This window comes from Dasypus novemcinctus, chromosome 3 (assembly GCF_030445035.2).
Source record: "Dasypus novemcinctus isolate mDasNov1 chromosome 3, mDasNov1.1.hap2, whole genome shotgun sequence".
Taxonomy (NCBI): domain Eukaryota; kingdom Metazoa; phylum Chordata; class Mammalia; order Cingulata; family Dasypodidae; genus Dasypus; species Dasypus novemcinctus.
The window spans coordinates 56,019,889-56,164,067 of NC_080675.1; the positions used below are offsets into that span (position 1 = coordinate 56,019,889).

General features: G+C 39.8%; 1 protein-coding gene across 5 annotated transcripts; it reads right to left on the bottom strand.

The window, feature by feature from the left end:
- Window positions 1–7,207: 7,207 nt before the first annotated feature.
- On the bottom strand, window positions 7,208–95,384 carry FBXO34 (F-box protein 34). 5 transcript variants are annotated; one of them, XM_058293398.2, is made up of 4 exons: window positions 95,193–95,343; window positions 83,278–83,365; window positions 22,326–22,361; window positions 7,208–10,533 (listed from the first exon to the last, which is right to left on the bottom strand). In XM_058293398.2, the coding sequence occupies exons 3-4, from the start codon at window positions 22,328–22,330 to the stop codon at window positions 8,385–8,387; spliced, it is 2,154 nt and encodes a 717-aa protein (XP_058149381.1). In that variant the 5' UTR covers window positions 22,331–22,361; window positions 83,278–83,365; window positions 95,193–95,343; the 3' UTR covers window positions 7,208–8,384. The 5 variants fall into 5 exon arrangements, with proteins under 5 accessions (XP_058149381.1, XP_058149382.1, XP_004472841.2 ...); XM_058293399.2 differs by lacking the exon at window positions 95,193–95,343 and adding an exon at window positions 94,716–94,842; XM_004472784.4 differs by lacking the exon at window positions 22,326–22,361 and having other exon boundaries at window positions 95,193–95,384.
- Window positions 95,385–144,179: the final 48,795 nt, after the last annotated feature.

Here is a 144,179-nt window from a genome sequence, read left to right on the forward strand (position 1 = left end):
CCTACAGGTGGAAGTGGATACCAGGAGTGACTGCTGTCCAGTAGCCAGGCCAACTCCGAGGAATACTGAGTTGCTGTGGTCATCATACTCCAGCAACAGGAAGAAAGGGGAGAGTTCCCAAACCGGATGTGCACCCAGTTTCCTAGAAGTCTGCTGTTCACTATTCTTCAGTCTCTATTGGTAGCAGTTAGAAATATGCTCCTGTCGGGGTATAAGGGGAGAATCTCTGCCCCCAGCATTATGACATGGTTGATGCAGGAATCAGAGGTTAAAGCAGATGGAAAAGACTAAGGATAACTTTGTCCATAGGTTCATTATTGGGGAGGGCATCTGATAGTGGGCTCTTGGACAAGTCATTCAAACCTCAGCTGCTTGGAAAACTACTACCAGCTCTCTCCAAAGACCTGAAGAGAAGAGATACCCTGGAAAAAGGGCCTCACAGCCTGCCTGGAGCTACATAAATGAAATGGAATTTTTAAACCAGAAACCACAAGTGGGACCATCTTTTCTGGAAGAAGGGAGGATAGTAAAATAGCAAGAGCCATGTCAAAGACTTGGGTTTTTTGGAAGGAATGATGGATAGTATGCAGGAAGCTGGGGGCTTGAATGGGATGGAGAGTCTGAATGGGTTCCCTTTTAAGAAGTAAGAAATTGGTGAGAGGTATTTGGCAACACTAGCTAAGTGTTGAAAATGGGCTTAATAAAAAAAGGCAAAAAAAAGGGGGGGGGGGCTTAGAGACAGTTGAATGAAAGAAATTTAAAGGCACTAAGGATTCTGAGGCCGTGGTATTAATACCTCAAGATCTGGGGCAGATTGCTCATTATCTCCTCCTTTGGTTGTGGCTCTTCAGCATTTACTCTGTGACTTTTGAAGACTTGCTGGATTTTGAGAAGTGAGCTTCCCTGCCCTCCCCAGTAGCTTATTTTCCTAAATTTCAGAACATCAGGAAGACGTTTCTGGAGCATAAGCAAGAATATGTTTCCCAGTCCTAGACTGATTAAAGGACAACACAAGGAGAACACATCTCTTGTGATCAGCAGTTTAATAGTTGTCTTCAAAGTAGGGAGAACCTATCCTTAGATGGAAATAAACCTTTTTTTCTAGTTCAGGGGCCACTGGTACTGGTTTGTGTTGGGAGTTCTGTCCCCACCCCTTGCCATAGCATTTGAGAAAAACCTTGCTAAGAGCCTGAGAGCTCCTACAGAGAGATGTTAACACCATGCTGAAGAGCCTTTAGCTACTAGGCCTGATAGATGTGACCCTCTGGCCAGCAGCATCTCTACCACCTGGGAACTTAACTTGAAATGCAGGATCTTGGGGCCCATCTCAGACACACTGAATCAAACTCTTCATCAGGATTCTTGGGTGATGGTTCATTAGTACATTAATGTTTAAGAAACATTGCTCTAGAGCAGTACTGTACAATAGAAATTTCTATTTTTATATTTTAACTGAAAATATCCCAAAATATTTCAACATGTAGTGTGAAAAATACTTTGCATTTTTGTGCTTTGAACTCTGGTATGTATTATTTTACATTTACAGCTCACCTCACTTTGTACTAGCCAAGTGCTCTAGAGCATGGCAGGCATTTTTCCAGGTGTGCATTTAGGGCCTGCAGGGGTCCAGTTTTAGGAAGCAGGTTCCCATCTTCCCCAGGAATTGAGGAGAGGGGAAGGAATTTTGCTACTGGCTTTTGGGGAGCTGAAGGAAAGCTGGTGGAAGGATCGCTCTAATATAAAATAATGACTCCAGGGAGCTGATATAGTTCAGTAGTTGAGCACTGGCTTCCCACTTTCGAGGTTCCGGGTTCAATCCCCAGCCTTGGAACCTCAGGAAAAAACCAAACCCCAGTATACTTGAGATTTTCCGCTTAGGGCTTTCTCTGGATATCTCACATTTGCCCCTCCAGGTCCACTCCCTCCCCTTCTTCATCCTTTTGACTGCCAGAATGACTGCGCTGGATGGGCTACATCAACAGGCTCCATGGCTGATGGTCAGGGTGTTTATTCCTGGCTCCTTCCCTGCCGTCTGTTCAAGTGAAAGGCGCTGCTGACTGGACACAATTTTCTGTGTACTTCCTGTCCTGGTACACTCATCTCATCCAAGGTCATCAGCCCCATCAATGCACTAGCTCTTGTGATTCTCAGCTTTTTGTACTCTTTAGAACCAATCACTTGATTGATCAATCACTTACAAAATACTGGTGATACTCAGCTCCCACCCCCAGAGATTCTGATTTAATAGGTGTAGGGTGGGGCCTGAGCACTGGTGATTTTTTAAGCCCCATGGGTGAGTCTTAACATGCACCAAGATTAAGAATCACTACCCTGCACAGAAGACACCTTGCAGTACAGGTAACAGAGCCTTCATTGGCTCCTGTGCTTTAGAAGACTTCATCCCCTTGGCTTTCCAGCCTTCTGCTTTTCTGTGGGCAAGAAATTGGAAGGGCTACAGAGGCAGGCTCTCCTGGGACCTGCATTTCCCTTACAGGCCATTATCTGGGTTCCTGGACCTCCAGAGCTTCCAGAGCTCTTTTCCCAGTTATGTCCTTCAGAGAAAAGACCCCTTAAGCCTGAGGGGTGGCAAGGGGTAGCTTCACAGGGTATAGGAGAAAGGCTGGGATAGGGACAGAGCCAGGAGTAGCAAGAAAAAGGGGGTGAGGTGCAAGAGGGTCCTTAATTTGTATTCTTGCCTTGGACCCCACAAATGTATGAGAGGCCTTGCCCCTGTATCTACACCTTTATAATAAACCCTCCTTGAATTATTTTTTATGTGCCTGCTACTTCTGTTAAGCCCCTGTGCAATACAAAGCTTCTACAGAGCACAAATAGGAAGTTGAGGGGCCTGAATTCAAAAGCATGGAAGAGGAAAGGCCATGTAAGAGATCCCAGCTTGGGCCCTGGGGTGGCCAAGTCACCATATCTGCTTCAAAGCAGAGTAGATCAAGGCTGGGGTGGAAGGAGATTGTTCATAGCAGGCCACACACCCTGCCAGGAGAATCGTGCTCTGCTGCCTACGCTGACGACTGGTGAGGAAGGGCAGAGAAGGCCAACACCTCAGTCCCAGAAGAGGTAAGGCCGGTGAGCCAGGTGTGACTCCATCCCCACCCTTGTACCATCCTGGGACTAGGATGCAAACTCAGAGTTATGCAAAAAGAGCACCTAACCTCACAGTGGGCAGGGAGGGGATCTGATAGACTTACTGATCGTGTTTGACAACCAGTGGATTTTGATTTTGGCGTTTGAAGAACTGCGCCAACCTCTTTGTACTACTGCGTAGACATCTGAGACTGGGATACCAGTTCATAAAGCAACTGTTGGTTCTCTGATACAGCGGGGGAGGTGGCTAACAGAGAGGGAAACAATTTAAATAGCACAGGACATTCTCTTCCTATTAACTGGGAGAAGGTAAATGGGATCTGCTTTGTCCCAAGTCTGTTTCTACACACTGCTCATTAGTGAGTAGCTCATCTTACATGATTTACTACACCCTGCAAATCACTATACACATTAGAGAGAATTCTTTAGTGTGTGAAAGGTACAAAGGATTTTCAAGAGTAATTTTAGCTATATGCCATTTTTCCCTTAAATTGTAACTTTAGAACCTAACTTGCCTGCTGTTTTATCATTCCAAAGAGAAACAAAACACCTAATAGAGGCTTCTAATCTTTAACTTAAAAAAAAAAAAAACCCATCTTATTTCAAAGAGAATTTGAGACAAACTTCCAGGAGTAATTTGTTCTAAGACCTGTTCTCTGCTAATTAGAGAGTGGATGGGGGGAGGGGGGGGGAGGGTATATAGGGACCTCATATTTTTTAAAAATAATGTTTAAAAAACGAGAAAAAAAATGTGAAAAAAAAAACCTCCCCCAAAACAAAGTAAAAAATATAAGCTAATAATAAAAGAAAAAGTGGATGGGTGGCATTTTTTGGGGAAAAATAGGCTTAGTTTTGTTTTATAAATAGAAGAACATCACCTCTCACATCCTGTTGCAGTGTAAGGGATTCATCTTCCTGCTCCCGTTCCAGTTCTTTTCTCCTCCTTCCCCGACTACCAACTGTAATGACTTCTACTTCCCTAAAAATAACACCAACATCAAGCCACACCTAGGATGGTGGTGCTGCCTGATCATGGTTTTGTTTGAATGTTAGGTATAAACACACTGGAAGTCACCCAAGGGTGCATAACCACAAGGATGTTTGCTGTTCCCACGAGGTTATGCAAACACCAGCAATAGCCACAAACATAGGGATGGCAGGTCAGTACAAAAGATTGCATGTTTCTTGTACAGGTATTTTGAGCCAACTCAGAGACTGCCACACTAGCTTATTTGAACCCAACAGAAAAAAAGATGGAAACTAGCTAATTCCCCAAGTGCCAGGCCCTGTGCATGATAGAGAATGCATTTGATCTTGGCATTCTTATTGGTGCAGTCTGCAGCATGCGGCAAGAACGGTTTTGGTGCAGATGACTTTGATTTTTTTTTAGGAGGTACTGGGAATTGAACCCAGACCCTCGTATGTGGGAGGCTGGTGCTTAACCGTGTGCGACATCTACTCCCCCAACTTCAGGATGTATTTTGAGGCTGCCTATGAGAAGAGGGAGAGAAAATGATAGCCTGTCTGCTAAATGAAGGTAAATGAAGCTGTGGAAAACTCTTGGAAAAAAGGGATGTCCTAGGCTGGACTGAAAATGTTGGCAGGGAAGTGCTGACAATTCCAAGTAATGGGTGGCTGGACAAAGCCTAGGAAAATGTACTCCTAGGCCATGCCATAACCATCAGCCCTGTGGCCTTCTGCATTCAGCAAGCCCAAACCAGCCAGGCTAGGATCCTAGATTATGCCAAATAGAAAATCAACCAAGTTATCAAGTAAAACCCTTACACCTGCCATGGGAGCTTCCCTAAGCAAGAATGCTCCCAAGGTTCCCGCTAGACAAAGGAAAAGATCCTCCAAGTGCCCTTTATTTTGCCTTCTGGTTTCTTACATTGAATGGAAAATTACAGTATGGCCCAGAGCAGTCAGAACCTGCCAGCATCCCTCACTTAAGGCCACTGGAGAGGCATAGGAACATTTAGAGAGCACATGCTGAGTGAGGCACTGAGGGTGAAGGCAGGAAGAAGGTGCCCTCTCCACACCTAGAGTGTGGCAGGTGAGGGAGCTCCTATACAGTGATACTGAAAGGGCATATGTTGGTAGATGTGCTGAGAGACACCCAGCCAAACAAGGTGGGGAGTGGGGTTGGGTTTCCCAGAGGTGTGTCCTGAGCACAGAGCCATCAGTGGATTTAATCAGAGATTATAATAATTTCTGAAAGTCTTTAGTCATGACCATTTTAATGCCAGAATCATTGTGACATGTGCCCCCCACCCATCCCCCAAATTTTTAAAAATCTTAACCCTTTTTGTTTCCAATTCACCCCTTTGGGTCTCTGGCCAAATCTGCTCATCAGGGGAGAAATTCAAACTGCCAGAGACGGGAGAGAAGTTGACCTCCTCATTCCCAGGTTCCCATGTTTCTTTCACAGGAAAACTGAGGACTTGAAGTGCGGGATGAAAGAGAAAAACCAGGACAGGCATATCAGAGCCTGGAACAAAAGGCGAAGGGAGTGGGTTTTTCTTTTTTGGGGGGTTGGGATGGGGAGGGTGGAAAGACTAGGGTCCTGGTGGTCAAATTGTTTTCTTCCTTTTAGTCTATGATCCTACAGCAATGCAAGAAGGTAGACAGTGCTGCACTTTTGCAGGAAATTAAAAATGGGGTTTTCACAAGCTTGGCACTAGGGGGCCCTGAAGCACAATGTCTTTGTCCTAAGGGAAAAGCTAGTTGTCTAGAAATGAAGATAAGGGAGGGGGTGCCTTGTTGCCATCCATTCTCTCCCACTAAAATCGTCCTCTGCCATTTACACAGACAACACTGGGAACCAGGTCCTTCCCCAAGACTCAAAACAGGGACATCAGTGACTTCAGAATGGACCAAGAGCTGCATGCCAAGATGGGCTCAGTACATTCTTATCTTGGCCAGGTCAGCCCTTCAGTCACAGCTTCGTTTCATGTGAAAAACCAGAGTAGGAATGGCTGACTTGGAAAGACAAAACCCAGAGTTTCTTATTCTGTGTGCCTATACTGGGCAACACAGTTAACAGAGCTAATATTTACTGGGCACTTTCTACACACCAGGCTGCACTCTAAGTACATCATGTGCATTATCTCATTTAACCCTCATGAGTTATGAATCATAACAAACCCATCAGGAGTAAACCAAAGAGGGAAGTTAAGACTGGAGTTGTGAGTCTAGGGACTGTAGGGTTCAAATGCATTTCTAACATGCCTCATCTACAGTGAGTTCTGTGGAAAAGACTGAGTTGGTATCTTCAAGGAAAAGCAAACTGGCCTCAGCTTCTTTCTCCTGTGCCACAAATTCAACAAGCCTGCAGGCTCCAGCCTGGCACCAAGAAGGTATCACATGCCCAACAGGGGCAGACTATAGCTTCAAGATACAAATTTCAGTTTGAATATCTCCTTTTGAGTAAGGGAGCAGTTACTGCCTAAGCATAAGAGGAGGCCAAAGTAGATTCCAGTGTGAAGCCCATGGCTTTCACCCATGGCCTCTTGCTGCAGGGTAGGCTGGCTCCACTGGCTACAGTCCCATCACTTTGCCCAGTAGACCTTATGCCTGGTCAAAGCCTGCTCATCCTTCAAAGAATTCTCCTTTGAACTATTATAGCCCTCACGCATTACTTCCCTACCAACATTTCCCCTAGAACAATGACCACTGATTCCCCACAGCCTGGAGCTTACATTAGTTACACTCGATTTCAAGCCAACTTAGTTTTTAGGTCCCCCATAGCAGCTTTCTAGGGCCAACTACCTCCCAACTCCACCAAGCATCATATGGTCACAGGCCTGAGTGAATCCTCAATAATGGCTGAATGATTGTAAGATCATCCTAGTACCTCACCCAACAGTAAATGCAGTGGGTGTCTGGCAGACAACAAACTCCAAAAAAGTATTAAAAGGTTGCAAAAATTGAAGCTCACATTAAGTGAAGATGGTCTCTTCTTTCTTGGTGGCAGAAAAAAATTATCTCCCCACTCCCCCTATCAACTTAAACAATTAAAACAAGAAATTCTTAAGACTCAATTCACAAAATCTTTCAGTATTACCTCAAGGGTGAGGGTTGGGAGGGAATCTTTGTAAAACTCAGGTCCCATTTAAGATGCATATTTTTATTGAAGTTAAAAAAAATTTTGTAACCAGACAGAAAGAATAAAGTAGACAAGGATGTTACAGTCTGACTATATAATATTCTCTCACTCTTGGCGGATCACTAAAATATAACAAAGAATTGTTCTCTATGCTATTCTTAAAGTTGTCCAGTTAAAACTATTTGGTATCCTCTGAACAGGTTAACCTCTTAACTATTTAGAGTTTCTCCTCAGAAACATTCATATATTATACAGGAAACATTCATAGTTTATTTGGGAAACATTCATATTTTATACAGGATGTACAAATTTGAGACAGGACAATAAAAAACACAATTATAGCCGCAACACTATTCTAGCTGCATTGTGGTGATTATGTTCAGTCAGTTGTCCATTATATACAACTGGATTTTAATAGTGTTATTTACAGAGGGGCCAAAAGCACTCATCTAAAGGTAAAGATGCTCAGGTTTAATGTGCAGTTTCATAGCCCCGTGAACACACAATTATATACACTGTAAACACCACGGGGCATGAAATCCATTTCTGACCACAAACATCATTCTCACAAGATCAAGCATATAAGGTCTAAAGTAAGGTGCCTGACTTCTCATTTTTAAGCATACTTTTCATCTCAGTTGGCTGCTATTCTTTTCACTGGACACTATCTGCTTATTTCCAAATAGAGTGCCAGTGCTGGAAACATTTTTGACACCCCTTTTGGGGAGCGCCTGCAGAGTCTGCAGTGTACTCTTGATAGTCCTTGATGGGTCACAAATCTTCATCCTTTGAGAACAGATTTTTTTAAGAAAACAGGCATAGTTATTCACAGCCAAGTGAATCAAAATGGGATACCACCCTGAATCAAATGAGAGGTACCACTACAGAACATTAAGACCAATTTTCTTGTACAGCTCATAAATTAGCATTTTAAAAATGATGAGATGGGTAGCCTATGGAGCGCCAACTTTCCACAGAAGAGGTCCCGGGTTCAATCCCCGGCCCCAGTACCTCCAAAAAAAAAAAAAAAAATGATGAGCAATGGCCATCCTAGTGGAATAAGTACAAATTTTCCGAAAGTGCCTCTGACTCTGTGAGGCAACACTCACTTGAATAGTATCTGGGTAGTATGTTTGCAGTTTTAAAAATCAGTTTTTTTGTTGCCTCTCACATGGATTTAATATTCCTCTTCAGTTTCAGTCCCTTTTGCTTTCTTATGCATTGCCCGATTAAAGCTATGGCAGGCAGGGACCCAGTGATTGTCATGAAGCCCCAGCTTACAGCCAGGGAAGCCCTTCTGTGACCGGTGGCAGCACATCCAGTATCCTGGCCCATAGGGCAATGCTTGGCAATAGGGCTTGGGGTGCCACCGGCACAGGGACACATCCCCTTTCACATATTTTTTCTTGCACTGCTTGCAAGGATCCTCTCTATAGCGTGGATCTCGAACCCAGCGAGAATCTGCTGGCCTGATGTTGTAGTATTCAATGATAAACTTAAAATAGCAGCAGGTACATTTAAGAGCCACTAAACTCTTTGTGGGAAGTAACCTGAAGATTTTCACCATAATGTGGTGGGGCAAAAAGGCCATGTACTGCTGAGGCTCCAAAAGCTGCTGGATTTTAAACCTGGTCTCCAGAAAGTCATGAGACACCTGCTTCTTCCAACTGGATGCCTCATGCACCGATAATGTACTCTCCACAGAAGACTGGGGAAGAACAAATGGCTCAGCTGAAACACTTTTTTCCTCAGATGTACTCTCACCCTCAGCAGCATCTTCAAGCTGGCTGTCCTCTGAAGACTCTTTTATTGTGCTTTCATTCAACTGGGAACAGTCCAACTGGCACTGACCAGGTGGCAAAAAAAACAACAACCCTGGAAGTGGGTCTTCACAGGGGTTTAAACTAGAAGGTGGGTCTCTGTCAACCTTGGACACAGTGATGCTAATACACAAAGATTCTTTTCTTCTTTGATCAGGATTTTGGCTAGTAAGCAGCACAAGCTCTCTGCTCTTATAATCATCAGCATTTGTGGGCAATTCAGTGTCTTGGGGACAGGTGCGAAGAGAAAAAGGTAACACAATAAGTCCATCTGTCATTTCCACATCATACCTATTGCTGTTTTTCATGGCAATTTGCTGGCCTGGTTCTAATTCTGCACTGTCCGCATGGAAATTCATACCTGCTGGCAATGAGGGGCAGTCCTGAGAAGCACTGTCCCAGGCCTGGTCCCCCTTAGGAGAAGAATGGTCAGCTCTTGAAGAGCTACAGTCCACAGATACAGACCCTACAGGGTTCACCTGAGTGTCAGGTGCCTCCAAGGCGCCTTTTTTTGTTTTGCCTTCATCAGCCTGAGTGCCATTTGCAAGCAATACCCGGCCCACATTCCGACGGAAGCTGTTATTCCTCGAGAGGCTCCCAGGCTCACGCTGGCTCTGCTGCTTCAGGCACTCTGACTCCAGCCTGGCTACCATGTCAAGGACCCGGACTGGTTCACTCTGTGGTTCACCAACCTCAGGATTTCCCCTTTCTGTGGGTTCCTCACAGGTTCCCGGGGCAGAGAAAAGCTCGGAGGCTGGGGACATACCTCTGGACTGTCCAGAAAACCTAACAGCAGGTGAATTTGTGCAGCTTTTTGCACAACTGGCTAGCAGAGTACTGGCTCTTTGCTCGAGGAAGGCCACCATCTGTATGACCGAGAGAGGCCTCCCAGCATAGACTGCATCCCCATTGTCACTCACATAATGCACAGAACAATGCTCAATGCCACAGGCAAATGGCTCAGGTTGGTAGCACCTGCTGTTGACTTCCTTCATTCTTTCTAACTGTATGTTGGCTTTTTTAAGATCTCCTGATTTTTTCCTTCTTTTAGTAGCTCTCCCATCAATATCCCAAGAGCTTTTTATTTTCATAGATCCTATCCTATTGCTACACTGGTGTGCTGCAAAGAATGCAATTTTCTCCTTGGTATTTCCTGGTTTCACAACAGCCCAGATATCAAGAGGCCCTTCCCCTTCTTCGCCCTGGTGGATTGTCGCAGGTGGTGCATTCTTTTTGGTTTTAACACTCAAGCTGCTCTCTATAGGACTCTTCCCACTCATACTGCACAGAACATTTGGAGAAATGATTCCAAAAGGCTTTCGAGATGAGGCTTTACTAAGAGAAGGTGAAGAAAAGACACTTGGTTTCATGTAGTTAGCTTTGCATTTTTCATCTTTTATACCCTTGTGGTAGCTCATAGAAGTTCTCAGAGTTTCCTTGCTGGTTTCCAGAGGTCGCCCTTTCTTCTGGAGTTTCCAGTATGGCTTTAGGTGCATAACAGAGGTCCTACAGAAAAGAAATACATATTTGATTAAGAAACTAATTTTGTTTTTAGAAAAAAATATTTTATTTACCTACTGGTTTTTTTTCTATTTTTTTTAAAACGTTACATTAAAAAAATATGAGGTCCCTATATATACCCCACCCCCCTCACCCCACTCCTCCCACATCAACAACCTCTTTCATCGTCGTGGTACATTCATTGCATTTGGTGAATACATTTTGGAGCACTGCTGCACCACATGGTATAATGGTTTATATTGTAGTTTACACTCTCCCCCAGTCCACCCAGTGGGCCACGGCAGGACATACAATGTCCAGCATCTGTCCCTGCAGTACCACCCAGGACAGCTCCAAGTCCTGAAAATGTCCCCAAATCATATCTCTTCTTCCCTCTGCCTGCCCTCGACATCAATGCTACAATTTCTTCCATTACTAATCACAATTGTTCCATAGTAGAATATCAGTAAATCCACTCTAATCTATACTCTATTCCTCTATCCTGTGGACCCTTGGAAGGTTATGTCCACTCCACCTCTATATCCACATGGATGATGGAATACTGTATTTTAAGTTCAGATGGCACTAAGCAAGAAATAAACATTTTCTACCAGTTTACTATCAATTCCCTCATTCCAGCTACTTAATAATGGACAGAGCAAGAATAACAAGAGCAAAATAGACCACTTTTCATGATGGATAGGCCAGAAAATAAAGTGGTTTAGACTGAGTGAATTTTAGTAACTGACAATCAGCATTCTATATATAAAATTAACTTTAAAGAAATTTTAACTTTCTGAAAACGTGTTCATCAATGGATAAAAAAAATGTGGTATATTCATACAATGGAATATTATTTGGCTGCAAAAAGGAATGAAGTTCTGAGACATGTGACAACATGCATGAACTCTAAAGATATTGTGCTATGTGAAATAAGCCAGACACAAAAGGACAAGTATTATATGATCTCACTTAAATAATTAAAATTTGCAAATTCAAAGAGACAGAAGGTAGCTTACAGGGAATATGGGATAGGGATGGAGAATGAAGAGCTAATGCTTACTGGATACAGAGTTTCTTGTCTGCAGTGGAATGGAAAAGGTTTTGGTAATGCATGGTGACAGCAAAACATTGTGAATGTAAAACTATTCCCATATTGCTGCATATCTGGATGTTTTCAAAATTTTCACTTGTTTGCTTCTGTATTTTGACCACCTACTAAGTTTTGATTTTCCAAATTATATACATGTCTTAGCTGTCAAATTCCCTGCAAATATCTTACATCAAATATCTTACATCAAATATAGAACCCATAATCTTTATTAATTCTAAAAGTGATTTTTGAGTTAGTTAATTATAACAGAAACCTGTGTGCTAATCCCTGCCATATCATGAATTAGCTGGATAGGCAATTTTACCTTGGGCAAGTCACTTTCTGTCTAGGCCTGAGTTGAAATATTAATGAGAGGTTGGAATACTAGATTATTTAACCACCTCATCAGTTTACACCAAAACAGCCTATGGCTACACAGAACACTCTGGATTGAGAAAATAAGTGTTTCTTAGGAATGCCTGTCTCCTACAAAATAAAGGTACATATCGAAATAACCGCTGCAGTCACAGGTTGGTGGGAATGAGGAAGCAGACCCACAGGTCTAAAAACATGCAAGTATTTTATTTTCACGGAATACCAGCCTGACATATATGTTAAGCAACTCAACATATTCCTTCTCATTTGTCCCTCATTTACTACCTACTACAATGTGATGGCCTTTATGGTAAATGCTTTCAGATATCAGTTTTAATCATCAAGAATGAAAATGGTCATCTAAAACAAGTTTACTTTTCATTTCAAATTTTAATACATAAACATAAAATTCCTAGAGTCCAGTCTCAGTTTAAAGAAGAAATAAGAAACATGTATAACTTCTAGGTATGTATATTAAGCTAAGTAAAGAGCAATTTTACATTTAAGGTACAGAGTATCTTTTAAAAGACGCCCCTGAAATAGGTCAGATAGAAGATCTGTTTGTGCTTTTCTTTAATGATCGATCGTTGGCAATTTGTATCCTGAGCATTGACAGAAACTGCCCCATTCTGCACTGTAGCATTTTTAAGAGCTTTCTATCATATTCTATAATTTAGTCTTAGAAAAAGAGCTACCCAGAACTCTTCAAGAACAAGGTGACATATAAATGAATAAAACAGGCACATCTAGTGCTATCTCTCTCTGCCAACCACTCTGATTTACATATCCCTCAACCCCTCTAAGTGAAATGAAAGAAATGAAGGTTGCTGAGTTAAGACACACAAGTAATAACTTTTTCTCCTGAAAAAGCCAGTAAGTTTTCACATAATGATCTCATTACAAAGAATATATTTAACTTCAACTTTAGCAAAGCATGTGCCATTTTGCATTGCACAATATGTTCTCCTCGCCTTCCTCCCCCACACATTATTTTAGGTGCTATTATTTATAGATGGGGACATTAAGAAGAATCTAATGGAATTACAGAAGGCTTTTGTTTGTACTTACTAACCCATAAAGTCAGCTCAACTGACCCAGTACTAGTATACAAGGTTTGAGGAGTGTTAAAATAGGACATGACCCCAGGGAACAAAAGTGAGGGAAGGAGAAGTGTAAGAAAGAAGCTGATAAGCCAATAAGGTGACCACTGCAGTGTGGGGGTGGAGCAATTCTACAGGAGGCAACCTTTAGACACTGGCTCCAGGTCCCTACAGGTTGAAGGGTGTGCCTGCAGCATTAACCTCCCTCTTCCCTCACCCTCCCTTGCTGGGTTTGAAGCACCTAAGGCAGAAAATAGGAAGTGACGAGGGACTACAGATTATCTGAGTTTTGCTTGAAATCAGTGGTGGACCAAGAATTTATGATGCAGAATACCAGAGGCATCTGCTGCAAAAATCCACAGAAAAAAACTTTAAATCCCTAACAGATTACACCAGATGGTGGCATTTCACCCCCACCCCCACCCCCACCCTGACAGACAGTGGGGAAAGAAAGCTCCAGCCAGGTTTCCATGGTTGCCACAGTTGTATTTTAGAAATTCGCCATAATAAAGCCCTGCTCTCTTGCAACTAAATAAAAAGAAGGTTTATAGCACCAACACAGTGTTCTTTAGAATCTCAGAAAGATCCTTAAAAAATTAAGCTAAGTGATCTCTTACAGTTGACTACCACAGGCCAATGACTACCCACATCACATCTCCAGTGAAGAATTCTCCCAGACGTCATACCTAGCTGCTGGTAGACTAGATACATTCCCCTAGATGTCAAAACAATCTCAAAATCAGCATGACCAGTTAATGATAGCACCAAGTACTTAAGTCAACCAAGTCAGAAACTTGAGTCACTTAGATTCCTCTCCTCTCTGGGCCCCCATATCCATCACCAAATGACTAAAATGCTCCCACCCGTCTTCATCCAAGACACAACTTCCCTAATTTCAGCAGCTTTCTTATCTCTGCTAGACTGTTGTTTAAAAGCCTCCCATTATAGGTATCCCTGATGCCTCTCATTCCATCCTGTTTAACCCCACAGAAACACTGTGTCCCCAAAACGCACAATACTGCTGCCACAATGACCTTAGACACAAATTAGATCATGTCACATCCCAGATTAGAACTATTCAATGGTTTCCAGTCGTTACCTACAGGAAAGCCTACTCTGCGAAGGTAAGGCAAGATCACAGAGCCCACCCCTGCCTCCCTGCTTTGCCCTATCATACTTCACACTTGACAAGCTTGTTCACAGAACTACCACCACAGGATTAGACAAGTAAAAGCTAGTAACAGCACTAAGACATAATTCTAAAGTAGCCAGGACCATAAAACTAATGTAAGTTTCAAGTTTAGTTTCAAACTAATCATCCTACAAATGTTCATATTTCCTTGTACCTATTTATTTATTTATTTTTAAAGACTTATTTATTTTTATTTATTTCTCTCCCCTTCCTCCACCCCCTCTTCCCCAGTTGTCTGCTCTCTGTGTCCATTCGCTGTGTGTTCTTCTGTGTCTGCTTCTATTCTTGTCAGTGGCAAGGGAATCTGTGTCTTTTTGTTGTGTCATCTTGCTGCATCAGCTCTCTGTGTGTGCGGCGCCACTGCTGGGCAGGGTGGACTTTCTTTCGCGCTGGGCGGCTCTCCTTACAGGGTGCACTCCTTGCGCATGGGGTTCCCCTACGCGGGGGACAATGCTGCGTGGCGCAGCACTCCTTGTGTGCATCAGCACTGCGTGTGGGCCAGCTCCACACGGGTCAAGGAGGCCCAGGGTTTGAACCGCCGATCTCCCACATGGTAGGCAGACACTCTACCCAATGAGCCAAGTCTGCTTCCCATGTACCCATTTATTATCACAAATTTACCAAAAGCATTTTAGGCTGAATAACACTGTTAGAATTATGAATAAAACGTAGTCACTGCCCTCAAGGAGATCTAATGGGGATCATATGGAGAGGGAGGAAAGGGGTGTGTATGAAGGGGGAAGAGGGATCAGCACCATGAAGCTCATCTTGGGGGTATAGGAACTGGTCAGAGAAGTCCTAATTTTCTAAGTTAAACCTTGAAGAGAGATATACAAAGTCCTAAGAGGTTCAAAAGTGGATGATTTTGGGAAATTAAGATAAGTAAGAAATAATGAGAGGCTAAGCTAAGATTTTATCAGTGGAGAGAAGACAAGCAAATGGATTACTAAGAACAGGGGAGGGAAGCAGATGTGGCTCAAGTGAGTGGGCTCCCATTTACCATACGGGAGGCCCAGGGTTTGATTCCTGGGGCCTCCTGGTGAAGGCAAGCTGGCCTGAGTGGAGAGCTGGCCCACACAGGAGTACTGGCCTCAGCAGAGAGCTGACACACGAGATGATGCAACAACAAAAAAGACACAGAGTAGAGACAGTAAGAAATGCAGCAGACCAGAGAGCAAAGATGGTGTAAGAGATTGAACACCTCTCTCCCACTCTGGAAGGTCCCAGGATTGATTCCCAGTGCCACCTAAAGAGAAGACAAGCAGACACACAGAAGAACGCACAAAGAATGGAAACAGAGAGCAGACAATGGGGGAGAGGGGGAGATCAATAAATATTTTTTAAAAAGAGAGAGAACAGGGGAGCGGATGTAGCTCAAGTGAACGAGCACCTACTTCCCATGTACGAGGTGCCAGGTTAGATCCTGGAGCCTCCTAAAAACAGCACTTGCGTCCCATGTATGAGGTCCTGGGTTCAATCCCTGGTACCTCCTAAAAAAAAAAAAAAAAAAAAAAAGATATTAAAAAAAATAAGGAAGAACAAACTGGATTTAGTTTCTGGCTGATAAGTGGAAGATGAGGGACAGGAGTAAAAGATGGGTCCTCATTTTATGGCTTCAGCAAGTGAATGTACAGTACCCTTCTGAGAGGTGGCAACAAAGATGGCTGAGCAGATTTGGAGCAGATTTGGGGAGGTAAGTTCAGTCTTAAAAAATGCTGAGCTTGCGTGCCTGCAAGATAGAGATATCTAGGAGGCAGATTTGGCCAAGAGAAATATGAGGAAAGGAAAAAGAAAACTGTTATAGAAATATTTCAGCCAGGAAAAAGTTTTTTTTTTAAATTAATTAATTTATTTATTTCTCTCCCCTCCCCCCGCCCCAGTTGGCTGTTCTCTGTGTCTATTTGCTGTGTCTTCTTTGTCCGCTTCTGTTGTCAGCAGCATAGGAATCTGTGTTTTTTTTGTGCATCATCTTGTTGTGTCAGCTCTCCGTGTGTATGGCACCATTCCTGGGCAGGCTGCACTTTTTTCGCTCTGGGCGGCTCTCCTTATGGGGCGCACTCCTTGCGTGTGGGGCTCCCCTACGCGGGGGCACCCATGCATGGCACGGCACTCCTTGCGCGCACCAGCACTGTACATGGGCCAGCTCCACACAGGTCAAGGAGGCCCAGGGTTTGAACCGCGGACCTCCCATGTGGTAGGGAGACGCCCTAACCACTGGGCCAAGTCCACTTCCCAGGAAAAAGTTTTTGAGATAGAGATTATAGGTGTCTTTTCCCGAAAATTTTCAAAATGAACATTTTATAGATAAAAGAAAGTAGTAGTCATTTCTAGATACCCAAACAAGGTCAAATAATGAAAGGAATCTGTTTGTGAATAAAGACCCTTGTGATTGTGCATCTAATGGACAAATGTGGCACACTGAGAAGTCCATGGTGAAGAAGTGACTGGAAGGTGAGAAAGTGAACATTGAGAATAGTGACTCTTTCATGAAGTCTGACTGTGCAGGAAAAAGACCATCTTTATATACACCTACCACCTTACATCCTTTCCAGGAATAAGGTGAGATATAAAATGACTCAAACCATGAACAACCAACCTCCCTCCAGTAAAGGCCAAAATCCTGCTTTCAACAAAAGTCCAGGATAAGTGGATGTAGCTCGGTGATTGAGCGCCTGCTTCCCTTGGGTTTAATCTACAGTACCTCCTTAAAAAAAAAAACACAAAAAAAGTGTTTTTTCTTTTAGACGCTAAACAATGCTTTATAAGTAGAATATCCTTAATTTTTCTTTTTTTTTTTAAGGATAATCAGTAATCACCTTTAAGCACCACATAAATTCTGCTTTGAGCTCAAAAAAGGTGGAAAAACTGACACCTAAAGATAATGTATAATCCAAAAATAAGCCATGCAAGAATATTTAATTTTGCACAGAAAAAAATAAATAAGCAATGTGCTTCGATAAATTCCCTAAGTCTCAAAAGTTGACTCTTGTATGTTGATCACTGAAGACTCAAATACAATATGGGTTGGAACAGGGGGAAAAGGGAGAGATTTCCCTTAGTGCTAACTGAAGCCATAACATCAAAGGCAGACGCCCATTTTCTATCTTGTCACTTGTCTTTGGCCTTGCCTATCAATATATGTTAGAAAACAAAACATTTCCTGTTTCTTTCAGCTTCAGTAAAGGAACAAGAATGTTCATTCTAATCCCAAAAAGTAAATGGAGTACTTTCCATGTTATTACATGGCCTTCAGACCCATCATCTGTAAATGTATATAGGCATGAGAATTTATCAAACCACTCTCTCCAACCCCAGACATTATAATTAACATGTTCATGCAGATAGTCTCTTACGCATTACAGATATGTCTTTAGAAGAGATCCCCAGAAGAGCAATTCCTGAGTCAGTGTGTGAATATTTTCATGACTGGACAGGATTTTGCTGAGCCATTCTCCAGTGGTAATTTATACTGCCACCAGCAAGAAAAGCACGCCAGTTTCATGGCTAGGTTCTTGTTATTTAAAGAGAGCTGTTTTTTGCTCTAGAAAAGGAAACCAATGTAAAGTAGAGATAAAAGATACAAATAAGTAAGAACAGAGTAACTGGTTTTTATTCTAGACTATATAAACTAGTACTTCTAATGTATTTACTATGTGCCAAGCACTGTTATAAGCTCAATCCCCCAAAAGACGGGGAAGTAAAAAGGCATATTATCTCCAATTATAAATGAGGAAACTGAAGTAGAGAGAAGCTAAAGAACTTTCCCAGTGTTACACAGCTAGCATGGGGTAGAGCCTGGATATGCAGCCAGCCAGGAGCTAAATAAAGTCCATGCTCTCACCTACCACACTACACAACAAGTTGGGGAACAAATGAGGTTTACAGGGATGGGGTAGGTCTTGGCAAGCTTTTTTTCCCTCAACTATAAAAGGAAACAGAATTGGACTGTGGGTTCAATTTGGATACCTTGAGACTGATACTGGATTTTATCAGGAAGGTCTTATTTTTAATTAAACAGTACTTACTAAAATGGGACAAATATACTTGACTATTCATCTATTCATTTTTCAAATATTTAACCTCCTAAGTGTCAGACAGTAAAATGGACCTGGAATTTCAATGTGAACAAAACTGACAGAATTCTTGCCCTTGTGGCTAACTTTAGAAAGACAGAATGATCCCTTAGCCTTTCATTTAAAATCTAATATTCAAGGGAACAGATGTGGCTCAAGTGTTTGTGGGCCTGCTTCTCACGTGGGAGGTTTCAAGTGTCTCCTAAAAACAACAACAACAAGCAAACAAAAAACCCAACTCAGGGGAGTCAATGTGGCTCAGTGGTTGAGCACAGTGGCTTCCCACATTCGAGGTCCTGGATTCAATCGCTTACCCATTAAAAAAACAAAACAAAAAACAAAAAAACGAAGTGGAATGCCACTGTTCTACCAGGGGAACTATTGTGGATAATTTCACTTAGATACCTGCTTTTAAGGACAGGGAACCTCTTGCCTAGAGCTTCACTCAAAAAATGATGAATCTGATTGAATTTTGTATTTTAGACGATACATTAATCTGAAAAACCTAGAGTGAGAAGTAATGTCCATCTCTATTGTACAAGCATCTTATTCAGATCTTTTGAACTTTGTATTAGAGCCAATATGGTATCTGTGGCAAGATGGAGGCCCAAAGACAAAAGTTATTTGTTAAAGAGGTTTTTAAATACCATTATTTTCTAGAGTACTTCCTTAAGACTTGCCTGGCAAACTAGTGAGAAACTTAAATATTCTTATAAGCATCACTGATAAGGCCCTTAGACCACTTTCTAGTTTACCAGTTCCAGTTGCTTGCTCTTTTAATGAAATACCCATGAGAAAATTGTTTTTTAAACATATCAATTCTTTCCAGAAACAAAAAATTCAATACTTTCATATAATAACCATTAACAGAAGACTAGTTGGAAGGTCCTCAAAGATACCAAGTAGGACCCAGACCCCTGTGGATAAGTACTCAAATGTATAATGCAGCAATTATGAAACAGCCCTTTACCTTACCATAAACCAGAAAATCAAACAAAATCAGATTATCATTCTGTGGTTCCCATCTACAATTTTACCAAAATTTAAAAACCAAGGTCCACAATAAGTTAATACCAAAACTAACTGTACTAAGCAGATATATTTTAGATTTTTTGCTCCAGGATTCCAAATTAAGCCTAAAAATGAATTTTAGAAAATTAATCAAATGTGCTTATTTAAAAAAAAGAAAAGCAGATAAGACTTTAAAACAGGAGTTATAATATTATAGACATGGACAGAGTATACACTAATTTGAACACATACAAATCCCTAATTATCATTTCTAGCTGGAAAATAACCAACATTAAGCACTTTAAGACAACTAAATGAAATATATATGGGTCTGAAGTCATTCTGCAGCAAACAGCTAGCCAATATAGTATACTGCATGTCACAACACCAAAGTATGTACTAAAATTTAATCATCTCTACAAAGTCATATAGAGAAAATAGTAATTAAAAACAAAAACAAAGCTATTAAATGCCCTAAACTTTTATCTCATGATACATTTTGATCCAAAATAAATAGGAAAAAATAACAGAAATCACCATTTTGCAATTTTCATTGATTGGATCTAGACATTGGTCATCAACTAGACATTATATATGTTCCTCCTGATAAAGAACACACACTTAAAAAAAAAATCAAACCTAATGTGATCATGCTTTTAGAGCCAGCTACCAATTTATACAACACACCAGAGAATATTTAAACAACACCTCAGGGATTACAAAACAGCAAAATCTAGCAGGAAACAACAGGACGGGGAAAAAAAAAGGCCTCGTTTCTTCAAACAAATTCCAAGTAGAAAAAAGAAGTTGGGGGAGCCTACATTGAGAGACTTAAAAGATTAAATAAGCCATCTGTGGATCCTGAGTCAAACAGACATATGGAAAATAAAAAGGTATAAATGTATATGTGTGTGTGTGTCTATTTAAAGTCCTCATCTTGGATTTCCTTCATCAAAATAATATGGAAGAGAAGAAATGGCTGGGGTATAGATCAAACAAGATTTGCCATGATATGTTATCTGTTGAAGCTGGGTGATAGCTCTACTCATTATGGATTTTTATCCATAGCAAGTTTTTTTCCCCATAATTGATGATTTTTTTGTTTTGAAAATACTTTGGTTAGTAGTAATTTTTTTTTTAAAGATTTATTTATTTTTATTTATTTCTCTCCGCTTTCCCCCGCCCCGACCCCGGTTGTCTGTTCTCTGTGTCTATTTGCTGCGTCTTCTTTGTCCGCTTCTGTTGTTGTCAGTGGCACGGGAATCTTTGTTTCTTTTTGTTGTGTCATCTTGTGTCAGCTCTCCGTGTGGGCGGCACCATTCCTGGGCAGGCTGCACTTTCTTTTGCATTGGGTGGCTCTCCTTATGGGGTGCACTTCTTGTGCATGGGGCTCCCCTACACGGGAGACACCCTGTGTGGCAGGGCACTCCTTGCGTGCATAAGCACTGCACATGGGCCAGCTCCACACGGGTCAAGGAGGCCCGGGGTTTGAACCGCGGACCTCCCGTGTGGTAGATGGACGCCCTAACCACTGGGCCAAGTCTGCCGCCTGATTTTTTTTTTTTTTAAGAAGAGAAATAAATGAAAGCATTTTAAAAACACTGGATGAGTAAATCTAGAAATGTTCATTATGCACACACAGTATGGAAGTGCATAACATTTAGAGTAAAGAAACCAGAATTCAGTGGTTCCCCTGGGTACGTCAGTCAGACAGAAACGCATCTTAAGTTCCTCCCCTCTAAGGCCCAGCCTGCCTGAACTCCTTCCTGGTTCAGACACCGGGCACCGGGCACCAACCTAAGTTCTTCCTTCTTGCCCTGCTTCACACCTGTTATTAAAAACTTAACAGGAAATGAATCAGAAAGCAACAAAAAAAAAGAAAAGAAGGGGAGACAAACAAGTCAAACAATAAAAAGAACAAAAACATTAGCCAAGACTAACCAACCTATATAATTAATTAAACACATCTGGTTTATAATTCTCATTCTGTAAACTAAATGAGCAATCTAGTTAATACCGGAATCAACCTTGTATAAGTGCATTAACGTTCCCAACTCTAAAAAAAAAAAAAAAAGGTAAATATAAAGTAAGCATTTAAATAAATGCATGGGAAATTTTGCTATTTAAAGGCATCTCACAGTAAATCTTTTGTTCTAAAGAGCTTCATTATGTATGTATGTATAATAATTTCATCTCCATGACAACTCTGAGATAGATAAATTATTATTTCCATTTCCCAAATGAGGAAATTAATCAATTAAAGTGAAATGAATATTTTAAAATGATCAATTGTAATTTTTCATCAACTAAGGCTTAAGGATTCCAATGTTCTACTTGAGCATGGGGCTGTTCATTTTGGAATACTAAGTATTAGGTCTTTTTTTTAAAATGGACTTTATATATTTTAAACATACATACACACACAGATATATACACATATAGACATAAATATATACACACACTCATATATATTTGGTTTGCCTATAGGTCACCAAATCAGCTGTACTGAGAGGTTCCTAATTACAAGTCCAGTATATTTATGAGTCACTTCAAGTTCTTTTCAACAGATATATTTCTCTTTGCCCAGTAAATAAATGGGTAAAGATCCAAAGATAACTGAACATACACAGATCCAAGTTGAACAAAAGCCTCAAAGGAAAGCATTACATACCATCAACTCCTTAAGGGCAGAGTCCATGTTTGTTATTTTTATAGCTCCCCCACAGGATCAAGCACAGAACACCTTACCCATAACAAGCACTCCATGAAAGCTACACATCAGCAACTGGAAAGCAGATATGGCTCAAGCATTTGGGCGCCTACCTACCACATGGGAACTGATGTGATGGGATGGCACACAAGCTGAAGGAACAAAGAGACACATAAAGGAAACACAATGAAAGACACAACAAGCAGGGAGCGGAGGTATCTTAAGTCACTGGGCGTCTCCCTACCACATAGGAGGTCCCGGGTTCAGTTCCCGATGCCTCCTAAAAAAAAAAAAAAAAAAAAAAAAAAGCTGAGCACACAACAAACGGACATAGAGAACAGATAGCAAGTATAAACTTGAGAGGGAGAGAGGGGAGTAAGTGGGAGAAATAAATAAAATAAATCTTAAAACAACCAGCAAGTAACTTCTGCAATAGTACTCTAGTCTCCCACATAGTCATCGAAGCTGGCCTCCTAATAAAAGGGGGAAATACTAAGGATCTCATTCTCTGACTGGAAAGAACTGTCCCTCCTCCTCCACTGTCACCTGACTTGCTGAACAGGAAAACCAATTTGACAAGGAAACCAACCCTTTCGGAGACTTTTTCCTAAGCCATGTTTCCCAAATTCCACCATACCTCCTCCAAGGAAAACTTTGCCCTACTTGACAGATTCTTAACCTTTTTTGTTCCACAGACCCCTCTGTTAGTCAGGTGAAAACCAAGGACCACTTACTAAGTCCACACTATAATGTATATTATTTAATAAATATATCACACCCAGACCAACACATTCCCACAAGAATCAGTTTTTTTTGAATTTCAATTCAAGCTCATGGACCCTTCTTAAGAACCCTGCTCTACTTCATGACTTTCTCAGTCACTGAGATTTAATAACTTAGCACAGTGGTTCTTGTCGGGATCAGAATCTGACAAAACCAAAACTTTCTGTCCCACAAAAATGCCCAATTACACTAAGACACAATTTTGCACAAACGGCTCCTGCCTTAGCTCCTCCCTCTATTTTGCACTTCAACTTGACAGTGACCCTGTTCTGCTCATTTGATCTTTCTTCTATACTCTGTTAACATCTTTATTACTCTCTACCCACCGGAACTACTGATAAAACTGAGACTGCTTACTCAACTGGACCCCTCCCTGCCCAGGTTTCATCAATTGCTTACCACCCCCACCCCATCAATATAACTGGAATGGCTACTCCATGTCTCCTTTGAATCCCCAGAACTGTGTCTCCCCAGTGACACTCACCATACCATGCTTTATTTTGTCTGCATCTTCCCTACTGCACTGTAAACTCCTGAAAGATAGGGAGAAGTCTTATTCCTGTTTTTTTCATAGAGCATGCAGCACAGTGCCTTGTACAAGGCAAATGTTCATTAAAATGAATCATTGTCAAGCCGGATTTAAACCAGCTAATGAGCAAGAATCTCTTATCTGGAACTATATGTGAGTCTGACTAATCAATACTTGAGCAGCCCAAGAAGTTGATGCAATGAAGCAACTCTCCCCATAGTTTCCTGATAAGCACTCTGCTCTCTCAAAGGGAAGGCAGAGAGGGTGGAGACACAGAGGATACTGCTCTCCACACTGTAGTCTCATTCAATCTTAGTTAATTGTCTGCAAAACAAAAAGCAGGTTGGCTTGAGTACCGGCTTTTTCCCCAGCATTCTAGTTACCTAAAACGTTCCTAAGCAATATCAAATTTTAAAGAAAATTTTATTCACCAGCCATGTGTAAACAAACACTGTACAATAAAGTTACTTCACGGGATACTGCCAGTTTAACTAGAGTAAAATCAACTTTCATGTTGCTAATAACCCCAGGACAGAACTATCTAGATTTGTAGGCATTCATTCGGCTGTGAATTAGGTGACCTCTCTTCTCATTTTCAAAGCCCCAAACCACATCCTTTAAATACTAAAATACACAGATGCTAAGTCCTAACAAGAAACACTGTACAGCCTCCCCATGATTCTTTACTTTATTAAACACAGCTGTTTAAGGTCATGTTTACATAGATTAAATTTTTTAAAAAGGCAAATCAGCACTAACAAAACTAGAAAAGAAGAGGACACCAAGAAGCTTAAAAATACTTGTCTTTAAGGGCTATAAAACCATAAATAAACTATGTCCTGTTATCATGTTTTTGCTATTTGTGTATAATTGTTTTATACTGTTTATACTCAAAGCTACAATGCTTTAGTAATTACTTAGTAGAAAACCCTAACTTTACTGGCTCTAAAGTAATAATAAAGTATGCAGAATTCACACCCAGAAACCTCAGTACTTCAATTATTAACACAAAGAAGGACCCTGATACCCAAGATTAGATTTCAGTGCTGAGTGAAGAGTTGGCAAAACTATAGCATACCAAACAGCAAAGCCAAGAGGGTCAATGCAAAAGGAACACGGTATGATCAAATGATACAAAACCAATCACTATTACCCCTAGTAACCCACTAGGAAAATTTTTGCTTTCTGTCCCTGCAACCTCAAACTCTGCTGGTCTACAGGTTTCAGTCCCAAAAGGAGGAATGCTGTCATCACCAGGGAACAAAACAATGATTCCATTGAACTGGAAGTTAAAACTACCACTTGGCCACTTTGGGCTCCTCTTACCTCTGAACCAACAGTCAAAGAAGGAAATTACCGTAAAGGCTGGGGTGACTGATCCTGATTATCAAGGGGAAATAGGACTGCATCTTCATAATGGGGGTAAAGAAGAGTTTGCCTGGAATATTGGAGATCCTCTAGGGCATCTCCTAGTACTGCCATGACCTATGATTAAAGTCAATGGAAATTTGCAACAACACAATCCAAGCGGGACTAATGGCCCAAAATCTTTAGGAATGAAAGTTTGGGTCACCCCACCAAAGAACCATGACCAGCTGAATTGCTTGCTAAGGGTAATGGAAAAATGGAATGAGTAGTGCAAGAAGGTAGGGACAAATATGAACTTCAACCACGTGACCAGTTATAGAAACGAGGATTATAATGGTCACGAATCTTTCTTGTTTCATTATAATGATAATTGTATATGCACACAAAACGAATTTTTGTCTTCTTCCCCAAATTTTTCCCTTATCACATAACAAGTTGTACCCATTTCATGCCATATTTGAGGACGTCAAGCTTGAGAGTAAATATTACCCAAGAACTTGCACCATCTTCTGTATAGAATTAATTTGTTTCAGGTCATACACAAGAGAGTTGAACACTGTTTGGCATATATATATATATATATATATGTCTTTTATTTTTTTTTACTTATACACCAAGTATGGTTTAAGGTAATGTGTATGGTTGCTGGGTTGACAAGGAGTGGACCTGTCAAGTGATGGTTAGGCTATTATGTCTACTTGGTCAGGTAATTGTGCCCAGTTGTTTGGTCAAACAAGCACCAGGCTAATTGTAATACAAGGGCATTTATGGACTTTAGTCACCATTGGCTTTACTGCAGTGGTAAATCATAGATAGCTGGTTATAATTACATCTATCAGGGAGATGGCCATTAACAATGACTGACGTTTAACCCAATCAGATGAATGTCTTAAAAGGGAAAGTAATTCCAGCATTGAGAGAGAATTTCCCAGTTCATCTTTGGACAGCCAACATCTCCCAGAACTCATCAAGAACCTTCAATGGACTTTCATTGCAGCCCCTGGTTGCAGCCTGTCTGCAGAACCTGGACTTGTACATCCCCACGGCTGTGTGAGAGACTTATAAAATTGCATACTATTGACAGATATCTCTTGCTGATTTTGTTTCCCTAGAGAATCCTGACTAATACACTTCCTCATCCTAAATTTCTAGTAATTAGCCTATTCCTCATTCCAATGCCAATAAGTAACAGTAATCCACAAATTCCTGGAATCTGTGGCTCGTGGGTCCAACTTTTTCCTTTCCATACTCAAAGCAGGATCCTATCTCCTAGGTAAGGTATGTTGTAGCTAACAAACCATAACTCACTGGAACCCAGACTGGGGGTGAGGTGGTAAAGTAGGGCCAGTAGAAGAACAGGGTGGTGGTGGAAGAGACAGGTCAGTCCCTAAATGTAACAGCATCTGAGCTGTAAGGAATGATTTAAATCTACAAAGTACTTTCACTAACATCTCATTTTGCCTTCTTCCTGTTTCTAAACTAATTTGCATCTTGGGACCTTTATACACCAGCCTATCCCCTTGCTCTCCAAGACTGATCTCAAATGTCACTATAAACAGCGCTTCATAACACTCAATGTTTTTATACCTCACAACCTACAACCATTGTACAGAAAAAGTTAATGGCTCAAGAAGTTGAAATTTGCTCAAAATCACACTAAGTGATGTTATTATACTCATTACTTCATAGGTCAATATTTTCTGATATAATAAAAATTCAAAACAATATATTTTAAGTTATAAAAGATTTAAATAAATTTTAAAATGTATACCATATTCCCCCATGAAAACATTGTCACAACCAAGAATGAGACCTTCCATACCAATTAGAGGCAGCATTACAACTGGCAGTCATTCCGTTACTACAATATCTCTTACTTCATGAACTGTCAGCCCCATTTTATATTAAACAATTCCTCCCCAATTTTAGAAAGCAAAGTAAAAGAGAATCTGAGAAAGAACATTTATCCAAAAGCCTTCTACAATGATTAACAAATAACTGAATATTACCCAGAGGAAAGTAGAAGCCATTCTGTATTAGCTGGGATCTCATGGACAGGTTATAGTGCTAAGACTTAGGTTCACGTTCAAAAGACTGTATTAGTTCATTCAGTGTTTCGTATATAACAATGCCTTTAAAAAAAGTAACATACACTATAATAGTCCTTACTTCTATGACAGCTGGAATATAAAGGCAAGGCAAATATTAAAAATGCCAAGGATAATCAAATAGGATGTTCTTTAGTTCGTGAATTCATCAAGAAAATAATTTTGGGATACCTACATGTATGCTCCAATGTGCTTCAATGAAGCACATTTAATGAAGGTCAAGAGAAAGTGAAATAATATGTGAACAAGGTGTGAGAAAAGTAGTGAGAGTGAATTATCGCAGCATCTTTAAATCACAAATCAGCAGTGGATGTCAGTATTTATACTGCATGCATCAATTTAGTTTCAGTCAAACTTTAATCAAACTAATAAAGTCCAAGAAAACTGTTAGTTTTGAAGGATGTATGCATCACGTATTTCTTTATTTGCCCTTTATAGTTGCATAACATCGCGCACACAGGATTTACTAACTTTGTTCATACATACTTAATCATATTATAATGTAAACATTTAAAAATGATAGCTACAATGAAGGACCTCAATTTCTTCCTTTGCATAGGGTGAAATTTATGAAATACTGCTCTGAACAAGAAATTATTCAATGGATAAGAGTGTGAGAGTGGCTTAGGAAAAGCTATTACTACATTTATCTTGTACTGTATCCCACAGAGTTAATAAAAACTACAGAGAAGGTAGTGGTCCACCCTCCTCTAGATCTGAAATCCGAGAGTTGCATTCAAACAGAAACTATCTTCTGGGACTTAAAGAGATTAGGACATTAAAGAAACTTAGGTAAATTTCTTCCATTTTACATCACAAGTATAAAACCATTTTCAATCTCTAACTGAAACCTTCAAGCAGTCATTTCTCCCTTCTATTCAAATCCCACAGTTAGGGAGCTAAACTACACATTTTTCATTCACTCACTCAAAATTTATTAAGCATCCACTATGTATCAGACACTTTTCCAGAAACTGGGGATACAGCACAAAACAAAGTACCAAAACCCCCATCCTCATCAAGCATACGTTCTGGTGAGAAGACAGAATAAGTACATAGTACATAAAAGGTTAAAGGCTATCACATACTTAGGCATCAGATTTTAGAAAGCTATTTTACTTCCTAAACCAGATCACAAACCAAAAAAAAATTTTTTTTAAATAAATAAAACCCATTAAAAATTAAAACCGACTTAAATGAAAAATCCAGAAATGGGATGAGAACGTCAGGAAAACACATAGAAAAGAAAAAAGAAAGGTCTTTTTGGAACTAAGTCTGATACTGGTATGTACTCAAACCACTCCTGAAACACTCAAACAGAGCTGAAACAAAATTCAGAAGAGCAGTTATAGAGAGCCAAATAAACTTAAAAGGGAAGTTGAAACAATACAGGAAAAGGAAGAACACCCAGGAGTCAGGTTAAAAAAGTAGATTATTCTAGGGAAGCGGATGTGGTTCAATTGACTGGGTTCCTGTCTAACATATGGGAGGCCCTGGGTTCGTGTCCCATGAAGAGCTGGCACAGCAAGATAATGCAACAAAGGGAGACAAGCAGACACAGAAGAATGTGCAGCGAATGGACACAGAGAGCAGACAGCAAGCAAGCAGCAAGGGGAGGGATAAATAAATCTTTTAAAAATATATTCTTTAGGTCATTTTCTATTAGCATTAAGTATATAAAGATGTCTGATCTCATCCATTATTACCCAATTCTACCTATTAATAATTTTCTGAGAGTAATCTTATCTCAAAGTTCTTAAGTAGTATACTAACTCACTTTGAAGTAAGAGCTTACTTGTCTTTTCCTGCAATAAAAGTTATTCCATGGATTTACTTTAAGACTTTTTTTTTCTTTAGAGGGTACCAGGAATTGAACCCACGACCTTACACATGCAAAGCAGCTCAATCACTTCAGCTACACCTGCTCCCTAAAACATTTTTAAAGTTTAAAAATGTAGAATCTAAGAATGGGAATAATATATTAGAGAAAAGAATTCAAATAGGCATGAATTTTATAAAGAAATTTTTTTTAAAAAGATTTATTTATTTATTTATTTATTTCTCTCCCCTCCCCGCCCCCCCAAGAAACCTCTTTTTAAAGATGTTTTATTTAAGAGCTAGGGGTTTATGCAATTCTCCATCAGTCCTGTCCTGGGCCTCTAAACAGTGGTTCTTTAGCATTCAGGGCAGATTCTCTATCCTGCCTTCCAGGAGCTTCTAATTTAAATACAACCAGTTCTTCTATAATGGGATTGATTGATAAATTGGGGAAAAATCTAAGTGTAACATAAATTTCATGTTTACTTATATACAATTTCTTCTGTGAAAAACACTAGATGAACAGATGAACATATAAAACTGCATCCAGTTGAACCCTGTCACATAGAAATATATAAATGGCAGACACACATTCAAAAATCTTTAAAAAAAGTTTTTAAAGAACAGATGTCAAGGCCCCTCCCATCGTCCTCCCCCATACCCCCACCCCCAACCCAATCAGTGTTTCCCAGGAAATTTCAAAATACCCTTTGTGGTTTGCAAAGCCCCAGGGCACCTCATGACCCAGGAACCAGAACCCTACGTGATAAATATCACCTATACAGTATGCTGCCAACTGGTCAGCACAAACCTCCCCGCAGGACTTCCGTTTGTATACTGACTATCCAAAATCTCCACTGGACTGTCTAATAAGCACCTTACACTCAACATGTCCAAAAGAAATATCCTGTTTTCTCTATGCATGTTCCAGCACTCTCCTCTCCAAACGTTCCCATTTTAGTAAACAGCAACCCTATTTTTTAATTGTTAAAGCCAAAAACCTTGTCATCCTCGACCCCCTTTTTTCTCTTACACACCACATATCAGTAAATCCTGTTGGCTCTAACTTCAAAATATATTCAAAATCCAACTGCTACTGCCACTGCTATTTACTACCCTGTTCTAAGCTATAACTACTTCTTCACCTTGGTTATTGCAATAGCCTCCTACTAGTCTCATACTACATCCTTGCCCCTCATCCATTTGCTCCCAGACTCAGCAAACAACAACCCTATTAAAAAGGTAAGTTCCATTATATCATTTTCGAGTGAGACTGGCCTTCCTGCTATTATTCAAGCACACAAAGCAAAATCCCAACCTCGGGAGCTTTCTATACTTGCTATAGATTTTCTTTGCTTCTTCCCCCAGATATTTACCTGTGTCCCTCTCAAACCAGCACTCCTATGTACTTCCTATATAAAAGAATACTATTCCCCATAGTCCCTACCCTCTTCTCCCCCTTATCCTTGTTCACATTCTCTACAACACTTACTCCCACCAGCCTACCATGTGCCCCCTCCCCCTCCCCATTGATGCATTTTCCTCCACCAGAGTATCAGCTCTAACAAGGCAGACTTAGTTTTGTTTATGGCTCTATCCATTAGGTCCAAACCGTACATTATACACACTCAAATATTTGCTGATTAAATATTATACCGTTTCAAGAGGCCTTTGATGTTCTAATTAGTATCAAAATGCCCCCAAACAAAAACTATTTTATTGAGAGTTCTATCCTACATCTCAAATTCTATTTTTCTGATATTGGGCTTAATCTCCTATTTTCCTGATATTGGGAAATATCATACTGTCCATAAATATTTAGCTAGTTCAAAGTGAATTACACTTACATGCTAAACTATTAGGTTAGTCCTCTGTATTTCACTAGCTATGTTGAAATTTAGTTTTGTTTTGACACCCTCCCCAAATTTGGGTAGATGTTTCAGGTAGCAACTCTCAAATTCTGATCTATTATTCTCTTTCTTCTCCCCACCAACCCTCTACTCAGATCTTAGCTTCAAACATAACTGTTAAGAAGGATCTCAAAGGCACTTCAAACTCTAAACACAGCCATTGAAAAGGGTAGTCTAGGGATGTAAATGTCAATTGAAAGAAAGCTAGAGAATAATCTAGGGACTGAATAACACAGTGAACACAGAGGTGGATTAGAGTTGTGGTTAACAGTACAAATAAAAGAATGTCTTTTCTATGAACTAGAACAAATGTACATCACTATTGCAAGGTGGTAAGAATGTAGAGAAACATGGAGAAAATATAATTAATGTAACTTGTGCATTACAGTCAACAGCAATACTGTTAAATTCCTGCATCAATGCCAAAGATATACTGTGCTAATAATCGAGGAGTATGGAAAAGCTACACCATATGTACACTATAGACCACAGTTAGTGGTAACAGTCTGATGATATTATCTCATAATTTTTCATAAATGTTCCACAACAATGTAGTGCGTTGGTGGAATGGTGTTGTATAGGAATTCCACATGTGCATGATTGTTTTATAAGTTCACAACTTTAATAAAAATATAGTTTTTAAAAATCTAACCACAACCAAAGATTACCTGTAGCCCCAACTTTAGCAATTTGGCTCAAGTCCAAAAATCAATTTTTACTTCTACTTCATTTAATTTTCTAGTAACAGAAACCCTTTTCTACCAGATGTCTTCAATGTGGATTGGGGAGTAGGGGAGGGAGGCAAGGGTAATGAGCTGTAATAGCAAGGTACTGGATTATCATCAGGCAGAAAGTAAAAGCCATCTAGATTTCTTTTGGAGTTTTTGTAATGTGATGGAACCTCAATTCAGAGGATTTATTTCCTCTGCAAATAGCTGTATATTGTGTATGCTGAAGATTTTTTAGACACACCTGGAGCAGGCCATGCTGTCAGGTCTACAAAAAGGTTATTTGGATTGTTTTAGGTCCTTCTAAAAAGCAATGAACTTGCATCCTGCCCCACATCAAGAATAAGTTGGTTCCTTGTTACTATGGTAATGAGCACACTATGAAGAGAGATAATTTGCTACTTCTCTAAGGATTGAGGCATTCTGTAGGCTTTGTTTTTTTATCAGGAAGGAGGTGGGAGGAGTAGCAGAACCAATTATGGAGTTTATTTATAACATATAAAGGAGTGTGTTTCTTGCCTCTGAATAACAAGATTTTAATTGTTTTAGCTACAGGAAAAAATGAAAGAAATAGAAAGACAGAAGAAAATTAATACATATTCTAAAATGTAGAGCTCTGCACTCTTACTGGACACAGCACTGATTTTTCAGAAAAAAGGTTTTCAGATTGGTCTTGCACAAAACATATTAGGAAATCCCTATGTGCAGAAGGTTCTCATGCAACAGTCTGGGTGGGAAGAAAATCCACTGAAGTAACAAGGAAGAACCAAGGCAAACAGTAATGCAAACCTGATGGTACCAGAACTTAAAATTAACAGAAAAGAAGCCATATCTTAATTCTTAAAGGGAAATAATAATATTCAGCACCCATTCCTGATAAAAATTCTTAGCAACCTAAGGACAGACAAAAACTTTACCTTGATAAAAGGAATTTACCAAAAACTTACAGAAAATAGCATATGTAATTGGAAAGTATTAAAAAATTATATGCCACTCATCCTATTACCCAAAAAAAACGAGATTCAAATATTAAAAGGTAGGAAGCGATTTGGCTCAACTGACAGGGCATCTGGCGACCACATGGGAGGTCCAGGGTTCAAACCCAGGGCCTCCTGACCCATGTGGTGAGCTGGCCCTTGCACAGTGCTGATGCACGCAAGGAGTGCCATGCCACGTAGGGGTGTCCCCCGTGTAGGGGAGGCCCATGCGCAAGGAGTGCACCCCGTAAGGAGAGCTACTGCATGCAAAAAAAGTACAGCCTGCCCAGGAGTGGTGCCACACACACAGAGAGATGACGCAGCAAGATGACACAACAAAAAGAGTCACAGATTCCCAGTGCCACTGACAAGAATACAAGTGGACACAGAAGAACACCCAGCAAATGGACACAGAGAACAGACAACTGGGGGGACGAGGGGAGGTGAAGGAGAAATAAAAAATAAATCAAATATTAAAAAGATATTAAAAATCTGTCATTATTTGTAAATTATATGTTATCTGGGGCTTTCAGGTTAAACAATCATTAAAAATTATTCAGTCTAATTATTACGTTCAATAAAGTACCCAGATAAAAGACCAGTATTAAAAAACAATAGCTGACCTATACAACAGCACTTGCAATTAGAAAATGTAATGAAAATAAACATCCATTCTCAGTAACAAACAAAAATAATTACCTAGTAATAAACGTAACAAGATTTATGCAAAACCAGTATGAAGAAAACCCCCTAAAAATATTCTTTGTTTAGGACTGAGAAGACGACATGATAAATAAACACAGCATATTCCTGAATGGAAAGTCTCAATATTTCCCCCTAAACAAGTCTCTATTCTCCCCTAAAATTAACCTATAAACTCAATATAAAACCAATGAAATTCCAAAGATAACTTTTTTTTATGAAAGTCATCAAGCTGATTCCAGATAAAAAGTAAATGGGTGGGGAGAACCAGCAAGATGGCGGCGTAATAAGGAGCTCCTAGAGTCAGCTCCTGTTACAAGGCAGTTAGCAAACACCCAGAGTTCTCTGGAGCTAGCTGAAGCACCTGTTTGGGGGCTTCAGGAGGTCAGAATAGCATCCTGCAACATCCTTGGGGGAGTAGAAGGAGGAGGCTGCCCGTCTACAAAGAAGACCCATTTAAATAGAGTGCTCCACACCGTGGAAGCGGGTGCCCATCCTCCACTGGAGGCACAAGCAGCTTCGGGAGCTGTTCCGCGGCTGGACTCGAAAGCTCCACTTCCCCAAAACGGGGGAGGAAGAGACAGTTGGGCACCAATTTCAGCTACCGATGAGTAAATTCAGCGGCTACAGTATAATCCTGAGAACAGCTAAAGTTTGAGCCTGTCCAAGTCAGAAAGAGGCTGGGGAGCCGCCATCTTAACTCTGAGCCTGGCAGAGGGGAAGCGGGACAGACTGAGGATCCCAGTGGTGTTGGGGACCAGCTTCTTTCCATCCAGATCATATTGCAGCTCTAGCCTAGGCCCCAGTGCCACCTGCAGTAGGGAGGAAGCTGCAGGGACCTGCGCCAGCCTCTCCAGGAAATTACCCGCCAAGCCAGAGAGGCCAGTGACTATCCTACTAGGCTGGTGCAAGCCGCCCCAGAGGCGATTCTGTGGCTGGAGTTGGAGACACCATTTCTCAGAAACGGGGGAGGAGGAGACAACTGGTTGCCGATTTTGGCTGTTGATTGGTAGACTCGGGCTGGCTAAGAGATAACCCTGGGAACAGCTGGGGTGTGAACCAGCCCAAATCAGAAAGAGGCCAGTAGTCGCCATTGTGACTCCACCCCAGCCTGAGGAGAATCCGGCTGACTGAAACTCTCAGTGCCAGCAGTTTCTTTCACAGCAGATCAGCCTGCAGCTTTAGACTAGGCTTTAGCCCTGCCCTTGACGGGAAGGAGGCTGAGGAGGCCTGCACCAGCCTATACAAGCAACTTCAGGTAACTTTGCCTGGCATAGACTGAAAATCAGAAGTCTACCAGGGCAACTGAGGTCATCTTGGACCCGTACTGCATAGATTGCTGCCCACACCTGCAGCTCCATCCCCGCCCCAGGCAGGGGAGAAAGGGATGTGAAGCTTCATCAGTCTCTCTGGGTAACTACAGTCTAGGCCTGCACTTGGATTATTCCACATAGCTGTGACTCTGTCCCTACCCCTGGCAAAGGAAAAGTTGGAAAGCTTCATTGGTCTCTGGTGCAATGAGGGCAGCTTGAACCTCCAGAGCTTATAGCACCAACTACATGCTTGGCTCCTACTGCCTAACCAGCAAGGGAAAAAGGTTAGGAAGCCCTAAACTAAAGAGAAAAATTGCACCCAGAATAAATACTCTAGTAAGTCAGATGAGAAAACACCAACAAAAAATTACAACCCACATGAAGAAATAGGAAGCTATGGCCCAGTTAAAGGAACAAGATAAGCCTCCAGATGACATAAGGGAGTTGAAACAACTAATTATAGATGTTCAAACAAATCTCCTTAATAAATTCAATGAGATGGCTAAAGAGATTAAGAATATTAGGAAGACACTTGAAAGCATACATAGAAAAATAGATCTTATGGGAATGAAAGGTACAATAAATTAAATTTAAAAAACATTGGAATTATCTAATAGCAGATTTGAGGAGGCGGAAGAAAGGATTGGTGAGCTTGAAGAAATGGCCTCTGAAAGTGAACATAAAAAAGAACAGATGAAGGAAAGAATGGAAAAATTGAACAAGGTCTCAGGGAACTAAATGACAGCAAAAGGCGTGCAAACATACATGTTATGGGTGTCTCAGGAGGAGAAGAGAAGGGAAAAGGGGCAGAAGGAATATCTGAAGAAATAATGGTGGAAAATTTCCCAACTCTATTAAAGGACATAGATATCCATGTCCAAGAAGCACAACGTACTCCCATCCAAAAAAATCCAAGTAGACCAGTTCCAAGACACATACTCATCAGGATGTCAAAGGCCAAAGACAAAGAGAATTCTAAAAGCAGCAAGAGAAAAGCAATGCATGACATATAAGGGATATCCAATAAAAGTAAGTGCTGATTTCTCACCAGAAACCATGGAGGCAAGAAGACAGTGGTCTGATATGTTTAAGATATTACAAGAGAAAAACCTCCAGCCAAGAATCTTATATCCAGCAAGACTGTCTTTCAAAAATGAGGGTGAAATTAGAATATTCACAGATAAACAGAAACTGAATTTCTAAGCAAGAGACCAAATTTTCAGGAAATACTAAAGGGTGTGATAGAGCCTAAAAAGACAGGAGAGAGGGGCCTGGAAGAGAGTCTAGAAATGAAGATTAGGGAAGCAGACTTGGCCCAGTGGATAGGGCGTCTGTCTACCATATGGGAGGTCCGCGGTTCAAACCCTGGGCCTCCATGACCCGTGTGGAGCTGGCCCACGTGCAGTGCTGATGAGCGCAAGGAGTGCCGTGCCACACAGGGGTGTCCCCTGTGTAGGGGAGCCCCATGCGCAAGGAGTGCACCCCATAAGGAGAGCCGCCCAGTGCGAAAGAAAGTTCAGCCTGCCCAGGAACGGCACTGCACACACGGAGAGCCTTGACACAACAAGATGACGCAACAAAAAAGAAACACGGATTCCCGTGCCACTGACAAAAGAAGTGGACAAAGAAGAACAGGCAGCAAATGAACACAGAGAACAGACAACAGGGGCAGGGAAGGAGAGAGGGGAAAAAAAAAAGAAATGAAGATTATATCAATAAAAACATCAAGAGTGATGATAATAAAATATGACAGATAAAACTCAAATAGTCAGGAATAAACTTAACCAATGATGTAAAGCAGAAAACTAGCAGCTCAATGTTAAAACAAATCAAAAAGCCCTAAATAACTAGAAGAATAATCCATCCTCATGGATTGGAAGACTAAACATCATCAAGATGTCAATTCTACTCAAATTGATATACAGATTTCAAGCAATCCCAATAAAAATTCCAACAGCTTTAAAGAAAAAACTGAAAACACGAGCATTAAATTTATTTGTAAGGGTAAGGAGTCGTGAATAGCCAGAAACATCATAAAAAGGAAAAGTGAACCCTCATCTCCAGACCTTTTTTTTTTTTAAGATTTATTTACTTATTTATCTCTCCTTCCCCGCCCACCCCAGTTGTCTGTTCTCTGTGTCTATTTGCTGCAGTGTCGTCTTTCTCCGCTTCTGTTGTCGTCAGCGGCACGGGAATCTGTGTTTCTTTTGTTGCGTCATCTTGTTGTGTCAGCTCTCCGTGTGTGTCACACCATTCCTGGGCAGTGTGCGCTTTCTTTCACGCTGGGCAGCTCTCCTTACAGGGCGCACTCCTTGCGCGTGGGGCTCCCCTACAAGGGGGACGCCCCCGCGTGGCAGGGCACTCCTTGCGCGCATCAGCACTGCACATGGGCCAGCTCTACACAGGTCAAGGAGGCCCGGGGTTTGAACTGCGGACCTCCCATGTGGCAGATGGAGGCCCTAACCACTGGGCCAAGTCCGCCGCCCAATCTCCAGACTTTAAATCATAATACCTACCTATAGTGGTAAAAACAGCATGGTACTAGCCTAAACACGACGCAATAGACCAATAGAACCAAATTTATGGTTCAGAAACAGACCCTCACAGGTATGGTCAAGTGATTTTTCACTAGCCTGTCAAAGTCACACAGCTCGGGCAGAACAATAATCCATTCAACAAAAGGTGCTAAAAGAACTGGACATTCAAAGCTAAAAAGAAGGAAAGAAGACCCCTGTCTCACACCTTATCCAAACCTTAACTCAAAATGGATCAAAAAACTGAAAATAAAAGCAAGAACCATAAAACTTCTAGAAGAAATTGTAGGAAAATATCTTCAAGACCTGGTGGTAGGTGGTGGATTCTTAAAGGAGATAAGAGAAGGACTAAGTGGACTACTGATGTTTAATATATGTAGAAGTTTTAATTAGCTTTACTGTAAAGGTATGGAAATGTATAGAGTAGATAGTAACACAGTGAGTAACAGCTAGTTTATAAATGGGGATATGACTGAAAATGGTAGTCTAGTTATATAAATGCCAATTGACAGAATGCTAGAGAATAATCTAGGAACTGGATAGCACAGTAAACCAAGAGGTGGATGAGAATTGTGGTTGATGGTACAGATGCAAGAGTGTCCTTTGTTAGCTAGAACAAATGTATATCACTACTGCAGGGTGCTGGGAATGTGGAGAAGAATGGGAAAAATACAGCTGGAGTGACCTATGGACTCTGGTTAGTAAAATAATATAATATTCTTGCATCAATGTGAAAGATGTACCATGCTGATACTGAGGCAGCATGGAAAATGTGAGCCAAAAGTACACTATGGACATCGTAACAATCAGAGATTATTATTTTATCTGTAGTAAATGATACACCACATTGTGGTGTGTTGATGGAGGGGTGTTGTTTGGGAATTCTGTACATGTACATGATTGGTTTATAAGTTTACAACTTCTGTCATAAAAAAAACATTTAAAAAATAATAATAGGGTGGGTTGGGGGAAAAACACACCAAATACAAGATTCTGACAATATTCTTTCCTAATTTGTAACAAACACCTCATGACAATGTAAGATATTGGTGGAGGGTTGATGTATGGGACCCCTGTATGATATTATGCATGTTTGCTTTGTAAGTTTACAACTTTCACTATACACTCAATTCTTTATGTATGTTCATATATAAATGATACAAAGATAATAATAGGATTGGTTAGGGGAAAAATACTTTGTTTAGTAGTAATATTTTGACAATGCTCTTTATTAGTTAAAAAGGTTTAGAAACAATGCAAGTTATTGGTGGTAGGGTGAGATGTTATGTAAGTTTGTTTGATGTTAGATATGTTTTTTTTGTAAGTTCACAACTATTGTATACTTACTATTTATGTATGTTTGTGTCCGAGTGATATATTTCAATAAATTTTTTTTAAAAAAGTAAATGGGTACATGAAAAATTGCTCATTAGTCATCAGGAAAATACAAATCAAAAACCATAAGGAGATACCACTTCATACCCACTATGACATCTATAAAAACAACAACAACAAAATAAAGTGTTGGTAAAGATGTGGAGAAACTGGAAGCCTCATATATTGCTGGTGGCAATGTAAAATGATAAGGCTACTTTGAAAAACAGTTTGATGGTTCCTCAAAAAGTTACAAATGTAGAAATATCATATAACCCAGCAATCCCACTCCTGGGTAGATACCCAAGATCCTGAAAAGGCACTCAAACACATGTACATGCATATTCAAGGCAGCATTATTCACAATAATCAAGAGACAGAAACAACCCAAATGTCCATCAATGGATAAATTTAAAAAAACACAACTGTGGTATACACATACAATGGAGTATTATTCAGCCCTAAAAAGGAATTGAAATACAGTCATGCTATGGGATGGATGAACCTTTAAAACATGCTAAGTGAAAGAAGCCAAACATAAAGGGCTACAAACTGTATGATTCCATTTATATGAAGAATAGGTAAACCCATGCAGACAGAAAGTAGACTAATGATTCTAATGACTACTAAAAGGAGGGGGCAGGGGAGGGAATGGCCAGGGTAGAACTGGGAGCTACTGCTAATGTCTTTATGGAAAACAAAAATGTTCTGGAATTAGATATTAATGATGGTTGCACAATTTTTGAATATGTGAAAAACCATTGAATTGTACATTTTAAAAAGTGAATTATTATCTCCATAAAAAATGTGAATTAAAGAGAACTGTCAGAAATAGATAAAACCATGAGGATACCTAAAACATACCTTAAAGCTATCCTGATGAAAACAGTACAGCAGTAGTGCAGAAATAAGCAAGTAATTGAATAAAACAACAGTCTCCCAAATGATTGGCATATCAAGCAAGTGGAAAAAGCAAGCATGTTTGAATAAAATGAGAAAACTGGATATTTATCTGAGTGAAAAAAAAGTTCAGATGCCTATACCTCATCAAAAAAATTTAAAAGCCAGAAATGTAAATGTAAAATCTAATATTGTCAAAATATGGGAGAATGATATCATAATCTCAGTGAGAAGTAACTCATCCATCTTAACAAAAGACACAAAGTATTAATATATGGACCAAATAAAAATTTTGTATTTCTTTCTGAAGAAAAACACTATAAAATTTTTTAAAAAACAAGCAAGAATTGGAACAAAAATATTTCCAATAAAAAGGATTAATTTTCTATATTAAATAGCTCTCTCCAAACCAATGGAGAGAGAGGGGAAGAGAGGACAATAATTCAGTATAATACTGAATTTGTGTTTACAAATACATAGAAAGATATAGAATATCCAGCAAACTGGACATTTTGGGAGGAAAGTAAGGTATATATACACTTTTTGCATATAATTCAATGTTGTCTGAATTCCTGACCAAAAGTATACATACTAATTCCATAATTTCAAAAACAATTTTAGAAAGAACAAAGTCCAAGAGACAAAACTGTAGGTATCTGAAAGCTACTGAAGGGTTTCTAAAAGCGAAGTAACATGGGTGGATTAGCATTTTTGACAGATCCCCGAGTAGAGAATGGATATCAAAGGCACCAGTCTAGAAATAGAATTGATTCATTTCTCCACTCAACAAATGTTGAACACCTATTAGGGCCTAGCACTGAGCTACGTATTAAGGCCAGTAAAAAATGCTGGAAGCTGTCGAAGGCAAAAACTGATGTTTACCTACTTTGGGCAGTACTGCAAGGGAGATAAGGCACCTATTCTTTTACTCTTTTGGGATGAGAGGAATGATGTATGTAAAGTACCTGCCTTTTAAGGTACTTGTAAAGAATATCCTTCTGATGATTCTAACATTATTACAAGATGAACAGATAGTACTGGTAAAGTACAATCCATTTCTTGACAACTCACTGACTAGAAAGCAAAAGACCCATAATCAGCCTTGCTCTTTTAAGTAAATCTTACTTTTAAGATTCTTTGACTATGCTAAGTCCATGTCTTAGAAATCTCTGAAAAAATTCCAAAGTGAGCCTTGATTATTTTCTGTGTCCAACTTTTATTCTTTGGTTTTGTCAAAAGATGAATCACAACATTAATAGTTAACCCAAAGTAAAAATACTTTTAGTGAATCATACTGACTGAAGTAATTTTAGTTATGATTTAATCTACACTGATTTTTTTTACAGGTGATATGCTGCCATTTTATCACAGCCATCTGCTATCTCAACAGTAACCTAGTTTCTATAAAAGTTTTAGTCAAGACTATGCACATAAAAATCTTTTTTAACTTTCTCACCTTAAAATTTATAAAGCTGCTCATATGAGAAAAGAGAAAAAAGAAACTACTAAGTTTAGCAAAAAAAAAAAAAATCATCCTACCATTTAGCTTAGGGGATTTTAAAAATGTGAGATATATGGCAGCAGCTCCAGATTATACCACTAACTTACAGCTAACCACTTAATCATGAAGGACAGATAAAAGAATTTTGAAGTTGCCAACCAACCTAGCAGACAGTCACCATCACTATGACAGTCAACTGCCTGAGTGAGCTTTCCTTAAACCTGCCATAATGCTACCATAATTCTCCCCAAACCATGCCAACAAGGCTGCTCCTTATTTATAGATTTCTGATTTCAAAGAAATGTTGTGGAAAAACCAAAGCAAATACAGGTCAACTTCTTTATGGCAAGCATGGCAGCCACAGGACCTATTTACCTTGAGACAGTCCTGATTCCACAGAAATCTTTTCCACTGAAGTGATTTGTTAAATATGTAATTTAAGGTGATTTAATAGTTTTTTTTCATGTGAATAAAGTTCAAAACCACAGAAAAAATCCTCTCAGACTCTATACTGTATGTTGGTCCCATGCAATCTAATGGAATAAACCTAGCCTAAAACCCACCACCCATTTTGAGAAAGAGAAACTTTTCTTTCCTGACAAATCATCAAAAATTATAATGGCTTAAAAACAAACTAGAAAGAGAGGGAGAAATTAGCACATACAAAGAGCTTTGAACTATATTTCATCATGTATTAAAAATAAAAGACAGTCACAAAAGATGAGGAGGAAGAAGAGACTGGAGAAAGGAAAAAGCAATAAATAATTAGAAGCCCTTTTTGTATAAATGTTTAATATAATTTAGCTATTGTATATTCCTTTATACTTATTTTTAGAAATAATTACCATCTTCACTATGAATAAGGAGGTTCACCTGTACATTGGTGATCTATTTCACAATTACAACGTCAGATAGAGTTTGCTCAGATTTTAGTCCTTTTAGCCACATCCACTTCTGACCTACAACCTCCTCCTGAGGAATTACAGGCCATTTCTTCTACTTAATTTGCCACCTTTGTAGCCTATAACTTTACAATCTGGTCCTTAACCAAAAAGTAATCACTAATAAATAGACAAAAGAGAATTTAGTGGACTATGAGATGGCCTGATGTGAAATAAGGGTAACTGAGTGCCTAACCAACCCAATTACATCAAATCTCATGGGGGTAGGGAGATGAGGGTAGAGGCACAGGACTGAATTTGAGCAAGAGAATGGAGGCAAAGTCACAAGACTAGAAGACTCTAGATGATGGAGCAATAAATGCCTGCTTCAGAGTGAATGAAGTGGCTAGGTTACCAGGGCCAGTCACTGATAGGTAACTTGAATTGCTAAAGAATCTGGAACAATAGGTACCACTGTTTTCCGTAAGATCAAACTATGTGACCTGAAACTTATTTTATGTGATAGCAGAAATGCAAAACTCAATAAAAAAAGAAAAGAACATTGGGGTAGAGGAGCAGTGCAGGATGTCCACTACCTGAATAAGAGTTCCAGAGAAAACAAGGGGGGCGGGGAGAAAGTCATCTAGAAAATAATTCATAAATAGTTTATAGATTGAAAGTGTTCATCAAGTAGTCTGCACAATGGAAGAAAACAAACTCCGATCAAGTATACTCTTAGGAAATTTCAAACACTGGGACAAAGCAAAGAACTGTGTCAGGAGCAATGCAGAAAGCACATAGAAAACAAGAAAATAACGGATCCATACCTTTAAAATTCCAAAGGAAAATTTTGAACCTAGAATTTAATACTCAGCTAAACAATCAATTAAGAGTAAGGACAGAATATGATGTGTTCAAGCATTCAAGGTCTCAATTTCACTGTATTTTATCTCAACCCATTTTTGGGCAACTAATAGTCAATATGATCTGCCAAAATAAGACAATAAACCAAGAAAAGGGGAGACATGGGATCCAGAAAACAAGAAACCCAAACAAAATGGCAGAGTAGCCCCAAGATGCTGGTGAAAGGAAGTCACGGCTATGCATAAAAACAGTTAAGTAACCAGTTAAGACAGCAGTACACCTTGAAGAATGTATAGTCAATAAGACTACTTGAAATGCCTGAACTTTCTGAAAGGGAATTTGGACAAAATGCAATCTGGACTAGTGAAAAGTTCACATAAGAGTAAAGGAAAATAATGACTTCTGTGGGGAAAAAAAGTTGTATGAGAAAATAAAAGTGGTCATGGATTACTACATGAGTAAATATGAATAGCACTTTCAGTCTTAACTGTAAATACTGAATACCAATCTAAGCAAAGTTAGGTATGTACAATGATACTAGGAAGATGGAGGAACAGAATGGGTGCCTGGGCTAAAGAAAAAGCTAAATCCTCATTCGCCATAATGGGAAATCAATAAATAGGAATATAAGAATGCTGGTTAAGAACTTAGAGATGAATACAAAAAGAATTGCTAAAGAAATGAAGGAATTTGCCTCTAGGAAGAAGGTAGTAGGGGACAAGGGTGGAGAAGGACTTGGTTTTCAGAAAGTTTCATAGACCTATTTGATGCTTTAAACTACACACATTTAACAAGGATAAAAAATGTGAAATAAAAAAAACATGAGAGGGAAGTGGACTTGGCCCAGTGGTTAGGGCGTCTGTCTACCACACGGGAGGTCTGCAGTTCAAACCCCAGGTCTCCTTGACCAGTGTGGAGCTGGCCCACGCACAGTGCTGATGCGCACAAGGAGTGTCGTGCCACGCAGGAGTGTCCCCGCGTAGGGGAGCCCCACACACAAGGAGTGCGCCCCGTAAGGAGAGCCGCCCAGCGCAAAAGAAAGTTCAGCCTACCCAGGAATGGTGCCGCACACACGGAGAGCTGACAAACAAGATGATGCAACAAAAAGAAACACAGATTCCCGTGCTGCTGACAACAGAAGCGGTCAAAGAATACACAGAAAATAGAGAGAATAGACAACTGGGACGGGGGGAGGGGGGAGGGGGAAATAAATAAATCTTTAAAAAAAACCACACATGACAAAAATTAGTGATAATGATTCAGAATGTTTTATTTCATTATTCCTTTTTTTCTTTGATTGTTTTCCCAAGAATATTTTTCTTTCATGTGTTGTATTCTCCAAGATTTTTATAAAATGTATTACTTGTATAATTAAAAACTTAATAATCATTTTACTACAGCCTGATATTTAGAATCATTTGTAGGTCCAACCAATATTTTCAGAGTCCCTACATCATACCTAATCTGGCCCAGCTCAGGAAAAGGTGGTGGTTTACCTTCCTGGAGTTACCTCAGCTGTTTACGCCAAATCACCCCCTATCACAGCCTGGATTTCCCTCTGCAACTCTACAACTTTTCAGAACTCTATAAAGAGACTGTTACCATTTAAGACAATGAGAAATTAAACTGAGAAACACAAACTCTAGAACGTCTAGAATTTCTTTCATACCTTTCTCATCTTTAACACCAAATTAAAAGTTTTCATTATATGTAAAATGCAACATGCAACATATTATTTGAACACAACTGGGTAACATTTGCTTCTATTTTATGCCCTTACAGGCATACCTCAGAGATACTGTGGGTTCAGTTCCAGACCACCGCAACAAAGCCAGTATCACAATAAAGTGAGTCACAGATATTTTTTTGGTGTCCCAGTGCATATAGAAATGTTTATACTACTGTAGTCTATTAAGTATGCAATAGCATTATGTCTAAAAATAGAATGTACATACCTAAATTTTAAAATATTGTTTAAAAATGTTAACCATCATCTAACCCTTCAGCAAGTCATAATCTTTTGCTAGTAGAGGGTCTTGCCTCCAAGAGCATGATTGCGGCTGACTGATCAGGGTGGCAGCTGCTGAATGCTGGGGTGGCTGTGACAGTTTCTTAAAATAAGACAACTGACTCTTCCTTTCATGAAAGATTTTCTCTGTAGCATGTAATGCTGTTTGACAGCACTTTTTTCCACATTAGAACTTTCAAAATTGAAGTCAATCCTCTTAAACCCTGCTACTGCTTTATCATCCCTTGTTGTCATTTCAACAAGGTTCACAGCATCTTCACCAGGAGTAGATTCCATCTCAAGAAACCACTTTCTTCATTCACTCATAAGAAGCAACCCCTCATCCATTCAAGTTCTATCATGACATGGCAGCAATTTCAGTCACATTTTTATGCTCCACTTTTAATTCTAGTTCTCATGTTATTTCCACCACATTCACGTTACTTCCTCCACTGAAGTCTTGAACCCCTCAAAGTCATCCATGAAGGTAGGAATCAACTTCCATACTCCTGTCAATGTTTATATTTTTACCTCCTCCCACGAATCACAAACGTTCTTAACTGCATCTAAACCTTTCCAGAAGGTTTTCAATTTACTTTGCTCAGATCCATCAGAGGAATTATTATCTACAACAGCTACAGCTGTATGAAATCTATTCATTAAACAGCAAGACTTGAAAATAAAAACTACTCCTTGGTCCACAGGCTTCAGACCAGATGTTACATTTGCAGGCATGAAAACAATATTCATCTTGTTGTACAACTCCATCAGAGCTTTTGGGTGACCAGGAGCACTGTCAATGAGCAATAATATTTTGAAAAGAATCTTTTTTTTTAAAGCAGGTCTCAACAGCGGGCTTAAAATATTCAGTAAGCCATGATGTAAAAGATGTGCTGTCTTCCAGGCTTTGCTGTTCTATCTATAAAGCAAAGGCAGAGTAGATAGATTTGGCACCACTGTTAAGGGTCCTTGAATTTTTAGAATGGTAAATGAACATTGGCTTCAACTTAAAGTCACCGGCTTCATTAGCCCTTAACAAGAGATCAGGCTGTACTTTGAAGCTTTGAAACCAGGCACTGACGTCTCCTAATTATGGAAGTCCTTCCAAGAGAAGGCTGTTTAATCTACATTGAAAATCTATTTAGTGAAGCCACCTTTATCAATTATCTTAACAAGCTCTCTTAACCAGTTCTACATCAGCACTTGTTGCTTCACCTTGATTTTTGTTATAGAGAGAGTTTCTTTCCTTAAAAATCATGACCCAACCCCTGCTAGCTTCAGACTTTTCTTCTGCAGCTTCCTCACTTCTCTCAGCCTTCATGGAATTGAAGAGTTAGGGCCTTGCTCTGGATTAGGCTTTGGTGTAAAAGAATGGTGTAGCTGGTTTGATGTTCTATCCAAAGCAATAAAGCTTTCTCCCTATCAGCAGTAAGGCTGTTTCACCTTCTTATCATTTGTTTGTTCACTGGAGGAGCACTTTCTATAATTTCCTTCAAGAGTTTTGCATTTGCATTCACAACTTGGCTAACTGTTTTGGGGCAAGAGGCCTAGCTTTCAGCCTATCTTGGCTTTCAACATGTCTTCCTCACTGAGCTTAAACCTTTCAAGCTTTTGATATACAGTGAGATACATGCAACTCTACTTTTCATCTGAACATTTAGAGACCACTGTAAGGTCATTAAGTTGGCCTAATTTCAATATTGTTGTGTTTTAGGGTATAGGGAGGTCCAAGGAGAAGGACAGGGACAAGAAAGGGGAATAGCCAGTCGGTGGAGCAGTCAGAACACATACAACATTTATCCATTAAGTTCACCATCTTATATTAGCTTGGTTTCTGGGGCCAGAAAACAATTACAATAGTAAAAATTGATATCATGGATCACAGATCACCATAACATAGAATAGTAACAATGAAAAAGTTTGAAATATTGCAAGCATTACCAAAATGTGACACAAAGACAAAATATGAGTTTGACACAGAGTTGAGACTAAACCTTCGGTTTGTAAAAAAAAAAAAAAAACCCAGAAAACAAAAAACAACACAGTATTTGCGAAGCACAATAAAACAAGGTATGCCTGTATACAGTTGTCAGGTTGGTTCTAACTTTAGCTAGAAGAGTTCTTACTGTGAGAATTTACAAAACACTTTTCAGATAAGTACATGTGGTCACATCTACAGTTCCCCCTTCAGAAAGAATGATGATGATAGTGATGGTCATCATTATCAGATATTTAAGAAGGAATTTACTTCGCACAGAAATCTGAGCCAAGCTACAAACAGATAACTTAGCTTCTGGTCAAGGCGGCTACACGTTTTCACTTATTCCCTTAGGAATGATTTGATTTGTTTGGATTTGATTCTAGATCATTTATGGATTTAAGGAAAACTAAACAAGGTTTTATAGCTTGTTAAGCTGGCAGGCAGCCAGCCATGGGGAAACCTTAATCTGAAAAAGAGATTCCTTTTGCACTTAAAATTCAAGTGGGTTAAACATACCTAAAGGCATGGTCTGAATTTCTCACCTTCATTTTGTGTAATCATGCCAAAGATTATTTTGTCTCATAAATTAGTAAACTGGTATGGTAATGTGGCCTGAAAGTCCAGTAAAATATCCCTTGGCATGAAATACTACTTAACTTTTTCTCTCAAACTTGCAATAAAAACAAGTGCTGCCACAAGGACTTTTTTCCCCCTGAAAATCAAATTAAATTTTACTAACTTATACAAAGAACATACTTCCATATTAGTGACTGTCACTAATTTAATCTTATTAACACTCAAAACTTCATGTTCACTCTAGAGTAGTTTGGATAAACAATACTAATCTCTTCTGGCTTCTACGTAGCTCACAGACTTCAGGGAAGTCTTTTTTTCTCTTTGCCATCTTCATTTCCATTTCACCCAGCCCTAAAAAGTAGTTCATATTTTGTTTTGTTTTGCTTTGTTTTTGAGATAGCCTGTTTTTTTCCATCCTGATTCCACACCCCCAAACCCTATCCTCTGAGCCCCACCCCCACATTATTTCAGGGCTCCAACAATTCTGCCAGTGACTAAGTCTACTCCTGGAAATAGCTGCCTCATTATCACTATTAAAAACAGTCACTCCTAATACTGACTGATATGGATCTGGAAACTCATTGTAACTTTGGGATTGCAAATCCCACCCTACCCAATCTAAAGATAAATGACAACAGGACAGAGTTCCAGCAGTCTTTGTAATCCATTTAGACTATATGATTTTGTCTTTTCCTAGGTCTAACTAATAGAAAAATCGCATTTTTATTTCCTTCCTTGTAATCAATTTTTACATAAATTACTAAGAGCCAAGCAAGCAAAAAATAAAAAAAAACCAACATACACACACAAAAACTCAGCGGTAAATGCTGTGTATTTTTAAAGTAAGCAAATCTTCCAAATGATCTCCTGTTTCAGAAATATTTGTGTGCAGTACTTGTGTTGTATGGGTAACTTCTGTTCTTGGGAAGCTAGTTTTCCAGCTTGGCAAGTTAACAGCAGATCAGCTCAAATAAAAGGACTTTTCCTACATTCCTCAAATGGAAAACTGCTTAGAAATGTAATTGTTGGAAAAAATATACACAAAGTAGAGATGGTCATAAACGTATTTTTATCACCATTTTGCTTCTATGTAGCTTCCTAATGATCTGAGGAATGTCAATCACTGCCTATCATTCTAGAAACCTGTAAGATCACTAACCTCCCCCTAAAATCCCATCACTCCCAAAAGCAGTGTACAGCAAGTTCTTTCACATCAACCAGAATTAACCTGGGCCATTTTTAAGTCACTGTAGATAACATTCAGTTCAGGGAATTTTGATCTTTTTTGTGCCATAAATTCCTTCAGCAGAATAGCAAAGATTATAGACACTTTATTATAATGTCTGTCTTCTGTTATTTTCGTTTTTATTTATTGGTTTTTTAAAAATTAACACTTTTTAAAAAATTAAGTTAATAGGTCACATAGAATGTTACATTTAAAAACATAAGAGGTTCCCATATAACCCACTCCCCACCTGGATCATTTTTGTAAATTGTATTTTTTTGAAGATACATACATCACAAAAAAGGTTACATTATAAAAAACATAAGAAGTTCCTGCATACCCCATCCCCCCATCCCACTCCTCCCACACCAACAACTCCCCCCCCATCATTGTGGCACACATTTTACACAGAGAGAGAGAGAGAGAAAACCAAGTATATTAAAATACAGTCATCAAAATAGTAAGAAAAAAATCTCCATTGTAGTAATTATATACACTTTTTTAATATAATAAATAACAGGTTCTAATGACAAATCTATTAACTACCACAATTTACAAATTGTGGCCAGCATAAATGATATTTTCAAGATGTAACAATGGCAATATGATATGAAAATATCTGTGATTTCTATTCATGACAGTCACAGGTACTGCTAATACTGCTGTGGTTTGAAGGAAATGCTAAATTACAGTTAGAGGTTATTGAAAACAGGCCATAACTTTTTTCCCAATCAAATTAAAGGACTCCTGGAGCTTTTAAACCAAAATTACTCTGGAGCTAAAGATGCATTTAGTGATCACTTAGTTCAACCCCTTCATTTTAAAGAAAAGGGAACTAATGAGGAACTAATGATACCGCTTTGTTTGAAATCTCTTGATTCCAAGTCTCTTGTTTACAGCAAACTATATTTCCTTCTGAAGACCTGGACTTCGTCGTCTAGCAATATGTACCATGTAGGATAAAAAGTAATAAGCAATGTATTTCATGCTAAGGAAACCTATTATTATACTTCCAGCTTGCACCTCAGTTTCATCATGTGTAAAATGAAGGTGATAATTAATCCAACTACAAAAGAACTTTAATGTGAGAATCAAATTTAAAAATTCGTGCTTAAGTTACTGCAATGGCTGTAGTATTTTATTTTATTTTTTAAGACTTATTTATTTCTCCCACCCTTGTGTTGTTTTTCACTTGCTGTGTCTGTCTTGTTTCTTGAGGAGGCACTGGGAGCCAAACCCGGGGCCTCTGATATGGGAAGGAGGTGCCTAACTGCTTTAGCCACCGCCACTCCCTGCTTTTGTTGTCTCTCATTCCTGTTTTTCCTCCCTTGTCTCTTGTTTTTGAGTCATCTTGCCACACCTGCCCATTGCATTAGCTAGCTGTCTTCTTTAGAAGGCACTGGGAACCTCTGCTCCCTGCTTTGTTGTGTCTCTCATTATGTTTTTTTTCTTTTTGTGCCTCTTGTTGTGTTAGCTTGCCAAGCCTGCCCATTGTGCCAGCTCACTATCTTCTTTAGGAGGCACTGGGATCCGAACCAGAGACCTCCCATGTGGAAGACAGGAGCCCAGTTGCCTGAGCCACACATCTACTTTCCAGCTGTAGTATTTTAAAGGTGTGAGACAGGTTAGTACAGGGTAATGGAGAAGATGACCCACAACATGGCTGACAGACATGGCCAGCAGACCTCATGACCAGCAGGTAACATGGCTACAAGACCTTGCTGGGACCCTAAGTCTAACCTTGAGGTCCCAGTTTCTCTTTCTGGGACCTCCACTTGGCCCTGGATATTCCAAAAAAAGCCTCACCACTGGCTCCTACTATAGGTGAGGTAACCAATAACCGCTGGGGCCCATCCCCTTATCATTAGCAAGGGGGTGGAATAATTAACAGTTTAAAAGGTAATCACATGAGGTAGAGTGCACTGTCTCTGCCTAGAGGAGTCCACACCAAATCTTGGCGTATATTTTCATCTTTCTCTCCCATTTCTCAGCAAGCACTGTTCTTTCCCTCATTTCCCAAAAAAATTATTTTTACTGGCCTAACTAAATTCACATCTTCATAAATTCTTTTATGCATCATAGCCAAGAACCTAGAGGAATCCAAAACGTCTCCGTCTTCAGGTGAAGCTATTATCAATGAATTCTTGGAGAAATCAAAGACAAGTTATTCTTGTTCCTTGGTGTACTTTAAGTATCATCAGACTGATTTATTTCATACACTTAATAAATATTTTATTCTCTCCATCAGATCTCCTGAAGGACAGAGTGATCCTAGTAAGAAATCACTTCAAGTGAAAGATGATTTATTTAAAACAAATAATAACGGCTTCTGGGAAGCAGATATAGCTCAGTGGTTGAGTATCTGCTTTGCAGGTATGAGGACCCAGGTTCAATCCCTGGTAATTCAAAAAAAAAACAAAAACCTGTTTTTGGAGTCAGACTCTTACAAGCTGTGTACTGTTTTTCAGGCCAAAATGTGTTTTCTCTGATCCTCCATATCTGAATCAGTAAGATGGGAAATAAATGCCGACAATTTTGAGGTCCCTGCCATAAAATTAAATATTAATTGGTGCTCATTAAGTGTCAGTCCCCTTCCTTTAAAGGGGTCTAAATGGAATATGTGATTCAAGGATAAAACTCTTAAAGCACCAAGGAAGTTTTTCTGTTTTCTGAATTATGGACATTTACCTTCTCCTCCTACATTATTTGATAAAGTTACTTAAATTAGAATAAGTTAGGAACAAACTACACCCTTCCCCATGGTTAGCAGAGCATCTCTCATCAATTTAAAAGTCACTGAAGGGGAAGCAGATTTGGCCCAATGGATAGGGCGTCCGCCTACCACATGGGAGATCCAAGGTTCAAACCCAGGGCCTCCTGACCCATGTGGTGAGCTAGCCCAAGTGCAGTGCTGATGCGCACAAAGAGTGCCCTGCCACGAAGGGGTGTCCCCTGCGTAGGGGAGCCCCACACGCAAGGAGTGCGCCCTGTAAGGAGAACCGCCCAGCACAAAAAAAGAGCAGCCTGCCCAGGAGTGGCGCCACACATGGAAAGCTGATGCAGCAAGATGACGCAACAAAAAGAGACACAGATTCCGGGTGCCACTGACAAGAATAGAAGCAGACACAGAAGAACACACGGGAATGGACACAGAGAGCAGATAACTTGTGTGGGGGGGGAGGCAGGGAAGGGAAGAGAAATAAATAAATAATAAATCTTAAAAAAAAAAAAAAAAAGACCCATTCTGATTCAGTTGGGCCACACTTTAAAAATAAATAAATAAAAAGAAAGTCACTGAAATAGCCAGCAATTTTTTCCATAGAAACTTCTTGTTTAAAAAGGAATTACACAACATACTATTACTGTGCATTAAAAAAGGAAAGTTAAAACCAAAGGCCATTCCCAAATTTCTAAAACAGACAAACATCTGAATGACAAAGAGTCATACAAAATAATTTAAGTGCATAAGTATTTAACCATACAAGTGAAAGGGAAAAAAAAAGGGGGGGGGGGGAAACAAATGCAGAGGCAAAGTCACTAAACTTCTTCCCACACATTTTTGTTTTGCTTGCCTCTAGGAAAAGAATTCAAACTGGGCTGACTTCAGATAAGTTATTGTGACAAATGTGCAAACACCCTTTTAGTTGACTAGAAGCAATATTCAGAAAATACAGTAGGTAGTCTAGGGAACATAAAAGGCTAGTCGTACAAAGATTTGCTAAATGCTATGGGTGGAAAAAAGAACCATGATCTGTCATGTCCTTCTGTCACACACTTTATTTGTAGTCATAACTGCAAGCTGTTTTAAAGACAATGGCAATGTTATTAAGAGTACCTTCATGCCATGCCAAAGCACATATACAAAGCAATTCTGAACAATCAGTTTTACTTTCATAAGAGCAAAGAGTGCAGCCAAATGAAATGGGTGGATACCATATTAAACAATCTTGGAATTAGCTAATAGGATATAGGAAAAAATGACCCAAATGCAGATGGCTAAGTTCCCTTCCTCCTTTACACAATAAAAATTTTTACTATTTGGAAAGCCCTAGTCAAGGAAGGTTTCCTTTACTAAGATCTAAATATGGCCTGTTTTAAAAGCACAAAGGTTTGAAAAACTACATATTGCCTCCTTGTATAATCTGTAAATTTAAATATATGCACTGGATGCTAGATTTGATATCATACACGATTTTCAAAAAGATGCTGTGTAGAAACAACTATAGGTGAAAACCTTTAAAATACATAGGTACTGCAATTCTAGAGAAAATCACGTATCTCACAAACATTATTAAGTGGAAACTGAATGAGGGCACCGATTAGTAACATAAAAGCCTAGTGCTTAGTTTGTTGTACACGTTTTATTGCTCTTACTCCACAGGAAACAAATTATTCTCCCATGAGATTTACTTCACTCAATTTTCCTAATCATAACGAAGTCCAAAACATCAAACAATTGCTTGGGAAAGTTTAGTGATCAACTCAATTTCATGGCTTAATTTCATGGCTTATTTTCATGGCTTATAAACGTGAATTGGTTTTTTAAATGATTGATTAGGAAAAGAGGATTATATATTACATACACATGCAAATGTAAATAAGTAGGCCCTTCAGCTGGAATGGAAAGTTTATTTGATAATACACTGAGCTACTCTATTACTAAATCACACAGGTTTAAAATGAAGCACTTGATCTGTCACTACAGCATGTCAATATTATTCAAAGCATTCAGTCTAATTTAATTATATTCAGTAATGCATTCCTGACTAGCTTCAAGGCAAAAATCAGAAAAGGGATGAAAACCAATTTTAACAATGATAAAACATGACTTTTTAATCAAATCAACCTGGCCTTATATATAGATTCAGTAGGAGTAAGGGAGGAAAGTGAAAAATAAAATTCAGGTCTGAGGAGAAATCTACTACTGAGTTGACTCAGTGAAAATGTATACAAAAAAATAAATATTTACAGGCTTTTTTTTTTTAAGATTTATTTATTTATCCGCCCCCCCCTCCACTGTCTGCTCTCTGTGTCTATTCACTGTGTTCTTCTGTGTCCACTTGTATTCTCATCAGGTGGCACTGGGAATGTGTGTCTCTTTTTGTTGTGTCATCTTGCTGCGTCAGCTCTTCATGTGTGTGGCACCACTACTGGGCAGGCTGCAGTTTCATGCAAGGCAGCTCTCCTTGTACAGGGGCCACTCCTTGCATGGAGAGCACCCTTCCGCGGGGGCATCCCGCTGGGCCAGCACTCCTTGCATGCAGCACCACTGGACCTGGGCCAGCTCACCACACGAGGCAGGAGACCCTGGGTATCGAATCCTTGGACCTCTTATATGATAGGCGGACACTCTGTTGAGCCACATCTGCTTCCCTTATAGCTGGTTGGTTTTTTTAAAAAAAGATTTATTTATTTATTTCTCTCCCCTTCGCCCCCACCCAGGTTGTCTGTTCTGTGTGTCAATTTGCTGCGTCTTCTTTGTCCACTTCTGTTGTTGTCAGTGTTTCTTTTTGTTGCATCATCTTGTTGTGTCAGCTCTCTGTGTGTGGGGCGCCATTCCTGGGCAGGATGCACTTTCTTTCACACTGGGCGGCTCTCCTCACAGGGCGCACTCCCTGTGCGTGGGGCTCCCCTAAGCGGGGGACACCCCTGCGCAGCACGGCACTCCCTGCGCGCATCAGCACTGCGCATGGGCCAGCTCCATACCGGTCAAGGAGGCCCGGGGTTTGAACTGCAAACCTCCCATGTGGTAGACAGACACCCTAACCACTGGGCCAAGTCTGCCACCCTATAGCTGGTTTTTAAGACCCAGATTTTTAAAATAATTTTTTTCAGAACCAATTCTAACACACTAATTAGAACCTACATTTTAGATAAATTAATTGCTAATGAGAGAGAAATCTATTGCTCAAACTCAAAGGGGGGTGTCTTCCCACACAAGCTTTTTTTAAAAAGAACCACAAACAGTTAAAGCTCTTTTGGGGGAGTTACTGCTCCTGGTTCAGCACTTCCCTCCCCAATTTACTCTAAGAATAGGAACCACTTATGGTTATTTCAGCCCAAAGGCATAAAAACAAAGTAAAGACCACATTTTAAATTTCTTTCAATCTAAAATATATATTTTTAAAGATTTATTTATTTCCCCTTTCCCCCCCACCCCCTCGCCCCAGTTGTCAGTTCTCTGTGTCTATTTGCTGTGTCTTCTTTGTCTGCTTCTATTGTTGTCAGCCACATGGGAATGAATCTGTGTCTCTTTTTGTTGCGTCATCTTGTTGTGTCAGCTCTCCGCGTGGGCGGCGCCATTCTTGGGCAGGCTGCACTTTCTTTCATGCTGGGCGGCTCTCCTTACGGGGCGCACTCCTTACGCGTGGGGCTCCCCTACGCGGGGGACACCCCTGCATGGCAGGGCACTCCTTGTGCGCATCAGCACTGCGCATGGGCCAGCTCCACATGGGTTTAGGAGGCCCAGGGTTTGAATCACGGACCTCCCATGTGGTAGACGGACGCCCTAACCACTGGGCCAAGTCCGCTTCCCTAAAATATTTTTTAACAATAACTAGTCCACACAGACCTCCAAACCTATAAAGATTACAATAAAAAATGGGCTGTTCCCTTAATATATTTGCTTCTTAAAGTGACTTTAGGTAAATTTATCATTATTTGTAAGAATGACACCATACTCCCAAATTTATCCAGTCAATTAGGTGGGATCGAGTCAAGATGTTTAGCACTTGCCAAAAGCACTGCAAAAGCCAAAGCAGAGATCCATCTACCATCACAAAATGTAAACCTGAAAAAGTACCCAAAGCAAAATTTTGTATACTGGCTTCTCTTTCCCTCTTCATCTCTAAAAACTGACTACATAATCCTCTGTGGGGGAAATATGACCATACATAATAAAGAAAAACATATACAGTGTAGCAAAGCTTTTCTAAATTACAAAGAGGAAAACAATTTTTTATTTTTAATATAAACCACTAACATAAGAAAATATAAATGTAACTATTCAACCTATTTTACATATTGGGAACATATTAAAGATCAAAGGGAAAACTGCTTAACTGAACAGAACACAGAAAAACACATTTCAATCAAACCTCTACCACCTCACCCTTACTACAACCACTCTGGGGTGCAGGAACTCTGTTACTCTCTTGATATTCTGTAGAAGCTGCAATTTGGGATATTTGTTTTTGTTGTTTCTGTTTTGCAATTAACTGCTATAGGTCAAAGAAAAATGATACAAAAACAATTATCAAGAATACAATAAAACATAGTGGTGGGTAAAGAAAGGGGATTGATAGAATTTACTGAAAGGTTCTACACCTCTTTAAAAAAAAATGCTTATTTAGCATCCCAACTCATATATGCTGAAAGAGAGATTTTCATAGATGAGAATGTCAGTGATGGTGCTAATAAACTGGGGTCTGGTGTTTCAAGCATTTAAAATAATCTGCTAATCCCAACATATTATGTATAGCACTCAATGTATTGCAGATTTAAAAAAATTTTTAATGATAGAATGTTACCATAGTAAAATCTAAAATCATAAGCATAAACATAGACCTATAGCCAGTTTCATTAGAACTGAGGTACATACTAACTCATATTAAACAATTTCATCACTTTAGCAGCAGACATGTCACTATAACAAAGCAATAAATCCAAATACTATTCTTTCCCATGTGTACCCTCACAAGGTATCATACTGCTTGGTTTATTTTTTGATGTAAAATCCTAAGTTTTTTTAATGCAGGCAGACATATAAACACTTAAAAACTAGACATACAGATTACCAAGACCTTCTTAAACCCACATAAAATATATATATATATTAAATTAAGTGGTTTTATACCCCCATGATTTAGTTTAGTCCTAAGAATTTTACTGTATGATTCTATGTTTCAGGTAAGTCTAGCAATGTACCTACAATTGCTTAATACATTAGTTATGATACTTCCCATATTAAAATTAAAATCAATCTATTAAAAAAAAACGACTCCCAATCAGGCACTTTATCAACGAAACTACTCATTTTCAAAGTGCCAATTTTTCCCTCCTCTAAAGATTAAATATGCAATTTGAAGGTGACAAAGTTTGAACTATCCTTGAAAGAAAGTCATGGCAGTCAAATTTTAAATCTTCATATATCAAAGCCCTCATTTTGGATGTCTCCCTAACCCCAAATCTAGTAATACAGGAGGGGGTTATACAAACTATTGAAGGAAAACCCTAAAAAAGTCTCTTTACTGGTGAAAATAATTAGAAAATAGACTATCTTTTAATACCCACTAGTTGTGGTTATCTGATTCCCAGAAAGTGGAACAAAAGTTTTGCTGACTAAAAGGGAACACTGAAGTTTAGAAACATGGGATGTACTCACTGGGCCATTCTTTAAGAATGAGTGATGGAGAAAAGGGTAATAAAAAAATTCTCCAAGTACTAAAGCAACTGCATTAAACATTCAGCTACAAAGTCCAATTTTGTAATGCTAAACAGACAAGTTCTGAGAACTAAGACAATCATAATAAACATTTCCTAACCCTAATATGCAGAGTTAATCCAACTCCTGGCAGCACTAGTGAAATATACTGACTTAATTCCTAACTTAAAAAGAAAATACTAGAAACACTGCTCAAATTAGGTGTTAGGATATTCATCTGTGCTGAAAGTTTCTCTAAATTGTTCATAGATTTAGTACCCTTTGATTATATCTCTCCTTAAAATCTGCATTTTCCCAAAATCACTAACAATCCTTGTTGAACAAAAGTATTTTCCAAACCTTAAACTAGGCCCAAGGGACATTAATACGACAGAAACCATCCTAGCCCTTATAGGGTACCAACAGTATAACAAGGAAAACAGAAAAATAGTTATTACATGTAAGACAAACTATAAAACCCTTAGAGGAAGCATAGGCTTAAATGACCCTGGATTAGGCAATGGTTTCATATATATGACACGAAACCACGAAAACCTCAAGAGAAAAATTAGATACATCAAATTTTAAAAACTTTTAGCCATCAAAAAAGTAAAAAGTCAACCCACTGAATGGGAAAAATACTAGCAAATCATATATTTCTTAAAGGATTCATATCTAGAGTATGTAAAGAACTCTTAACAACTCAATAACAAAAAGATACACAATTAAATAGGAAAAGGAACTAATCAGAAATTTCCCCCCAAAGAAGATAATATAAATGGTAAGTAATGAGAAGATGCTCATCATCATTAGCCATCATGGAAATGCAAATCAAAACCACAATGGGATACCATTTCTTTCATCCTCTCTGGGGTGACTATAATAAAAAAAATCAGATAAGCATTAGCAAGTATGTGGAGAAATCAGAACTTCCATACACTCCAGTTCAGAATGCAAAATGATGCAGTTGTTTTGGAAAATAGGTTGGCAGTTTCTCAAAAGGTTAAAACCTAGAGTTACCATGATTCATCAATTCCTCTTCCAGGTATGAACACAAGAAAAATGAGAAAAATAGGAAAGCAGATGTAGCTCAAGTGACTGAGCTCCCGCTTACCACATGGGAGGTCCCACATTGAGTTCCTGGTTACCTCTTGCAGAAGACAAGCAAGACAGTGAGCTGGCCAAACAGGCAAAAACTGTAAGCTGATGTAACAAGATGATGCAGCAAGAGACACAAAGAGGAAAGACAATGAGAGACACAACAAACCAGGGAGCTGAGGTGGCTCAAGCAATTGAGTGCCTCTCTCCCACATGGGAGGTCCCAGGTTCAGTTCCAGTGCCTCCTAAAGAGATGATGAGCAGGCACAGAGAGCACACAACAAAAGGACACAAAGAGCAGATAGCGAGTGCGAACAAAAAGGCGGGGGTGGTAAATAAATCTTAAAAAAAGAAAAAGAAAATATATATATCCACACAAAATCTTTTTTTTTTTTAAGATTTTATTTATTTATCCTCCCCTGCACCCCCTTCCCCCCGTTGTCTGCTCTCTGTGTCCATTTGCTATGGGTGCTTCTGTGTCTGCTTGTATTCTCATTAGGTGGCTCCAGGACCTGATCCTGGGACCTTCCAGAGTGGGAGAGAGGCAATTACTCTCTTGTACCACCTCAACTCCTGTTCTGCTACATCTTCTATTTTCTCCCCTCTGTGTCTCTTGTTGTGTCATCTTGCTGTGCCAGCCTTCTGCGTCAGCCAGCACTCCTGTATGGGGCGACATTCCCATGTGCGCCAGCAATCTGTGTGGGCCAGCTTGCCGCGTGGGCCACCTTGCCCTCACCAGGAGGCCCTGGGCTTCAAACCCTGGACCTCCTATATGTTAGATGGGAGCCCAATTGGTTGAGCCACATCCGTTTCCCCACACAAAACCTTATACATGAATGTTCATAGTAGTATTACTCATAATAGCCAAAAAGTGGAAACAACCCAAATGTCCATCAACTAAAGAATGGATGAATAAAATGTGAATGTTTTTCAGCAGTGAAAAGGAATGAAATATTGACACATGCTAAAACATGGATGAACTTTGAAAACATTGTAAGTGAAAGAAGCTCGACACCAACAACCTCATGTTATACCGTTCCATTTATATGAAATGTCTAGAATAGGCAAATCTACAGAAACCGTAAGTACAGTAGTAGTTACCTAGAGCTAAAGGTTGGGGAAGTGACTCTAATAACACCAGGGATTTCTTTTCATTAACTTTTATTAGAGAAGTTGTAAGTTTACAGAAAAATCATATATAAAATACATTTCCCATATACCATCCTATTACTGGCAACAGCATTAGTGTGGTACATTTCTTACAATTCACAAAAGAACATTTTAATAATTGTACTATTTAACTACAGTGCATCATTTACAATGCAGTCCAGTGTTTTACAGTCCTGTTTTTTAAAAAACCTGTATTCTAGTAACATATATGTATGTTACTTTTTTAACCACATTCAAATATGTAATTCAGTGCCATTAATTATGTTTACTGTTGTTGCGCTACTATCACTACCATCCATTACCAAAAAATTTCCATTAACCCAAATGAAACTTCATTAAGTTAAGCATTAACTTTCTAGTCCCTACACCCACCTTGGCCCTTGGAAAATGGTTCCAGTTTCTGATCTATGAGTTTGCTTATTCTAAATTCATTCATATCAATGAGATCATAAATACTTGTTCCATTACACTTGGCTTATTTCACTCAACATGATGTCTTCAAGGTTCATCCAAGTTGTCACATTAGAAAGTCATTCTTCTGTACAGCAGAATAATATTCCATTATATGTATATACCATATTTTATTTATCCATTCATCATTTGATGGGCAATTGGGTTGTTTCAAGTTTTGGTAATTGTGAACAATGCCATAATGAACATCAGCATGCAAATATCTGTTAAGAGTCCTGGGTTTCAAGTCTTTTAGATATAGACCCAGAAGTGGGATGGCCGGATCATAAGATAATTCTACACTCTAACTTTCTGAGGAACCGCCAAACTGTCTTCCATAGTGGCTGCACCATTTTACACTCCCATCAACAATGAATGAGTGTTCCAATTTCTCCACATCCTCTTCAACACTTAATTTTCTACTTTTGTAATAGTAGCCATTTTAGTGGGTATGAAATGGTATCTCATAGTGTTTTGATTTGCACTTCCCTGATGGCTAATGATGTTGAGCATGTTTTTAAATGCTTTTTGTCCACTTCTTCGGAGAAATGTCTATTCAATTCCTTTGCCCATTTTTAAATTGGGTTGCTTGTCTTTTTGTTATTGCATTTTTTTTCTTGCTTGTACGTTAGATGTAAACTGTAAGAAACCATTGCCTAATACAAGGTCCTGAAGATGTTTCCTTATGTTTTTTTCTAGGAGATTTATAGTTCTGGTTCTTATATATAGGTCTGTGGGGTCGATAGCAATGCCTACCTCTTTCATTTCTGATTTTAGATTTTTGTATCTTTTTTTTTTGTCAGCCTAGCTAAAAGTTACATGACTTTATTGATCTTTTCAAAGGTCAACAAAATATCAGATAAAATAGACTTTAAATCAAGTCTCAAGTTTTTGTTTATTCTCCTGCTTTTTTGCAGTCCTCTATTTCATTTATCTCCACTCCTATCTGTTATTTTCTTTCTTCAATAGCTTTCGGTTTAGTTTCTCCTTCACTTTCTAGGTCTTCCAGTTTTGAGGTTAGGTCTCTGGTTTGAGTTCTTTTTTTTTTTTTAAGGTAATCACTTCAAACTATTAGCACAGTATTTTTCAACACTTTTTAATTAAAGTTAATAGATCACAAAGAATGTTACGTTAAAAAACATATGAGGTTCCCATATAACCCATTCCCCACCAATCCCCATCATTTTCGTAAATTGTATTTTTTTGAAGATATATACATCTCAGAAAATGTTACATTAAAAAGCATGAGGTTCCCATATACCGCCCACCTCCCCACCCTACTCCTCCCACACCAACAACCTCCCCCATCCAGCACAGCTTGCTTCATTCTACTGTGGTCAGGGAAGACACAGTATATGATTTCAATTTTTTTTTTTAATATATTGAGACTTCTTTTGTGACCTAATATATGGTCCACCTTGGAGTCATCCATGTCGTATTAGTCAGCCAAAGGGGTGCTGATGCAAAATACCAGAAATCAGTTGGTTTTTATAAAAGGTATTTATTTGGGGTAGGAGCTTACAGATACTAGGCCATAAGGCATAAGTTACTTCTCTCACCAAAGTCTATTTTCATGTATTGGAGCAAGATGGCTGCTAGCATCTGCGGGGGTTTAGGCTTCTGGGGTTCCTCTGGGTTCAGTTCCTCTGTTTTCTCCACAAGGTCAGCTGTAGACTATGAGGCTCTCTAGGCTTTGCCTCTCTCCACAAGGTCAGCTGTAGACTATCAGGCAAATGGCTCTCTTTCCTCTGTGAGCTTACTTCCCAGGGCTCCAGCTTAAGGCTTCAGATCAAACTCCAACATCAAAAACCCTCCCATCAAAAGCTCCAACTCTGTCCTTTGCCATGCCTTGTATCTGTGAGTCCCCGCCCCTTGGTGGGTAGGGACTCAACACCCTAATGATGTGGCTCAATGAAAGCCCTAATCATAACTCAATCACGCCCAGGTACAGACCAGATTACACACATAATCCAATATCTATTCCATTCAAGAAGCAGGAATTGGCATGGCCCAACTAAATGCTCTTTAAAAGAGACTTACCTGAAATTCAAAGACATAAGTAGGTTGAAAGTGAAAGGATGGAAAAAATATATATTCTGTGCAAGTAGTAACCAATGAGAGCTGAGGTAGTTATATAGATAAAATAGACTTTAAATAAAAAAATTATTGCAAGGGGAAGTGAATGTGGCTTAAGTAATGGGGCCTCCGCCTACCACATAGGAGGACCTGGGTTCAAGCCCTGGGGCCTCCTGGTGAAAAAGAAGAGAAAGCATGCCTGCAAGGTGAGCCAGTGCCTGCGTGGCAAGCCATGTGCACCCGCAGTGAGCCTAGTGCCTATGGGGTGAGCCATGTGCCTGCGTGGTAAGCCGAGTGCCCATGTGGGTGCCCATGCGGTGAGCCTATTACCCATGTGATGAGCTGAGTGCCCATGCGAGTGCCTGTGTGGCAAGCCAAGTGCCTATGTGAACGCCTGCATAGTGAGCCATTGCCCGCACAGCAAGCCAAGTGCCTGCGTGAGTGCCCATGTGGTGAGCCAGTGCCAGCATGGTGAGCCAAGTGCCCATGCAGCAAGCTGAGTGTGTCTGCATGGTGAGCCAGTGCCTGCGCAAGTGAGTCATGTAGCAAGATGATGACGCAACAGAGATGAAAGGGAGAGTCATGGTGAAGCAAAGCAGAGACTAGGAACTGAGGTGGTGCAATTGACGGGGAACCTCTCTCCACCTCAGAGGCCCCCAGAATCGAATCCTGGTGAATCCTAGAGGAGAAAGATGAGAAAAGAAGACAAAAAGAGAAATAGATACAGAAGACCACACAGCGAATGGACATAGACAGTAAAAAACAGTGGGGCGGGGGTGGAGGAGAGGGAGGGGAAGAAAAAAAATAAATTACTAGGTTTTACTATACATTTGTTTATGTTCACGTATGATTTATATATTTCAATAAAAATTTATTTAAAAAAATACAATAGTACTGGCATTTATAATTATCCATATGGCCACCTTAACCAGAAAGTCTTTATTTCTTTATGTTACTTTTTGCTCTACTGTCTAGTGACCTTTCCTTTAGTATGAAGAACTCCCTTTAGCACTGCTTGTAGGGCAGGTCTAGTGGGGATAAACTCCCTCAGTTTTTGTTTATCTGAGAATGTCTTAATAACTCTCTCAGTTTTAAAGAAAGTCTTGAAGGACATAAAATACTCCAGTATTTCTCTGGAAAAATTCCCATATTGTTCATTCATTGTTTCCCTCATATTCTTTGGTTCTTTCTCCATGTTTTCTTTTATTTCCTCAATAATATTGAGGATCTTTTTTTTAAAAGTCTCTGTCCCAAAGGACTTGTTCCTTTAGGCAGTTCCTGTTTCTTTTCGTCTTATAATCTTTTGTTGTACAACTGTATAGTTTACTATTTGAAGAATTAACTCTCAGGTTTAGTCCCTGAGTTGTTTGTGCCCAGCTAGTAATATGGCAGAGATTTTCTTGAATGCCAAGAGCTAATCAAAACAAACAAACCAAGGCAAAAAGCATCATTCTCTCTTTTGTGAACTAGCTTTGCTTTGGCTAGTGGACTCTTTCAGAGTTTAGCCCCCTATCAAAAATATCAGCCCAAGGTAAATATGAAGAGCCAGGTCCTATCTTTTCTGAGCCTGGGTGGAGCTGGAACTAGGGAACCTACTTCTCCTAGGCCTGTGCTTGCTTGAGGCCTTAAGAATTCCCAGTTTACAGGAGTTGGAATGAATACTCCCTCTATTCCCTTTGAAAGAGACCTCTTTCCCCCCAGGTGTATGTATGTGCACATACATACACACACTTTCTCTCTCTCTTAGATTGCTTTTATTAGAGAAGTTGTGGATTTACAGAACAATCATACATAAAATACAGGAGCACCACCGGGTGTTCTCTTGAGTGACTTAGTACAGGTAGTCCTTTGTACCAGGCTGCTTCAAGTTCATTGTTTCTCACACTGACCTAGCTATCTGCAAGCCACTTCTCTGCCCTCAGGACAAACTCTGGGAGGGGGAGCCTGAGACATGTTCCCCTGGCCAGTCTCTCACACTGACAGATTGGCACTGACATACATGCACCCCAGAATACATACAGGGGCCACTCTCCTCCCTCTGAATCACAGCCAGGGACCCACAATGTGAGCACAAGCTGAAACCACCCTGAGTTGTGGAGAGGTGGGCGAGGGGCCAGCTTGGGCACCAGGAGCTTCTCCTATGGCGCTTGAAGCTGTATTTTCTTGATTTAGCACTTGTCCAGTTATTGAAGCCCTTTAACTGTTTTCTGTAGCTTTTAGGAAGGTTACAGTCATTAAGATTCCTCTGCTGCCTTTGCCCAAGGGGAGATGGAACAACCGCAGCCCTCAGAGCTGGCCCCAGCAATCTGAAGTAGCTGATCAAAGGTAGAGAGCTGTGATCAGGCCACATACACCTGGAGATTGGAGGACTAGGTCTTTATGACCCTCCCTACTACCAGCAAAGTACACCAGGAGCCAGGGCTCCACTCTGCTGCCTACCACGAGCCTGGAGGAAAGGGGATAGCAGCCACTGCAGGGAGGGTGAAACTCACTAGCATGTATCCCAATTTACCAGCCTCTTCCAACTCCTTCCTGGTTGTTACACATTGTTCCACAAGACTCTGGAGTTTCAAAGCAGTTGATTCTGACAGTTTCTACCAGTTAAATAATTTACCAGCAACCTCCTGAAAAGCCAATAGAGGTCACTGGATCTGAATGTGAACAGACCAAAATTAAAAGATGAACAACTCAGGATCTTCCTAAAGGCAAGCACCAAAGGCATCCACAAAGGAAATGAACTATGTTCACTGAAAAACTAAAAGATTTGAAAATTTTGTTCAATAAGAAACCATATCCACACCCTAGTCTTTGGAAAGAAACAGTCTTTAAGATGGGAATAAAGCCAACAGTACTGTAGGTCTGGTTCAAGAACTATAAAGTGAAAGTCAAGAAAACAAAATACAAGCATATTCAGCAAAAACAAGAAGCTCAACAACACAGTTACCTGAGATAGGAGTCAAGACCAGTCCTTCCAAGAGAAATATAGAAACACTACACAGACCCTGTAAGGGTGCTTATCCTGTTTCCTCAGTTTATACTGATAATTCAGTACCCTCATTCCAACTGAGTATATGTCCCAACTTTAGAGTCCCCACAGACTACTTTGTTGGCCACAAAATAGTTTATTTTGGCTACTGTCAAGATCCTACAATACACTGCCTCTATCCCATTTTGAAATTCTGAATTCTTCTCACAAGCTTAGATTCTAATTCTTTTGCCTTTCCATCTCTACAATGAACTTAATGGCATTTTAAGTTATCTTCATTACAACTTTTCTGTAAATCTAAAATTATCCCCAAAGAGAAAGTTTATCCACGGATTCTGCTTTCAGGTTGTTACTCAGTCTAGGACATATCCACTAAAAGATAATTTTTAAAAACAGATCGGGGGGGGGGGGGGGGGGAGTGCATGTGGCTCAACCAATTGGGCTCCCATCTACCATATGGGAGTCCCTGGGTTCGCTTCCCAGGGCCTCCTTGTGAAGGCAAACTGGCCTGCACCTGTGGAGAGCTGATGGCCCGCGCCTGTGGAGAGCTAGCGCAGCAAGATGACACAACAAAGGGAGACAAGCAGACACAGAAGAACAAGCAGTGAATGGACACAGAGAGCAGACAGCAAGCAAGTGGCAAGGGGCAGTGGGCTAAATAAATCTTAAAAAAAAAAAAAAAACAGATGAGGGAAGAGGACATGTCTCAAGTGACTGGGCTCCCACCTACCACAAGGGAGGTCCCTGGTTCCATTCCCGGTATTTCCTAAAGAAGACAGCAAGCTGGCACGACAGGCAGGCATGGTGAACTGACACAAGATGACGCAACAAGAGACATGAGGAAAAGATAATGAGAGACACAACAAAGCAGAAAGCGGAGGTGGTTCAAGCAATTAAGCGTGTCCCTCCCAAATTGGAGGTCCCCGGTTCAGATTCTGATGCCTCTTAAGGAAACAAGGAAGATGAACAGACACAGGAAGTGCCAACAATGAGTGGGGGGAAGAAATAAATAAACTAAATAAATCTTAAAAAAACCCCAACAGATCACATATCACATGACTAGAGCCTGTTAGAATTGAATCGTGTCCTTTACAAGAACTTTTAAAGTCCTAAATTCCTGGTCCTCTGGGTGTAAACTCACTTGTGAACAGGATCTTGAAATATTCTATTAAGATGAGGAGAAATTGAATCAGGATGGGCCTTAATTTTACACAACTGGAGTCCTTATATGCAAAGTAAATTTGGACATGAAAGTAGAAGCATCAGTAGGAGACCAAAGAAGAGAGATCACCATGTGACAAAAGGCACACAAACCACTATCAGAAAACTGTAGATTTCTGAGAAAGAATAGCCTGCCAATACCTCGATTTCAGACTTCTGGTCTCCAGAACTGCAAGATAATACATTCCTGTTGTTTAAGTCAACCATCCTGCAGTATTTGTCATAGCAGTCCTGGCAAACTAAAACATAGCCAGAGCCAGGTTTAAAGAGAATTTTTAGTCATGATTGCATACCTTAGAAAAAATAAAAGCTGTTAATCAATGTCGTCAGGATATATCTCTAAAAATTAGGGCAGAGGAGCAGCAATTAAATCCAAAGGAAAAAGAAAAAGATGATGGAAGAAAATAACAAAGATCAAAGTGGCTATTAATTAAAATTACCTTGCTCAGCACCCTGACCTGGTGAGTAATGCTCTAGGCCTGCAATTGCTAGGGATTTCAGGCTACCTGTTTACCAGTCAGAGAGAAGTATATACCCTGCTTGGAAAAGCACCATAGTTTGTGAAGCTCAGCAAACTCCCAAGTGATGTTCTTTAAAGACAAAGAAATGGTTTCTGCCTTCCCTTCTCTCCAGCTCTTAAAATTAACTTATGCTCATAGCAGCCTGTCACTACAAAAAATTTACTGAGTTATTCAGGAAATATTAATGGTGAGGGGAGACTATACACCCTGTTCGCCTCCTCCCAACACTGATAACCTTCACTTTAGTCCAACTTTTGCAGCCAGTTTTTGGGGTGCACAAGAAACATAAAGCTAGTTGGTAAGCTCTGGCTGTGCTTTGGAAGACAAAAAGGCTTAACAGATACAGAGTTTCTGTTTGGGTGATGGAAAATTCTGATAATGGATGGTGGTCATGGTCGCATATATACAAATGACACCAGTGAACTGTGTATACGTACTTGAAAGTATTTAAAATAGGAAATGCTATGTTGTACATATTCTAACACAATAATTTTTTTAAATGTGTGCTCTCATAAGTCAGCTTTATCTCCCCAGAAGGAAAAACTATTTTGTCTTGTCACCATTGATTAGTTTTGCCTGTTGTTGAACTTCAGAAAAACTGAATCATAATTTAAATACTCACTAAATTTAAAACTCACTAAATTCTACTTTCAACAAGCATTTATTGAATACTTACCATGTGCCAGGCATATGTGACCCCTAAAACCTGACCCATCTTCTCACTTGGCTTCTGAAATATTACTAACTTCCTTGATGCTGCTTCTTTTTTTGAACACTCAGGTCTCCTTTCTCACTTTCATCTCTTTCCTCCTTCTACCCACCCCAAATGAAGATTTCCAGGAGTCTGGGTTCTATATCCTGCAAGCTCTCCCAGGGCAATTTCACCTAATCTCCTAAGACCACCTGGCTGCCAATCATTCACCCACACCTCATCTCTAGTATAGGTTTGCTGCCAAGCTTTAGACCATATTTTCAAGTTCAATTTACATCTTAAACCTCTTTTCCATATTTTCTCCCTCAAATAGCACAACCATACACCCAGAGGCCAAGTCACCTTGTGAATCATCCCACAGCAATTGTTCTCAACTTTGAAACTTTTAAAAAAGAATATTACCTCCCTTGTAAGCCTAATATTAGGATACTCATGCTTTATGTCTTTAACATGCATACATGTAAATTGATTAGCAAAATGCTCTGAGCACTCAATAAATGCAGAGTATCTTTATAAACATTGTCTAAATTTCAGCTAGTCTGAGGTCTCTTCTGAAGCTCCTGATCAGAATCAAGGACACTAGCTTATGCTATTTAACAATCAAAAAAATAAGTTGTTTTTAAGTCCCTCAAAAATAAACTCACAAAACTATTCTCACTTTTTCCTAATATACTTTGGTATGGATCTTTATCAGATGCTTCAAAAAGGAAATAATAAAAGTTGTTAAGAGATACATCACTGTAATTCAGGGACTTCTAGTTAAAATCTGGCCCAGGGAAAGAGATAACATAGACCAGTGAGTAAAGTCTATTGTTCACAGAACTGTTCTTTACTGGTGAGCCATAAATAGACAAAATAGAGACACCACTATATTCAAACAAGCTAATAAGAGAAATCCATTGTACAATATAAAGTTACTTAAATGTGTTTGCAAATGAGACATTCAACTCTGTAGTGATATCAAAGCTTCCTTGCACCTCTTCTCTTTGGTGCTATTTTGTATTTGAGTATTTTCAAAAGAGAGTGACGAAGATTTAAAACAGCCGCTATCTTCCAAAGCATAATGCTTTGTTTGTGCCCCTTGCCCAATGATGTTAGCAAGTCTACCCACTTCTTTTTCTTGAAAAGATGTACAGAAATGGGCAAATAGTAAGTTCATTTAAGGCTGCAGAATCCTGCCATTTTTCATCCAAGCTGGTCAGTTTCTTATAATTTTAGCACAACAGGAAAGCTCTTGAATAATACAGAATGAATATGTCAGAAGACCAAAGAATAAAAACTACCGAAAGTTAAGATTAGAGAAAAAGGTAACACTTGGTTTTATTTGGTTGTGGTCTGCTTTACCTGAACTAACTTAGCAGTGTATTTGTTACAAATGGGCTAGAATTAAGCCATTTAAAATAAAATGTCTTCAAATACCACTGTAGTATATAAATACACTAAAAGACCAGCCTTTTTCCACAGCAAATGCAGAGGGACTTAAAACTGTTAGCTGATATGAAATCAATGGAAATAAGTTTTATTCAAATTTATAGGACAATATAAAGATACTCAGGTAGTAAAAGGAAAAGAGAAGTTTGCCTTCTTTTTTCTTTTTAAAACTCTAATTGCCTGTTGGTATCAAACAACCTATTTCGGGAAACAAAAATATAGATTAGAGCTATGAAAGCCTAATTATGTGAGTGAGGAATAAGAGAAAAAGAAATTTAAATGGCTTTTTCCTAGTTCATTTTTCTAGATTTGGGGGAAATCTTAAATTTTTTACTTTTCTTATATGAACAAAATGTGTACAGAATCCCTGTTAGCAGGATCTAATGGTTACCTACTTTCATTATGATATCTGAATCCTTTTAATAGCCCAACCCCTTAAGAGGTCATACAGCCTGACCTCTCCAGTGGTAGGGAATTCATTGCACCAACAAAGACTACTCAACTTCAGAGAACTTTGCCAAAAGATTCATATCAAGTTTTTCAAACTCTGAAACCTAAATGCAAAAAAAAACCTAACTGGAAGGGCGGCGAGTTTATTTGATACTGTCATGGTATTAGGGACTGTTGTGAACACCCACAGTCCCAAGTTCACAGGGGTTTTGGGATTTATCTCAAAAGTTTCTCAGCAGATTGTCAAGCAGGTGACATAACCAAGAAAGTTTCTCAAGAGTCTGCCAAGTTTCCCAGCAGGGAAAGGAAACCTGAGGGCTGCAAAAGCAACCAAGTAAAATTCTGCTAGTTCAATTTACTTATTAATATATTTACTACTATAAATGACCCTCCAAACAAATTGCTGAAATTTAAGGAATGGAAAATTGTTTAGGTTTTGTTGTACTACTACTTCTCTGACATACCAAGTGTGATGTGATACTCTATTGCATCAGAACAGCCTAGGCCACTGTTGGTACTCTGCACTCCAGGCAACGACTGCACAATATCCTTGACTATTTCTTACATTCCATTCTGCTGCTAGATATTCAACAACCCCTTATTATAGTTCAAAAGGAAGATACCTCTCACCTACTTTGAGAAATACTGTGTCACAAAGAACACTTCCAGAGGTAGTGAAAGAACTCTTCTTTTCATCACCGCCAGAGGGTCCATATGAACAACAGTCATCAGTGGAACTGAAAATTGTCTTCACTACCTGTGTACCCAAACTCTCTCCTCTCTAAGGGCACATTTCTTCCCTGGTGATAACCAGGTCCTGGTAAACATGGTTCCCTCACCTCCACAATTACAGCACTTGTCTGAACCTGCTGGGTTCACAACTCTCTTCTCTTTCTCACAAATGTTAATTATTTGTATTGAGGAAGACGGAGAGCAAGATGAAAAAGAAAATGAAGGGTGTGTGGCAGTTTGAGATTTCAAAAAAAATTGATTATATTTATGTTTGTGGGTGATACCCTTTGATTGTATTAAATTCAAAGGTTTTAGGTTTACTTGATTAAATCAAGATTAGGGCCTTGATTGAACCACATCAATAGGGCAACTCAGGGTTGAGTCACCACCCCTTGGTGGGCTATAGAAACAGCTACTCAATCAAGGAGACAAGCAGATACACAAGAAAAGAAAGAGTTCCACAGACACAGAAGAGGACTGTTATCCTGCAGCCCTGGGGAGAAATGAACCATTCACCTGACAGTTGGCAGCCTAAGAGAACAGAGCAGCTGAGCAGCTACAAAGGAAGGACAGACCTGGTCGCCATCTTCAACATGTGGCAACTGACTTTAGGTGAGAAATTAATCTTGAGTTGGACTCTTTAGGGCCTTGTACATGTAGGCTTTTACCCCAACTAAATACTCTTTATAAAAACCAACAGATTTCCAATACCTCCCATCAGCACTCCCTTGCCTAACTAATATGGGGGTAAAAAAAAAAAAAAAAAAGGATTTTCCTATGGCTTTAAAATTCCCAGATACTTTACAATTTCAAAAAAGACAGGGAGATTCAAATCCTTCCCTTCTCCACAGCACCCCATGAGCTAACGCCGATTTAGCGCCATGTGGAGGGAAGCCTGTTCCTGGTACCAAACTCTAATTTGTGATACTTGGTAAAAGTCTACTTAATAAAGTATGATATTATAACTTTAGTTTAGATACAGTAATTTACAAATAAAAGACCTGCCCCTGAAATTTTTTAAGCAGAATATCACTTCAATTCCTATAAAGTTTGGGTTTCACTCTAGGAGTAACCACCTCATCGCTATGGCCTTGCACAAATCATTACTGCTAATATTTCATAGAGTTGTGGTGAGAATTAGATTGCTTTGCACATTAAGTATCCAGATACCATGATTACGCAAAACAGACCTTCAACTTTGTCCAAAACAAACTAAAACTGGTGCTTATTCTTGCATACTTTTTCTTCTCAGCTGGAGTACTCCCTATATGGTGCCTAACGTACAGTAGGCACTTAAAATTTTACTGAAAGAACAAAGAGCTAAAGTTTAAGAAAAAACAAGTCAGTCAATAGCTCTAGAAATCAATGCACATTAAAACACTTAACTTTGTTTTAGAATTGATTACAAGGTAGGAATATGAGACTACCTTAACTTGAAATAAGAAACCTTAGGAGCCAAACACTGTGGCAAGCCAGTGGATTCACCTGCCTCAGAGTCATCCATACTATTCAATATCATGACATCATTACAAGCTCTAACAACTCTTAGTCTCTGCTATTTCCATTATTCACAGGAAAAATGAAACAGTTCTTCAAATCACATGCAAGTGCCTTATACTTTGCGGTATCTGCCCAAAGACTACTCAGATTAGATTTTTTTTTCTTTATTAAAGTTTTGAGTTTACAAAAACAATCATGTATAAAATAACAGGATTCCCACATACCACAACAATACCTTGCAATGATTTGGAACATTTGTTACAACTGATGACAGCAAATTTTTATAACTGTACTATTAATTAAAGCCCATGGCTTAGTTTAGGGTTGCCTGTGTAGCATAGTACCATGGATTTTTTTTTAAAATTTTATTCTGTTACTATATATACAATCTAACCTTTCCCTTTTAATCACATTCAGATATATATTTCAGTGCTGTTAATCGCATTCACCATATTGAGCTACCATCACCACCATCCAATACCAAAACATTTCCATCAAATTGGGTTTTTAAAAAGCTTTGTCAAAGGAAAAAAAAAAACTTAGCTTTTATTCAGTTATTCTCAAATTCAAGGAACACCATACAAATGCTATTTCCCCTATTTAATAACTAGCCACTTAGCACTCCTAGTTATACAGCCTGTTCTAGCCACAAAGCATTCAGATATACTGCTGGCTATGAGAAAAGTTAACTACTAAAGGGAGTTTCCTTGAGAAGTCCTCTCTATCCCCATACTTTCCCTCCAAATAAGAACACAGAATGACTTGATGCAAGTAAAGGAACGTAAATTTCTATTCTGTTGACTAGTCTAGTGTCATACAAATTTCCTACACAACCAGGCAGAGGCAGACTAACAGACGGACATTATCATCCTGGGTCCAAATGCCTGATCCCTGCTGATTAATAGAAGAGAAATAAATTCCAAATATCACCCTTTTTCGATGCCCTATTATTGAAAATTGCTGTAAAGCCTCGTGAAAGAAAAAAACCACTAAAGGAGCCAGGAATTGCTCCTTCATTTTGTTTCCCATATACTCCATGTATTTCTCTATTATGGTATACTATTATTCTAATGAGTATTCAACTCAAACATTTGCAGAGCACCAACTATGAGGAACAAGATTAATGAAACAATCTGCTCTTGAGGAACTCAGCCCAGTAGAAAAGAGAGATCTATCATCCTGGATAACATGATGACAATAAAGTTCGCATATGCGTGGGTCTCGAAAAATAAGCAGGAGTTGGTCAGGAACCATCTTAGCTTGCCAGGGCTGCTATGACAAATACCACACACAGGTTGGCTTAAACAACCAAATTTTATTGGTTCACAGATTTGGAGCTGGAAGTCCAAAATCAAGGTGTCAGCAAGGCATGTTTCTCCAAAGTCCACAGGGTTCTTCTGGTGATGGCAGAGTGATCTCTTTCTGTCTTTTTCTCTGGTTCCTCCTTCCTTGTCCAATTTCCTTTGCTTATAAGGACTTCAGCCATACTTGATTAAGGCCCTCCCTCATTCAATTTGCCCACACCTTAACAAATAACACCAAAGATCCTATTTACAAATGGGTTCACACCCACAGGACCAGGTGTTAGGACTTGAACATGTCTTTTATCCCCAGCAGGCACCAAACAGGAGGGGATTTTTGGCACAAAGAAACAGCAAAGGCAATCCATTTTGACTATGAGTTAAATAGTACTTCAGCACCACGTGTGGGTATTTAAATTTATTTAAAAATAAATAATATTTAAAATTCCATTCTTCAGCTGCACTAGTCATATTTCATATGTTCAACCAGTGCCTCCATATTGAATAGCATAGAAAGAATATTTTCACCATCACATTAAGTTTTATTGCAGCGTACTGCTCTAGACTAAGCTCCTTGAGATTTTAAAACAGGGTTTGGCAGGGGGCTTATGTTCAACATAGTGAGTCTCGTTAACTAACTGCTTTCTACCACATACTTTCTACTCAAATCAAGGGCTTTCCATCTACCACTATCCTTAAGTGTCAGACAACTTTATAGCTTGGAGGTCAATTACTGCTTTTAGAGAAAGCACACAGAAGTTCTGGGCTAAAACAACCCCAGAGACTTTGTAACTAGCTTACCCTTTTCCTGCTATCAGAATCATAGCTTTATCTTTTGGGCAGTCTTCTTGCTTCCTTCCTAGCTCCCCAGAGACCTTTGGTTTCTGTCTTTCTATTAATCCAAACACTGTTCTTCCTTTGCTCCTAGAACCGCCTAAGGCCTATCTTCTGAATTTTACTATCTGCCAGACAGGGACCAAAGGGGTGTAAAGGGAGGGGGAACAAGGAATGGGGGATTGTGGGGACACATGACACTACTCATCTATTTTACGCAACTATAACCTATCCTGACAGGTTATACACCTTTACTCACTTTGGTAGGTCTGCTTTTGATCTCAACCTAACCCTTGAGATAGGGTATGGCCTTCTTGGTCCTCTACCTTATAACCTAAAACTTTCTGCTGAAGACAGAGAATTTCACAATTATGGCTACATATACAGAAACGGAAACTAACGTTTGTGTCTCTTTCCTATTTGGTTCTATGCTAGGTGCTTTCATCTATTATCTCACTCATGACACAACAAAGCTATCAATAGAAATACTGTCCTCATTTTAGAGATGAAGCAACTGCAGAACTTCACTATTTTCACATTTAAGAAAATAAAACTAACTGTACCATCCATTGCATAATGCTAGTAAAGATGGTTCTTTTTAATGCTTCCATTAACAAGGCTGCTTTTCCATGCTGTTCATTATGTGGAGGAGTCTACTGAACTGGCAAAGAATCTTCTAAGTAGCTATCATCCCACCTTACAAAGTCTGCTTCACAAAAAAGAAAAGCCCACAAGATAGTGACTAGCATCGTGTGTTTATATTGTATTTATATCAAAATCTAAAATATACAGAAGAATAATCTTTGCATCTTCAGAATTACAAGAATATTTAGTATGTTCAATGGTAACCAAACAGCTTAAAAACACATCACCAAATTTTTAAAAAATTAATTAAAAAAGAAACACCAGGGGAGGGTACAATGTAGCTTAAGTAGTTGAGCACCTGCATCCCATGTACAAAGTCCAGGTATAATCCCCAGTACCTCCTAAAAACAAATGAAAAACTATTCCTCGTTGGGGAATGGATAAAGCTCAGTGGTTAAGCACCTGCTTCCCATGTACAAGGTCCTGGGTTCAATTCATGGTAACTCCTTAAAAAACAATTAAAAAAAAAAAAATTCTCACTCTAGATAATAACTGCCTCTAGGGAAACTACCTAAGGTACAGCATAGGAAAATGACTGACTTTTCAATATATATTCTTTTGTACCATTTTAAATTCTGACCATCTGCATACATTATAGGAAGTACAGAAAACACAACTAAACTACAGGGATGTAATCATTAAAATCTAGAGTTTTCATAAGTTACAAGTAAAAATGTATGCAAAAAGAAAAAAGAAATCCAGACTCTGAGAAACTCTAGAAGACAAACAATCTGGTTTAATAAATTGCAAGGGAGAGGAAAAATGAAAGAAAACATTAAGGCAGAATCTATAGATTAAGAGAGACTTAAAGGACATTACAAACCAACTACAATGTTAGTACCATATATGGATCCTGATTCAAAGTATTATTATTTTTTTAAGTGACAATTTGAAACTACTGGAAATTTGAATACTATGTATTTGAATATATTAAGGGAACTGTGGGGGGAGGTGATATGTATTGCGGCTACACACATTTAAAAGAATCCTTATCTTTTAAAGATACAGACTGGATTACAAATGAAATATCAAGGATCTGATTCAAAATAATTCAGGAAAGGAATAAATGAAACAGAAGTGGGCATGAGTTGATCATTGTAGAAAGTTGGGTGAAAGGTACATGTCAAAGCTGGGTGATGGTTATTACATAAGGATGTATTGTACAGATTCCTTCTACTTTTATGTGCTTGAAATATTCCAATAACTGGTTAGAAAAACAAGCATTTGCAACACCCCAAATTTTATAAGGGAATGAAGATAAATGGTTCATTTAAAAATGATACCAGTAACTTGAATATATCTGGGTTTTAGATGACAAAGGAATTTGGAGAGTAAAATTCAGACCTTAGGCATCGAATTGGTGTATTAGTTTTGATAGGTGGAATAATGGCACTGGGGTTATGTGCAGGACATACTGACATATTTAGGGTTAAATGATATGATGCCTAGAATTTGATTTAAATTTCTTAATAGCAACAAAAATAATCATGGGTAGCAAAATGGTGGCTGTTGAAACTAAGTGGTGCATACTTAAAAGCTCACTGACTACTTTTCGTGTGGTTCCATTTAAAAAGTAAAAAAAAAATAACAATAATAATAGATTCCAAGAGCTCTCTCCATTCATACGGGAGCTTTCAGGGGGGTGGGGGGAGGTAAATAAAGCAAACTAAAACTCCCTGGTTGAAATAACGGTTAAGTTTCAGGGGGGTGGGTAGGTGTGTGAGGAACCACTCCATCACTACTCACTTAACTCACCTGAGTTTTATAAATGGCAGGAGCGGTGAGGGAAGTCTCACAGTGTTCCACTATAAAGAGGGCAAAATCAAAGCAAAGAAATAGCTTGTCTTGGGGTAAAGTACTGTTTCCTACTGCCAGTTCTGCCCTAGATATTAATAAAGGAAGTTTTGGGGAACGAATGTGGCTCAGGCAGTTGGGTGCCCACCTCCCACATGGGAGGTACCAGAATCGGATCTGGTGCTTCCTAAAGAAGACCAACAAGCAAGGAGCAAACATTGAGGGGGAAAAAAAGAGCAAGACAGCACAAAACAAGCAGGGAGGGAAGCAGCTGTGGCTCAATCAGTTGGGCTCCCATCTACCATATCGGAGGCCCTCGGTTCATATCCTGGGACCTCCTTGTGAAGGCAGGCTTGCCAGCACGCTGCAGAGTCAACTCAGCAAGGTAAAGCAACAACAAAAAAAAAGGGGGGGGGGTGGAGACAAGCAACAACGAAGAAGAGCACGTGGTGAACGAACATAGAGAACAGACAGCAAAATCAAGCCGCAAGGGGGAGGGATAAATAAAATAAACACAGACTCAGAAGAACACACAGCAAATGGACAGAGAGAGCAGACAGCACGCAAAAAACAACAAGGGGGTGGGATTAAAAAAAAAAAAAAACTAAGAGGGAGCAGATGTGCCTCAAGCAAGTTGGGCACCGAAATCCCACATGGGAGGTCCCGAGTTCAGTTCCTGGTGCCTTCTAAAGAAGAAAACAAGCAGACAATGAAAAGAAAAAGAAAAAAACACAAGCAAAAAACCAACAAGCAAACTAGCAAAACAGACAAGGGAGCCATGGGGCAGGGGGGAAATAGTTTCAACTCTCAAACAAGTTCAAATCGCAGATTGTCAAAATATTGTGTGTTTTTTAGGGGAACAAGGCTTAAACAACCTGAATTCATATGATTTTGATTATACATGGAGACTCTGGGCATGAAAGTAGTATTTTTTTGTTTCCAATTTCCTGGCTGTGCTTCAAGACTTCTTTTTCAATTTACATTAGTGAGATTTTTGGGGGTTTTGGGGGCAGAGGGAAATCTTTTAAAAACTTTTATGAAAATATCTGCACATTCACACATACACATTTCAGCATTTCATTAATGAGACAAAGAAAAAAAATTTACCATAACCTCAAGTATTCTTTGAGATCATAGAGAAGAAAAAACACAATTCAACATTAACCTAAACCTATGAAAATTTCCCATGTAGGTAATCACTACCATATTTAAATCATATAACCATTATTACTCATTGGAAGAAAAGGGAAATTTATACCTTTTGAGAACTTACTATATGCCAGGTATCTAATATATATTTTAACTTTTTTTTTTAAGATTTAGTTGTGTTTTTTTTTTTAAATTTCTCTCCCCTTCCCCCCGCCTCAAGTTGCCTGCTCTCTGGGTCCATTCGCTGTGTGTTGCTCTGTGACCACTTCTATCCTTATCAGCGGCACCAGGAATCCGTGTTTCTTTTTGTTGCATCATCTTGTGTCAGCTCTCTGTGTGTGCGGCGCCATTCCTAGGCAGGCTGCACTTTCTTTCGCGCTGGGCGGCTCTCCTTACAGGGCACACTCCTTGCGAGTGGGGCTCCCCTACGCGGGGGACAGCCCTGCATGGCACGGCACTCCTTGCACGCATCAGCACTGCGCATGGGCCAGCTCCACACAGGTCAAGGAGGCCTGGGGTTTGAACCGCGGACCTCCCATGTGGTAGGCAGACGCCCTATCCATTGCACCAAGTCTGCTTCCCTATTTTAACTCACTTATAACTCATAACTTATTCATAACGACTCCAATAATAGGTACTCATTATGCCCATATATTACAGATGAGAAAGCTGAGGTACTGAGAGGTTACGTAACTTGGAGCAGAAGCTAGAAAGTTGGCAGAACCAGGATTTAAACCCCAGCAGTCTGGCTCCATCCTAGCTGCTCTGTTATACTACCCTTAACCCTAAACTTTTCATTCTAAAACACAGGAAAGGTAAGTATTTGCACATTTTTAGACCCTGGATCGCTGATCTCTTTTCACAATCATAGTTACTGTTGAGGTTTTACATTCCATCTATATTATTTAAAAACAAACAAACAAACTGGTAAGTCCCTCTTAAATGAAATGAAACTGCCTGGAGAAAATCAGAGGCATTACCACCACTTTCTAGGAATATGGATCTCCCTAATTGCTCACCCTAAAAGCAAAACTCACTAGCTGATAGACCCTGTCTAGGCACACAGAGATTCCAATCAGTTTTATATCATCTAATTCTTCAATCTGATTGGTAAAATCAGAATCATTGTAACATAGAGACAAAGAAACAAAAAGGAAAAGAAATGTGAGAAAGGAGAAAACAAAACTCATCAAACAGCAGAATTTGTTAAAAGCCTTCCAACTGAGATCCTCAGAAACATCCAAGATACTGCATCCGTAAAGCAAGGATAAATGCTATAAAAAAGCAAAAAGAAAGAATGAGAAAGGACTTCTTGGGAATTAAAAAAAAAAAAAATTAAGGATTCAATTTTGAAATGAGAAGACAAAAAATCTAGAAAGTAGATAAGCAGCAAGACAAAAAAACTATAGACAAAACACAGCATCAGTCCAAGTGGTTAGCATCTCACTAATAAAATTCCGAAATGAAGAGAAAAAAAATGAAAGGAAAGTTTTCAAAGATACAGAGCTAAAAGGTAGAAGTCATCTTCAGATTAATAGGACCAACCCACTGAGTTCTCAAGAGACAGAAAAGATCCACACCAAGATATGTCACTAGGAAATTTCAGACAACAAAGATAAAAAAATCCTAAATGCCTTCAAAGAAAAGGCAACTTACCTACAAAGGAACAAGAATCAAAATATCATAAGACTTCTTTAATCAGAAATGAAGCATACTAGCCAATAATGGAGCAATTTCATTAAATTTCTAAGAAAATTATTTGCAATTTTAGAATTATATTTCCAGCCACACCATAAGAAAAGAAATGAAAACATTGAGACATAGAATTACTCAAAATTTGCCTCCCACATATTTTAATATATACCCCAGCAGAACAAGGCAATAAACCAAGAAAAAGGAGTATATGGGAAGTATATGAAGGTATGCCATAGGTATCAGCTAAGCAGCAGTTAGTTCTAAATCAAGTGCAGAGATTGGAGCAGGAGGATAGAGGGCATCAGGAGAGAATTACTTGATAAAAATGAAATATTAGAAATTTGAGTCAATCTTTAAGAAACTGGAAAAAAATTATGAGAAAACGGAAATATCTGATGGGCAGGAAGTAACAGCACCATGTTTATCTTTAGGAAACTACCTTCTCCCACCCCTAATATATGTGATTAGTAGGACTGACCCCACATCCCATCTCCAAGGGTGAGCATGTAACCAGAGTCTAGCTATTTTAAACCTATACTCTTCCTCATCACAAGAACTTGTTCATAGATATACAGTCTAGAGTCAGTCTTCACTGGCGAGGAGAGTGTGAGGGGAGAGAGGGTGCTCCTGAAAGTAAAACTAAAAAGAGAAGAGCAGAGCTGCGGCACAGAGAGAGACCAATTCCTCAAAAAACGGAGACCCACGATGTAAGCCTGCTCTACCTCCCTGGAACCACTTTTTCACTTATGCTATTATTGAGTTGGTCGTCCAACATTTGAAAGGATTCCTATCTAAAATATTCCTCTTACAAAGCAGGGAGTCAAAAGATACCATCTACTGTTAGTGAAACAAAAAAATAAAAATATAGTGTTACCCAAGACCAGAGGGTAGGCATAGTTACTGTCTCTCCCTCTGGAGTAAAGGGCAAATGTGCTTACTGACTATTATAAAATATCTGGAATCCTTAAGCTCAAAATTTTCTCCCATAACAAAACCCACTGTGTTATATAAGCATTATCTGGCCCTCTCTGCATCACCCTGTGGGCTCAGGAAATATGCATAAATGCCAATACTCTGGCTGCTGCTATTACTGTGAGTAATAAACTATCTTTCATCTCTGACACAGGTCTCATGTCTTCTAACAGCATTCATGAAACTGTGGTAAGCTACCTTGTTAGCTTGCAAGTAGGGTACAACCCTAGACCCTTCAAAGTTCCTGACAAGTGGTAAATGGGAGCAAAATTTTCACTATCATTGTAGGAAGTCAATAGGTAATGCTTAAAATTGATAATAAGCATTTGGAGGATTATCACTAGAAGAAAAAAAAAAACAACAACAACAACTAGGTGGTTCCTCCTGGAGAGAGAACTGAGGTGGGGAGGGGTAGGGCAAAGGGACTACTGCTTTCAGCCTAAACTCTTCTGTATCATTAGTTTTCCCCCACCATGAATATGTAATTGAGAAAGATGTCTTTGCTTTCTATTTCAAAGAGGGAAAAAAGTATACAAGAAAAAACATTTTTCAGTATTTTCATCCCACTGAAATTGGGTAGGGACATTAAGAAATACATATAGTTAAATACGTTCTCATCATAGGTCTATAAACTTAGAGGAGAAAGACAACTCACCTATCCCAAGCCAGAAAACAGTCTCAATCTATAGGCCAAAAAAGTACATTGGCATAAAAACTTCATGTCTTGCTTTGGAGAATAATTTAAAATGCAATGATTCTGCTGGCAACGTACATAATTGTGGTCCTACAATCTCTCACACAAAGCACATTATGGGCTTCAGCATATAAATATGTATCTTTAAACATAATTTCCGATAATTATAAATTCTAATTTACCCTCCTATACCACTTTGTTTTAAAACAAATTAAAATTAATTTATGATACCAGGTATATTCTGAAGCTCCTTAGGATGAAGTAGATAATTTTATGGCAGAGAAAAGAAAATATGCCATTTTACAAGAGAAAATGGACTAATTAAGGTTCTTTTCTAATGGAAATTTGAAATCAAAATTAGTATGTAGGCAGATGATTGCTTCCATTCAAAGATGCCATTCATAGAATTTTTTTTTTCTTTTTTTTTAGGTACCAGGACCTTGCATGTAGGAAGCGAGCACTCAACCACTGAACCACATCCACTCCCCTGAGTTGATTTTTTTCATTGGTTTGCATGTTGGTTGGTTTTGTTTGGTTTTTGGAGGCACCTGGAGCTGAACCTGGGGACCTCCCATGTGTGAAGCAGGCACTCAACCGCTTAAGCCACATCCACTACCCCATTTGTAGAAATCTTATATAAATTATAAAAAGTCCAGAAAAATGGCAAAACCTACCCAGCATGTACCCCTCTACTCCTCACTAAATTACACGTGCACCTTATAGGTTTTTGCTTTCCTGTTGAATATAATTTTCGGGCAAGATCAAGAAAGAGCATACAAATTCTGCCCCAAGGAAAAGCTAAATGGTTCTTGAGCTAAACAGTCTAAGTAACAGAAGACTGGTTAGGAGCCAGCTCTGCCTGTATTTAAACAATACTTACTTAAATTAATATTGGTTAACTTTAACATAACAATACTGCTTCAATCACGGTGGCCTCATTCAATCTACTCAAGTTATAGGAAGTTAGAACAAATAAAAGATAAAGGCCTCTTTGTGACATGAATGTTCCACTAAGCTATTTCTAATTTCTTTTCCACTTTAAGGTACTCTTCATCAGAAATACATTTCCTCTCTGTGCAAACTGCCTGGGTTTGAATTCCAGCTCTGACAATACCTAAGCAACTTGCTTAATCTCTAGAACTCTGTTTTCTGTATCTGTGAAATAGGGACAATAAGAGTACATACCTCAGAGGGTTATTTTAAAGACTGAAAGAGATAATATATAAAAAATGCTTAGCAAAAGGCCTAGTACTCAGTGAAAAAGAAAATAAAGCTAGCTATTAATATTGTCACCCCTCACTTTGTCAAAAGCTACCTGCAGTAGGAAAGAAATGCCCCACATGCACACTGAATACTCAAACCTACAGAGATTTTTTTTCCATTATTCTCATTCTCATTAACACTACTGAAGACTATGGGAAGCAACTTCACCAAAAATGCCCTAGAGGCTTAAGCAGATAATAATGTATTTCAGCAAGCCAAAACTCAGTCCCTTTTTGACTGACAGAATATATATATATAGTCCTTTAACTTAGCACAGGTTAGTTTAGCTTAATATTAGGAACACAGAAGTCTCCAAAAGCAAAATTGTTTAAATAATGGAAATAATACTTTTAAATATAAATTGTTTGAATGAACACTACTTTATAGCTAATTTTCTCAGAAGTTACCTTCCTTCCCACTTCAGAAATAAAGTCCCCAAAGGACACAAATGTTTTTTTTTTTAGAAGTACCAGGGCTGGGAACTGAATCCAGGACTTTGTATGTAGGAAACTGGTGCTCAACCGCTGAGCCACATCACCTTCCCATTTTTTCCTTACAATTTTAAATAGGGTAGGTAGTCAGCATATGACTGTGAGAAGATGAGGAAATTAGGCATCGGGATTTATCTGAGGGAATAGTGATCTAGGCAGAGAGAATAATGCAAAAATCCTAAGAGCATGCCAGCCTAATTAATTAAAAACCCCACCACTATCTAACAAACAAAAATGTCAGGTGTTACTATTATTCTCATAACTATATCTCCCTTTCCCCCAAAAAATATCTGTTGTAGTGAAACAAACAAAAACCAATTTATAAATATTCATTCACTCAACAAATGTTTATTGAACACTAACCATGTGCTATGTACCAACCACTTTCAGTGCTGACAACAGCAAAATGAACAAGAGAGGCAAGGTTGTCTGCTCTCAGAAAACCCACCTTCTATTCTAAGCCATGAAGAACTCAGGAAAAGGCCTGAAGTTGACTGCAAGACACACTGATTAAGTACAAGGAAAACTATTTTCCTGCCTCTCTTGCTTATTGAGCATTCATTGCCTTTTTTATATTGTTTGTTTGATCAATGTGCACTACAATGTTTAAGCCATTTTAAATTTAAAGAAATGGTTCCCTACAAAACCCAAATAACCCACAGGCCATATGGTTTGTTTTCCTTTTACCTTGGCCTTTTCCAAAACAGCAGAGATTTACAGAAATTTGACCTTCAGATAAGTGGGATGATACTGTACTAAAAGTAAGTCTCTATTCTTTAGTGGATAGACATTCCAACCCCTTAATAAATTTATCTAAAGAGATAGTAATTTTAAAAGTATTAACAATGACATATTTATGTAGCCCCTGCCTCCATGAAGGGTCAAATCATGCTAACACCTTCCCAGCATTCAGCTGAACTAGAGAAAAAAATGATTAATAATTACCAAGTAGAAAGGTGTTCTGCTAAGTACCACAGTAGCTAAGCAAGGTCTCTGCTAAGACCTCATGATGTGATACAAGGAAAATACACACACATACATCCAATTTTCATTATGCTATTTCCTATTTCAAAAATAAGTATCAGCTTATAATACCACCTGGAGGCGCAGAAAATTACTACAATTTTTCCTTAGATCTCAAGGTCACTTTTTGAAGTTAAAAACATTTTAAAACCTTAGTATTCTATTTAAAAATTACAATTTTTCAGAGTACATTTCATATAACTTATCTGAACCCATTCAGCAATGAGAGGAAAAGGGTTAGAAAGTTAAAAGAAGCACAAGAAATATTATATAAAAGGAACCAAACAGAATATATTTGTTGACTTCTTTCTTTTTCCCCATTAGGTTATTGAGTATCTTTACAGATTAGTTGAAAACACTTATCTTCATGTTAATGAAAAGTATGTTAGAGTACAAAAATAATAAAAAAAAATAATAAAATTTTAATTTTATGCCCTAATCTACTTTTTAATTAAGATAGCAACTCTTGAAAAACACATTACTCACTTTTCTTCCTGTAAGGTCACTACGAAGTATTGATGGGTAGAAGGGGTTATCTTCCAACCTTTACCTTCAGCCTTCTCTTACGATTGGCCTAAATAAAATGGGGAAAGAAAAAAAAAAGCTGTAATATGCTTCACTCAACATTAGCTGTGTAGTCCATATTTTCAAGGCATCTTCAGTACCTTATTATAGTAAAAGTACTTTCTCTATCTAAATGTCCTATCAGACAAATTAGCTACCCTCTGTCATCAGGCATCAGGGTGAAGACAGACTGGATGGCTCTCAGTCTTGACTGAGGCTTTTGCTATACAAGAATATTTGTATACAATTGCCAAAATTCAAACTATCTACTTAATATCTGGGTGTTTTACTGTTATGTAACTTTACCTCAAAAAAAAATAAAAAGAGAACATGACACCATGAGTCCTAACCCTCGACCACCTATCTGAACTTTTTATGAAAGGAGAAACAACTTTTTTTCTTGTTTAGGCCATATTATTTTAGGTTTGCTATCACAACTTAAACAAATTTTTTTCTTGTTTAGGCCATATTATTTTAGGTTTGCTATCACGACTTCATATACAGTCGGTAAAGAATGACAAAATCTATTAAGTGAAAAAAGGAGGATAACAGTATGTAAAGTATGTTTTTTTTTTTAAAGTAGGAAAAATAAAATATTTACTGGGAGAATATATAGGAAACTAGTAACACTGGCTGCTCCAGGGGGGAGGAAAGTGTTCAAGGGGCAGTAGAAGAAAACTTCTCAATTTCTGTACCTTTTACATTTTGAGCCAAGTGAACACAATATTTATTTTTTTTTAAAAAAACCAACTAAATACTCACTTGAAATTCTTTCAAATTTTTGGTAAATGCAGATTTTTATGAGTTGAAGACTTGCCTTAGAATTCAGTTTCAAGATGACCCCACACTGAACTAATTACCAAGAGAACTAACAACCAGATACAAAAATATTGTAAAGAGAGAGGGAAGGAGTGCTTAAAACACTTCTTTTTAAGGGAAAAAGGCCAGAAAACGTTTTAACCAAAATAAGAAGAGGTTTTGGAATCATTCTGCTGCTGGAAATATATACTATATATCTTTAATTTCTCATTATTTGCGCTTATTGAAGAAATAAACCAATGCAGCTTGCTAAATCAAAAGTCAACAAACCTTTTAGCTGATTAGCTGAAAGAACCATAAAAAAGGTTCTTTCTTGCTAGAGGAGTACAGATTCTAAAGAGTTGCAAATAGGAACACCTTCAAATCTGTGAATCAGATTAGAAATTGAAATAAAATTAAAATATCTAAGTAATATATATCAAATTTGAACTCAGGTGGTTTCCTTTTTCCAACATTATTTTTTTAAATAAGCATATATAAAAAGCCTATTAGCCTTTTTCATGGCATGAACACCGTAACAAAAGAAAAAGTTAATCAAATTGAACTACCCTTAACCATAGCACTTTTTTTCCTTAGATTTATTTATTTCTCTCCCCTTCCCCACTGTTGTCCACTCTCTGTGTCCATTTGCTGTGTGTTCTTCTGTGTCCACTTGCATTCTTGTCATGCAGCCCTGGGAAACAGTCGCTTTTTTGTTGTCGTGTCATCTTGCTATGTCAGCTGTGTGTGCAATGCCACTCCTGGGCGGGCTGCAATTTCTTGCACAGGGTGGCTCTCCATGCGAGGCGCAATCCTTGAGCGTGGGGCACCCCTATGTGACATGGCACTTCTTGCGTGTGGCAGCACTGCACGTGGGCCAGCTCACCATACAGGTCAGGAGGCCCTGAGTACCCAACCCTGGACCCTCCATATGATAGAAGGATGCTCTATCAGTTGAGCCACAACCGCTTCCCTATAGCATCTTTTTTTAAAGATTTATTTTTATTTCTCTCCCCTTCCTTCCCAACCCCCTCTCCCCCATTGTCTGTTCTCTGTGTTCATTCGCTGTGTGCTCTTCTTTGTCCACTTCTGCTGTCAGCAGCACAGGAATCTGTGCCTCCTTTCGTTGCATCATCTTGTGTGTCAGCTCTCCATGTGTGCGGCGCCATTCCTGGGCAGGCTGAACCTTCCTTTGCGCTGGGCAGCTCTCCTTACGGGGCGCACTCCTTGCGCACGGGGCTCCCCTACGCGGGCATGGCACTCCTTGCACGCATCAGCACTGCACATGGGCCAGCTCCACACGGGTCAAGGAGGCCCAGGTTTTGAACCGCGGATCTCCCATGTGGTAGACGGATGCCCTATCCACTGGGCCAAGTCCGCTCCCCCCCATAGCACTTTTAATTTTAAGTGAGTCATCCAACTCTTGGCCTACATGCATAGTATTTTTGCATAACAATTCATTCATATAATTTTAATATTCCACTTTCACTTTTTTCTATGTGATTATAATTATATTGCACAAAATTTTTAAAAATGATCCTTTACTTTCAATAAAGACTATAAGCCACTAAATTAAAGGGGAAAGATAAAAATAACCATTTTTATAGATACAGAAATAGAACAGTAACGATATGCTTTAAGTTTCACTTAAATTTAAGACCCTCAAATTGTATTAAAAAAAAGTTCTAAAATGTTTTATACTGTAATTATTAAGTGTAAAAATATTTTATTCTATACTGTCTAAAAAATATAAACAACTAGGGGAGTGGATGTGGCTCAAGTGGTTGAACTCCCACATGGGAGGTCCCAGGTTTGGTTCCTGGTGCCTCCTGAAAACAAACAAGCAAACAAAAAGAAAAACTAACTCAGGGAAGCTGATGTGTCTCAGTGGCTGGGCACTGGCTTCCTACATAGAGTTCCGAGTTCAATTCCTAGCCCCAGTACCTCAAAAAAAAAAATATATATATATATATATATATTTATACAACTAAAATGTAAAGCTACATTTTAATTTGAGGAAAAGTTATAACCTCCTGCCAACATATTTTAATTATGAATTTCCAAGTAAAAGTGAATATTTATTCAGCCTTTAATAATTAATTTTATTAATGATATTTGCTAAAAGAAAAAAATATAGAAAGTGTTAAACAACAACAATAAAAGATAAGAGAATAAATTCCTTAGAGACTGCTACATGCCAAAAAATACAAATGAGAGGTAATGTAGTCTAGGACAAATGTGGTAGAACTAATGTACTTTAGCACAATGCCTGGCATATAAAATATTCTGTACTTTTTTTAGTAAATGAATAATGAATAAACAATCCTTGAAATTTCACAAGTTAAAAATGTTGGCGTATAACTATTTTACCAAGCTAACCATCTAATACACCAAATAAAACATAGAGGAAAAAGTCAAATGAGAGATACAATTCCTACAGATGACTAGAACTTATTTTCTGGATCCATTTTCAGTCCTCTTCATAATAACTCAAATGAGTTAAAATACTGTGATGGCAATACAGTTCTTCAACCAGGAAAGAAAAAGGCCTGAAATAGAGAAACCTGTCCCCTAGGGCCAAAGTGACTGGTGTTTAGAAGGTACTGAAAACCTCTAGAGAATAAACCTGATGAGTGATTTGAAATAAAATCTCTTGCCCTACTTTGGAAACAGGTTTGCCGCTCCTCGTTCCTGGACAATAGAGCAAACATGTCTTTTGAAATTTCCTTATCAAAGTCAAATTTCATCTTCAGAAATTCCAGCTAATCAATAAATCCCAACTTCAGTTCCAAGAGTGATTTTATAGCTTTAAATGGATTACTTCACAGACAATATTAAATACATATTTTCTAATTTTCAAGAAGCAAAGTAGGAGTAATGAATACACAAACTCCTGCAAATGAATGGGCTAGAAGGTATCAAAGTGCAAAGAAGGAAGCAAAACTATTTAAAACAAATTTAAAACTACAAATTTATTTAAGTAACCCAGTTATATCCTTAAAGATAAGGAAGAGCTAAGCCTTCAATTAAGTGTCTATAATTTGAGAACAAAAGATATGAAACTTAGAATTTATTAGGGGAGATAAGACTAATAACATGTGAAACAATTAGAGAGGATAAACAACAGTCTATAATGAAGTGCTAAAGTGCTAAGAGGCTAAGTACTAAATATAAACACCACAGGAGTTTCAGAAACAGAAAGATTACAGAGGGATTGGAGCATACAAGACGGTTTTATGGGAACAGACTTCTTATAATGGATTATTATATTTGGAGATGTGGAAGGGGATAGGGCAAGGCTGAGGAAATTGCCTAACTGACCACCAGATCTGCTGCAGGTAGTTCCAGATAAAGGAAAGGATGGTACCATCTTATCGAAAAGTTATATACTACTTTTAAAGGTGATGCCACAGAATTCTAGAATAGTTCTTGTGCAGTAGAATAACATCATCCCAACATAATTTTTGTCCAATTAACCTGGCAATTGTGTACAGAGAGATTGAAGAGAGAAAATAATGGAATTAGGAAAACCATCACAGAGACCATCACAGATATTTAAATTCAGAATGATCATTGGTCTAATCTATGTAGTCCAATACAATAGTCACTAGCCCCATGTGGTTTTTGAGGAACTGAAATATCACTAGTTTGAACTGAGATGTGATCTAAGTATAAAATACATACTGGATTTCAAAGACTTCTTTGAAAACTTTGTCAACAATTTTGAATTGTTTATATATCGAAATGATGATGTTTTGGATAGATTCTGTTGAGATATTAAAATAATTTCACCTGTTTCTTTTTACTTTTATTAATGTAGCTAACTAGAAAATTTTAAATTACATATTGGTTCATATTATATTTCTATTGGATAACACTGGACTAAACAGTTATCTCAACTTTTTTTTTTTAAAGATTTTTTATTTATTTCTCTCCCCTTAACCCCCCCTCCCCCACCCCAGTTGTCTGTTCTCTGTGTCCATTTGCTGCATGTTCTTTTTTTGTCTGCTTCTGTTGTTGTCAGCAGCATGGCAATCTGTGTCTCTTTTAGTTGCATCATCTTGCTGCATCAGTTCTCCGTGTGTGCGGCGCCATCCCTAGGCAGGCTGCACTTTCTTTCGTGCTGGGCAGCTCTCCCTATGGGGCACACTCTTTGTGCGTGGGGCTCCCCTACGCAGGGGACACGCCTGCATAGCATGGCACTCCTTGTGCGCATCAGCACTGCGCATGGGCCAGCTCCACACGGGTCAAGGAGGCCCTGGGTTTGAACCGCGGACCTCCCATGTGGTAGACAGACGCCCTAACCACTGGGCCAAGTCCACTTCCCTATGTCAACTTTTCTAACCCTCCCATTCCCACGATTCAAAACATTTTAAATATGTACCCACATGAATGTATATTTGCATATATATACATTTACATTCAGAAATTTTGTACATAAATATATGAATTACTGTACTAATATTTTTTACATATAGTATAAAAAAAATAAGTCACTAAAATCTGATGCTTGGTTGACTATGACAGTGAAGGAAAGGGACTAAGAATGACATAATACACAGCTGACATTTGCTATCCAGCATCACAGGCCCCTGAATTTCCTTTGGATATCTACTCTTCTCCCACTGCGTTGTTCAGGAAGAAATGACCCCAACCCAAGCTCCGGGAATAAAACAATTACTATATCTTATTTCCCTAGGCTTAATGGTTGGTACAGAAATGTCACTGTAACCCAAAGTCAAAGAGGTACAAGAAGACATTTGCTGGAGCTTCTGGGAAGAAAAGCTCTCTTCTACACCTTCTGGGAAGAGAAGCTCTCTTCTAGCAGTAGTTTCTAAGATGAGGTTCATAGACGTGTTCCCTCCCCCCCCAAAGTGTTTATGGATAGAATTCAGGGTGTCTATAAAACTGAAAAGAAAATTACATTTTACCTCACTAACCTCTGACTGAAATTTAATATGTCCTTCTATTGTGAATTTAGACAACACAATAGTATCAGCAATATGTCATTTTGTCACCAATGGAAATCACAGATATTTTTTTAGCACATCATCAGTGGTTGTAGATACTTCCAAATAGTGATAATACACATTGCTAGTTTAAAAAGTAGAGCTACACTAAACATTATTTAATAAAGAAGCACATATGACCATCTCACAATTTTAAAAAACATTTTGATAACTCTATTTTAAGATAACTGGTTTTCTTTGTTGTACATGTATTTTATTTAGAATTATTACTCAGAAAAGGAGACCTACAAGCTTTATACTACCAAATGGGTCTATGAAGCAAAAAAGGTTAAGAAGCACTCTCCTCCCCTGGCCTTGGTGGCATGAGGACAGAGGGCATGAGCTGTTGACAGTCATAGAGTAATCACGAAGAGAAGGTCTGCCCAAGCCTAAGACTGGACCGACACCACAGAAGCAAAACTCATTAACAAAGGAAAAGATGAAGTTCTGGTCACAGTGAGTACAAAAATTGGATCAAGCCTGACCTTTGGACTTTTCAGTATTGTGAGCAAGTAAATTTGAGTTGGTTTTCTTTAATACTCAAGTAAACAATCAAAATGATACAGATGATTTCAATAGCTTCTATCTCAGGAAACTAGAAAAACAGCTGTCTTTGAACAGAAACAGTAAAATTAGAAAAAGTTTAACTTTGTCATGCTGAGGGACTCTAGGAAAAATGAGTTGTTTTTACAAGCTCAGTGTATAACAGACCATCTCACTCAATGCCCACTCAAATCCATTCACACATAGATACCCTGTTTTACAGAAACCGCACAGCTTAGAACTACATTTGCCTGACTCCCTTGAAGCTAAGGTTTCACATAAGACCTAAGTACAGCCAAGCAGACATATCCACATGAGACAAGGAGGGCAGAAAGAAGTAACATGGAATGACGGTTCTACACAAGGAGACTTAAATTCTGCCAAGCATAATGGAAGCAATGTCCTGATTCAGTAACATAGTTCTAGTGCCTGTGGTGACAGGAGCCCCTTGAGCAGGAAAGTTCTGTGGTGTCACTCTGGGTTTTGTCTAATCTGTTCTAATCTGTTCATTCACCTCACTCAAAGTTTACCAATTTTTCTTTTAATAAATCCCTTTTGCTTCAGTCACTTAGGGCTAATGTTCTTGCTGCAGAGTCCTGACCAATGAATTAAATACAAAGTAAATGAGGATATACAAGAGAAGCATCCTATAGCAGTTGGAAACCTAACAAGAGTTAACAGTTCACAGATATGATATAGGCATGACCTATATCATGATATAGGACAGAATTATAATTGAAGCCTTCAAGATCTGAGGGCTAGATTATGAGGACAGCAATAAAAGGTCAAGAGCTTTGGATAGTTGGATCTGGAAGAGAAAGACCATAAATAAAGCTAAAAAAAGAAATATCAGAGGCAAAAAAACGAGAAAGGAGAACTGAAAAAAAAAAAGGTATTTCACAAGTTCAGGATGAAAGACAAACAGATTTAACTAGATGATCTTTCCACATTACTTCTTTCTTAAAAACTAGCACTGGATATAAACTAATGCTCAAACTCCCTCCAAAATCTGGTCCCAACCACTCTTATCTGCCACAATTCCTTTACATCAAAACTTCCACTCTCACAGCCTAAAAAACAAACAAAACAAACCCCTTCTCTGGATCTTATTTAAGGCCCAATTCAAGACCCATACCTCGGAAGATTTTTCTGGCAATCCCAGTTGCTTCCTGTGAATTCATGTAACATCTATTTACCTTTCTGTGATCATATACTGTGGTAGACTGAATCATGTCCCCCACAAACATTCAAGTCCTAACCCTCAGTACTATGGGTATGAACTCCTTTGTAAATGGGATGTTCAAGGATCCTATTAAGATGAGGCCAAACTAAAACAGCATGGGATTTAGTCAATTATGACTGACGTACTTGTAAGCAAAGGAAATTTGGACACAGAGCAGAAAGGCACAGGAGACAGAAAAAGAAAGATCAACATATGATGGAGACAGTGGCTGACTGCCAGCAAGCCACCACCAGTACACTAAAGACTTTGGATAAAGGATGGTCTGCCAATACCTTGATTTTGGACTTTAAGCCTCCAAACCATGAGGTTTATTGTTTAAGCCAACCACTTTCGATATCTGTTTTTTAAGTATTTATTTAGATTTCAAGTATATGATAATATGACTTATCCAATAAACATATCCTAAAGAATTTCTAAAATATAGTGTTCTCATTCTTATGACATTTGCTTGTATCCTTCAGAAAAATACCACAGCACTAATGACTGATTCAGTCCCTTCAAAGGCTATGCCTGAATAAAATGACAAAATGTTTAAAGTAATAAACCTGATTTCGACTAAATAAATTGCCATAAAACCATTTATAAGAAGTAAAAGCTGCTTCCTAGACTCAAAATGGCAAGGCACAGGTGAAAAACATCCTGCCAGAAGTAGACTATAAAAATGTTTCTGAAGAATTATAGCTTGATAAAAGTTATATAACTATGCATACAAGCTGACTTTTTTTAATACCCAAATCACTGTTCCTCAGTCACATCCAAATACCGAGACATTTATTCTCCACCTGTAATTTTCCAAGAAGAAAAAAAATTCATAACCGTTAAGCAAAGCAGAGGGGTGATATGTACTGCCTAGAAAGGGCAATTTGTTACCATTAATATGCCTTTTGTAGGGGAATGAATCATGGCCCCACAAAAGGTATGTTCAAGTCCCAACCCCTTGTCCCGTAGCTATGAACCCATTTGTAAATAGCACTTTTGAGATGCTATTAATTGGTATGATCAAACTGAATGGGGGGGACTTAATCCAACATGGCTGAAGCAAAAGGACTTGGAAGTCCAAGTGACTTGGCAGGAGAAGCCATGGGAGCAACCAGAAGCTGGAAGTCAATAGAATTCAGAAAGGGGAGAGGATATTGCCATGTAACAGAAAAGACAAAGAACCCCAAGACTGCTAGCCAACCAGAAGATATAACCCCAGGATGAAGCAAGCCATCTAGCCCCGGAAATCATGAGTCAGTGAATTCCTGTTGTTAGGTCGACCCATTGTACGGTATTTGTTTTAGCAACCAGGAAACATATACACCTATAAACTCATTTTAATTTAACTTTCATCCAGTCCTAATCACACTAGTACACAATATACAAATTTACACACTACCATGTAACATGCCCCAGAAAGGCTACTGGGAAAAGACATTTAAATGTCCTTTTTGCCCCTCCTCCAATTTCAATTTACAAAATATCCTGCCACTATTCTTTCACCTTAAAGAGTAGATTGATTACCCCTTCAATAGTTATAGTTTCATGTTATTTCAGGCACCTATCAATCTCTGGGGATCCAAGGCTCAAATTTTATCTTTAGAGCTTTCATTCAACACTGTCATCATGCAATTTCTAATTTCTTAAAACAAAAAGAGTTCACCAATTTTCAAGTGGGACACACAATGCTGTCAAATTCCCAAGACTGTAATGAGGATCAAAATGAGACTTACAGGAAGCAGATGAGGCTCAAGTGATTGAGCTCTGCCTCCCACAGGGGAGGGCCCAGGTTCAGTTCCTGGTGCCTCCTGGAGAAGATAAGTAAGACAGCGAGCTGATGTAACAAGAAGATACAAAGATGAAACACAGTGAGAGACAAGACAAAGCACGGAGTGGAGGTGGCTCAAGTCACTGAGCGCCTTTCTCCCACATGGGAGGTCCCAGGTTCTGTTACCAGTGACTCTTAAAGAGAAGACAAGCAAACACAGAGCACACAGCAAATGAACACAGAGAGCAGACAATAAATAAGCCTTTCAAAAAAATGAGATTTATACTACTGAACTATATACTTGAAAGTGGTTAAAAAGGAAAATTTTGTTGTATATATGTTACCACAATAAAAAAATTTTTTTTGAAATCAGATTTAAAGGAAAGCCTTGTTTTGTGAACTTCAAATCTAACAGCAATTAGCAGGTAAAATTTTGCTTTAATTTTCTTAAGTTACCAGGCATATAATAACTTGCATATGCATATTGATGCAAATCCCAGAGAGACAATATCCTATCAATCACATTTAAAAAGCAAATGGAGGAAAGCGGATGTGGCTCAAGCAGTTGGGTGCCCACCTATCACATGGGAGGTCCCAGGTTCGGTTCCCAGTGCCTAAAGAAGATGAGCAAGAAAGCAAGCTGACATTATGATGAAACACAACAAGAAACACAACACTCAGGAAGTGGAAGTGGCTCAAGGGCTTCAGAGCCTCCTGGGAAGTTCCAGGTTCGGTTCTGGTGCCTTCTAAAAAGATGAAGAGCTCTCAACGAACAGAGAGCAGACAATGAGCACAAATGACAAAGGGGAGGAGAAATAAATCCTTTTTTAAAAATGGAGGATTTTTTTAAAAAGCTTATGTCAAGTTCAGTGAGGATTCAGACTTTCTACTCAAGCTTACTGCTAATTTACACTAAATTGTAATTATGCTTCAATTCTAAGTTGCTACCTTTTCAATGAGATTCACTTTAAATGATTCTATGATGAGAAAGACATAATGAGTGAAAGTATTGATATTGCCAGAACACCTGAAAAGGGTCAATATGGAAAGTGACTAGTTTCTCTTCCATTCTGATCTCTTTTGTAAACCTTGGAAGAAAAACAATATTCGTAGACAAAGCAGTTTTTTAAAAATTCTGTAATTTCATACTTGAAAGCACTACAGACAAAATGTTAGTTACCTGCCCAGACAAGCAGTCCTGTTATTTACATCCCAGCATTAGTATGAAAGCAATAAAAAGGACTGTTGCTAAGCTATAACTATAGGAAACCCTCAATTACCCATTGTAGCATGGGAAGGACAGGGATAACCTGGATAAAGTAAATCCTCAGGTAATTATTTAAGAAGAATGTTCTATTAATTCAACTTCCCCTTTCCCCACCATCCCCTTTACAACAGGAAAAGTTCGTTTAAATATGCTCTCCTTCTCCCTGGCCGTTCTCTAACAAAAACGCTGACAAGCACACAGATGATCTCAAAATAATCTAGGGAAAAAGAGTAAGACAAACTGAATGCTCAGCACTTAACGTGGATCTACACTCAGCAATTCTGATCACAAACCAAACTATGAGCTCAAAACCACCCCCTCACCAGAAAACTCTTACCCTGATTTAGATTTTGCTAAATCAAATAATGTGTCGTATACTGAATTGTACTAATGCTTGTCTGAAACGAAGTTAAAGAACTTTATGACTATTACATAAAAACTGGAAAACGATGATAGCGAGCATCTTTAGATTAAAATTCGTCGCGATTCCACGAGATGCCAGAAGACTTAACTTCCTTTCACTCCCGTCCGGTCCTCCCGCGCACCAAGGTCGGTGCCTGGGGTCTGCCGTGACATCACAGCACATCTCCTGGAAACCCCTGACGTCATAGACACGCGGACCCACGGCACTATGACCTCATCGCGGACTGGGGCCGAAACGCAGTCGACCTGCGCAGCCGGGAGGCTAGAGAAGCATCCCAGCCTCCCTCCCGCCCCGACCCCTAGGAAGGTTAAGGACTGGCGCTAGCTCACCTGCGCCGGGACAGGGAAGGGCAGGGTGGACGAGCCCCGGCGGACGCGACCGGAGTCAGGCGACCCCCACCCAGGGCCCGACTTCCTCACTGGCCGCGGGACCCCCGGCGGTGGGAGAACCGATCCACTGCCTCCTTACGGCCTATCTGTGATCTCCTCAGCTCCAGCCCGGACCCCGCTCCCGCCCGCCCGCCTGCGCCTCCCTGACCGGCGGGGGCGCTCAGGCACCGGCCCCGTGCGCAGGCGGGAGGGCCGCCCGGGGAGGAGGCGCTGGCTGCCGCGGCCCGCCGGGCGCCTGCGGGGACGCACAGAGCACGCAGAGAGCCCGGGACCTGCGGGCGGCGCCCCGCCCCCACCCGCCCCGCGCCCCGGGAGAGCAGGCGGACGGCGGGAGGGGGCGGGGAGCGGCCACCGTGGCCGCCGACGGACCCCGACCGCGCTTCCCTCGCGCCACGCCCCGCCCGGGCCCTGACCCACCTGCGCTCCTGCCTCGCCCCGGCCCCAGCCCCAGCCCCGGGCTGCACCACCCCGACACAGCAGCGGCGGCGGGAGGCCTCGCTCGCTCTCCACCGCTGAGGCGGACGAGCGCCCAGCGCGGCGCGGCGGAACCCAACGCTCGCCCCGAAACCTATTTGTTTGGCTAAAACTGTGTGACGTCACGCGCCGGCCCAATCGACGGTTGGCCGGGGGAGGGGCCGCGGAGCGGAGGGATCGCAGCGCCCCCTGCCGAGCACCCAGCGATACGCCGGGCTCTGCGGAAGGGAAAAGAGTGGACACTGAAAAGGGAGGACGGGTTGAACCGTTTGAGGCGCCGGGGGCTGCGGGCCCCCAAGTGGTAGAGAAGAGTGAAAGCTCAAGCCCCTCATCTATAGGGAAAGGACTCATACCAGTATTCAGTCGGTAGACTGACAAGTTCATTAATACTCAAGGGTAGAGCTGAAGCTCTAAATGGTGTTAGATACCCTAATAGACTTGGGTCCCAATCTCGGTTCTGCTGATAGCTTGGAAGGGCCGGCTTCAGCGTCCTCATCTGTAAAAAACCTTTGGGAGAGTCCCTTCTGATTTATGATCTTTCTTTTCCATGCAAATCATGGCCGGGATACTTATCAGAAAGAACGCAAAGTTTGAGATTGACAATCTCCAACTGTAATCTGTAGAAGAGAAATTTAAGAGATTGTTAATGATGTGTATAGAAAAGGTTTTTTTTTGTTTGTTTGTTTTTTGAGATGCAGGGGATTGAACCTGGGACCTCATATGTGGGAGGGGAAAGCTCAACCGCTTAAGCCACATCTGAGGTTTTTGATACGGTGTTTTGAAACGCCAGTGAGAACTTTATCCCCAGCCTTGACAATTATAATTGTGTTCATTGTATAAGTAATTTAACCACATTTTTTTAAAAAGTAGGACAATAAAATATCCCTCACATAAACACAGCCACTCTCTGTATTATGGTGTATTTTATTTTCACTGGTGCATATTTATTTTACAATGTTCTATCATAGTATGCACACAATTGTGGATCCTATATTTTCACTTTAAAGCATTTTTCACATGTCTGCATAAGCTTCATAACCACTTTAACAGCTGCAGAAAATTACATTAAATGGACAAATGAAATTTACTGATTCATTTCTATTTGAGGGGCTTATTTCCTCTCTGCCATTATAAAGAAATCCTAGAACATCTTCGTACATAAGAGTTTTGAGATAGGTACCCAGAAATGGAATTATTAGGTGAGTATCAACACTTTTATACTTACTAATACAAACTGCCAAAATTATTTTTAAAGGTTTGTATCAAGGTACATTTATTTATTTATTTATTTATTTATTTTATTTAATTCCCCTCCCCCCCGTTGTCTGTTCTCTTTGTCTATTTGCTGCGTCTTGTTTCTTTGTCCGCTTCTGTTGTCGTCAGCAGCACGGGAAGTGTGGGCGGCGCCATTCCTGGGCAGGCTGCACTTTCTTTCGCTCTGGGCGGCTCTCCTTACGGGTGCACTCCTTGCGTGTGGGGCTCCCCTACGCGGGGGACACCCCTGCGTGGCAGGGCACTCCTTGCGCGCATCAGCACTGCACATGGGCCAGCTCCACATGGGTCAAGGAGGCCCAGGGTTTGAACCGCGGACCTCCCATGTGGTAGACAGACGCCCTAACCACTGGGCCAAGTCCGTTTCCCATGTACCAAGTTACATTTAAGTCAGCAATTTTTATTTTAGGCCTCAAAGTATTTTTGCCCAATTATGAAACTACTCTTGGGAAGAGGATGTGGCTTGAGCGATCGGGCTTCCATCTACCATGTGGGAGGACCTGGGTTTGATCCCCAGGGCCTCCTGGTAAAGGTGTGGCAGACCCATGCACAAGGGGAGCAACATAGCAAGATGATGATGCAACAAAGAGAGAAGCAGGGGAGAGTCAAGGTGAGATGTGACAGAAACCAGGAAACTGAGGTGGCACAAGTGAGAGGGTACCTCTCTCCCACATCCGAGGTCCCCAGGACCCAATCCCGGTGAAGCCTAAAGAAGAAACGAGAAGAGAAGACAAAAAGAAACAGACACAGAAGATCACACAGTGAATGGACACAGACAGCAAAACAACGGGTGGGGAACTACTCTTGTAAAATATATATATAAATTCTGAAATATCAAAAGTATAAAGAAAATAAAAACAAGATAAAAGAAATATTTCCCGTAATCTCACACCAAGAAATAATCACTAAACATCTCGACCTTTGTATACATATCTTTCATTTTAAAATGGGAGGGGTGTCTTAGTTTACCAGGCTTATGACAAATACCATACAAAGGGTTGGCTTAAATGCAAATTTATTGGCTCATGGTTTTGAGGCTAAAAGAAATCCAAAATCAAGGTATCTGCAAGACTTTCTTTCTCCTGGAGGCTGCTGGCAATCCTTGGGGTTCCTTAGCTTGTATCTCTGCTTTCAGTCACATGAAAATGCCCTCTCCTTTTTGTCCCCTGTGACTTTATAAGACCTCCAGTAACCTAGATTAAGACCCATCCTTTCTTAGTGGGCCACACCTTAACTAAAAAGAGCATCTTTAAGAGGTCCTATTTATGTTGGGTTCACACCCAAAGAACATGTTTTTTTCTGGGATACACAACCCAATCTATCATGGGGCAGGGAGTGTCCTATATTGTACATGTTGGAGTCAAACTGTACATTTTATTTAAATTCTGATCAACAGTAAGTCAACATATCACGATCATTTGAAACTTCTTTATGTTACATTTGACTCAAAGTTCTGAAACTTCACTCATCTTTTCGGGTTTGTCTCAGATTTTGCCTTCTTAAAACCTTTTTGATTCCATACAAAAATACAAATTTCCCCTTGTGGCCATTATCTTATGGCACAGGTATCTTTCTTGGTTGTGAGGCAGGTTAGCAAAGAGAAAGGGGGAAGACTGAGTCATAGCTGGGACTGGGCAGAGAATTTATCTGTGAGACCCCGCCCGGAAATCACCAAGGGAAGGTCACTACCAAGAACAAAGCCCTGGACTCAAGAGGAAGCCCCTGATAAATGCAAACAAGCCTCCCCATTGGTCCCCAGAAAGCTAAAAGGTGGGGATCATAAGGAAACCAGAGAGCAAAGAGCTGGGGCCCCTCCCCAACATTTAGAAAGGGGAGGAGAGAAGGCCTTAAAAAGGCCTAATCCAGGGCCCCACGCACTTGTCTCATGTATCTGCGGTGTGTACTCTTCTTTTTTCTCTCCTCAATAAACTCTTTACTCCCTTGCCTACCCAATGGTGTGTCCTTAAATTCCTTTATGAAACATAGCCAAGAACCTAGAAACCCAGAACGTTCAGCTGGCAGCTGTATTTAATGCCCCCTGCTTTCTGGATTCTAAACTACTGGAGGACAAGGAGTATATATTGTATCTACCAAATGACTTTAAACTTGATTTTGCTTAAGTGTTTAACAAATTAGCATAGCCATCTTAGTGATCTGCACTTGTCTCATGAGTATGATCTCCATTTTGTAATAGTGTTAAAGTGTTAAATATCTAATATTTATTGCATTTACAAGGTACGGTCCAGACACCATGCTAAGTGCTTCACATACGTTGTTTCATTTAATCAGAAAAAAACACCTCTATGCGATAATTACTGTTATTCCCATTTTACAGATGAGGTAACAGTCTTGAAGACCAAGGTTGCACAGGTACTATAGAGCAAAACTTAATAAAGACTCCAGACCCCTTACCATGTCATGTATTGTTCATGGGAATTTCAGATGAGTTAAAGACATTGAAATTACAAAGCACAGCACAGATATCACTGAAATGAAATGGAAAAAAAAAACAAAAAACAACCACCACCAAATGTTTTCAGTATCAATAGCACATTTTCCCTGTCAAAAGTCAAAATAGGTATAGCCTACTGCAGTATTTCTCAAACTGATTAAAAGCCAGTTTCTTTTTTTTTCTTTCATTTAAAGTTTTAATCCATTGTGAACTATCTTGTAAAATACAATTAAGCTGAATTACTAGAAAAAATGAAATTTTTAAAAAGACAAAATAAAAGCCCATATTCTTTATTATTCAATTCAACAGACATAAAATTACTCAGAAATTTTTGAAAATGAACTTATCTAGAAAAGTCCCTTAGATCAAAATCCCTATGGTGACCTGTTTTCTTCAAAGAGTGTAAAGACAGGAAGAATGATGATGACCTACTCCAGTAAAAGTGATTGCAAAACTGAATCTTGGTCCCAAGTCCTCTCTCCAGATATTGCCCTCATATCAGCCTTTGTTGTCAGTGCTCTTTGATCTTTCAGCAATATTCAGAAAGTGATAGCTACACTTTCTACAATGGACCATAGCAATTTCCATATTATCCCACCTGATGGCTTGTAAAAGTAGGAATTCTTTCCTGTGCTGCCCTATTGAGAACCAAATCTTCACATTCTTATTACAGGAATTAATACTTGGACGAACTTGAAACCAGGCCACAATATTCTCCAAGTTTTTCCTTAATGTTTGAATTTTTACTCTTCCAAATATAAGCAATGACCTGCATTCCTAAAGTTTTAACATCTGTAGTCTATGGAACTCTAGTGTAGTTCAGCAGGAAACAATGAAAGCATTATTATTTCTGTCAAGTCAGGCCATCTCCATTCCACTTCAAGGCCTTGGGACCCACTCAGCCCCCAGCCTGGAAGTTTCTTCTTCCTTCTTTACACCAAGGTAGCTCCCAACACTAAGTGTTAGCTTAAGTTTTCCTCAGAGCACTGAAAGTGCCAAAGGTTTGTATTTAGGAGGGGCCTTGGGGGAAGGGTAGCTAAATTGGAGACTTAAAGTACATTTCCCTAGCAAGTACAGTTTTACTTAGATTTTATTTTTATTTGCATTGGCATGGGGGTTGGCTAGAGCCTTTCCAAGCCAGGATTTCACTAACTATCCTATCTGGTCTCCTCAAAATTATCCACTTTCACAAAACTGCTGAGTTCTTTCATACCACTAAACACATTAGTTTTTTGTTTTGTTTTGTTTTGTTTTATTGTTTTTTTTCTTTTCTTTATTTTTATTGGTAGAACACATTCGTTTTTTATGATAACCTCTGCTGGAGTTACAGCTTCAAAAGTGGGACTGAGTTTACTCATTGCTGTATCCAGATGCCAGGTTCAGTGCCTGATATGTAAAAGGCACTCAGTAAATATTGAATGGTTTATTTTCAAAGGCTAGAAAGATTCTGCAAGGACAGCAGTGATCTAAAGAATGGCTTAACCCTGTAATTATGGGAGATGGAAGAAGTTTTTGAAAGGGAAGCAGAAAAAATAGAGGGATCTCTTTGCTCCTAGAAGAGTCTTCCTAGTGGGATTTCTCCCAGGAAACATTCTCTCCAAGCCAGAGGAGTAAGACCAAAATGATGGTCCAGATAATACCTCTCAAGTGGGAATAAAACACCTGGTCTAAAGTCAGAGGCCAGGCTTCGTAAAGGACCAAGAGGCCTAAGAGTTGTGCTTAAGAGACTAGAAGCCAAAACAGGGAAGCAGACTTGGCCCAATGGATAGGGTGTATGTCTACCACATGGGAGGTCCACAGTTCAAACCCCGGGCCCCCTTGACTCATGTGGAGCTGGCCCAAATGCAGTGCTGATGCACGCAAGGAGTGCCGTGCCCCGCAGGGGAGTTCCACGCACAAGGAGTGTACCCCCTAAGGAGAGCCGCCCAGTGCGAAAGAAAGTTCAGCCTGCCCAGGAATGACGCCTCATACATGGAGAGCTGACACAACAAGATGATGCAACAAAAAGAAACACAGATTCCCATGCCGCTGACAACAACAGAAGCGGTCACAGACGGACACAGAGAACAGACAACTGGTGGGGGGGAGGAGAAATAAATTTTAAAAATTTAAAAAAGAAGCCAAAACAACACTGTTAGCTTAAGAAATAGAAAAACGATATGTTTCCACCATTTAAAAAAATCACTAACGAGGTGGTGACAAATTCAACACAGGATCTGGACTGGATCTAATGATGGAGGAGAAAAGACCCTGAAGGACACTTTTGGGATACATGAAAAAATTAGAATATAGACTAAGTTTTTATATCAATGTTAAATTTCTTCACCTGAATAACTGCACTTAAGGCAGTTACATAAGTGAATATCCTTGTTCTTAGGAAATGCACGTGGATGTATTGAGACAGTTTATTCTAGGGAAAAGGAAGTTTGTTCTAAGACTGGGCAGAAAAACATGGCCATGAGCAATGTGGCCATGGAACCCCACCTGAAATCTCCTGAGGGAAAAACCGCTACCATGGAGGCTGCCAGAAGGACCCCACGAGAATTCCATTTGGAACCAGATCTCATTCAGGATCACAGGAAAGCCATGAACACCCTCAAGGGGCCTCGCCATTGGGACCCCTAAGGAACTGATAGGTGGGGTAACCAATGAGAACAGCAAACAGCTGGGGCCCCTCCCCTGAACATTAGCAAGGGGAAGAATAATTAATAGCTTAATAAAGATAACCACAAAAGCAAAATCTCTCTGCCTGGAGGAACCCACACCTACTTCTGGGGATGCATAATCTGTTACTTTCTCCCATTTCTGTTCTCTTCCCCCATTTTCTCTATAATGGCTTAACAAAACCTGCAGGCTCTTAAATTCTTTTACGTAACATAGCCAAGAACCTAGAGGAATCCATCATCCTGTAACTTCTCCCAGCTTCAGTATTAGATGACCAAGCAGCATGATGTATACAACCTACTCTCAAAAGCTTAGAAGATGGATAGATGGGTGGATATGGCATCCATGCTCTGTATATAATAGGGAAACAATGAACATACCTGTTAAATTAACAAAAATATCCATGTTTTTTATCACCAGATGACTTAACCCAGGTGTAGCAGTTTGGCATTATTTATGGATTCCAAAAATAGATACTGGATTATGTTTGTAAAGTGGTCTGTTTCTCTGTGTGTACTAGATTGGATTGATATAAGACATGTAAAATTACACCAAAAATACGTAGGGGCTGATAGGCTAAAATGTAAATCATAATGTAAAACATAAGATAACTAAAAATTTAGAAAATTATATAGTCTAAAATATAAACCACAATGTAAACGCAAATGTTACCTTGTTTGAAAGCTATTGTCTCAATATCTGTACATCAGTTTCAGTAAATATGGTATGAATATGTTAAAAGATTATTGCTATGGAAGGGAAAACATTTTATGTTGGATATGTGGGAGTACTGTATATTATATATATGAATTACTGTGACCTAAAACTCTTGTGAAGATAAGCTTAATAATTAGAAAAAAGAAAAGAAAAAGATAAGATGTAGAATTTTTTCCAAATTAATATGTATTCTATATCTAACTTTAAACTCATTGCTATATTCCATTTTACTGTTAAGGGAACCTGGCAGTATATTGGGCTTCACTTTTCAGGAAGTTTTGGATCACAGAGAAGTTCAACAATGGCAGCGGAGGAATACTGGTGTGGGATGTTATTGACAGGGGACACATGGTTGGCAAGGAGTTCTATAGAGCATATATCCAGGGTACATAAAAATGTTTGGATATTTTCATAGTGGAAACAATTAAAAACATGAACTGAGGGAGTGCCGAGTACCTAGCCAGGGGAGCTCTATCACAGTTCCTAAAGGAACAGCAACAATTCCCCAAGTGCAACAGCAAAGACCAAAAAAGAATGAAGGTCCAACAATGAGTCCCTGATACTAATGACTATGCTTGTGAGCCTGTGCACCTGAAATAAGAACAAGGCCTAGAGCAGCAGTGTGCCTAAGAGTTACCTCCTGAGAGCCTCCGTGTTGCTCAAATGTGGCCAGTCTTGAAGACAAACGTAGCATGTAAATTGGTTGCCTTCCCCCCAGCGTGGGACATGACTCCCGGGGATGAGCCTCCCTGGTGCCGAGGGATTACTACCAAGTACCAGCTGATGATGTAACTAGAAAATGACCTTGAATAAAAGGGTCAACTCAGACCAGCAGAATATCTCTGTCTACATATAATAACAGGAGTTAAAAATGCTTTTTGACCTAAATCAAGGGGGAAATGGAAAGGACAAATGAGTTTATATGGCTATGAGTCTCTAAAAAAGAGCTGCGAGGTTATCAGAGGGGTTGCCCTTATGCACACCTGAGCAGAGTCCCAGAGATAGATAAAGTAGATATAACCCCAGGTATTGGTTCTTCTCAGGGCTACAGAGACCCACAGGTTTTATGGTCATGGCAGATGGAGTTCAGTGCCATGTCAGCTGGCCCTTCTTTGGAGTTGGTGTTTCTGTGTGATGGAGCTGGGCTCAGATGTGATCTCTTTTCACAAACCTTTCCTGTTACTTTACCAGAATTGTAGTTGGTGCTGGGGTTTAATATATACCCAGGGGATCTGAATCTCTGGACTGACCATATGATAGCCAGGCCCTGAGCCTCAACAGACTTCAGCTCCTACACTCTGATTTATTGGACTTACCCCACTCAGCTAACATGGAGTTGAAGAAGGTCAACCACCACACCATGGAGCCAAGAGTGCCTACAACTGAAAGCAGGAGGATTGCATCCAGCATCCATGTGGAATCTAAGCCCCCTCTTGACATAGATGTGGACTGGACACAACCAATCCAAGGTCCACAGGATGGAAGAATAGAATATGGATTAGAGTGGACTTGCTGATATTCTAGTCATGAACTATTGTGATTATTAATCGAAGAAAATGTGGCATTGGTGTGGAGAAAGTGGCCATGGTGGCTGCTGGATGTGGGAAATGGAGGAAGAGATGAGATGTGGAGTCATTTTTGGGACTTGGAGTTGTCCTGGGTGGTGCTGCAGGGACAATTATGGGGCATCGTAGGTCCTCCCATGGCCCACTGGATGGAACGTGGGAGAGTGTGGGCTATGATGTGGACCATTGACCATGAGGTACAGCGATGCTCAGAGATGTATTCACCAAATGCAATGAATGTCTCAAGATGATGGAGGAGAATGTTGCTATGGGGGAGTAGTGGGGTGAGGGGAGTGGGGGGTATATGGGGACCTCATATTTTTTAATGTAATATTAAAAAAATGAATAAAGATAAAAAAGAGAAGAAAAGAAAAATAAAAGAAAAGAATAGATTGGATTAACTTCAGCAGTATCACTTTTGCTTGATTAAATTAAGATTAGGGCTTTGATTGGGCCATGTCAGTAGGACATTGAGTCCCCATGACTCACAGAGAAAACTATACCACAGAGGAGGGAGTTGAAGTTATAATGCTGGAACCACAGGAAGTAAATGCACAGAGAAGTAGATATGTTAGGAAAGCAAGAAATCTCTTTTAGACATGGCAGAGACCTGGGAAAGTGAGACAAGCCATTCACCTGCTAATTTACAACTGGCCTTGTGGAGAGAGCAGAGCAACTGAGCCTGGAGAAAAATGAGCCCTGAGAGAAATGAGCCCCAAGACAGAGACAAGACATCCCAACCTACAACTGATATTGGAAGAAGCTGGGACCATGTAGCCTTAAGAGGAAGAGGAAGTCTGAACCCTTGCAGATGTTAGCAACCATCTAGCTCCAACATGTGGCAACAGACTTTGGTGAGGGAAGTAACTTACACTTTATGGCCTCGTAACTAACTGTAAGCTTCTACCCCAAATAAATACCCTTTATAAAAACCAACAAATTTCTGGTATTTTGCATCAACACCCTTTGGCTAACTAAAATACCAGGGCATACATGTTAATCACCAATACATGACTGATAAGACTAACAAGAATAGGGTGTAGATGTAGGTCAGTTGTTGAGGACCTGCTTCCCGTGTACAAGGTTCTGAGTTCAACCTCCAGAACCTCCTAAAAAGAAAAGTAACGAGAATAGAAAGTCTTTACATTAGAAATAGGACCCCAATAAATGTAGAATCTATGATACTGCTACGAGAATATTACTAAAAGTAGGAACATCTGAACTCTATAGAACCTAACCAACCAACCAGTCATGAGAGTGAAACAGTAACATGCCAGGAAAAAAACATCCTTTTTCTGCTTGATGCAGGGTGTCTGCATGTGATGTCTGGAACTGCAGCTACCATACTGGGACCATGAGAGGACTTAGCTGAAGAGAATACAAGAGGAAAGCAAAGCAGAAGGACAAAAGGAAACCAGATCCCTGATGGTATCATTAAACCTCTGATTTTACCAGTCTTTGAGACTTCTTGTTATATGACCCAATAAATTCCCTTACTATATAATAACAGATAGGGCTTTTTTTTTCCTTTTAAGTTTGTAGCTGAAAACATCCTAATCAATACACATTTTATTTTTATCTTGTTTGGTACTATAGGGAGGCGACATGTTGGGAACACTAACGAAGGTTTTTGATGAGTTCCCCAGGAGAAGTTGGTCACTAAAGTAGAGATGAAATTCTCGCTTCTGACAGCTGAATTAGTCACTTCTCCTTTTAAAGTCTTAAACTGATTTATGAGATTTCTTTCATTGTTGAAGGCAATCCCCTCCATTGATTGTAGATATAATCAGCCATAGAAGTAATCAATTCACTGTTGATTTAAATCCACAAAATATCCTCACAATAACAATCAGACCAGTGCTTGCTTAACCGAACAGCTGGACACCATAACCTAACCAAGTTGATACATGAACTTAACCATCACAGGTTTGTTGAACAGGAAATAAAATGGGAGCAAAAGATACTAACTTATTACTTTGGGGCAGGTTCTACAGTTGTCTAGGAACAAAAATATTTTTTCTTTGCTACATTGTGGGAATAATATTACTCTGATTATACAAGAATATGATAAAATCAGTGAGGAAAAAAAATCTTTGCCTGTTAATGCATAAATCTGTGTTCTCTAAATAAATAAATAGGAAATCACATGAAACATTGAAACCTTGAAAACAATGACATTTTCCAATCATTGAAAGTTAATTTTGGGGAGACCGCAGCATTAATCCAAGAGTAACCAGCTTGTCCTTATTCTGCTCTAACTCACTGAATTCACTGGTACCTGCTAGCAAAGAAGAAGCCGTCCGGCTAAAATAATTTAGTTACATTAGTTTGCTAAAATAGTCAAGGTGATAGATAGATTTTGCTCAAAATGAAGCCGTTGCAAAAAAAACCCACCAACTTATTCTGCAATTTTACAGCTTGTTGACATTTTCTACCAGGTATAACTGTGCTTTTAATACCATGTCTTGCTTTGAAATACCAAAGACACCTTTCAAGAAGGACAGAGCTCAGTTATCAGCATTTCCTTAGAAAATCACTGCTTTCATTGATCAGGACTAGACCAGAACTAGGCTTGCCTTCATATATTTCCTTATGGTGGTTTGTCTTCTTTTGAATGCATCACCGTATAGACTTTCTCACAAAACTGTACTAAAGTTTAATAACAGAGAATCCCACCCATCTTTCATCATATCTCACTTCTTGACCCTTTCTAAGACTTTCCATGTACCTTCAAGTAGACATGATCGGAACAGAAAATAGAGCCTATTTTGTCATCTCTCTAAATGCCCCTCCTTAACAAAACCAAAGTGTGCCTTTAAGGTGTCATAATGAAGATTCTATAAAATTACCAAGGCTGTGGGTGTCTGATTGCTACCTGTCTTCAGAGCTGCTCTAGTTTTCTTCCTTATATCAGAGGCGACATTTTCGCACTCAGGTTATATGCTCCTTAAATTGCTCCTGTGGCTTCTGCCATCTGTTACTTTTACCACTCCTGCAGTTTCCTGGCTTTCAGTATGTTTTCCTTCTCTCTTCTATCTCTGTCCCTATAATAGCACTTCTTGACTTTCTTACCAAAAGACTCGACCTTCATAGTCATCAGTAGCCAACAAGAAGACTTCTGTTGGTCCATACACGGTATCACTCCAATCTCTTGCATATCAGGCCCGGTTGTTAAATCCTTTTCCTTTTATTTCCTTCTTGACCTGCTACTTGGGAGCTGCTTTTGTGTGTCTTCAAGTACTTTCATTTTTACATTTCCAGAGCCCTGCCTCTCTGAAGAAAACCGACATGTGATTATCATTATGATTAACAGTGCCATTCTTAAGTTCATTAATACTTCACAAAAATTTCTTAAATGTGTTTTCATGTATGTGATATTCTGTACGTTGGCATACCTGACCATTCATTTCTTCATGAGGAAGAAGTTATGCTCTGATAATAAAAGCCTTACTGGAATAGCACAGAAAAATAATTTTCTTCAAGCTCCAAAATTATTGGCTAACCCTCCCTTCCCTCAAGGGATATAAAAAGCAAAAAATGAATAAAATTGGTATTCCTCATCTTTTCTGTTGCATCCATTACTCTACATTTGGATGGTTATGACATCACCGTAGCTCACACCAACATGTTTCGTCTACTTGCTACAAAATTTCCTCCCCTAAAAAGCCTTTCCCGACTCCCTTAAACAAAACCAGTCATTCCCAAGATTTCTTATCTCAGAGTACTCTGTTTTCATTTCTGCTATTTCACTTCAAACATTTTAATGCAATTTATCTATGTATAGAATTACCACTCTCCATGAGCTCTTTAAGGACATACATTCTTTTTGAAGTATGTGGGACACTTAGTGAATGATTGATGAGAACTATTTCACTTACTACAACAAAATATTCAGAGGTGAAATGGCTTTTGATTAAGTTAAGTGTGATGATATTTAAATTGCCAAATTTATTGATTTTATGAAAATGGGGACTAAATGAAAGAATATGAGCATCTCCAATGCCATAGTTTTTTGTCTTTTCATAAATAGTTAACTAAGACTTCATCTACCTGAATGTTGCTGGCAGTGAATATCATTGGACTTTCCAAAGGCTCACTGTTTTTCCTCAGTGCCTTTTCCAAAGTAAAATGTTGTACATGTTTTCTCCAGTGTTGGATGCCGTATGTTAACATATTGAGCCTCATTATCCTGGATGGAACTATAATTTGTACCTAGACACTTGTCAAAGGTAAATTATGTGAATCTTTTCTTACAATTATTAAATTACATTTTCATGAGTTTGTGTCAAGGGTTATTTTCTTATTGGTTTTAAACCACAATTTAATTTTCACTGAGGCAGTAACTGAACCTGACAACTTTTTAAAAAATTAACTTATTGAGGTGAAATTTACGTAACATAAAGTTAACCATTTTAAAGTGAAGAATTCAGTGGCATTTAATACATTCACTATGTTGTACAACCATCTCTCTCTAATTCCAAAACATTTTATCACCCAAAAGGAAACCCCATACCCATTGAGCAGTTGTTCTCCATTCTCCCTTGCCCCAGGCCCAGCAACTACCAATCTGAATTCTGTCTATGGATTTACCTATCCTGGATATCTCATAGAAATAAAATCATTCAATATGTGATGGCTTCTTGAACCTGTCAATTTTAAAATTTATCCCAGTCTGAGCCCTCCCTCCCCCACTTTTTTCTTTCTGTCATTCTCATAGAACAGTCAGATAAGTTTAAATCTAGAGTGGGAGGACTAGCAAGTATATAAGAAAAAGAACAACCAAAATAAAACTTTCAAATTTCATTTTTTAAAAAGATTTTATTTCTCCGTGCCTCCTTGCCACTTACACTCACTGTATGCTCTCTGTATCTATTTGCTGTGCATTCTTCTGTGTCTGTTTGTCTTCTCATCTTCTCTATAGGAGGCACCAGGAACCAATCCTGGGACCTGCTGATGTGGGAGTGAGGCATTTAATCCCCTCAGCTTCCTGGCTCGTTGTGTCTCTCATTGTCTTTCCTCTGTGTCTTTTTTTTGTTGTGTCATCTTGTTGGGTCAGCTCTCCACACGGGCCAGCTTGCCTTCACCAGGAGGCCCTGGAAACCAAACCTGAGAACTCCTATATGATAAACGGGAGCCCAATTACTTGTGCCACATATGCTTCCCTCGAATTCATTTTAAAAGGAAATAATTGTTCTATATTTTCTATAAATACCAGTTAACCGTATTTATTAGGAAAAAGGAAAAAAAAAGGAGGCAAGAAGGACTAATGGGGATAGATGACTACATTGGGGTATTTCATACAAAGGAATAAGAAACAGCAGTTAAAATGGTCTCTGTAGCAGTTTAATATTATTGATGAATTTCAAAAAGAAATATTGAATTATGCTTGTAATCTGATCTGTACCTGGGCATGACTGAATTATGATTAGAGCATTGAGTCCCCACCCCTTGGATAAAAGGCATGGCAAAGGACAGAGTTGAGGGGTTTCTGATGTTGGAGTTTTGATGTTGGAGTTTGATGCTGAAGCCTTAAACTGGAGCCCCGGGGAAAGAGAGCCATTTGCCTGATAGTCTACGGCTCACCTTGTGGAGGAAACAGAGGAGCTGAGCCCAGAGGAACCCAGGAAGGGAGGAACCCAGGAAGCCTGAACCCTCACAGACATCAGCAGCCATCTTGCTTCAACACGTGGAAATAGACTTTGGTGAGGGAAGTAACTTATGCTTTATGGCCTGGTAACTGTAAGCTCCTACTCCAAATATTGCCCAGCAGATTTCTGGTATTTTGCATCAACACCCCTTTGGCTGGCTAATACATTCTCCATGTATCAACATGTATAAGACCCCAAAAATACTTGGTACCATGATAAAAGCCAATTGCTTTATCATATGTTACCATTTATATACATCTTTTTTTTTTTAAGATTTATTATTTATTTATTTCTCTCCCCTTCCTCCCTCTCCCTGCTGCTGCCTGCTCTCTGTGTCCATTCACTGTGTGTTCTTCTGTGTCCGCTTGTATTCTTGTCAGCGGCACTGGGAATATGTGTCTCTATTTGTTGCGTCATTTGGCTGCGTCAGCTCTCCATGTGTGTGGCACCACTCCTGGGCAGGCTGCACTTTTTCAGTGCTGGGCAGCTCTCCTTATGGGGTTCACTCCTTGTGAGTAGAGCTCCCCTATGCAGGGGACACCCCTGCATGGCACGGCCCTCCTTGCGTGCGTCAGCACTGCATGTGTTCCAGCTCATCACACCGGTCAGGAGGCCCTGGGTTTGAACCCTTGACCTCCCATGTGGTAGGCAGATGCTCTATCTGTTGAGCCAAATCCGCTTCCCTTATACACATCTTAAAAACACACAGGAAATGGAATTTGAACTCTGGGGGAAAGTGCTTCTGTAGTGCTTCTGAAAGCACACACAGAGCTTGCAGTAAAGCCAAATATTAAAGTCCTCTAAATCATCCTCTTATCAACTTCCTTTCTGATTGGTTCCATACCCTCCCAAGCTGTAAGCAAATAAAGCACAGAAATACATGGCTAATCTATTGCAAAGGCAGTAGCTGCCAGCAGCTACCACTCACCAGGCGCGGGGGATGACCTAGGGAGCCGGGGAATATAGAAGAAGCCACACAATTCCATCATGCACCTTTCCCGATCTGTGGTTGAGGCCTCCCCGTCCAGTCCAGTGCACTAACCCTCGGCCCCCTAGGTTTCTAACAGGGCTAATGAAGCCTCTCAGAAGCTCCTAACAAAATGTTGAATAATCATTAAGACCTGCTACTTCTGCCTAAAATGAATTGGTGCCAGAGACCTAAGTAAAAAAAAACGGCATCCAATATAAAGAAACCATTCTGCGATAATATTAGATACCTCATGGGAAGGAGAATTAGTAACACCCAAGCATTCTCAAGAGTTCCAGCTGAGAAAAGTTTGTGGCTCTGAGCAAAGCATACCACAATCTTTTCACATGCTATTCTTTACTTGCCACGGGTGGAAGAGGTCCTGGTGGATGAGAAACACTGTGCTTGATATGGTAGATTTATTTGTTTCTCTTTAAAGAAATGTTAAGAAAACTTCTGAAGACCTCTTCCACAAATAACAGATCAAAGACTGGTGGACAATGTTTAGAGGCAGCGGTTCCCAACCATGATAGCACATTAGAATCACCTGCGGAGCTTTTGGCACATAGGATGCCTAGGACCACCACCAGACTGACTGAATCCCAAAGTCTCTGGGAGGAGGAGCCCAGGCAGCTGGGACACTGATGCACATGAAAGTTAAGAATGAGTGCTGTAGGAGTATGGGTGTGTTGACAAACTGGCTTTCAGGAGGTGGGGTGGGGTGGGGTTGTGAGGGAGGGAGGTCTGATTACAGCATTTGCCGATTTCATGGTAAATACTCCCTCCGTGGCCAATTCCAAGCTATTAAATATTCCCACCATGGCCAATTCAAGCTATTCTTATTAAAGAAGACACTGAACGTGGAGTTGGGAAGTGATGTGCATGATTGGCTTTTACCTGGGAACTAGCTCCAACACAGCATTGTTGGGCGCTCTTGATAATGAAGGTACAGTAAGGGGTTAGATAGCAATGCATGGTGTTCTGGCTTTTCTACCTACCACAGAACCTAAGACAGATTTCAAATTTTCTCAATTTAAACAGTATTAGGAACAAAAATAACATAACATTAAGCAATGCTTTAGCTACCATTTCATCAGGCAGCTTTTGCTTGTTCCACTTTATTAATAATTAGTATTTGAATAGAACTACTTTTTTTGTAAGGCCAGTTTAGATTTAATAGAATCAATTATAAAAATAGCAACAAACACTTATAAATGTAAATAATAATTCAAATAGAAATTAGTTATAATTTCTCATTTTTATATTATAGCTCTAACTATTGGGCATAATAATCTCTAAGAACAAAATAAATTATTGGTTTTGTTATATAATTTCCATTTAGGCCATAATTGTTTCTAGATAATCAGATTCCTATTTGGGACTTCTTCACATCTTATTGGAATGAATTACAGCAGATAACAATTTGCCAACTCATAATTTTATGAGGCTCAAAATCTTGTCCAACAGTAGTCATGCTAAATCATTACTGATCCAGATTATTTTAATTAAAGAGTATGAATAAGAAAGGGTTAAAGAAAAATAAAGTATCCAAAAATTCATCTCCTCTCTTAAAAGCAAGTGTTTATTTTCTATGAAAAATAAATTAGAGAATACTGATCACAGGAACAATTTGCCAATTACAATGAATAATTATGTTCATATACTATAATGTTATTTTACATTTATCTGGTCTACCCTAGCTTCTTTTTTGGTTACTATTTGCATGGAATACCTTTTTCCAACCTTCAGTGTATTACTGTAAAGGTATTACTTCATCCATTTTGTCCTTTGGCTCTCTGTTGTCATATTGTTCTATTGTCTGTCTTTTTTTTAAAGATTTATTTATTTCTCACCACCACTCCCACCTACCCCTCCACACACACACCCCCCACCCCACCCCCCCCCGTTATCTGCTCTCTGTGTCCATTCACTGTGTGTTCTTTTGTGTCCATTTGTATTCTCATCAGGCAGCACTGGCTGGCACTGGGGATCTGTTCCTCTTTTGGTTGTGTCATCTTGCTGTATCACCTCTCCTTGTGTGTGGCACCATTCCTGTGTGGGCTGTGGTTTTGTGTGGGGTGGCTCTCCTTTTCACAGGGGCCATTCCTTGTGCAAGGGACACCCTTATGTGGGGCATCCCTGCATGGGCCGGCACTCCTTGTGCACAGCAGCACTGAACGTGGGCCAGCTCACCACAGGAGCCAGGAGGCCCTGGGTATTGAACAATTGAGCCTCCTATATGGTAGGTGGATGCTCCATCTGTTGAGCCATATCTCCTTCCCTGTCTGTCTTCTTATCCTTTAGTTTACCCTTCCTAATAATATTCTTTTCTAAACTATTCTCCAAATCTCTCGCCTTTGTTTTTTCCTTTCAGGCTGCAGCACCCCCTTTAGTATCTTGCAATTCTGGTCTTTTGGTAACATATTCTATCAGTTTTTGCTTGTCTGTGAAGACTTTGACCTCACCCTCATTTCTGAAGGGCAGCTTTGCCTGATACAGAATTCTTGGCTGGCAGTTTTTCTCTTTCAGTACCTTAAATATATTGTACCACTTTCTTCTCTCCTCCATGGTTTCTGATGAGAGGTTGGCACTTAATCTTATTGAGTTTCCCTTGTATGTGATGTTTTGTTTTTCTCTTGCTTCTTTCAGAATCCACTCTTTATCTCTGATATTTGTCATTCTGAATAGTAGGTGTCTCAAGGTAGGTCCATGCAGATTTATTCTGTTTGGGGTGTGCTGTCCTTCTTGGGTATTGATATTTATGTCCTTCATAAGGGTTGGGAAGCTTTTGGTCATTATTTCCTCAAATATTCTTTCTGCCCCTTTTCCATTCTCTTCTCCTTCTGGGACACCAATAATGTGAGTGTTCTTGCATTTCACATCGTTATTCAATTCCCTGAGACTCTGTTCCATTTTTTCCATTCTCTTCTCTTTCTGTTCTCCTGTCTTTTCCAGTTCAGATGTTCTGTCTTTGAAATCACTAATTCTGTCTTCAAGCATTTCAAATCTGCTCATATGTGCCTGTAATATATTTTCAGTCTCATCCATCTGTCTTTCATTCCCATTATGTCTGTTACTTTTCTTTGCAGGCTTTCAAATCGTTCTTTATGCTTTCCCAGTGTCTTCTTAATATTCTTTATTTCTTTAATCATATTTTCTTTAAATTCTTTGAAGTGATTTAGAAGAGTTGTGTGACTATCACTGATTAATTGTATTAAATCCTGTATCTCTTCAGAATGTTTGGTTTGTTCTTTTGGCTGGGCCATCTCCTATTGTTTCCTAGTTGGTTTGCAATTTTTTGTTGATGTCTAGGCATCTGAACATGTTGGTGAATTTATTCTAATGGCAAATTTCTGTATCTTGCCTCTTTTTTCCACAGGTCTTCTTTGATATTTGGTTCAATGTATTCTCAGTCTTTAAAATTTCCCAGCTTAAGCTTTCAAAATTGGGCCAGGGACTCACTAGTGCAGTGCAAATTTTCTCCCAGGGATAGGATAGAGAGAACATAGTTTTTGTCCCTGCAATTTCCAGACTGGCCAGTAGATGGGGCTAGTTGGCACACCTTTCCACTGCTTTCCTGTGTTCCTGTGTTGACTCTCCAGATTGGAGATACAAAGTGGGCTCTGCTGGACAAATTTACTGAAGAAAAGCATCTGTTCCCCTCTCAGTCAGCTGCAGTGAGCCAGGTATTTTGCCCTGGTTTAATATCTTGGGGTGGGGGAGGGGAGCTCTTCCCAGGTGCCACAGGGCTTGGAGTCAAGTTTGTTGTTTTGGTGTCTTTGTCTCTCTGTCCCTCACTGTCCTGGGAGTTATGTAGCACCGTCTTGGTCTGCTGACCACCAAAGCAGGTCCCTCAGGCAGCTTTTGGCTCTTTCTCCATTGTTTTTGTGAGAGCTTTCCACTCTACCTGTTACTCCCTCACCATCATCCCCAGAACTAATTTTTTAAAAAGATTTATTTGCTTTTTTTCCCCTTCTCCTCCTCCTGCCCTGCTGTTTCTGCTGTCTGTGTTGTCTTCTCTTCTCATTTTCGCTCCTCTAGGATTCACCAGGATTTGATCCTGGAGAACCCTGGTATGGAAAGAGGTTCCCTGTCAATTGCGCCACCTCATTTCCTTGTTTCTGCTGCACTTCACCTTGACTCTCCCCTTGTCTCTCTTTGGATGTGTCATCATTTTGCTGTGTGATTCACTTGCATAGGCACTCGTGTGGGCACGCACTCACCGCGTGGACATTTGCACTCACCAGGCAGGCACTCATGCGGGCAGGCTTTCTCTTATTATTTATTTATTTATTTATTTATTTATTTTTATTTATTTCTCTCCCCTTCCCCACCCCCAAGTTGTCTGCTCTCTGTGACCATTCACTGTATGTTCTTCTGTGACCGCTTCTATCCTTATCAGCAGCACTGGGAATCTGTGTTTTTTTTTGTTGCATCATCTTGTGTCAGTCCTCCATGTGGGCGGCGCCATTCCTGGGCAGGCTGCACTTTTTTTTGCGCTGGGCGGCTCTCCTTATGGGGCACACTCCTTGCGCGTGGGGCTCCCCTACACGGGGGACAGCCCTGCGTGGCAGGGCACTCCTTGCGCGCATCAGCACTGCACATGGGCCAGCTCCACATGAGTCAAGGAGGCCTGGGGTTTGAACCTTGGACCTCCCACGTGGTAGGCAGACGCCCTATCCATTGGGCCAAGTCCACTTCCCTCTCTTCTTCTTTTTTACCAGGAGGCCCCAGGGATTGAACCAGGGTTCTCCCATATGGTAGGTGGAAGTTCTATTACTGAGCCACATCCTCTTCCCCCAGAACTAATTTTTAAAGCCAAAATTTATTTAAGCACAGTAGTCTTATAATTAGAGTCATAGTATTTTCTACATTATCAATAATTAATATTTAAATTAGTAAATTTTTAAACTCAAAATTTATTTAGTTGAACATACTAGTCTCAATAACTAGAGTAAAATCAGCCTTTGGTATATAGAAACAAACTCTGAGTTTCAAATGTCTCCATTTGTAAGACTTGTTATGTAAAACTTTTACAACAGTTCATGTTACGGAGGACCTATTAAACAGAAACAACTGAAATATTATCCTTATACCATCTTGAAATAGAAGAAAAGGAAGCAACTCACTTAGGAAAGTTATTTTTAAATAAATGACATTATAAAACATTATCTTGTGAATTATAATTTTATCATGCTTATATTTGAGCAACTGTATAATCACTTAACTACAGCAGTGAAACAAAATAAGAAAAAATTCAAAATTACTTTCTGAGAGTCCAAAAAAAATGCTATTTATGGATCAATAGAAGAAACCTTTCAAGATACATTTCATGGATCTACACTCATTACATAGCTCATTTTAAATAATGTTTAATTAAATGAATAAATAAATATTTTAAAATAAAGTGAATCAATTTAAAAAAAGAAAGAAAAACCTGTTAAATAGCTCTATAAAAATACATTATCTAAAAATCAAATAAGATGGAAACAATTTGCTAAGATTCACATTTATATGGTAAACATTTATAAAACCTATTCTAAGAATTATAATCCTAGACTCCATTTGAACTATTGCATAATCACTTAAATAGCAACAAAACTGAAAAAGGAAAAAAGCAAAATTGTTTAGAAGACAAAAAATTCTTCATGTTTCTGAATTATTTTCATGAACATCTTAACTTCTTCATGTCTCTGAATTATTTCAATGAACTTCTTAGTATAATACTGTAATTATACTACATACAAATAAAAGTGATTAATTTATGAGTCACATTTAAATACTTTGCAGTTGTAAAACATTATCTATGAATTTATAATCCTGTCAAACTTCTGTTTGAGCCATTGTATAATCACTCAATTGCAATAAAACTAGAAAGAAAACAATCAAATTTACTTTAGTAGAGAGAAAAAATTGTCTTGCCCTGGTTTTGTATCTGCAGAAATAGACTATTTGAAAGGAAGGATCAACTCAGAAGATGACATGCTTCTGTTTTCAGGCTATATGGACAGAAGACTTAATCTAGCACTTGGTGCAAAGATACTTTTTGTGGCCTGTGGAGGATGTGCTGAGTCAGAGAAGTTCCTCAGTGAAAGGTGGAAAGGATTTCTGGGAAGCTTGGCTCATCATCCAGAATAGGGGAAAGAATTGGAGAGGCTTCTTCTCAGGAATTGTCCCTGGAACCCTCTGTAATATCTGACCTCTGACTGGAGGGTGAGGTAGAGGAAAAGCCTATGCCAGTGGCTCCATGTTCAAGTGGGAGGGTTGAACAAAGAGATGCACTACCAGGACAAGCTCTGTCTTGCTCCTGTAGAGGGCCTGCTGTATCAGGATGGAGTTAGCCTGATGGAGGGATCCTTTTTCTGGGGTCCTGACCCCGTGGACGGCATCTGGTCCTCACAGGACAGTGGACCTGGATGCCCATATCATCACTGTCAAATGTTCCTTCTTCCTTGGGGAACTGGTCATCCAGGGGATTTCCTGATAGTCCTCTTGAACCACTGCTAAATGCCCCCTTTGGGACGTCAGAAACATAAGGATCTTTTCTGAAATGTTTAAATATCCACAATTTCTCTTCCTAATTTATCAAGGTTTCTCTCAGCTAATCAAACTCCCAACTCATTATCATGAGCTTTCTCTCATGGGCAATAAACTAGCTTTGATAATTGCTAGTGATTTTTCTGCATTTTTCTGAAAGAGCTTTGTTTTCTACTTTATAGTAGAAAAGGTATAGCCAGCCAGCCCTCACATGTATGGCTGAGCTTTTTATCTGCTTTGGAAAGATTCTCCTCTATCTTTACAAGGTAAATTGTCTTTACTTGGTTATTTGGTAAAAATTCATTTCTTTTTCTTGATGTAATTCAGAAATAGCTTGAAGCTTCCACCAGAGCTTCAACCTCTCCTATTCTCTATTTTTCTTCAATATGATCTCTAAGTGCATCAATTAATCTTCCTTAACTTACTGTACTTTGGTTTCTTTTTCTTCAAGAAATTTCAAATAAGTATTTAACTTAACTGCTGTATAAGTCAGCCAAAGGGGTGCTGATGCAAAGTACCAGAAATCTTTTGGCTTTTATAAAGGGTATTTATTTGGGATAGAAGCTTATAGTTACAAGGCCCTAGAGTCCAACTCAAGGTACCATAAGAGGTATTTTCTCACCCAAGACAGTTGCCATGTGTTTAAGTAAGATGGCGGGCCTGGTCTCTCTTTCCTTCTTCCTCTTAAGGCTCCATGGGCGCAGCTTCTTCTGATCTCAGCTGTGGGCTGGCATAGGGTGTGTTTCTTTCTGGGCTTCCTCAGCTCAGCTGTGCTGTTCTCTTCAACTGCAAACTATTAGGCAAATGGCTCATCTCTCTTCCTGGGGCCTCAGGATCAAGTTCTCCCCTCTGCTATGTCTGTGGAGCTCTTTCTTCCAGTGCCACCTTCTGTGTGTCTTCTTGAGCGACTGTCCTTTTATATAGCCCACCAAGGGGGTGGGGACTTAAACTAAGTTATACCCTCTGAGGTGGTTGAATCAAAGCCCTAATCTTAACACAATTTAATCAAAGACATTACAGCTGTATCTAATATAATCAAAAGGGATCACACCCAGAGGAACAGACCAGTTTACAAACATAATCCTCCATTTTGAAATTCATAAATAATCTCAAACTGCCACAGCTGCATAATGCATTTCTTCAAAACTACTTTTGATTCACCTGTGAGGTCTCCATTTCTGCTGAATTTTTTGTGTCCAATTCCAAGTTCCCACCATCTATGTTGCCTTCTCCAAGAACAGCAGCCCAGTCTCAGCTTTAGCACATGTTCATCCAGAGGCTTGCTCTGACTTTATCATTTAAAACTTATGTCATGTGCATTTTAGAGTTTTCTAACCTTTTTCCTGTTGAATAAATCCATGCATTCCTTACTCTTCCTTTCCTTTCTCTAGATTCTTATGCAAATTGCTTTATGCTTTTCTGAAAATCAGAATTTTTATCTAAAGCATCTTTTAGTGATTCTGAAGTTGTTTTTCATTCTTGTCATGTATTTTGAAGGCTATTTTGGTTTCAGCTACTTGAAAATGGACATGTTTTAATGCAACTTCTAAAGACTGAATCTTTTTTATATGTCAACCATCAGCTCAACTTGTTCTAAACTTTATAGTTCTCTTCTTTCAGTCCTTTTCTAAAACTCTTTAAGCATAAGCCCCCCCCCACACACACACACAAAAGTTAGAACTTTCTAGCTCTTCATTAATCATCTCCAGTTTTTCTACTTCTGATCACTTGTCCTCAAATCTGGCTTTCATTCAAGTGGATTCAAGATCTCCAAATTCTTTTGGGTAGCATGTCAAAATTTTGATATCTTTCCTCCAGAAAGGCACAAACTCCATTGCCCAGTTCTTTGTCTCTCTTTGCATAAAGTAGGCTTTTTTAAAAAAAAGATTTATTTTATTTATTTATCTCTCCCTACCCCCTTGCTGTTTGTACTTGCTGTGTCTGTTTGTCTTCTTTGTTTCTTTTAGGAGGCACTGGGAATGGAACCTGGGACCTCCAATGTGTGAGGGAGGTGCCTAATCACTTAAGCCACCTCTGTTCCCTGCTTTGTGGTCTCTCATTATATTTTTCCTCTTGTGTTTCTTGTTGCATCATCTTGTTGCATCAGCTCACTGCACCTGTCCATTGCACAGCTCACTGTCTTCTTTAGAAGGCACTGGGAACAAAATCAAGGATCTCCCATATTATAGGTGGGAGCCAAATTGCTTAAGCCACATCTGCTGCCCAGTAGGCTTATTATAATTAAAAGTATAATTACAAACATAAATACCACCGTGACCCTCAGTTCTCCAGGAGGATCTGCACCTGGTCGCTAAGATCTCCTGGCAGTCTGCTACCACCTGGCTTTTTGGGGGTGATGGAGATCTCATTCTACCCACAAAGGTCACAGAAAATGCCCTGTGGCAATGGCTACAAAAGGTTTCAACTTACTTAACTAAAGTGCCCTTTAAAAATGAAGGAAGAGGGAAACGGACTTTGGCCCAGTGGTTAGGGCGTCCGTCTACCATATGGGAGGTCCGCGGTTCAAACCCGGGCCGCCTTGACCCGTGTGGAGCTGGCCATGCGCAGTGCTGATGCGCGCAAGGAGTGCCGTGCCACGCAAGGGTGTCCCCCGCGTGGGGGAGCCCCACGCGCAAGGAGTGCGCCCGTGAGGAAAGCCGCCCAGCGTGAAAAGAAAGAGCAGCCTGCCCAGGAATGGCGCCGCCCACACTTCCCGTGCCGCTGACGACAACAGAAGCGGGTGCCGCTGACGACAACAGAAGCGGACAAAGAAACAAGACGCAGCAAACAGACACCAAGAACAGACAACCAGGGGAGGGGGGGAAATTAAATAAAATAAATAAATCTTTAAAAAAAAAAAAAAAAAAAAAAAAAAAAAGAAGGAAGAAATAAGTGGTATTTTCAAAGTCTTCACATTGCAAGAATGTGAAGTACAACTGAAGACAAAGAAAGCATGATTTTCAAAAGATTTCTGCTGTGGTGATAAAATGCTTGATGACACAGAAGCCCTTCATGGTGCTGCTGTTCAGAATGATAATCTTAGGGGATATTAAAGTGCTCAATAGAGAGTCCCCCACAAAGGCAGGAGTATTGAGCCACCTAAGCTCTTTCCTGGGCCACAAAATACCCAGGTCCTGTCCTGCTCATTGAGCAGCATGACCTTGTTGACAGTGACTGTGAGTCAGCTTGGGATTGGCTGATTTCAGCTGGGCTGGGCCAAGTAGATCTGCTGACCTTGGCTTGCCTCCTCATGTGCATCATTCTCCTAGAACAGTGGGAGAAAATCCAGTGATGTCTTCCCTTAGCAATGGCAGAGGTACAAGAGTGCCTTTGGAAGGCAATTATCCAATTTGTATTTTGAAGTTTCCTCTGGCTGTGAGATGTCAGCATCTTTTCTCTTCATGAAGTCATCATCCTCAGGGAGATAAAGATTTTCTGGAACTGTCATATAGATTAAGAGCAGATGTGAATGCCCATTTCTTCTTTTGTTTCTATGACTCACTTCACCAGCCAATGTTTTGACATATTGTAGAGTTTCCTGAAAGAATAAATTAACATCAGAGTAGCAAGCAGTGATGGGCCAAGTCTTTTTATTTCTTCTACTCCCTTGTTAAAAGATGTCACCTCTTTAAATCTTGCCCCGAAATACCATGCTGCAACCAAAAGCTCTGTAATTTCAGCTGAACTGATGTTTTGTTCATCTTCTCTTCTTTCTACTTCTAGAGCACCTAGCTCTCTTGGACCCTGGGGACTCCCTATTCTTCTTATGAGCTACAGATGGCTGCAGTAAAGCTCAGAGAGTATCTGGGGGAAACTATTCCTGCACCTCAAAACTCCTACCAGGGTGGAGAGCAGAGTGGGAACTTCCTCTGCTGCCAATGCCCCACCAGGGGTGCCATGGCAAGACAGAGCCTCACTAATAATTTATTCCATTCTTTTAATAGTTTATTGTGTAAAAATTAAAATTTACTGAATTTCATTCTAATGTGCCTTCCATGATTAGTGCTTTAGTACTGTGGTTCTCAAACTTGAGTGTGCATGCAGAGCTTGTTAAAACACAGATTGCTGGCTACTTCCCCAGAAATCCTGATTCTGTAGGTCTGGAACGAAAACTGAGAATTGGCATTTCTAACAACTTCCTAGTAATGTTGAGGCTGCTGGTCCTGGGATCACACTTTGAGAACCACTGCTGTAGTAAATATAGAATATGGAGTTTCCCAAACATATATGATCATAAAATAATTGAATGCTTTTAAATTAAAAATCCCAGGTTTTCCCCCTTGAATGTGATTCAGAAGTATAAATCTGTATTTTACCAAGTACCCCAGGGTAAGACTTACAATCAAGTGGCCACAGTGCTACAAACTAAGGTACCATTTTTTTACCTGGTGGCAATTTTAGAACACAATAAAAAATGAGCATTTGAAGCACCAGCCTTTCAAAGTAACAGAAAACTGCTAAAATAAGTTTAGGTGTCTATTTTATAGCTCAAGCTCAGAATAAGTATATATGCTTATTAACCCAACCTTTCTCATCAGAGAAATTTATTGTGGAAAATTATATATCCCACTCCCAAACTGACTCCTTCATACTGATTCTTGGTCAATAAGAGATCTAAAGAAGTTAGCAATACAAAGGGAACAGAATTTGAGAAGCAGAATGATAAATGTTAAGAAGCCAAAAGTATGCCTTTCAAAGACAAATGGTACAAAAAGAATATATTACAGCCTAAGTAACCATCCAGTAGAGTCCTCTAAAAGACATTTAAATACATTAGTCTAACTTTCCTTATGATTCTTCTATATCACAGAAAACCTACAGGCAAGCAAAGATATTTCAGAGTTTCTCATTCTAGTGTAGGATTGGACAGAGGATAGGATAGGATAGGATAGCATAGCATAGCATAGCATAGCATAGCATAGCATAGCATAGCATAGCATAGCATAACATAGAATAGGGCTTGGTTGAATACAATTCTCATCAATCCTAAGCAGGATGATTTGAATGCCTAGACATCCCCCTCATTCCTTCTAAGATATAGCTCAGTGTTTCCAATCATAGTAAGAGTTGTTTTAATGAGTGGTATATATAACCTCAAAACACCCAGAAGGGGTGATTTACAGGAATTTCCAGGGTAATTTTACCTTACAAACCCATTTCAGAACTTAACCCCTGCATAAGATGCAACACCAAAGCACATCACTATTAAAGCTTAGAGTCATGCTAAAAAACCTTTTTATTCATAGATATAAAGCAAAAAATCACAATCTATGCTAAAGATCCTTAAAACCAACACAGTGCAATCCAATTAAAGAATGGATTCCTAAAAGTGGACATGGTGGACGATGGGTATGGGGAAAGGCAGGAAGAGATGAGAGGTGGAGGCGTCTTTGGGACATGGAGCTGCCCTGGATGGTGCTTCAGAGGTAATCACCGGACATTGTAAATCCTCACAGGGCCCACTGGATGGAATGGAGGAGAGTATGGGCCATGATGTGGACCATTGTCTATGAGGTGCAGAGGTGCCCAAAGATGTACTTACCAAATCCAATGGATGTGTCATGATGATGGGAACGAGTGTTGTTGGGGGGGGGGAGAGGGGGGGTGGGGGGGAGGGGGGGGTGGGGGGGTGGGGTTGAATGGGACCTCACATATATATTTTTAATGTAATATTATTACAAAGTCAATTAAAAAAAAAAGACAAAAAAAAAAAAAAGAATGGATTCCTAATTTAATAGAAGTTCTGGTGAATTCTATCTGGAAATTCACATATTACTTAGAATTCACTTGATACTATTGTTACTAAATCTGAATTTCTCAGAAACATCTTTCAAATCCTTCACTGTTACTAGCATAATATTAATAAAGGCCACAACTGCAAGAACATGGCAAGAACCCAAGGGATGAGTTAAGAAAGGCTGGGCGAGATCAAATTGGAAGGACACAGATGAAGGAAAAAAGGCAGATTTGGCATGTGTGATGGTTTGAAGCTGTATGTATCCCATAAAAACATGTTCTTAAGTTTAACCCATTCCTATGGATGTAGACCTTTTGTAGTGTAGGACCTTTTCATGAAGCTACTTCTGTTAAGGTATGACCCACTTCATTCACAATGGGTTTTAATCCTCTCACTGGAGTCTTTATAAGAAAATGAAATTCAGACAAAGAGAGAAAAAGTCACAGTAGAAAGAAGCTGAAAGCAACAAAACCCATAAGAGAAGGGAGAAACCAGTAGATGTCGCCATGTGCCTTGCCATATGTCAGAAGAACCAAAGGTTACAAATAGCCGGTCTTCAGGAAGAAAGCTTTGACTTGATAATGACTCAAATTGGACATCTTCTTGACCTCAAACTGTAAGATAATTAATTCCCATTGCTTAAGGTGAACCATTTCATGGTATTAATATAGCCCGTGCACAAATCCAAACTTATTTTATACCCAAATATGCATAGAAAGCCAATTGAGAAGTATAAACACTATAGGCTTTGGATATGCAGGAAGGATGTAAGCTGGAATGAGGGGGGTTCGTGCTAAAAGCTCACTTGGAATGTGAAGGATATGCATTAATTCAAGCTTACCTGGAGGAAATAACCTATCTAATACTCAGATAAAACACTTGAAGAAACTAACAAAAAGTCTTTTTGCATACAAGCACCGTTTGTCTCCCCATTCTTATTTCCTCTGTATAAAAGGGACCCAAAAATTCTATTCGGGGCTTGGTTTTTATTAGGACAGGAGTCTGCCGAGTCCGGCGGTCTCCTTCTCAGCGTTCTCGTGTCCTGGCCTTCATATCGCCTACACCTGCCTTATCTGCTACTATAGTATTGCTTTGAGCAGCCCAGGAAACTAAAACAGCATGAATGTGTGAAATGGGGAACTGTGAGAAAATGCAGCAGCCACCCCAGGAGGCTCCATCACTCAGTGGGTTTATTTGCTAGAGCGTGGGCAGTGAATGGATGGGGAATTTTTAAAAAAGACTCTCCGATGAAGGGATTTTAGAAAGATTTTGTTTTATCCTTAACCATATCTATAGATTGCTTGGGTTCTTTAAACTAAAACAAGTATGTATTACCTTAATAGTCAGATGATGGGGGGGGGAATAAAGATACATGAAAAGATCACAAATTTCATATTGTTAGTGGAACATTCTGGATTTCAAGGTTCTTGGCTTCATTGCAAGAAAGAATTCAGAGATGTGCTGGTTTAATAAGACCAGTTACAGGAGTTTATTAAGAAACTAGAGAAAGGAAAATACACTCTGGAGACATGGGTGCGTGCACACTGCAGGGTGAGACACACACAGGGGGCCCCAGGGCAGCCTTTCTCAGACCTTTCCTCCCCCCCTCAGCTATTTCCTGTGCTTATTGGTTGCCTTTCTACTTTTACCTGTCAGCTTTCAGGGAACCACTAGGGAAGCCTTTCTGTTTGGAGTTATCTGGGACTTCTTTTGAGCCCGGGAGTTTCAAATGGGACCTCGTGACCAGTGTCTTGGCAGGCTTTTCAACTGTAACAGTTAGGGTTTTGTTCTCAAGTAACTGCCTCCCCTCAGGGGGCTTCCAGGTGGGGTCTTGTGGCTATGTTCTGATCGGGGGTCCCAGCTGTCACAGCTTGATTCCGACCAGCCACCTTCTCTCATTTCCTATAGTAACCTCCCTCAGTATTGGGGTCCTTTCCCCTTTGTCATACCTCTGCCCCATCACATTTACTGCAGTCAGCATGTACAGCGTTTGCAGTTTTACCCTCGTCTAGCTACTCTACAGACTCTGAAAAAAGCTAATTTCCTTACCTATCAAAATCCCAAACACCTTTTTCTCCAGTCCCCACTTTTGCCCCTCCCACCTAGAAAACTCAGAAGTTCAACGAGCTATAGTACTTGTAAAAGATCTTTGTCTTCCTCTTCTTAAATATTCTCTTTATATAAGGTATTTTGTTATAGTATTCAGCAGACTTACACTTTTTAAAAAAGAAGGAAATATTGTATGGGAGAGATTGTAAAACCTCAAAGGGTCTCCCAGCCACATTGCCATCTTCTGAGGATGCTTCCTTATCTTTGAAAGCTGAATTAACCAGGAATTTTTTTTTTCTCCCCTGGTTGTCTGTTCTTGGTGTCTGTTTGCTGCGTCTTGTTTCTTTGTCCGCTTCTGTTGTCGTCAGCGGCACAGGAAGTGTGGGCGGCGCCATTCCTGGGCAGGCTGCTCTTTCTTTTCACGCTGGGCGGCTTTTCCTCACGGGCGCACTCCTTGCGCGTGGGGCTCCCCCACGCGGGGGACACCCTTGCGTGGCAGGGCACTCCTTGCGCGCATCAGCACTGCGCATGGCCAGCTCCACACGGGTCAAGGAGGCCCGGGGTTTGAACCGCGGACCTCCCATATGGTAGACGGACGCCCTAACCACTGGGCCAAAGTCCGTTTCCCTAACCAGGATTTTTAGTTGCAGACTATAGAATGCATTCTAGCTGGTTTAAACAGAAATGGATTTATTAAGAAATACACACACACACACACACACACACACACCCCTCACAGAATTGACAAGAACTTTGAAGAAATTAGCTGCCAGAAACGATTCCCAGAGCTGAATCATGAAGCTGGACTTAGAAGAGAACTGTGCTTTTACCAAATCAGCTGTCATCTCCCAAACCACACCATGTTTGCTAGGATCTGCACCTTCAAAATTCATGACTCATATTCTCCTCTTTCCTTATGCAATTCCATTCTGAAACAAAATCCTGAATGTGATTAGTAGAATCTACATTACATGTCCACATCCTAATAAAAAAGAAAAACCTATTCTACATTGAGAAGGCAGGATTTCCACTGTAAGGATTGATGATAATGGTGAATGTTCAGAAGATTTTAGGCAGCCATGAACAAAAGATATTCATTATCATTGCCATCCTTATGTCATATAATCTGGCTACTCAGAACATAACTATTTAGCCAGATTATTTAATTTATTTATGTCTCCCACCCCTCATTGTTTGCACTTGCTGTGTCTGTTCATCTTCTTTTTTTCTTTAGGAGGCACTGGGAACCAAACCCAGGACCTCTGCTGTAAGAGGGAGGAGCCTAATCCCTTAAGCCTCCTTTCCCTGCTTTGTTGTGTCTCTTGTTGCTTCATTTTGTGGCAGCTCACAGCACCTGCCCATTGTTCTGCTTGTCCTCTTTAGGAAATACCAGGAACCTCTGCTTCCTGCCTTGCTGTGTCATCTTGTTGTGTCAGCTTGCTCTGCCTGCCCATTGTGCCAGCTCGCTGTCTTCTTTGGGAGGCACCGGGGACCATACCAGGGACCTCCCATGTGGTAGGCGGGAGCCCAATGGCTTGGGCCACATCTGATTCCCACTGTTACCCTTTGAAGAACCATGTCTAATAGGGACAGAGAGAGACAAACTGACCCAATTTGTTTCTCTCTCAGGAAATCTGAAAGTGAGACTATTTGGGAATATAAGGGAAGTCAGCAATTAGCACACCGAGAAACGCTGAGTTAGAAGAATGAGAGAAAAGAGTAGGGATCAAGGTGCCACAACCACTTGATTCAGAGGTGCTACAAAAGCTGTTGTGGGTGTTACTAGAGTTGCCAATGTATCTGGACTAACATTCTAGTTTTATATAAAGCTTGACACAGAACTTCTATCACATGAAATGACCTGAACACATCTCTGCTCCCGCAATCTGAAAAAGCCCAACCTATTGTTTGCACTAAAAATTTAAAACACGATGTAAAGTAGCAAATTCTAAGTGTCTCATGGTTGCCCACTAGATTTGAATTCCTAGAGCAGAGGTTCTTAAACTTTTTTGTTCCACAGACCCTTTTGCAAGTCAGGTGAAAACCACGGACCCTTTACTAAGTCCGCACTATACTGTGTATTATTTAATAAATACATCACACCTACACCAACACATCCTCACAAGAATAATGTGGTTTTTTTTTTAAATTTCAATTCCAGCTCACCAGGACCCCTGTTAAAAATCCCTGTCCTAAAGGGACCCATGGTTGATTAATTTGTGTAGTATTCCAAGCATCTAGCTCTCATGGAAAGTCCTTAGGATGTGTTTACTGAATTAAATTGAATGAAGATATAAGCAATAAATTCTGAGGGATTCAGAAAAGAGAATAATCACTTTCCTAATCACAGTGTGCTAGGTATTTTGGTCTTCCCTTACCCTAGATCCATTATCTACTCAGATAGTACCGAAGGATGATATCTGTTTTAGTCTGAGTTCCCCAGAGAAGCAGAACCGACAAGATCTATATGGGTGTGACATATGTGTGTGTGTTGTATAAACATTAAGAAATTTATTACAGGAACTGGCATATGCAACGGTGGGGATTGGCAAGTCTGAATTCTGTGTGGCAGGGTGCAAGTTGGAAACTCTGTGAGGGTGACAGTGAATTCCCTAGCAGATTGCAAGTTAGAAAATCCAATGACGCTGACATTCGGTTCCCCAGAAGAAGCTGGCTGGCTGAGGTAGAGCTAGCAATTCTTTCTGACTGCTGAAATCCTCAATTTTAACTTTAAGGTCTCCAACTGATTGGATGAGGAGATTCCTCTCATTGCTGAAGGCACTCTCCTTTGTTGATTATAGATGTAATCAGCCAAAGACGCAATTAACTAACTAATGATTTAAATCCTGAAATACCCTCACAATAATAGGCCAGTGCTTATTTGACCAAACAACTGGACATCGTTACCTAGCCAAGTTGACTCATGAAATTAACCATCACAATCTCCAAGGACTGCTTCCCCTTTGCTCCCTTATCCTGGGGATTCCATCGGGAATGGCCAAAGAGCAGCACTGCTCCTGGTAATGGGAGGAGGGAGAGATGGGAGTTTGTTTCCCACCACCCTGCATAACTCTGGAAGGTGCTGTGTTACTCTACTGCTGCAGCGACTGCCACAGGATCCCTTTCTGTGGCTCCAGCTCCCCAGGTCTCTGGTAATCAAGGTCCCTTTCCCTGCCTCTTAGCCTAGAAGTGGCAACCGTTTTCAGTTGTTGCTAATATCTGGGTAATTCACCCTCCTTTAAATCCCTTAACCTTGATTACACCTCTGAAAATAGTCCTTTTACTAAAGTCTTCCGTTAAATCCATTGTATGCCATCTATTTTCAGCCAGCATCCTGATTGATACTTCCGGATTATATTCCTATTTCAGAAAGGAGGGGACAGTGCTGTACTTACCCCCCAAGCAGTTTCTCCTTAGCAGGTCTGGAAAAATATACAAAACAGCCTTTTACTTCTAGCATTGCAGATACAGGAGTGACCCCTTTGTCTTCCACCAGTTTCCATTCTCCTGATCCTCTCACTGGAGCTACGCCTCAAACACCTCTCCACAATCTCCTCCTTGGAGAAGCCTCTTTCCCTAATAACCACGGAGGGTTTTGTTTGTTTTTTCAAATATCCTTTTCTTCTAGCTACAGGGTCTCATCATTTCTTATGTCGAATGTCAGTCTTCTTACTTAGTCAGATTCCTGGCAGATGAGGTTGAGGTTTCTGACCCTGGAGGCTAAAGATGGAAAGAGAGGGGAAAAAAGGAGTTCTTAGTGGTCTCACCTCAGGTTTTGGTTTCTGTAAACCATCAAAATTTTCACAGGTTTAGATATCAAGGTTTAAATATTCTGTAGATATTTCCTGCACTTGCTAGAAGGTTTGCTAAAAGGGTGAATGTCATCTATTAGGCTGGCCTGATGTAGCTGACATGGGAAGAGAAAGGGAGGTGGAACCCCATTGTGCCACCTTAGAAACTACTTTGAGGAAATGAGAGGAGGTCTACTTTCAAAGGGAAATAAGATTAAGCAACGACTAAGAAGGAAGTGGACATTTCAGAAAGTGGAGAAGGATGTGAGAAAAGATGGAAATGTAGCATTTGGGGAGAAATGAGTATACCACTTTGACTATCTGGTTGATAGAATTACGTAGAAGGAAATGGGTTTGGAAAGTTGAGTAAAGACCTCATCTGGGGCGTCCATCTACCACATGGGAGGTCCGCGGTTCAAACCCCGGGCCTCCCTGACCCGTGTGGAGCTGGCCCATGCGCAGTGCTGATGCGCACAAGGAGTGCTGTGCCACGCAGGGTGTCCCCCGCATAGGGGAGCCCCACGCGCAAGGAGTACACCCCGTAAGGAGAGCTGCCCAGAGTGAAATAAAGTGCAGCCTGCCCAGGAATGGTGCCACACACACGGAGAGCTGACACAACAAGATGATACAACAAAAAGAAACACAGATTCCTGTGCTGCTGACAACAACAGAAGAGGACAAAGATGACACAGCAAATAGACACAGAGAACAGACAATCGGGAAGGGGGGGGTAGGGAGGAAGGAGAGAAATAAATAAATCTTTAAAAAAAAAAAAAGACCTCATCTGGGACTCCTTAAAAACAGGATAAGGGTTCAAAGGAGTCCTTAAGGATTCTTAGCAAAGCAGTATTTCAGAATTCATATATAAAATAGATTGGAGGGAAGCAGATATGGCTCAAGCAATTGGGCTCCCATCTACTGTATGGGAGGCCCCAGGTTTGATTCCTGGGGTCTCCTGGTGAAGGCAAGCTGGCTTACATGGCAGAGAGCTGTCAGCTCACACTGTGTAGAGCTGGTGCAGCAGGATGATGCAACAAAGGGAGACACAGAGGAGAGACAGTGAGAGACACAGCAAACCAGGGAGCTGAGGTGCCTTAATCAATTGGGTGCCACTCTTCCACATCGGAGGTCCCAGGATCCATTCCTGGTACCTCCTAAAGAGAAGACAAGCAGACACAGAAGAATGCAGAACAAATGGACACAGAGAGCAGATAGCGAGCATAGGTGGCAAAGGTGCAAAATAAAATAAAATAAATCTTTTAAAAAAAATAAAATAGGTTGGAGGAGAAAACACTGGTTAAAAAAAAAAGAAAACACTGGTAGAAATAGGATGACAACTTAGCAAATAAATGCAGTTATCTAGATGTAAGATTGTGAAGGTCTTTGTGAGGTTAGCAGTCCTCGAAAACATTATAAAGGAAGGAACTACACTTTGGTTGTGTGCTAAATGTGGTAGAAAAAGGAGCAGAAAATAAGGATGAATTCAAAGTTTTGAAATTGAGGGACTGAGAGAATAGTGGTGCATAGGCAAAAACAGAGAAACCTCAGAGAGCTGGTTTGGGTTGAAAGACTTTTAGTTTGGTTTTAGATATACTGCATTGAAGTGGCTACAGTGCCTCCTAGTGGAGGTGGAAATGAAGGCATGAAACACAAAGAAGAGAGGAGGGTTAGAGGCATAAATTGAATATGTGTTATTTGAAGTCATGAGAGTGAGGAGCACCTCTGAGAAAGCCTTTACTTGAAACCAGGGTGTCAAGGACATGTCCACTTTTAGGGAGCTATGGGAGAAAACAGACCAGTGAAGGGGTTAGTACAGAAATAACCTGAGGAATGGGCACAGAAAAAGGTGGAGAAATGAGACAGCCTGAGAAAATCAAGGGTAACCTTGGTATTTGAATTTTAGCACATGCATCTCAGCCTTTTCAAAATAATCCTTCATTTTACAAAGATTTTGTAAGAAAACAAGAGGGAGCATAAAGCAACGGAGTATGCAATGTAAAAAAGTGTGTAAAACTGGGTGCTCCTTTCAAAAGTATTTTCTGGGAAATGTTGAGCTATATTATTGGTTATTGATATAATCCTGAAGCAGTTGGAAGGTATGTCAGTTAAGATGTCTTTGGAGTCAATTAACAAAAAGCCCAATTCAAACTAGCTTAAACAATGTAACTGGAAATTTGTTGGCTCACTTTCTTGAAAAGTCCAGAAGTTGGGCCGATTTAGGCGCTGAGTCTGAGGTCAGAAACCCATTTTCCTGCACTTCTCTTGGTTCCACCCTATTCCACCAGCCAGCTACATTCCCAGGGCGGTTTCTCTAAGTGCACATGCTTCAGTGTTTACACCAGGGGCTACCTCCTTCCCCGGGATGTCACTGTTACACCTGGCACTATTTTTGTCATACCTGGATCAACCACTCCAGCCAGGGAGAGGCCAACAGCTCTTCACTGCACCAATCACTACTGCCTGACTTTAACATTATCTCATTGGTCCTACATCATTTGGGGGCTGCCTCTAGACAGGAGGGTAAGGTCAATCTCACTTGAATGCCAGTTGGGTTCATAATGGGAGAAGCCTTAAATGAAATTGAGAAAGTAACTCGAATCTACAGAGGGATATTGAATGTATACCTCAGGATGCAGTTGGGCAAGTCAACATATCAGTGGCTTAAACAAGATTCTTTCTCTCCTAAAAGTCTGAAACTTTGCAGTACAGAGTTTTTACAGTAGCTCTGCCCCAGTAGGACTGGGACTCATGAGGCCCTTTCTAGCTCACCACCCTGCAGTTCCTGGAGTGTAACCCTTATTCCCATTATCCCAGGGATGACCTCTGCTCCAGGCAGCAGGATGGAGAAAGTGACAAAGAAGGTGTAAAAAAGGGTCACATTTTAAAGGAGGTTCCTAGAAGCTATCACCCTTCACTGTCTTGATCACATGGTCACACCTAGTTGCTAGTTGCCAAAGAGGAAGTATATTTTATTCCGCACAGCCATTTCCCTAGTTATCCTTCTATTACTATGGAAGGAATGGAAAATAACTATTTGAGAACAACAAGCACTCACTGCTAGTCTGAAGAAACTACAGTTGGATTGAATGATCTCAGGCTAGGTGACATAGTAAATTGCTTGAAAAATATTTATCCATTTATAATCTGACAAAGAGGGTGGAGTTGAAATAAAAGAACAATCTCAATTCAGAGGAACGAAATAGTGAGAAACTCTACATGTGAAACAGACTGAGCTCTACAACAGATAAATTTAAGAAAAAGAATGAATAGAGGAAGAAACTGCAGATTAAAAGATTTAAAAAACATAACAGGGTTTGTGTGTTAGTGGGCAAGACCGAAGTGTCAAGAGACGCACACTTGGGTGATAAATCCATAAAGAAATGCAAGGGAATAATTGCTGTAAAAATCAGGATAAGGTTGTTTTGGAGGAAGATATGGGCTATGAATGGTATGGAATAAAGTGGCAGGAAAAATTCTATTTTTTACCTTAGTGGTGACTACAAGGGATTTCACCTTATAATTGTTCACAAAGTTCTACAGTTTTTATGAGTATTTTCTGTTCCTATAATATACTTTACAATACAAAGTTTTTAAAACTTTACAGTGCTCTAATAAAAAAATATAGTGGTTTATGGAAATAAATAATCACCTGGTGAATGGTAAGAAAAAGAGTATATGCAACAGATTTTTATTATAATACGGTTGATTATTATGATATATTTGGGCTAGTGTGTGTCCATTTATGTCTTCCAAAGCTTAACCATCATCTTAGTTTACCAGGTCTGCTCTAACAAATTACCACAAAACTTCCAGGAAGATGGCAGACTAGAAAGACATGGGACTCTCTTTTCTCCCCCTAAAAATAGCTAAAGGACAGGCAGAAAGGTATTGAAAAAAATCTCCTAGAGTTTAAGACACCGACCGCAAGAGAGAGGGACAAAGGAAAAGAATCACAGACAGCAAAACTGTGAGTTAAAAGTGGAAGCTGCTATTGCTGGCACCTCCTCCACACTGAGACACTTTTGAATACTCAGTCCTCAGGGCTGGTGGCTACAGACAAAGGGGGCCCCAGGGATCTACCTTTCCAGGAAAGGGGACCGAGAGGAATACAGCCTAAGACCCACAAATTTGATCTGCTGTGTCCCACAAGCCCTTCCAGGCTGGGTGAGACTGCACCATTGTTTGTCTTGGGAGCCAGTTTGAAACCAAAGAGATCCAGGACTAAAGAGATCTGTCCCTCTCAACCTACATCTCTACTAACCAGGACTGACTGTTGAGGATGCAGCGGGGAATGGAATTATTTCCTACCTGGGAAAAGGGAGAACGCTGCCAGTGAAGGATGGAGAACTAACTCTGAGAAAAATTGAAATACAAGTCTCTTAGCCTCCATATAGGAAAGAACCTCTATCACAGTGATCCAGTCCCTGTTGCAGCAAACACTCTGACCAGGCATTGAATGAGAGGGCTGCCAAAGCACACCATCTGCTGGCAGACCAAGGAAGTGCCTGTAAGGAAATTAAAAGTAAATAAGTAAGAGAGGCTTTTTTCAACCTTTATTGCCTCCCTCCCCAAGGCCCTAGGAAGCAGATCTGCAATCTGTTACTTAGTCCAGAGCCCAGCTTTGAGCAACTAACAAAGACAATCCTAAAGACTCAGAACAGGTTGAACCAAGAAGCAAACAACAGTAGTAACACACAGCCTCCCTCCACTAAATCCCTGCAAAAGAGAAATTGAACATCTGAGTAAACTCACCACCCTAATCAGATGCCTAGACATCAGCAAAAAATTATGAGCCATATTAAGAAAATGGAAGAAATGGCCCAAGAAAAGTATATCAAAACCCCTGGATAGACTCAGGATTTGAGACAACTAATTAATGAGATGCACACAAATTTCCAAAATCAAATTAATGAGTTGAAAGACAATATGGCTAAAGAGATAAATGACATTAAGAAGACATTGAGGGAAGTGGTTGTGGCTCAACTGATAGAGCATCTGCCTACCATATGGAGGGTCCAGGGTTTGATACCCAGGGCCTCCTGACCCATGTGGTGAGTTGGCCCATGTGCAGCGCTGCCATGGGCAAGGAGTGCGATGCCATGCAGGGGTGTCCCTTGCGTAGGGGTGCCCCATGCACAAGGAGTGTGCCCTGCAAGGAGAGCAGCCCCCATGCAAAAAATAAAAGCACACCTGCTCAGGAGTGGCACCACACACATGGGGAGCTGATGCAGCAAGATGATGCAACAAAAAAAGTGACAGTTTCCCAGTGTTGCATGACAAGAATACAAGTGGACACAGAAGAACACACAGTGAATGGACACAGAGGGGGAAGGGAGAGAAATAAATAAAATAAATCTTTTTTTTTTTTTTTAAAGAAGAAGACATTGAGTGAGCACAAAGAAGAATTTGAAAACCTGAATAGAAAAGTAACAGTGGGTGTGGCGGTGGCTCAACTCATTGGGTGCCTCGCTCCCACATGGGAGGTCCCAGGTTTGGTTCTTGTTGCCTCCTAAAAAAAGAAGACAAGCACACAATGAACAGTGCAAAACAATGAGGGGGTTGGGGAGAAATACATTTTTTAAAAATTAAAAAAAAATTTTTTTAAAGAAAAGTAACAGAGCTCATAGGAATGAAAGACACAATTGTTGAGATCAAAAACACATTAGAGGGAAGCAGATTTGGCCCAATGGATAGGGCATCCGCCTACCACATGGGAGGTCTGCGGTTCAAACTCCGGGCCTCCTTGACCCATGTGGAGCTGGCCCATGCTCAGTGCTGATGCGCGCAAGGAGTGCCATGCCACACAGGGTTGTCCCCTGCATAGGGGTGTCCCCTGCATAGGGGAGCCCCATGTGCAAGGAGTGCACCCCATAAGGAGAGTGGCCCAACACGAAAGAAAGTACAACCTGCCCAAGAATGGTGCCACACATGGAGAGCTGACACAACAAGATGACGCAACAGAGAGAAACACAGATTCCCAGTGCCACTGATAAGGATAGAAGTGGTCACAGAAGAACACACAGCGAATGGACACAGAGAGCAGACAACTGGGGGGTGAGGGGGAAGGGAAGAGAAATAAATACAAAATAAATCTTTAGGGGAAAAAAAAAAACATTAGAGGCAAACAACTCAAAATGATAGAAGAAAGAGTAAGTGATACCAAAGACAAAACAGCTGAAACTGAAGAGAGAAAAGAATGGAAAAAATTGAGCAGGGGCTCAGGGAGTTGAATGACAACATAAAATGCAATGATATATGTGTCATGGGAGTTCCACAAGGAGAAGAGAATGGAAAAGGTTCAGAAAGAGTATTTGAGGAAATAATAGCTAAAAAATTCCCAACTCTCATGAAATAAATGAATTTACATGTCAAGAAGCACAGCATACCCCAATCAGAATAAATCTGATCAGACCTACTCCAAGACACATACCACTCACAATACCAAACATCAAAGATAAAGAGAAAATTCTGAGAGCAGCAAGGGAGAAGCAAACCATCACAAAAAAGGGATGAAGACCTAGTGCAGATTTCTCATTAGAAACCATGGAGACAAGAAGACAGTGGTATGATATAATTAAGATACTGAAAGAGAAAAACTGCCAGCCAAGAATTCTTTATCCAGCAAAGGTGTCCTTCAAATACAAAGGTGAGTATAAAATATTCACAAACAAACAGAAACTAAGAGAGTTTGTGAAAAAGAATCCACCTTTGCAGGAAATATTAAAGGAAGCCTTAGAGCCTGAAAGAAAAAGACAGGAGAGAGAGGCTTGGAAGAGAGTGTAGAAGAAAGAAGAGCAGAAGGGATAACCAGAAGAGTAAACAGACACGAAGATAAGATATGATATATGAAAACTAAAGAATAAAATGGTGGAAGTAAATATTGCATTTATAATAATATCATTGAATGTGAATGGATTAAACTCCCCAATCAAAATATATAGGCTGACAGGGAAGCGGCTGTGGCTCAATCAGTTGGGCTCCCATCTACCATATGGTGAAGGCAGGTTGGCCCGCATGCTGCGGAGTGCCGCCCAACCTACAAGCACTGTGGAGAGCCATCTCAGCAAGGTGACGCAACAAAAAGGGAGACAAGCAAAAAAAAAAACCCACAAAAAACACAGAAGAGTGCACAGTGAATGGACAGAGAGCAGGAGCAAGCAAAAAGCTGCAAAGGCCGGGGGGGGGGATAATTTTTTTTTTAATTATTAAAAAAAAAGAAATAGGCTGACAGAATGGATAAAAAAGCATGAGCCATCCCTATGGTGCTTATAAGAGACTCACTTTAGACCCAGAGATTGAAACTGGCTGAAAATGAAAGGTTAAGACACTAGACATAAATATTAATAGTAACCAAAACAGAGCAGATTAACTATTATTATACTGAACAAAGCAGACTTTAAATGTAAAAAATTAAAAGAGATTCAGAAGGCCATTATAAATTAATAAAAGGGACAACTTACCAGGAAGAAAAAAATCATAAATATCTGTACACCTGTGATGGTTAGGCTAATGTGTCCTCAGACAGGTAATTGCACCCAGTTGTTTGGTCGAGCAAGAAATGGGCTAACTGTAATACAAGGACAATTATGGGCTAAATTTAGTCATCAATGAGTTTACTGCATAGATGGCGGATTACATCGACATCAACCAGAGAGATTGCTGTCAGCAATAAGTGATGCTTTCTCCAATTAGTTGAACACCTTAAAAGGGGAAGTGATTTCAGCATTCAGAGTGAGTTTCCCAGCTTGTCTTTGGACAGCCAACGTCTCTTGGAAACTCATCAAGGATCATCATTGGATTTTCATTGGAGCTTCTGGTTTGCAGCCTGCCTGCTGAATCTGGACTTGTGTGTCTTCACAGTCATGTGAGAGAGTCTTATAAAATCTCATGGTATTTACAGTTATCTCCTGCTGATTCTGTTTCCTAAAGAACCTTGACTAATACAGCACCTAACCAGGGTGCCCGAAAATACATGAGACAAACTCTGGCAAAACCGAAGGGAGAAAAAGACACATCTATAACAATTGTTGGAGACTTCACACACCACCCACATCATTAAATAGAACAACTAGACAGAATGTCAACAGGGAAACAGCGAACTTGAATAATATAATAAATGAATTAGACCCAACAGACATACACAGAACATGGCACCCAAACTCAGCGGGTTATACTTTCTTCCCGAGTGCCCACTGATCTTTCTCCAGAATAGACCACATGTTAGGTCACAATGCAGCTATCAATAAATATATAACAATTGAAATTATACAAAACCCCTTCTCAGATCATAATGGAATGAAACTGGAAATTATTAATAGACAGGAAATAGATAAAATTGTAAATGTGTGGAGGCTAAACATACTCCTATATAATCAATGGATCAAAGAAGAAATTGCAAGTGAAATCAATAAATATATTGAGACCAATGAAAATGAGAACTCAATTTATCAAAACTTATGGGATACAGCAAAGGCAGTCTTGAGAGGAAAACTGATAGTTTAAATGCCTATATTAAAAAAGAAGAAAGATTTATATGGCTATGAGTCTCTAAAAAAGAGTCTGGAGGTTGTCAGAAGGATTGCCCTTATGCACACCTGAGCAGAGTCTCAGAGACAGGTAAAGTAGATACAACCCCAGGTATTGGCCCTTTTGAGGGCTAAAGAGACCCACAGGTTTTATGGTCATGGCAGATGGAGTTCACTGCCATGTCAGTTGGCCCTTCTTTGGGGTTGGTGTTTCTGCGTGATGGAGCTGGACTCAGTTGTGATCTCTTTTCACAAGACTTTCATGCTACTTTACTGGAATTGTAGTTGGTGCTGGGGTTTAAGATTTATCTAGGGGATTTGAATCTCTGGACTGACAATATGATAGCCAGGCCCTGAGCCTCAGCAGACTTCAGCTCCTACACTCTGGTTTATTGGACTGACCCCACTCAGCTAACATGGAGTTGAAGAATGTCAACCACCACACCATGGAGCCTAGAGTGCCTACGACTGAAAGCAGGAGGATTGCATCCAGCATCCATGTGGAATCTAAGCCCCCTCTTGACATAGATGTGGAATGGACACAACCAAGCCAAAGTCCACAGGAAGGAGGAATACAGTAAGGATTAGAGTGGACTTAATGATATTCTTTTTTTTTTTTTTTTTTTTAAAGATTCATTTATTTATTTAATTTCCCCCCCTCCCCTGGTTGTCTGTTCTTGGTGTCTATTTGCTGCATCTTGTTTCTTTGTCCACTTCTGTTGTCGTCAGCGGCATGGGAAGTGTGGGCGGCGCCATTCCTGGGCAGGCTGCTCTTTCATTTCACGCTGGGCGGCTTTTCCTCACGGGCGCACTCCTTGCGCGTGGGGCTCCCCCACGCGGGGGACACCCTTGCGTGGCACTGCACTCCTTGCGTGCATCAGCACTGCGCATGGGCCAGTTCCACACGGGTCAAGGAGGCCCGGGGTTTGAACCGCGGACCTCCCATATGGTAGACGGACGCCCTAACCACTGGGCCAAAGTCCGTTTCCCTTAATGATATTCTATACATGAACTATTATGGTTAATAATCGAGAAAATGTGGCATTGGTGTGGAAAAAGCGGCCATGGTGGCTGCTGGGTGTGGGGAATGGGAGGAAGAGATGAGATGTGGAGGCAATTTCAGGACTTGGAATTGTCCTGGGTGGTGCTGCAGGGACAATTGCCAGACATTGTATGTCCTCCCGTGGCCCACTGGATGGAACGTGGGAGAGTGTGGGCTATGGTGTGGACCATTGGCCATGGGGTGCAGCGATGCCCAGATATGTACTCACCAGATGCAATGGATGTGTCATGATGATGGGGGAGAGTGTTACTGTGGGGGGAGTAGTGGGGGGGGGCGGTGGGGGTGAATGGGGACCTCGTATTTTTAAATGTAATATTTTTTAAAGAAATGAATAAATAAAATTTAAAAAAAAGAAGAAAGAGCTAAAACCAAAATACCACAGACAGGTTGGTTTAAACAACAGGAAGTCCGTCTGTCTCCTTCTGTCTCCTACTCCTCCTGTGTTCAAACTTCTCCGCTTACAAGGACTCCAGCCATATTGGATTAAGGCCCAATCTGATTCAAGTTGGCTTCATCTAAATAGGATCTTCAGAGATCCTGTTTACAAATGAGTTCACACCCACAGGACTGGGGGATTAGGACTTGAACATGTGTTTGTGAGGAACATTATTCAGTCTATCACAACCATATAAAACAGAAACTAAGACTGATATAGAATTATAGAGTATATATAAAAACAAAAATATAAGAGCACTTACAACCCAACATGTTCTAAAAATGGCTTCCTTGAAATACTCTTTCCACAGAAGTTTAACTAGCACTATCCCCTCAAAAAGAAAAAAAATGTAATGATCATTAGGGAAATAGAGTAAAATAGATTTCTTTATTGTCTAATATCTTAGGCCTTTAATAAACTAATATATATTTTGAAGCATTAAAAAGGGACTATAGTTGCAATCTTTACAAAACTTATTTGACCATAATTTTTTTCTCTTCTTTTCTGAGGAACAAATGTAGCAAATTTATTAACCAAGCATTTGGCCTATTTCCAACAACAGTACTTAAGGGATTTTATTGTATTTATCATTTTATAATATCCTTTTCTCAATGAGATCAGAGACTTTGTTTTATTTATCACTTTATCACTAGTGGCTAAAATATGATGCCTGGCACACAGTAGGTGCTCAAAAACTACTTGGTAAATGAATGAGTGTTTACTTCTAAATGTGGAAATGAGTTAAGTATAAAGAGCTTTGGTATTACTAGAAAGTCAAAAATCAAATGGGTTTGTAGATTTTGTAGAAAATCAAAGAGTAATGGCTTCATCAACAGATAGCAAAGTCTGTAAAATAATTCTCTGCTCTGTAATCTTAGTGGCCTCGTGTATCTGTCACATTACTGTTTCCACCAAAAAACTCTAAGGACAATTAATTAAAGAAACCTCCAATGGTCAAGCATTAAAGTATATTATTTTCATGAATAGAGTATAAATTAGCAACTTCTAGGAATTTGCCTAAACTTTTACATTACTGCCTAAAATTGTACTTTTGCACCTTACAGATCTGGAAAGGCAGTAAACATGATTAATTAATATCACAGGTTTTGGAGTTCAGCAGCAAAATCTCATTTGACTTATTTCCTTCTATTCTTACAGGAGGAAATATTAATACTACAGCTTACTGTGACATCATGCTATTAATATAAAAGGAAATAGGTATCATTAGTCAAGTTAACACTCTGAGCCAGAGACTGTCATGGCGACCGTGCTTCCACAGTGTCCCACTCTCCTATTTATTTCAGTTACTATTTTTTGACAGAAAAAATTATTTCATGTATACAGCCTTGTGCTAAAATTAGAACTCTATATTTCCTTTCTGGTACTACTTCTGAGAAGCCCTTTTACCATGAGAAAATATTTAACCTAAGTGTATGTATTTCTTCATCTGTAGAAATGACAAAACCCTGATCTTTGGGGAAGCAGATAAAATGATAAAATTAGCATATTAAGGAAGCAGCATCGTGTGGTAGAAAGCAAAGTGGGCTGAGAGAAAATTTGGATTCTTGTTCTGATATGATACCAGGTGACTAGGTAGCCTGGGACACACCACTTAATCTCTGTTGGCCTCAATGGATTGGTTTAGAATCAAGGTGCTGGATTATTTCTAGGATTTCTTCCAACTCTTAAAAAAGAATACGGTTTTAACCATACTCCAGGCATTACTGCTGTGCATGTCCAAAACTTTTCTGTGAGGTCGCTCCTTCTATTTCCTCATGTTTGGGTCTTTGAGAGGGTCAACAACTACTGCCTCCTCTTCCCTACCCAAATTCTGAATCATTTGAGAAATAAGGTAAACTAAAAGGCATTAGAGATTGGGAAGAGGCAAAACCTCACCTTTATTATTGAAAAGAATGGAGCAGATAATATGGTATATACCTGGGGGAAGGGACTTGTGAAAATGGAGCCCCATGCACAGAAGACAGCCTTGCCTGTCCAGCCACAGACATTTGTGGACTACATGTGGCCTGCCCACATGGAGTCAAGCTTATATAAAATTTATGGAATGGAAGGGCAAAGGACAGTGTGGGCTCCCTGGAGAAAGCTCAATTCCCGGAAAAAGAAAGAAGATGTGTTTGGCTATGCATGCCCTTAAAACTCAGCACTCACTAAATTGCTTGGAAGAATGTGTGAGGGCACAAATAGAGACCAAGAGTGTTAAGCTAAGGTTGCCTTTCCACAGTGAGGAAAAGATCTGGCAAGGGAAAAAGTGCACCCCCTCCCAATACTTCCCAGATTTTTGTTTTATTGACCCATTGGGCTTAAAAATTAAACCTGTTACTCCTAAAAAGTTCTGTCCAGGCACTTTTACCTCACTTAATCCCCCCCCCCCCATCCCCCAAAACTCAGTTGTTCTGCTACTGTTCAGAAAGATACACAGGTGAACACAGATTAGTTAAATCACATAATCAAGTTCTCCTTATTGGCGGTGGTGGACTTGGCCCAGTGGTTAGGGCGTCCGTCTACCACATGGGAGGTCCGCGGTTCAAACCCCGGGCCTCCTTGACCCATGTGGAGCTGGCCCATGTGCAGTGCTGATGCACCCAAGGAGTGCCCTGCCACGCAGGGGTGTCCCCACGCAGGGGAGCCCCACACGCAAGGAGTGTGCCCCGTAAGGAGAGCCGCCCAACGCGAAGAAAAGTGCAGCCTGCCCAGGAATGGCACCGCACACATGGAGATCTGACACACAAGATGATGCAACGAAAAGAAACACAGATTCCTGTGCCGCTGACAACAACAGAAGCGGACAAAGAACACACAGCAAATAGACACAGAACAGACAACCGGGGTGGGGGGGAGGGGAGAGAAATAAATAAAGAAAAAAATCTTAAAAAAAAAAGTTCTCCTTATTAATGAAGAAAATGTAGAAGAGTAAAAAAGTGCTTAATCACATTCATATCTCACAAGTATCGAGTAAAAGTTCCATAACGGTTGAGCTGTCTTTTGTATGTTATTTTATTTTTTGAATTTGAAATAAAGTTTGAATATAAGAAAACTTAAGCCTGTGGTCAAGAAGAGAGATGGCTCATCCCCCCCTAAGAGGAGGAAATGATCACCGTGGTTTGCTCCTGCCTTCCTGACGCTGCTTTACTGCTGACAAAGGCTAACTGACCACCTCCTCGAAAAATGTGTGGTGTTGACCTGATAAGAGGAGAAATCCTGGGTCCCTTATTCCTCCAGTGGCTACCCATCCCAGGTTCTGGAGATAAACATTTTAAACGGACGCTTTCGGACCCTGATTCTGTAACAGGTTTTAATCAGAGAAGCAGAATTAGTTTGTTTAGTACAAGGAACTGACTGATGCCCTAAGCAAGCGCGAAGTCCACCGAACACGGGAAGATACTGGGCAAAATGAAATTGAACCCTAAAGACAAAAACTTATTGTCCAAAGGCAGTCAGGAGGGAAGATCCACAGGGAAGAGAACAACTGCAAACCCAGCTGCTGTTTGGAGTCTCTGAGCTCAGAAAATATGTAACTGTCCCCTGCCCCCTTTTAAAAAATAATAGCTTTATTGATGGCATTCACATGCCACACAGTCCATCTAACTAAAGTATACAAGTCAATGGTTTTAAGTATAATAACAGAATTATGGAACGATTACCACAATTCATCACCCTTAGAAGAAATGTTGAACCCATTGGCAGTTCCTCCTCATTTCCTCCCAACCCCTCCCTCCCTCACCTTCCCAACCCCCAACCCTAGACAACTGCTATGTACTTTCTATCTCTGTAGATTCACCTATTGTGGACATGTCATATAAATGGAATCATACAACATGTGGTCTTTTGTGACTGGCTTCTTTCACTTAGCATAAGGATCATCAGTGTCATAGTATGTTTCAATACTTCATTCCTTTTGTATTGCCAAATAATCCATTGTAAAGGTACACACGTTTTAAAAATTTATCCACTCGTCAGTTGATAGACAATTGTTCCCACTTTTTGGTTATTATGAATAATACTGCCATCAACATTCAAGTAAAAGGTTTTGTATGGACATATGTTTTCATTTCTCTTGGGTTTATATCCAGAAGTGGAATTGTTGGGTCATATAATAACTCTGTTTAAACGTTTGAGGAACTTTCAGACTGTTTTCAAAAGCAGGTGCACCATTTTATATTTCCACCCACAGTATATAAATTCCAATTTCTCCACACCCTGGCCAACAGTTGTTATTACCTGTCTTTTATATTATAGCCATCCTAGTGGGGTATGGTTTTCCATTGTTTGTTTTTTTAATTTTATGGTAGTAACAAATATATAACTTAAAATTTCCCATTTTAACTGCATTTAAGTGTACAATTCGGTAGTATTAATTACATTCACAACATAGTTCTACCATCACTGATACCCATTACCACCACTTTTTCATCACCTCAAACAGAAGCTCTTCACCCAGTAAGCAATAACTCTTTCTGCCCCACCCCCACCCCACTTCTGGTAACCTATAACCTACTATCTTTCTCTATGAAGTTTGCTTCTTCTGGTGTTTCATATAAGAAAGATTATATATTTGTCCTTCTGAGTCTGGATTATTTCACTTAACATAATGTTCTCAAGATTTATCCATGATATGGCATGTGTCAGAACATCACTCATTTTTATGCCTGAATAATATTCCATTTTATGTGTGGCAATTTGAGATTATTTATGAATTCCAAAAAGAGAGATTATGTTTGTTAACTGGTCTGTTCCTCTGGGCATGATAACTCTTTGATTGTATTATATTCAGTTGAGACGTCTGATTAAATTATGTTAAGATTAGGGCTCTGTGACTTTGATTCAACCATGTCAGTAGAGTGCAGCTCAGCATTGAGTCCCGTCTCCTTGGTAGGCTGATAAAGCAGACTCACACAGAAGTAGAACACATAGAGAAGTAGATACGTGAGGAAAGAGAGAAGGCTCCATTAGACATGGCAGAGGCCCCGGGAAGAGAGATGAGCCTGATAATCTGTAGCTGACCTGTGAAGAGAGCAAAGCAGCTGAGCCTGGAGGAGACAGACAAGCCTTATGCCAGCCTACAGCTGAGATCAGAAGAAGCTGAGACCGTGGAACCTTAAGAGGGAGAAGGAAGGCTGAACTGTCTCAGATATCACCTCCCATCTGTGTCAACATGTGACAGCAGACTTTGGGTGAGCAAGTACCTCTTATGGTACCTTGAAAGGGACTCTTTAGGGCCTTGTGACTGTAACCTTCTACCCCAAATAAATAACATTTATAAAATCCAACAGATTTCTGGTACTTTGCATCAGCACCCCTTTTGCCTGACAAATACAGTATGTGTTTACTATTTTTGTATATCCACCCCTATATTGATAGATACTTGGGTTCTTCCATCTTTTGGCTGTTGTGAATAAAGATGCTGTGAACATTGGTGAAGAAATATCTGTTCAAGTCCCTGCTTTTAATTATTTTGGGTATATATAAAAGAAGGAATTGCTTGGTGT